The 144179-nt window shown below is 36.4% G+C and overlaps 3 protein-coding genes across 4 annotated transcripts; 2 read left to right on the plus strand and 1 right to left on the minus strand.

Moving 5' to 3' along the window:
- Positions 1 to 16182: 16182 nt before the first annotated feature.
- Positions 16183 to 28032, plus strand: LOC129261396 (AF4/FMR2 family member 3-like). The gene is made up of 6 exons (XM_054899462.2): positions 16183 to 16247; positions 16737 to 16876; positions 18904 to 18978; positions 19497 to 19655; positions 22726 to 23036; positions 23690 to 28032. Exons 2-6 carry the CDS (start codon positions 16848 to 16850, stop codon positions 23797 to 23799), a joined length of 684 nt encoding a protein of 227 aa, XP_054755437.2. The 5' UTR covers positions 16183 to 16247; positions 16737 to 16847; the 3' UTR covers positions 23800 to 28032.
- A 1889-nt stretch (positions 28033 to 29921) lies between these two features.
- Positions 29922 to 44635, minus strand: LOC129261983 (nucleoside diphosphate-linked moiety X motif 6-like). Its single transcript, XM_064100418.1, has 5 exons — positions 44293 to 44635; positions 40500 to 40703; positions 34409 to 34464; positions 32443 to 32542; positions 29922 to 31472 (listed from the first exon to the last, which is right to left on the minus strand). Exons 1-5 carry the CDS (start codon positions 44570 to 44572, stop codon positions 31144 to 31146), a joined length of 969 nt encoding a protein of 322 aa, XP_063956488.1. The 5' UTR covers positions 44573 to 44635; the 3' UTR covers positions 29922 to 31143.
- Positions 44636 to 57086: 12451 nt separating this feature from the next.
- On the plus strand, positions 57087 to 79401 carry LOC129261982 (NEDD4 family-interacting protein 1-like). 2 transcript variants are annotated; one of them, XM_054900003.2, is made up of 8 exons: positions 57087 to 57222; positions 60991 to 61087; positions 61855 to 61973; positions 63410 to 63473; positions 66758 to 66882; positions 69126 to 69192; positions 73092 to 73230; positions 74772 to 79401. In XM_054900003.2, exons 1-7 carry the CDS (start codon positions 57196 to 57198, stop codon positions 73199 to 73201), a joined length of 609 nt encoding a protein of 202 aa, XP_054755978.1. In that variant the 5' UTR covers positions 57087 to 57195; the 3' UTR covers positions 73202 to 73230; positions 74772 to 79401. The 2 variants fall into 2 exon arrangements, with proteins under 2 accessions (XP_054755978.1, XP_054755979.1); XM_054900004.2 differs by having other exon boundaries at positions 57100 to 57222; positions 75049 to 79401.
- The last annotated feature ends 64778 nt before the right edge of the window (positions 79402 to 144179 follow it).

Consider the following 144179-nt stretch of genomic DNA (forward strand, 5'->3'; position numbering starts at 1 on the left):
TTGGATTGACAACTGATTTAGTACATTAGATACTTATTTCATTATAAGGGACACATATTATTCACACAAGTATGAAATAATGAAAAAATGATTTTATGTAATAACATAAGAAAACGGAAAGTGGACATGTGACAACATCAGCCCACCTAATGAATATTCATGACGACTGTTTTCACAAAATATTGCTTAACTTTAAACTTCAATAAGTTTATTATTTGTTATCCGATTTTGATGAAATTTTCGGCATTTTGCTCAGTGAATTCTACTCTATGTATTAAGATATAAATATTTTCAGCCCGGACCATCCCTTTAAGCGTAATTATTAAAGCAAGAAAGTTGAAATTCAATTGAACGCAGATCAACTATAGATTTACGTTCAATCAAGGACTTGCACGCTTGATTTGGAAATGAACAAAGGATTCTTGCGACGCCTCAATAGTCGATGAGACAGAACCAATAAAGAAGGCGGTTGTAAAGATGACAATGGACACCTACAATCCTGTCATCAGGCAGAGAAATTAAATCCATCCAAAATGGCTGGGATGCAAGAGGTACTCTCATTACATATTTCCCCCAAGCTTTCGAGCAGAGCACTCGATGGTGTCGCATTACAGACCGACCCTGCGCAAAATGAGTTAAGAAAGATACATCAAATTGTCAGTAGCCACCGTAGCTGTATCTGGATGAGACCCACCAGGCATTTGCCATGTCTCCCGTTATGCCATCAGAATCATCGATCTGTTGGTAACCCGAGAATTTTTACGGTGGTTGCATTATCACTATTTTTCATTGGATTCGATGTCTTAACAAGAGAAAGAGAATTCAATATTTCGAAATGGGTGAAGAAAATGTGCTCGGGTTGTATGTTTGTAATCTGAATCCTTAAGGGAAGTAACATTAGCATCGCTGTTCATGAAAAGATGTTGTTGTCTTTGAAAATGGGGAAAGGGATGGTATTGTCATGTAATATGTTTCCTGTAGGGGATATGGAGGTTATGTTTTATAGGGATGCTTCCGTTCCAAAAACATACTACTGTCTGTCAAGGTAATTTCTAAATATATCCTTAAGAGTAGATAAAGTAGGGACTGGGATGAGAGAGGGGGAGTGATGATTAGTGGAAGCGTCGTGGTGTAGCGGCTCTGACTGTCGCCTTGTAATCAGAGGGTCGTGTGTTCGAATCCCACCATGACCTAGCGTCCTTTGGCAAGGCATCAATCCACACTTTGCCACTCTCCACCCAGGGTACCCGGTAGGATGTGAAAGCTTATGTAGTAAGCCTAGCAATTGAGTCTTGGAACTCTTGTTGGAATGCTTCCCAGGGAGTGGAAAAAGTGCATACGTTGTATGCGGACATGCCAGGATCCGATGACCGGGGTAAATCTGTAAAGCGGGTATCATTATCATTATTAGAGCATTGTTATGAGCTACAATGAACCAATGATCTAATGCGCTTTGGTGACACACTCGAGAATCTATAATTTGCTTGAGAAGACAGAGTGCTCCTGATATGCTATTGATATGATAATCTCTTGCTTTATGATCTCACGTTTATTGCTATAGTTGCTTTTAAAGTTGTCTAGCATTTAAATGCAATTTACATGTCGTCAAAGCTTGATAGTTTAATTTGATGGGAATTTGTTATGAATTTTAAGGGTGTGGATTCTTGGCTCCATGATATCATGACATTTATGACTTTAGGTGTGAAGTTGTGATATAAATTGATAGATTTATAAGGATGTAAGATGACATTCAGTGTCAGGCAAACAGGTACCGAAGGAGTATTAAGGGATTCTTATCACTTAAAAACCATTAATAAAAATTGGAAACTTGCTTTTTAAAAAGATGTAAAATTTGCATGATGGTTTGGCATTTTGTCGAGTATGCATTGAACATATATTAGTAAAGCAAATTACATGGTGAAATTGTAGCTTTGTTAAATATGAATTGCACGAAGGAGAAGCCTTAAAACAAATTCACATCAAAACTATCACCATGTGCTTCTACAGGTGTAAAAACTAATAGCCAGAATTGCTTGATTTTTTTTTGTGTTTGGAAAACAATTTTATACAAAGGCTTCCCTAAAATCTATTGTAAGAATGGAGCTTTTCAATTCAGTGATATATATCTTGATAGCAATGTGGACTTGAGAACCTTCATATAATTAGTCTTTATCGTATTTCACCATACTGATATTTTACAAACATAAGAATGTAAAAAATATCAATTCAAGCATCAATTAAGTTGCTCATACCAATTATTTCAGCATCGGTAAATATGAGTGACATATCTACGACATTATTTTAAAGAAATATAAGGTGCATGGAAGGATTTTGGATCAAAGTCAGAAATCTAACAAATTGGACAGGAATTGACTGTGGTGCTGTATCTTATCCTTTCTTGGGGAGGGTTGGTTTCAGACCCACAAATTGATGCCATGCATTATTAACTGAGTGAGGGGAACACCTGCGTCCCTCTAATTTGGCAGTGGCAGGGAATTAGGGGATAATTAGCCATTCCTCTATGATGATATTGAAGGAGAATAAAAAACGGGCGTGATGAGTTTGAATTTCATGATGGATTTGAGGTCAGAGAGACGGACAGATGAATAAATGAATCTTGATGTTTCATTCTTGAGGAAGCCATGTACAAATTCAAATATTCATTGAAGTTGTATGAATTGAGATTTGGGTAGATTATAAAAGTCATGACATTTGTATCCTTTCGAGATCTTCATGAAAGACTTATATCTTAACTTTAATTCAATTGATAATAAAAATGTATAAATTCAGTTTGAGATTGAGAGGGATTTTTTTTTTTACATTTCATTTTCTGTTTCATTAAGTCTTTAAATTTAGAATAATGTCATTTGTTAGACTTTTCTTTACCCCTAATTTGTCAAAATAATAACATACCGGTAATTCTACCAGGAATCAGTCAGCAATTGTTGAAAGCTTTTAGCGTCAAACTGTAAAACTGCAGTACAAAGGTTGGATGTGGCAAGGATTTGTGGTGAATGGTGTGTTTAGGAAACCCCCGGAATTGTCTTGAAGTCCTGAAATTGATTTTGGCATCTTCTTTTTATAGCACATTCGGGAATAGATGTCTCCCCGCAATGACGCACAAAGGAACAATTTTCAAGATGAAAGAATGTGCGCATCCTTAGAGCATAACAAAGGATTTATTGAAAATCAATAGGCCTATAATATCAAATTGAAGGCAGGGTGATTTAAAGGAGCATGTATTATTGTAAAACTAGGAGCTTCTTATGATTTCTCCTACGGGGGAAAAATTATATATATCAAATTCGTAGAATGCACCTTCCGAATGCATAATTAAGGGGTATAGAGACACTTCTACTGTCTATGGGTGGGTATATGTAATATTGAGAGAGAGCGTGTGTGTGTGTGTGTGTGTACAGTGTATAAATACAGTGTATGCCCACGTTGACTTCTTGTGAACTGTCTGCTATTTTATTGCAAAGTAGACATCTAATCAGTATTTGCCTATTGATTTTTTTTTGTCTCTCTCTCTCTCTCGGTCTCTCTCTTGGATAGCACAAGTGTATTTCGTTTCAGTGGCAAGGTTGCCTCACCGACATTGTTTCTCTAATGGGTTGACATACCAGCGTTGCCTGTCTCCCTCGCTTGGAGGGATTGTTTGATATTTCATAAAACACTGGGATATACAGAGAGTATGATTAGTGTTTAAGTACTTACTCTGGACTTGAAATGATTTATTTATCAGCAGGTCTAGTTGTTCTGGCCTTTATAAAACAATAGACAAATCAAAATATGCATTAGGTCTAATGAGATATTGTAAGATCTAATTGATAAATGATAGTGAGAATTTGAAAAATGTATGGTATTGCAGTAGACATGTAGACATACTATAATTGAAGCAGTATATTTTTCTATTCATTTCTACTAGGCATATTAATTTAGGCTTTAAGTGCTCCATTGCATACTGAGTTATAAACTAGAATTTTGTCTTGTATCAATACCATGGAAGAAAAAAATATTAACATACTCTGAAATTAAAGGGGAAGTTCACCCTGAAGAAAAATCTGTTGTAAAAATAGCAGAAAAAATAACCACTAAACATATATTGGTGAAGGTTTGAGGAAAACCCGTTAAAGATTAAGAAAGTTATTAGAATTTTAAGTTTTGGATTTGGACGAGCAGCTGACCGATATGCTATGTAATATAAAATGCATGAATTTCATTTTTTTTATGGTTCCTGATGACTTATTTTTGTTTTCTGTTCATGATCGGGTTTGAAATGACTTGTCTATTTATAGTATACAAAAGGTACAGTAAAAACCATTTTCAAATTTCTGAGAAAATTTCTTACCATTCACTATGTAGGATTGGTGCTCAAATCAAATAATTGAAATTCTAATAACTTTTTAATTCATTGATGGATTTTTCTCAAACCTTCCAATACTACATTCATAGCCGAGATTTTGTTTGTCCGGGTGTGTGGCGGCACCCAGTGCCTTCGCACCAGTGACACCTGGCTTCCTCCATCGAGCTGTCAACGGGTTCGGAAAAAAGAAAAGAGGGAAAAACTCACTGAGGTTTTAGGGATGAAAAGAAATGGAGAGAGTGATATGTTGGGCCGTGTGTCATTCAATTTCCTGCCTATGTCGAGATTTATCCATGGCGATAGTCACAACACATCCCGTTGCTATCTCAATACCAAAATGCGACAAGTGATGGATATTTCATCGTCTAGCTCCTTCGCTCCTGCGCTCTGTCCTCCGCCAGCTGGATCAGATATGGGTTAGGTGAAGGTGGCGTGGGATGCGTTAATCATCACTGTGCGCCCATAGTGCAGGGACTAGGCTGCTTGGTATTTTGAGATTGATTAGGTTCTTTGTATGCTGTCAGAAAGCAAGAATGTCAAATCAAATTTCCTGCATGTCATAAAGGTATGACCGTATGAGGGAGAACCTCCAATATGGTATGGATTTTCGGGTCCCGGTGACCTTTGAAGAGAGAGAGAGCGGCTTGTGGATGCCTTCGAGCCTCTGCAGGGCAAAGGGACCTTGCATTCATCATCAATTACTTGTTGTCCAGATGAGCCAGAGATAGGCACTTCTGGCACCTTAAGATGTTGACAGTGACAGGCATTTGAGCTGAATGGTATTGATGTATATATTTCCCAGTTGTAGAATTGGTTCTGTATTTACATTGGGATGCGATTAGCAGCGCTTCCTTTCAGTGCGCAGGTGAAAGTGATATCCCTGTTGTTCATGCCCCAAAGTGATTTTCCCCCTTAAGATATGGCTTTTTGTTAACTTATTGGCTATCTATGGTAAAATAAAGTATTTTTATTTAGACTAGTTGCCTGAGGCAAATTCAATCATTTTGACCCCATCCTCCCTTAAATCTGCAGGAATTCTGATAGTATTTCAGTGTATGTTTCAAGACTAATTGCTGCAACCGTTGATAGCCAATCCCGAGTATGTGCTTGAAAACCAAAAATCCTCATATTCCTTCATTTCATCTCTTCTGATGTCGCCTTTCTCTCAATCTTTAAGAAACCATAGGGCCTATATGAAATGTAGTAATACAGTAATTGTTCATACCCCCCCCCCCGCCCTCCCTCCTGTGCCTTCATTCGTTCGATTTGACCCCACCCTACCTTGGCATTCTGCTTACCTACTTGGCAGCGATTCTATCTGGAGTCACTTCATGTTCACGTATCTGTCATCGCATGCACACAAGTTAGTGACTTAGGTTTCAGCCAGGTCGGGGCCTCCAGGGGGAAAAAAAACAAGTCGGAGAAATGACAAGGAAAAATACATTTTCAACTATAGTTCCCTTCCCCATGTACTTTGTAGTAATTCTGCCTTGTTGCACTATCTGCACCTTGGCTTGTAGGTTGGGGGTAAAGATCCAAGGTTTATGCTTCAAAGTTCACATTAAAAAATGATCATATCATTTTGGAGTTCACTTTAACTTCTACATCTTAAAAAGGCGAAATGTATTTCTAAAAGTCCTTTCAGACTGTTATTCTCTCTACAACTACAAGCTAGAACAAAAAATTATTTGGTCATTTCAAATTACAACTAACAAGTTATCCTTCATGAAACCTGCGATATTAGTGTACTGAAATTTAACATTTTGTTAAATAGTCTTAACGTGAAGCCTGATAATTAATTGTTGGATTGATTTTTTTTACGATTCAATGCTTTGAAGTTTATAATATGCAATCAATGGCAAAGGCCCATAGCAAATTAAACTGCTGATCTGTTATACTTATATTCCACTTTTCAGAATGGAAGAAGTATATTCTCATTGAAATATCTGATATATTCCAGGGACCTTTTTACAGGACGAATAAGTCTGTATTACTTGAGTGGACCACTTCGTTGAAGAGGAAAGAATGTACACCGATTCATATTTAGGCCTAGATTTGATACAAAATAACCAGTTGCCGTTTAATTTGACACTTTTTGGCAGTATGCTGGGTAAGAATTCAGTTATTTTTAAGTCATGCCTAATGCAATATAAAGTGATGTGAATCATAGAACGAGTTTATCAGTTAATAAAGAGGCCGGGGAGGAAATGCATAGGCTCCGGGGTTCAATTCCAAGCTCAAGTCTGTGTGTATGTCTAAATCAATTGCATTTAATCAACTGAAGTCCAATTGATCAAATCTTGACATGTAATTTGATGTGGTGATAGGTTTGATACGCCGTCGCTTGGGCCAATGTCATCCAGGTAAGTATGCCACATAGCTCTTCATAAGGATACTCATGACTTTATGAACAGCTGGAGTATGAAGTGCCAAATTGATTAACAATATTTTCCTGATGTACATGTAAGTACCAAGTGTGACTGTGTAGCTTTCGTAATTAAATCAAGTGTTGGAAAAATAAGCTTTGCAAGAGAAAACTATGCTCAGGGAACAAGACTTTTAATAACCATGATTGGCATAGTGCAACTTGAGCTCCTGCGATGGCAAAACTGATTGAGGACCCTGTTTAGTTTGCGTGCCATTTTCCAGTCATTCATCGATTTATAAGTAATTTTAGCAGCTTTATGAAACAATCACTATTCTTTTCTTGAATGATCCGGGCTCCTGTCTTATCAAGATTTGCAATTGATGCGATCAACCTTAAATGGAAATCTATAAATGCCATAATTTTTCATACAGTAGATGTAGATGTAGATGTAATGCTTGTATGAATATACATCATAGGAATTATCTATTTAAAAAAAAAAGGATTAGACAAAGATGTTGGCACCATTGGCTTTCCACAGTTGTGGGTCATGACATCAATTGCAACCTTTTGTAAGATGGGACCGTGATTTTTTTAAACTTAATACCAGCACCCCCCCCCCCCACCACCTCTTTGTAACATAGAGGGTTGCATCAATAGCCAAATGTCAACAACCAATCAAAATCATTGTAGCATTTGCACAATTATTCAAACAGCTTGCCATTAACCAATCACCATTGCTGTTACATGTATGAATACTCAATTGATCACAAGACATGAACACTCCCACTGGCTTTCAGCTTGATTGAAAACCATGGTTAACGTGACCTCCGTGAAAATATTATCTGCATTCCAATTACGATAATTAGTACTTTTAATGTGCATTGCAGTTAATCGTGGCTCACATCTAGTTTACTGAGTTATTTCCCTATCCCCTATCCTCATCAAGGCTAATGTTTCATTTCATTATTTTATGTCGGCCATGACGTGAAAGGAAGAATTGTCTGGATATTAAATTGAAATCTGAAGATAGGTTTTCCCTCAGAGCCATCAGAATTTGCAATAGTGGTGACATTTTGAAGTGCTATTGAGTCGGATAGTCACTCTAGTGTATACAAATATAGCATTCAGTCAAAGAATTTCCGTATGTTTTTAGAATCGATTAACTATTCAATGTCTACCTTGCAGGGTGTTCAAAGCACCTTAAAAAATGGATGGGACGAGATTTAGAAATAAGTTAGTTGTGTAAGAGAAGTACACAGTGAGATCATAAGTATTAAGGACATAACATCATGAGTGTATTATAAGTCGGGAGTGCAGACCGCCCCCCCCCCCCGACTTTAGGTGTCATTCTGCCATATTTATTCATACATACAGTGAATTGGTGGTTATTTAGGTGGGTTTAGCTTATTTTTTGCTTCAATAACCCCACCCATAATTATATGCATATTCATGAAGGGACAAAAATTAGTGAAAGTAGGGTAAAGGTGGGCTGGCACTACATCATCAAACATGTAGTAAGTTCGATCAGTCGTGTATAAACATTACATATTGCTGAGATGGACGATGAATATACTGACTACGATGATGATGATGAATTCACGGTGGACTCCCATGGGAGGACGCGCCGGATAGATTTTGGAGATGAGCTCCTCCGTCTTGTTCTCTTTCGGCGATGGGAGACGGGCGAGGGGGACTAGAGAGCTGGAAATTAATCATTTCAAAGTGCCAGAAACAATTTGCGTGCGGTTCATCACGGCATGACAGCCGGCACTCGGCATGTTAACCCGTAACGATCCCCTGTCTCCTTTAAGTGCTTATGTCTAATCGTAACATGTTTCCCCTAAAAACTTCTTTTAATTGAGGATTCGATTGAGCAACAATCATGTTAATTGCATACCAGACACATGCAGAAGGAGAAGGAGCTAAGGTCATAAAAAAAATTGGAACGAGATCTACTGCAATGAAGTGTGCTATTCTTGAATATGAAAATTTTGTTGTATAATATAGATCAATATGGTCCCTGAGATGCAGTGATTAGCAAAATTTGTAACCAATAATCTTGTTTGGAATATTGCATTTCTTTGTCCAGTGTTGCAATTTCAGATCATATTTCAGCTAAGTACTTTTAAATGCATCAAAATGAAAGATTAGATAAACATGTTTTCCTTTTAACTTGAGTAAAATGGCGTTCAGAGAATTTTGAAATTCTGTAAAGCGTTTATGATTCAGGGCATAATCCCCTTGTGTATGATATATATATACCCAATGAAATGATGAGGTGTTCTTGTCAGCATTCTTTCCTTGTGGTGATGGAAACGTGTCTAGCCTTCATCTCAAGGACTTGAATTAATTTCCAGGAAAAAAAATATGTAAAAGCAGGCCCTCATAGTTGTACTATATATGTTTAAAGGGCATTGCATAGAATTTTGAATAAATTTCATGCATGATCAAAATTGCTGAAATTATGAGATAGTTCATGGCAAAGTGGAATTTACAGAATTGATATGGCCAGCATTGCTGAAGTTTTTGTTCGAGAACAATCTTGGATCTTGTGACAGTCTGTTGCTGTCCTTGAGGTATTTGTGAGTGGTTTGAAAACATATTTCTGTTTGTTTGGGCTGGATATACTTCCTAGCTATGCCATGACCTCATGGTTGGGGAGCTTTGACACTTTGCCAAACTTCTTCCTGGTTAAAATTTCACTTCGAGTGAAAAGGAGATCCAAAACAAGGGCATTAATGTATCTATGGGTATGCTGAAGCAGTGCTTGTATCTTGATGATGACCTCATCTCGTTGCTTTCAGTTGAAGTGAAATAGATATTCTATTTGAAGGCATAAACATGGATGTACACAATGGGGGGGGGGGGCAGTTGCCCCCTCACCCCTCCTCAAACATTTGAAACATTTTTCATATCCACAATAAAGAATGCTCCTAATATTAATTATGCAAACAGAAAAAGGCATTGTGAGCTGCTTTGTTTATATATATTCCTCACATTCATAACTAGGCCAACCCAAGTATTTTACATATTTCTTCTGAGGAAACAAAGGAGATAAATGATTATTCTAATCTACCTCTTTGTCTCTATTGTATCGGTGATAAGAGTTCATTACCTACCCATCATCGCTACATTTAGGAATAAAAATGACACATTTAATTTCTCAGCATTCCCAGCTCAACATGTTTAATATTGCATTTCATAGTAGATTACTATGTAACTGAATCTATATCATACAGAATACGGGACCAAAGCAAATAACATAGTGTTTGTTTAATTGAGATGAAAGCTGATCGAGTTTCCCCGAGAACATCTGTGCCTTTTGACACGTAGCATATTTTCTGGAATGAATTTCATATCTATCTCGTATGTATTATACTCCAGAGTGTTCTATTCACACACCTGAGAACATTTTGTCAAAAACATCTTACACAGCAAAGTTGACAAATCATCATAATAATTTTTTTGTATAAGTAAGTACTAAAAAATACATTGATGACTAGATTAGTACCGGTATTGAGATAATAAAGTATCTTGATAAGCGCACATATTGTATTACATATTTAGATGTTCAGTCGTATGCAGGGGCAAATCAAGGATTTTTCGAAGGGGGGGGGCACATTTTGCCGAGGAAAAATTTGACAAGCAAAAAAAAAAAGGGTTTCAACCCAAAATTAAGGGGATTTCGGCAACGAAAAAATGTGACGAGCAAAAAAAAGGTCTTCACTTTTGAAAGGGGGGAACACTTCTGTTTTAATGGGATTTTTACATTTCAAATTTTCATTGTGCCTCTCAAGAGGGGGGGGGGGGGGCACAGACCGGCTGTGCCCCCCCACCCTGGATCCGCCAGTGGTCGTATGGAAGTGTCAGAACTACATGCAGAAAGTCGTTCTGTATTCTTTCATATGGTACCAATAAACATTTGTGATTCATGGTTCAATTGTTGGAAATTTTTAGCATATCTTCACAAAATCCTCCCTTTACACTGCATTCGATAACAGTGAATATTGATTATATCTCGAGATAGCTGCGTGCTGAATTTTTCGTTGGTGTGAATAGGGGATTGGTAATGATTCACTAGACAGCTGGTGGGTAGTGCGAACTTGTGAACCTATCCATAGCGCTCAGTGTATGGGGATGGATTCTTATTCACGTTATAAGAACGTACATCATCTCTCTCTGTCTTTTGACGGTTAGGTTTGTGTTGGCGTGTATGATTGATAATCGTTTCCCTTACAAGTACAATATGCCACAGTTTGACCACCAAAGCTCTCGAATGATCTTTCAAATTCACACATTAGGAACTTTGTATGTAGAGACAGACGCCTGAGATCAACATTATATTGTGGAATGGGTATTTGTCATCACCACTATTAGTTGAAGTTTTTCATGTTGGTTTAAAAACCGCTATTGTGAATGTTTAAATAAGAATTATTGAAGAGCCAACAAATCTTGAAAACATTTATGTATAGAAATAAAGGATTCAAAAGTTAAAATTATATACAACCTTCCATATTATCTTTTTTATTTACGAAAAAGGGCCTTTATCTTATTATAGAACAAAAACTAAGCCTTCCACTATCTGTCCCTCTTTTTCTCTTCTTATCTACACTATCTATCTATCTATCTGTCTGTCTGTCCGTCCAACTATCTATCCATTTATCTATCCATCCATCCATCTATCTTATCTATCTATCTATCTATCTATCTGTCTATCTATTCTATTAATCTGTCTATCTTCTACTCCCCCCCCCGCACCTCTCTCTCTCTCTCTCTCTCTCTCTCTCTCTCTCTCTCTCTCTCTCTCTTTCTCTCTACTGTCCTTTCTACCTAGAAACGTAACTGGAATACCACTCTGTCCTCTACCTATGTGATGAATTGCTTTGACTATCAATTATTTCATAGAAATCAACATTGTTTGTCAAATTGGGCGTGAATAATCTCATTGAACATTGCATTTGAGCATTGTCTACCTTCAAAATTGGCCGGTAAAGGAATCATCACAAACAATAGTCTTGGCAAAATAAATCATTCTTGTATTTTCTTGTACATTTTTCAAGTTTGAAGAATGTTATTTTATCAAATCAATTCATTATCAAATTAATGTAATGGGAAAGTTGATGTATCAATTCCTGCTAATGCTTTGAACCTGTATCTCGTTAATACTTTCTCACTCACTCAAGAAAAGTAGAAAATAAAATATTTGCCTAGAAATTGGAAGTGCGTTCTCCTGCAGGGAAATGTGTGATAATGCCATTAAAAATAAAGAAGAAAGATTCTAATAATATTATCCTTAATCTGGAAACAATTTATGCATGAATACAGTTTGAATGAGGATTTATTTCATAAAGAAATAACAATAGAAAGATCTGTTCATTCTTATTACAGGTGAATCGCATTAATTTGCTATTAGACAAACATGTTATTTATCTTTGTGATGATTAAGCAATGAATTCCAGCATGTATTTTAGTACTGTCAGTTGCAAGACAATTATTTACATGCACTTGGTAAAGCTAATAAAGCACTGGTAGATAAGTGCACAACCAGCCTCGTAGCATCGGCTCATTCTCCATTCCCCCCACTTTTTAGCCGCTGCCATATTAACCACAAGATGCATACATAATTCCCTTCTGCGATTCCAAGCCAAATAAGATCAGTAGTCTCTCTCCTCTCAGACCCTTGTTTGCTTGTTTGGATCAAATATGGCGGGGGACAATGGGAATAGTCATATATCAGTTAGCATTATTTAATAGCAGACATGGTTTTGTATCATGTCTATTGCAAAATCTACCATCAGGAATAAATCCATGACAATGTTCCAAGCATGAATATTTTCATGTTGCACAATTTTAAAAATAATGAAATTGTAATAAATGAATCAATAAATCAATCAAGTTAGAGTGTAGGGAAAGAAATGTTTATAATTTTTCATTATACCCACCAATCATGGATTTAGTTCCTAGCAGCCTTTTATTATCTGTATTTTACAATGAATTTAATAAAACTTATACCTTTCTCTGCTCTTTTTGATTTTTAGAAAAATATACAGAATGGTCCTGGCTTTTCCAATCACGAAATAGGATCTACAACTGTTTGAATTACTCGTATTTGACCATCTTTTAATTTCATGTCTTAATTGGTAATATTTACACTTGATTCCAGCTTCTGATATTCCATATTGTAGGTATGAAATTGAAGACTAATATCCATTGCTAATATGGCTTGAATGCACATGCTGTCACAAGCAGATCTGTGTGTGTGTGTCTCAGGGGCTAAATCATGCTAATAAAAGTAATTACGTTACACTTGCTAATGTGACTTATGGCTACGTGGAGTGATGTCCTGTTGATAACACGCTGATTGCACGCTCCTATCTCCATGATTATGATGATGAGATTATGACGAGGAAATATGAAAAAAAATTGACTCATGTAGGACAAAGAAATAGATATCTTTTACTTTAGCCTGTGTTATCGGGTTTCAGTAGTGTAATAAGTAGCGAGTTTAAAATGCTTCGATAAATCGTTTTCAAAATTGATATGTTACAGGAAATAATTTTGCTTTACATATTTGAATAGCATTTTTGGTCATATAAAGAGAAAAGCTCTCAACTATTAAAGTAACATACAGTCCTATGTAAAAATATACTATACAAAAGATTTTATGCATACTGCATAGCAGTCTTTCACAAATGTGGAGCAAATTGTGATGCGATACCAGGAAAATTATTCCCTGTGTAATAGCATTGGAATTTTTTTTTTTTTTTTACTCTAGCAGTTTTTAAGCAATTTGAAGCATGTTCTTTCTTTCTCTCATTCATATTTATCTGTACAATGTTTTTATAATGGATTTTTGTTTAAAATAATCATCTTCTGTTTCTGTGCTCAAAATGGAATTCTCTTTACTTTAGACCTCCATTATTATTGGCAAGTGATGAAAGCATCCTCAAATAGATGAACAAACTTGTTTGATGTTTATTTGTTGATATCAGGCCTTTTCACACGTGAATCTTGAATCATCATTGTAATGATGATTGCTATCGTAATCATGACTGTGATTAGCGTTTGTGATTCTAATCATGTTCTCGTTTGGTTTCACACATGCTAAATATTCGTCATTAGCCATATGTTTCACTGGAATCATTCAAATTACAATTGTTTTTACCTTGTGAAAGGGTGGTTGGACATTTTGCATATTTAGACCCAAAGCTCCTTTGTTGTATGTAGTTTTGACATTTTTTCTGTATGTAGTTTTGACATTTTTTCTGTATGATTTAGAAAGTCTACTTCTGCACAAGTGCTGCAGTTCTCATTTTGAATTCTAGCTGAATTGGAATAGCAAATGGAGGCCTTCTGATTTCATAAAGTGTCTCTACCTGTGACAAGGAAATAGGCAAAGTAGCGCTGGCCTTCCCACGTGAGATGAAAAAGTAGGCAAATAGCTGAGAGGTTTGGTGTACGTGACCAACTGACGACTATTTGTTCTAAGATTAGCTGCAATCTCCCTCCTCATCTCAGTGTAGTTGTGTATGTATTTCTTTGTGAAGACCCGATAGGTGAGCTCGCCCCTCTTTCGTGTTATGTTGACTCATTCTTCCTGCCTCCCCTGCAGAATTGATGTTTACAGGTCCACGAAAGGTCAGGTCTTTGCGAGAGAGCTGGCCGTATCTGAAAGGCACCGTGCTAATCTCCCTCTGGTTTGATTTCACAATAAACCACTATGTAAAAGGCAGCTTCCCTGAGGTACATGTAATACCAACGCTTGCTTGAGGATCGCAAGACACAGCACCAACTCAAAGCTGCATTTGCATTATAAATATTTACCAATATAAATATTTGGCAAGGATGACAATGAAAATGTAAATTTTATATTAAGGTACTTTGGAAAGGATCGATTTTGGGCAAGTGTGAACGGCACAATTTTCCTGGAAATACAAGGGTTTGTGTCAATGGAACCATATCCCATCAACCCCTAGTTTTCTCTCCTGTGGTAGAAGAGATAATAATAATTTATGGCACACTTCATACTTTGGTTTACTTAGTGTGTGTGGTTCCATTATGTCCTGACAATGTTGCAATTGCTTTTTAGTTGAGTTTATTCTTCATGTTCCAAGGTAAACGCATGCCTTTGTGTGATGTTGGTTGGTTTTGTGAAGTTGCATGCTACACTCGAAGCAGATTTATATATATCTTTTATAAAAATATTTCCTTGATGAACCTGTCTGTCTCCCTCGACTGAATGTAAGCTTCCTTTACTAGTGGATTGCTCTTTTTGCCATCTTTGGAACCAGTCTTATCGGAACCCAATCATTTCACCAGTCGGAAGTGTTCCTCCTCCCCCACCTCCACACCCACCAATGTCTTTCTACTTACTTTCCTCTATCGCTCCCTCCATTGTACCCCTCTTTCTTTACTTCTCCTCTTTCATCCATATCCTGCACTCCCCCCCTCTCCCATTATTACACCACCTTAGTAGTAATACCACTGTCTCCCTTTCCTTTCCCTTCCCCTAACATCATCTCTCCTCCCCCCACATCTTTTCCCCCTCCCGAGTACCCACTCAATCATTTTTATACATATTTCATTTTTCCTGTACCACCCCCCCCCCCGCCCTTCATCTATTACAATACCATCTCCTCCCCTAACACCTCTTATTCTCCCCTCATCTGTACCTACTTAATCCTTTTTATACATATTCCATTTTTTCCCTTTACTCCCCCTTTCACCCATTACAATACCATCTCCTCCCCATTACTGCTATCTCACTTTCCTTAGCCCCCTCCCCTATCACCTCTCCCCCCCCTCAACCCCCCCCCCCATCCTCCCCTCCCCTGTACCCACTTAATTCTGTTTATACATATTCCATTTTTCCTGTACTCCTCCCCCCCCCCTTCTCCCACTACTTGTACCACCTCCTCCCTATTACTGATATCTCCTTTTCCTTTGCCCCTCCCCCTCATCCTCCCCTCCCCTGTACCCACTTAATCATTTTTATACATATTCCATTTTTGCATCTCATTAAAATATTTTTTAAAATTATTTAATGAATAATAATAATTAAAAAAAATGTGCACAAAATAGAAAGCTGCTTGCTTGATCTTTTAAAGAAGAAAATATTTTAAAATGCTGCCTTAAGTTGAGCACTAGTTTGGTATCCCTTTAACAAATTTGCTGATAATTGTATTGATATAACATTCAATGATTTTATGATGTTTAGAGATTAATGTTACAGTTTGATTGCATTCCTTGACACATACACGTGCAGAATGATCTTCCAATTCCTAGGGAAGAAGCTCAAAAGAGTTTTTTTTAATAAGAAGCTGCAGATATTCATGCACAATAAATAATGAAGATTTATGTGCAGACAGGTGATTGTATATTAGAAGCCTAATTTGCATTCAAGATGAAGAATTGAATCCCTTCATCTCTCTTTCATTTTGTTCTTACAGACAATTCACAGCTGACGATTACCTGGCTGAAGGGAAGAAACTCAAACATTTAGCTGATACTCAGGTAAGAGAAGAATTTGATATCTGATTGACTTGTTAAATTCACTATGATTTCCAATAAAACTTGCATAGGTTTTGACATTGTAGAAAGATATTTGAAACTTATCATCAAGATGAATTAAGTAGCAAATACAAAGAAAATACAATGTTGACAGGAGAAGGGTGTTTATGTTAGAAATGAATATCAGTCTAAATCTGCTGGTGAAAGCTGATCTTGTAGGTTGTAGCCCCTAATAAAAAAGACCTGACCAATATGAAAATCTAGTCTATATAGAGAGTAAAAATAAGTATCTTTAAACTGGATTCACAGATTAGGAAACTTTGATATTAGTAGTGCAAATAAAGTCATATTAAAAAAACGCGTTGATGATATCTTTGCCCAAATCAAACCGATTTCTGTGCTCCCAAGATATTCGACCTGAGCGGAGTCAGTTGTATTTCAAACTGTTCTTTGTATAACTGGATATTTTGATGTTATCTGTTGCAATGTCAGGTGGACAAGCATGCCAAAGCACTTACTTACTTTGAAGCTGTGGTGTATCTCACTTCCTGCGGTAATGTCTTTGAGTTGGACCCACACGTACCGGATGATAAAGCCGTCACCATGTATTCAGACACTTGTGAAATTATCAGGTAAATAGTAAAATACATGTCTGGATTACGTTTGATAAAGGAGTCCTCCAGGCTGACAATAATCAAAGCAAAATAAATAGAGTGAAATTCAACGAGCAATACGCTGAAAATTTCATTAAGATCTGATAAATAATAACAAAGGCATTGAATTTTAAATTGTAGCAATATTCTTGGGAAAACATTTGTCTGCACAACATCATGAATATTCATTAGATGAGCCGGTGATGTCATGTCCCCACTTACTTTATCTTATGTTATTACATGAAATCATGATAGTTCTTATTTCCATTTGTGTGTGTATGATTATTTTACACATTAAATCGGTTGTCAATCCATTGTTTTAATTATTGGTGGACAAAATTTGAATAAATATAATTTAAAGTTCAAAAGAATAAATGTGGATATGACATAATCAGCTTACTCTTTGCATGTTCATGAAGACATGCATAGAACTGTTGCACTGAAATAATGCAAAACTTTAACATGTCATATTTTTGTTACGCTTTGTCCGATTTCTATGAAAATTTTTTGTACTATGTTTGTCTGTTTTTACTTTATCTGTTCAAATCATATTATTTCCAGCTTGGTGGTACTCCCCTTTAAGTCAACTGCCTCTTGGAATTAGGTTGTTCTATGCAGGAAGCCTTTAAATATTAATAGGTTCATATAATGATCAGGGGCATGTGTCGATGTTAATTGTCATGAATCTTAAAGATAAATTCCAGTTGTGGGAACGATCTCAAAATGACTTTTTACAGAATTTAATATAATGATCACCAAAGTGTCTGTTTGTATGAATAAAAAATATGTGCCAAAGGTTTCTGGAAGAAATTGTGTAATTGCTGAGAAATAGGCAAAATAAGCGCGGATTCGGTCACTTCCGTCGGGTCTTTATTCCAGCAATAATAATACAATGTCCCATGTGTGCCTATCTGTGTTGGCGATCTTCAGTGTGATCGTTTGTTAGCTAGATATTATGATTTCACAAAGTTCATGTAAGTTTATGTAACTGTACCAGATCTAGATCCACGATGATATATTAATACTTAACCTTGGTTTTACAGACTTTCTCACAAAATCAGTGTTTTACTGCAACTACTGTCATTAGCTTTAATTCATGGATTCATTTTAATGAGCATTGGTAAACTGTATTTTTGTAGGTTTTCAAGAAGTTTGATAATATACTATGGTTTCACTTTATATAGGAAATGTGTGTTCTCAATTCCTAACACATTCATGAAGATATGAAAAATGATTATCAAAAATTTATAAATTTTGATAAAAAATCGTTATAATTCTGATTACTAAGATTCCATTATCTAGATTTGTTTAAACTCGTCTGATACACCTTTTCCTTCAACTTATGATGTTGTAAAAAAATCTCTGTCATATTAGAGCCCACCAATAGGCTAATATTGAAGATTGTAAGATGCTTTGTTTTATGAGAGTCAGAAACTCATTGCAGTTGTGTCTAAGTGAATTAACGCCCTTCTGGCTTTCAGCCTGCGGTATCAGTTGTCGGTAAACACGCGATCTGTCCCAGATACAGACTCCATCAAGTGTAGTTTAAAATGAAATGCAGGAACGAGAATGAAAACGGAATCTGCTTATCCATCCCATGTGATATCTTCACCTCGTAAACATGTTTATCTCTTTTGCTGTTTTTCAATTTTGAGTACCCGGTACTTGTTTTTCTGTTGTTACATTATAATGGAAGTGTGATATTTGTTATAGGTGTTGTTGATCCCATTTATAAATATACATTGTTTATTTCTAAATATATCTGTTTATGAAGACAGTGGCATGGTTCGTTTTTTCTCTTGAAAAAAAAAAGGGTATTTCTCCCCTCTCTCTGTCCTTTGCCTTCAAACATTCTCCCATCTCACTCCTTTGCTTCTACTTTTCCTTTTCATTTCATTCACTATTCACCTTCTTTATATGAATGTAAATTCTATTTTCCATCTCCTTTCTCAATCATATATTTCCTTTTATTTATCATTGATCTACGGTCGTCTTTTGATCCACAGATTTATATTAAAGCTCAAAGGTATTCACAATGGCCAAGAGGGGAATAGCAATGATAACAAACTAGCCGTGTTGTGGTGAGTTCAAAGCCTTTCTTTCTGAATTAACTAGTTAATAATCTAGGAGGATGGAGAGTCTGATGTTCAGACACTTAAAGCAGACCAAAGCATCATCTATTGCTCCGGATTTTCATCAAAATTTGTGTGCGAAACCTGTCAAAATAATTGTAAATATTTGTGCTTTGTAATATTGTCTGATATTATTTTCAATCAATTAATGAAATATTGATTGCAAGTTCCCAAAATTACCATCTTGTTCAGACAAATAGCCCGTCCGGACATACAACATCAATATATATTCTGCTTTGCGTATGTCATTTAGTGAAAAAAGAGTGAAGATAAAATATATATGAAACAACATGGATTGTACTTTGAATAAATGGAATTTTGCTGTTTGCAGCTACCGTAGTTCAACATACAATTGCTCAAGCTGAAAGGGCACTGAGCATGAAATCACATTCCAGTGAAAATCCTGCTTCAAGAAGTAAGATAAGAAAAGTTAACATTGTATGACGTCTATTTTCTTCTCTTTGCAGCTACCGTTGCCAAGCGTTACTCAACATGCAAATGTTCAAACTAAAGAGGCAGTCGGCCATGAACCTGTCGAGGGCACTAACCGAGCATCTCAAGGGTACATCGTCAAAACCTCAGCCTCCGTTACAACAGAATCCTCCTTCGTGGAACACGTCGTCTAGGTAGGCACCAAGCCAGAGGTTCTGGGGAGTATTCCATTAAGCATTTTGTTTGTGATTTTTTTTACTGATGGTTGTTATAAGCTACCGAAATTCTTGCTTCTGATTGGCTGAGAGCAAAATTGAAAGTGAAAAATCACTAACTTGATGCTTTGTGAAAAGCTCCCCTGGATGGAAGGTCTTTCTCAAAGCTGTTGAGAGATTGCGTTTCAATTAAATTCATTAGAGGAACAATTACAATATATGACAAATCTGAATGAGAGTCATGATTTCAGTGTCATTAGTTGAAGTTGTTGTATGATATGCATTGTAGACAAACATTATCAAAGGATAAGTTTACCCCGAAAAAAGGTTTATTTGAATTTGAATTTGAATGAATGATTAATAATCACACAAATGTAACAATAACAATATCACAATTTGATGTAAAATGGGAATGTTATGACATAGTAAAGTTTTGTTCATGGAAGAGAAATTAAGGACATCATGGGACATATCCAAACGAGAGAGCCGATAAAGTCACACTTTTGTTACACTGTTTTCATAATATGAAATTCAGAATAATTCAATTTTTTAATATTTTAAACTAAGGAAGCTTTTGCTTTGAAGAATTCCACGTGATAAGTCATGATTTGCTTATTTTCATGCTTGATTTTGAAGAAAAAAGTGTTGTTTGATTTTTCTCCATTTATTCAAATCCACTTGTTATTGTGCTGGTCTTGGCCTTTGATATCCATATGAAATGCAGGTGTATTGTATTAGCATTATTGAGGTTAGTGGGAAAATAGTGACATTTACAATGTCAGAAAATTAGTATACCAATGTTTTTAACTGGTGGGATTATTTAATGGGCAAAATCAATAGAAATTAATGTGTTGAATTGTGGGGGTAGATATAATTGGAACTATAGCTTGTTGAGTGGGATGATTTTAAAAGGGGGAAAAGACCTTATTTAATGCAGGGGGAGGCAGAGTATTTCAGTATTTTTTCATTTTTATTAATTATATGTAGATTCCTAGGGGTTGAGTGGGAGTGTGGGGGAAATCATGAACTCGAAATCATCAATCTCATTTCACGCGCATTATTCGGATTAAGGGTGTAGTCTCCTCCATCAGACCCATAACTCATTAAAAGCCTTCTTCAACTTGGCTTGAACCATTTAAAAGCCTGAAATGAAAAGGGGAAATGGAATAGAGTCACTGACTTAAAGAGAAAATTGAAAAGTAGTGTGCGGGAGTCTTTTAATTGCATAGGTTTTAATCTCTACACCATTATGGAATCGAAAACAGAGTCTGTATGTTTGTAGACTAGCTGCATATGTTGCATCACTTAGGCTGGTAAGGAAATTTGATTTTCTTATTTTCCGTTGTGTTGTGACCATGATGTAGGAGGAATCGAGACATGGTATCAGGGTAACTTCTAAAGGTTATGTTGCGGTGCTGCTTAAAGGTTTCTAGACGGAATTCAAAGGAACATATCTCAATTTTGATTGCTGTAGGGGATTCCTTGCATTTACCAGATTATTTCTTTCTTAACATTTATGGTGAATTCAACCTACAAATAATAATACATGTCACTTATAAAGCGCCAAATCCACTCTGCAGAGTGCTCAAGGCGCATAAAGAAATTAACAAGTAGAAAGAAATGTTTTAAGACATTTTTGAAAGACTCAACAGATATACGAATCATTCAAATTATTTTTTTAGGATGCAATATACTGGACAAGAGTCTGACATTGATTTTGTTTGCTTATCCTTTAAGCTTACTAGTTGTTTTCCATGACTTGATTTAATTTTAGTTAAAAAAAATGTGTAGAAATTTTTGAATCACTTTCCTCATGCAGAAAGACCAAAAGTTTTTGCAGACTCTCTGGAAATGTGGTATAAATTCCATGTTTGCATAAAATCAATGTTTTGAAGGGTCATTTTCACATTTGAAATGTACTAATGTCAAGAAATTCAAAGCGCCTGGTGTGAAGAAATTTAAATCTACTTTCAGATGTACATTTCAAATTTCACCTGTCAAGTTGAAGGTGAAAAGTACTCTTGAAATAAACACAGAATTTTTTCACAGAGAGTGAAATTTACATTCAGTTTGTAAACAAGCAGGAATCCAGGTCACAGCTCAACCTCTGATTGAGTCCTGGCTTTACCAGAATTCATTCACATAAGATCAAGACATTTGAATGCGTCTCGTTGATCTGCTAAAAATCTTTCCAAATTCTTTGATTATTGGATGGTCAACTTGTTCCTAAGTAGCATTTTCCCCATCTTTTTCATAGATATACGTTTTATTGACCGGTTTGTACAATAAAAAGCTTCAAATATGTATAGTCTAGTTGATAATAGGTGATTGTACAGAGAAAGCACAATAAAATGTTGGCCCTTTTTTATGCATATTAGGTATATTTTACATATTACAATTGTAGGAAGTCATGTAGGATTGTCGTTTGGATGTCCACGCAGTTAAGAAGAGTAAACATACATCACTACTGTTTCAATTCAACAAATTCTGTGATCATTAATTCTTAGCAACATTGTCTGGGCAACAGTGTCTTTGAAACAAGCTTTGAAATTTGGCTCGCAATATTCTTAGAATGACTGTCTTGTCCAGAATATAACCTGTACGGACATACATTTACTGGATTATAATGCATTAATGTACTTTGATTATGAAAATATTTAGATTTCAATATACTCGCCAATATAAATTTTTTCCTGCTCAAAGGTTGTCTGGAGAAATAGTAATAATTAGAATAGGTAGAGGCATCGTGGTGTAGTAGTTAAGACTCTCGTCTTTCAATCTGAAGGACGTGGGTTCGATTCCAAGCCATGGCGTTTTCCTTCAGCAAGAAATTTACCCACATTGTGTTGCACTCAACCCAGGTGAGATAAATGGGTACTGGCAGGAAGTAATTCCTCAAAAAGCTGTGCGCACCGGAATCGGTAGACTAGCTAAGCTGGGGTAATATAGGAGTACCTTGAGCACCTAGCAAGGGGGAAATGTGCGCTATACAAATCCTGTATTATTTGTTTATTTATTATTTTATAATCTTCTACTACCACCCTTGCAGGTACACAGGCACCCCGTCCCCCGTCTCTCCTACCCCCTCCCCAGCGGGTAGCGTTGGCTCGGCCTGCAGCATGGGTTCGCAGGGAAGTGCCTCCAGTGACCTCGTCCCTTCTCAGACGTCGGGTGGCGGCCCAGCCCCTCCCTCCGGCCCCGGGGCTAAACTGTGCAATGGGTTGAACCCGCAGTCGTCGACGGTAGCCATGCCGCAGCATATCGTCCGCATCATGTCCAAGTTCCTCACCTATTCAAACTACAGTCTCTACAGCATACAATATTGGGAACAGGCCGATATCCTCTCTGAAGAAAATAAAGGTAAGATACACCCCTTTAAGGATAAGTTAAGTGGTCAAACATCTGTGCCGTCCCTTAAGCAAAAATTCAGCTTTTAGGGCACTGAGCTTTTTTCATTGCAACTGTTTCGCATTCCTCATTGCTTTGATGAAGTGTGATGGTTTGGAATGAAAGGTTGCTTGCAGGATTGCTGCAGGAAGATGCGACTCTAAGTCCATCTACCCCTAATCATGGTGCTGCTTCTCTTTCATATAGCTCTTGTAAGTCACGCATGAAATTACGAAGTCGAATATCTGCCAAAGTCAAAGCCAAATTTTAGACCAGGGGAGTTAAGTATGACATAGAGTCGCACTTAAATGTCTAGTTGCCTGCGGTGTAAAAAGCATGACCGCATGGGTCAGATTGTGCCAAGATGACGCGCACTACTGCGTAGTGATCAATAAGATTGCGCGTTGCATATCATGTACGCGTCAGCATTTAAGTGCGATTCTAAGTCATACTTAAATCTTTGTGAAACACCCCCCCCCCTCCCTGATTGTGCAAAATTATGTTTAATATACCTCTTCTACTTTTGGTTTCTCATACGTCAAACCACTTTTTGTGGTCTCAACTGTGCAAAGTTACCTGTACTCTGATTTTTGTTTTACTGAGCTTTCAATGTTCTCTCTTGACAGACTTCTTCCGCGAGTTGGCACGAGAGTGCGGGGAGCTAACACTTCACAGCAGTACTCAGGATCTGGTTCACTATGTCCGTAGAGGGCTCTCTAACCTCAGACGCTTGTGAAACGGTGTACAACACCGGTGTTTAATAAAAAGAGTGCTATTCAAACCGTGCTACTGAGCTGGTGTATTTAAATGGACACGGTGACACCGTACTTCAGTGCTAAAGCCTAGAGGACTATTAACATGCCGGACACGGTAACACCGTACTTCAGTGCTAAGCGAAGAGGACTATTGAATATGCCATAGAATGGACATTGCGCTACCAAATAAAATGAGTTTATGAGTGCTATTGATTAGAAGGACCTGCCACCGCTGTATGCAATTTCTAAAGAGATGATTCAGTTGGCGACCAGCAAGGATGCTACCGGAGCTAAGCACCAAGTATTCCTTCTGCAGCTGAGCAGAGTCAACTCGGTGCTAATTGAAACCTGATAGAGCTTATGTTCATGAATACCTCCTGATGCACTGAGGCAACATGACCTTGTATAACAGGGGCCTGTAACACCAAGTTTGTTGATTGATCATCCAGTTGATTTGTATGCTTGTTTGCACATCAAATCAAACATTAAAAATTTCCCTATTATCAAAAGGTGAGCTTTGTGTTAAGGGGCCTTGATTGTGGTAAAACCGCTATTTTGCTTCACTAGAAGACCCTCCTTGATCACGACAGACCATCGACGGGATATTCTGGATAAAAAATTTTGTATTATGTTTTAATGGATAGACATTATCAAGTGATATTTTGGACAAACCCTATCTCTACATCTCAAAAAAAAAAAAATGAAGTCACTTTTTAAAATCACGACATGACTCCCTCATTTGATATAGCAAAATGGCAACCATGATTTTCTTATTTTCCAGGACATAGAACTTTTTATTTATTTAGAGAGGTTTTGTTGCCCAAGCATCTTTTATTGATAACCAATGATCAGGCTCTGTGATGGGATAACAAGAGCTTACAGCTCCAGTCGCTGTCATATTTTTTTTCCTCCAAACTGGTTAACTCCCTACATTCCAGGCTAGGAGAGTGGTATATTAATTCTGACTCATGAATTTGATATATTATTCCCATAGACATTGAAGCAAAGGGTTAATTATGATTGCAGAAATTATTGGTTTAAAAAAATCCTTGAAGATTAACGAAACCAAATTCATGATTCAAAAATTTGATCATCTTTTCGAGGGTATTCAACTGGAAGAAAATAAACTCTTGCATCAAGTTGGGGGAAATTTGTTTCATACCCAACTTGATCATGTAAAATGCCAAAGCGAGGTTTCTTTAAAACCATGGAATCATATTTGTTGGAAGACCCAAATATGGAAGTAAAATCAATTTAGCTAATCATAGGTTATATTTGATCTCACTGAAATTATGTTTTGAAATTATAGGTAAACCTTGTTATGATCTATCTAATATTGTGAGAAAATTGAGAAGAGAAGTCATGAAAATGTAGAGGGGAAGAAATCCAAATATTGTATATTTTTTTAATAAGAATATTAAAAAATATTTGTAGGATTTGTTTTATAAGATGAAATGGAGGATTGGATAGAGTTCTCAGTGAAATAAAGAATTCAAATCTGATCACTAGCAATTCTGTAGAATATGTAAGTCTAACCCCCGGTAAGTGGACCTTCAAGAAATAATATCTTGTTTAATAATAATTTGTTTTCTTGTTGATCTTAAGAGTTGTAATGCACTCAATTATCACAGATTGAGCAGTTCATGATGTGAATGGAGCAAAATGGGGGTCAGATGTACGCGAAAGGTCGATTATTTTACACACCTGCCCAACATCAATCATATAATTTTTTTTATTTTAGTTTTTATCTCTATTAAAATATATTTTGTTATTAAAAGAGCAATTATATAAGTAATCATTCAGTTGCATTTCATATTTTCTATTTGTTAATTTGAATTCTGTAATTTTGAATTTCAAACTTACTGACATCAATCCATAGGGTCGGTTGAAGTTTCATAGATTTTATTTTTCTATTTCCCATCGTTTTGAAGAAAACCAAGTTTGCTTCAATATTGAAAGAACTATGTGAAGGATTGTATTTTTGATCAAGCGAATGAAAATTTCTTTTTTATGAAACCACTGTTGAAACAATAATGATTTGATTAATTCAAGGTCCCAATCTGGTCAAAAATTTCCTTTTGAGATTATATCAACTCTAATTTTCAAATTGTAATGAAATTGCCCGAAATATTTTGGACAAGAGCATGTGATGAATATGTGCCTCATCAAATCTTATCCAAAGTTCTAGCTTACACAATTTTTTAATCTGACCTTTTTTAAACAGGCTCTATAATCAATCTGGCAGCGTGGGTTTTAGAAGTATCATTTTAAGTCGGTCTGTTGTGAGTTTTCATGCACAAAAGGATAAAATTTGATGGCAACAGGCTGTCTGTAATAATCAGGCTTATCAGGGCCCCGTCTTACAAAGAGTTGCGATTGATCCAATCAACCATAAACTATGGACGGCCAGCAACGTCAACATCTAAAATGCAAATTTGTTCAAAATATTTTCGAGATATAAATGAATGATTTATATTCATACATTCATCATTGCTTTGAGAATTCAGTATGCTTCTCTTTGTTTACAAAGGACATTGTGCAAATTTCCTGTAGAAAAAATTACTGTATGGATGGATTTCCAAAGAGTTGAGATTGATTGGATCATTCGTGACTCTTTGTAAGAGGGCTGTGCCAATTATGCTTCACCTTGAAGTCAACAAATATCAGACCTGGGTCCTGTAACATAAACCTTAGTGATTGATCGTTGGTGTTGATTTTACGATTGATTGCATTGATTATTGTGCATGATTAATCATAAACTCAGCCCTGTGATCAATCACTAAGCTTTATGTTACTGTACCCAGGAATGGTGAGATAATGTTATCACATAAGTGAAAATGAAAATTACCACATCTTTCTAGCATCTGTAGATGTCAAATTCCCCATGAGTTATGACAATAGACGGTCTGTAAGCATGGCAAAAAGATTTTCATTATCTTGGATAGCTTTGGTTGTAATTAATTGTTTATTTTGTACCAGAAGAAAAAAAGTCTATTTATTTAACCCTGAAAGGACAAGGGGGAGGGAGGGGGGCATCGTGCCCCTCCATATTTCGCACCATTATTCTGTAACGTCATTACAAAGCATGCAGAGATAGAGCTGCGAAATTGAATAACCTTTTTCTTTAAAGTCTTGCACGACTTTTAAGACCAAATTTACAATATACGAGTATAGCATCACGATGCCACATGACTTTTTGTGAGACGATGTCGTGCCAAAAAGGGCTAATTTTTGTGATTGGGTACAAATTCAATGCACTATGGAATTCATAAAGCTTATTCTTCATTTTAATCAGTCTGCTTAATTTACGGTTAATATTGGTTAATAAATGGTCTTGAATTATTTTCATTGAATGCAAACACAAAAACAAACAAAAAATCAAAATCAAGAAATTCTAAGAACAAATATATGCATAAGCAAAATTTTAATTTCCCCAAGTACTAGTACCATCCGCAAAGATTCAAATTTCAAGTGAAATTGAGTGTTAAATATGCATAAATTTGCATGATTTATTACAAATTTAACATAATTATCATTTGATTTTTTTAAATGTAGATTTGTAGTTTAAGATTTTGGCGCAGTTGTGCCGACGACTGCCAAGATCAAAAGAGTAGGCCATAATGCCCCCCCCCCCCACAACTCTGAAATAGCCCAGTCCTTTCAGGTTAAAATAAACATGAGCTGATAAACAAACGAGTGCCAGACCCACAGTGGCTCTACAATCAAGGTCAAATTACATAACCTTTGTAAGTTACAACAAATCTGTATTTAACATTGATAATTAATTTAATTGTTGGACCAACTGCTTAAATTTTGTCACAAGTGACATATTTGAGATCAGTTACTTAAAGAAACATTTGAAGCTCAACTACCACAGACGAGGCAAAGACCTCATACCACACCAATTCATTGATGTTTGTGTGTGGTACAAACTACAGATATGTGTTCATTGAATTTGAATCTGCCAAGATAATCAAATCAACTCAAAGAAGTGAGATTATCTCTTGATTAAAAAAAAAAAAAAAAACTTGCTGCAAATGAATCTTGAGTCTCAACTCACAAACGATGAAAGCGTGACATAGTCATGCCATTGTATATTTATATTTGTGAATGGTGTACATCAAGTGTGTAGAACAGGTTTTTGTCACATAAAAGAGAGAACAGAGTACGCATTGTATATGTAGAGATATAACGAAAAAAAAAAGCTTGTACAATTTTACTGTTGCTATTAATTGAATAATGAATGAATGAATATCTTATGTGCCACCGCTCTCTCAAATTGTACATATTTATTCCACATTTTGTTAGAGGGTCGGAGGGCCAGTAGTCGTGTGACGGACAGGCTATTGCTTCCAAAATGTGCTATATTTGTGTAACTAGTGTATTTATTGCTGTACATGGGTCATTTAACGTTCGTCGTCTTTGAAATCGTGATCAGTTCTGTACCATTCTTTCTTTTCTTTTTAAGCTATACAGATTTTTTTATAGAGAAAGTATTTCTGAGGTTGCATTTTCATTTTCACCTTTATTTTGGGGGGGATTCTTTTTAGATGCTGGCTGGTTGATGTATACAGTACAGGGTTAAAGTGTACCTCGCTATCATAGTCATATTATTCCCTTTTATCCTATCTGAAATCTAAGAGTTTGTAGTCAGTCATACGTATAATAAATTTCTATTAACGACAATTGGTCAAATACAAGTACAGAATTAAATCATTTTTGTGCGAAGACTAAAAATGGAAAGCAGGGTTTAGGGTTTTAAACATCATCCACCCATTCAAATTGATTAGAATCTCTTCATATATCAGTACATATATAGCCCAGTACTTACGCCGTCAAATTTTAAACTCAGTTGTTTCAGACACAATTTTTTTAGGTGCCTTACAATTTACATGGTGATCTCAAAATTTTTAGTCCACACTCCTTGCTTGCCCACGTTTTTTGATGAATGTGCGTATGACTCTATTTTTAGTGATTTAATATTTTTTCCCCATGGATTTTTAATGGTATGACTTGAGGAAAACAAAAATCAAAACCAACTTGCACTTCTGAGTACAAGATTATTTTTTGCCAAGTGCTCATGCAATTTGCCTGCCTATAAAGTGCCAATACCGAAATGTATACTCTTGATATATCGGGATTTATTCTGATGTAGAAAGAGATTATGTGAAATTTGCTATTTTGAGAAAAAGAGAAGAAAAAAAAAATGTGGTGCCTTTTTATTATGATTTAGGTTATCAGCCAGCCAGCAAAAAAAAATAGATTTATATACAATAGCATATAGAGATACAAAAGAGTGTGGTATATTTACTTAGAAGAAAATAATATAGATTTCTGTCTTTATATACATGTTTGCAACTGTTTTAAAATGTGTAAAGGTCATAGTGTAGGAAAGATTTTATTGAAGAGTGCTACAACTAGTTTTCATTTCTATAAACTTTCCTCATAAGTTCTGCCTATGCTTGAAGCTGCAAAGATGTTTTTTGTGATTTTTTTTTTGTCTTCCCCACCAAATACCGGTATGTCAAAAATACCTCTTAAGAGAGATGGTTTTGAACCTTTCAAATTGAATGATCATCATGGGAGGGAGGGGGGGGGGCAAAGTACTGAATGTAACATAATTAAAGTGCCAAAGAAATGGGGAAGGATTTTAAATTGACAATATTCATTAAATGGGCAGCATTATAATTATGGTACAGACAACCAACACTGCCTTTAAGGCTACAATCATAATTATCCCTCACCACAATGGATTCGTTCAAATTAAAGACAAGGCTTAGTGTATAGGATTTTTTGTTTTTTAATATTTCATTCTGTTCTTTGTACAGCTTACATTCCGTTTCTAAATTTGTATTTATATTAAGCTGATACAAATATTTAAAACACCTACTGTAAATTTATCTTGCACGTTTATTTGTGAATGTCAACACCCGTGTTAACAAATATACTTTCACCTTATGACAAATCAAAATGGACTAATGTATGGTTTTTATTGTGTTCTAATTTCATTACTAATGATATTATTGCATATCATTAACAGTACACAAAATCACCCTCATTTCACATCTCTCTCACATTCAATAAATAACAACCATTCATGGCATTCATTTTGAATGTATTTTATAATCAGTTTTTTTCATTCATTCATTTAATATGCATCTCTCAAAAATACACCTTAATTCTCTCTGATGCAATGTTACACAGTGCATCCCAGAAAAAGCGCTAGCAGAGTGATCTTCCAAACTGGTTTCCTGAATCGGTTTCCAGTGAACTAGTTTCAGAAAGTTAATGAGAACGGTGTCATATTTACAAATATTTGGTCTCAAATTGAAGAAGAGATTTAATGACAGTAATATTTTTTCCTGGGACACACTATATAAACATGAACACCCCTGAGCAATAACTATTGCAACATTAAAAATGTTATTTTAAAATAATGACATAAATTCTTCACAATAAAACTGATTTATCAGAAAAGCAAGGGCGCTTATAGATCATAGATTATGATTAATCTGCAAAGGTTAAAAACAAATTTCCCTAACGATTATTGTCACAATTTACGTTTTTCGGACCATATAGTAATAAATGGATGTAAAATTGTATTTATTTAATGAAATGATAATCACTCACTTATTTCCCTTGACAAACTTTTGATTCAGTTTCGTTTGATGGACTCTGTATACATTTACAATTATAAAAAAAAGAAATCCAACAAATTTAGAGGTTTGAAACTAAAATAAAAATAAGATAGACCAGGGCTAGGCATAGTATGGGACTAAAAAAATGAGGTATGACAAGCCGCAACCTGTGTTGAAAAAGAGTTACGCATCCATGCAGGGCATTGTGGGAGCCTAAAATCATAAGTACCAGGGCTGCAATTAACTGCAACCTGTGTTGAAAAAGAAGATTGAGCATCCATGCAGGGCATTGTGGGAGCCTAAAATCATAAGTACCAGGGCTGCAATTAACTGCAACCTGTGTTGAAAAAGAAGATTGAGCATCCATGCTGGGCATTGTGGGAGCCTAAAATCATGATAAGTACCAGGGGCCACCTTACAAAGACTTGCGATTGACCCGATCAATTGCAACTATGGAAAGCCAGGAACATCAACATCTATTATGCATGTTTGTTCAAAATATTTTCTTACTATGATGTATATTCATGCATTCATTGTTTTCTTGAAAATTCGCTGTGCTTCTCTTTGTTTACAAAAGACATTTTGCAAATTTCCTGTAGAAAAAATTATGACACTGATAGATTTCCATTGAGTTAAGATTGATTGGATCAATCGTAACTCTTTGTAAGAAGGGGCCCTAGGCTGCAATTAACTACTACTTGAAATGGGTCTATGAAACAACTTGTATGTCATATCCTTATAAACCGAAGGCAATTTATGCATACTTATATCAACTTTGTCAAAACCTACTTGATACCCATGCTCTATCAACTGACCCATGCGAACAGTCAAATGCGTATGTTCATTTTCTGCCGTAAGTTCCCCTACCGGAGTCCAGGCTGCGTTTGTCAGCTCCGTGGTACATATATTAATGTCAAAGGTCACAGGCTTGAGGCGGGTCACGACGTAGATGTCCGAACGACCGAACGCACTGGGAACGTTGTGTTGCTGACGAAAGGCCAAGACTCCCTGAAATTCTAAGAGAGATAAGGAAAAAATAAACCTCATTCATAGCAATATCTCTAAACTTGTGTCATTTAAAAAAAAAAAGAATACTAAAAAGAAATGTTTTCCTCTCAATTTAAATATGGACACCATGATGTCAATCGATATCAAATTGCAGTCAGAATAGAGTGATTAAAACGAATTGAAATATATTTAGTATCTCCCAGTGACAAATCTTTACATAATGCTGCATCAACTTTACTTCATGTATGACAATAATAACCTACAGAACTGTGTATCCTGAGTAGAAAAGGTAAGTGTAAATTAGTGGGATTTCAAAGATCTACAAGACAGAAATCTACTCAGGCCTGGTAGCTATTTAAGATTTAAGTGTGACTTAATAAATGTTGATGTGCGCATAATATTGAACACGCAATCGCACTAATTATAAATGCGTAGTCTATTACATATGATGTGACAAATGCGCACAGCTGCAAATTAAGTTCGACTCTTAAAATCTTTGTGACACACCCCCTGGTAATGACTTCATGGCCCAAAATCACAAAGGTGGTTCTGAAAACCATCGGTTGAACCCATGGTTTATGCAAATTTCCTGTATAAATAATACTTAAATACCGAGTATAATAAAAATGTCCAATGCTGATGCACTTATGTCCACTGTTTTGAACAGTAGACTCATTAATTCAAAACAGTGGACTCATGAATAAAAATAGCATACTCAACCCATGGCAACAGGCATTAATTTGGCGCACTGACAAAAGCGTGCATCAGCATTGGACATATTTTTAAATATATGTGGTAAATTAGGCATAATTCATACAGTTAATCTGCATAAACCACAGGTTCAACCGATGGATTTCAAAACCACCTTTGTGAATTCGGGCCTATAACTCCCAAATCAATGTAGCAAGCTGATCGTCAACACTCTCCCCCCACCCAAAAAAAAAAAAGATTGTCTAAATGTAAATGTCTTCAAAATACCTGTTTGGATACCAGTTTCCTCCAGGACTTCTCTCATAGCAGTCTCTGGAATATCCTCTCCTGGACACGAGAAACCACCCGGAAACTTCCAACGTGCAAGCTTAAAATGAAAAAGAAAAAATACCATTATAAAGATGGATTTCCATTAAAGTCTCTGGAATATCCTCTCCTGGACACAAGAAACCTCTCGGAAACTTCCAACATGAATTAAAATGAAAAAGTACCATTATAAAGATGGATTTCCATTAAAGGGGTAATGTATCCTGAAATTCATATGAATCAAACAAATTGAAACAAGCATAACGTTAAAATAAAATAAAAATTGGAGAATTTTCGCATCAATCTGGTTTAAAAGTTGTATTTACCGCGTATACTGGAAAGTGTCCAATACTGATTGCGTGCTATTGTCAAAGTGCGCCAAATTGACGCCTGTAGCCATGGTTAAGTGCCCTATTTTATTCATGAGTCCACTGTTTTGAATTAATGAGTCCACTATTAAAAACAATGGACCCATGAATAAAATAGCATACACAAACGTGGAAACAAGCATCACTTGGTGCACTGTGACAAAATGTGCATCAGTATTGGATATATATTTCAATATACATGGTACATGAAGCGTAATTTATATAGGAAATCTGCATAAACCATGGGTTCAATCTACGGTTTTCAAAACCACCTTTGTGTTTGTGAATTCGGGCCTTTAAGTTTATAATATCCTCTACACTGACGCATACTTGGCATTAGAATATGATACCCCAGCTCCTAACAATAGCTGGCGCTATTTACCACAGATAGTGTTATCCAAGTCTCTGTCCAGTATATCAACCATTCATAAGAGGCAAGTTTTCCTTTGCACTAAATACAACACATATTTTAAAATCATTCAAGATCCCATTACAAAAACAAAGGCCAGAATCGATAAATATGAAAGGAAAATACTGAACCAAGATGAATATCCTCTTATTCCAATACATGTATTGTTCCCTGACTATACAGTGCATCCCAGAAAACAAAAAAACCAAGCATTGTTGATGCTGTATCATAACAAATATGATTTAAATTAACTAGCTTACAGTCTCTAATTTCATCCAATATTACTTAATAATGATTGAGTGTAGAGTGCTCAAGGCGCTTTTCAAGAATTTTTCTAGAAATTAAAGGAAGAACTGAAAAGAAACGTAGTAAGGTGTCTTTTATTTTTATTTTTTTTCAGAACTTGGGCGATTACTAAATCATGCAAGAATGATTAAACAATATGAAGACATGATATCTAAAAAAATCATTCGGTAGTGACAAAGATTAGCTTATTTATTCTTCATGAATAAGCATTTGATAAATGAAATTATAGAAATGCAATCATTATTTCGAAGAAACAATACTTTGTTGTTCCTTTGTTATATTCTTTGATTGGGTTATTATTATCAAAGAGCAGATATTGAACTTTTCAGACATGTGATTTTCATTTTGAAAGCTACTTTTTGGTATCATTCCTTTGAATGTTTTTAATCACTCATAAATGAAAGCAGAGACTCTCAAGGTTTACAATGATAGGCCAATTGTCTATCATATCTGTGATAAAGTAATGGAAAATCATCAATAATTCTTGGTTTTGCTTATTCTGAGACGCACCTTATTTATTTGGTGGCCCGAAAAGATTTGACTTGGGTACATTGGCAATATCACCAAGGGCCTAGGCTGGTCTGAGCATGGGGAGGTGCACATCCTGGGGAGGTGGAACTAAAGTGGTATGGGGGTGCACATCTTGGGGAGGTGGAACTATAAAGTTTGGAGAATCAGCTTTGGAAAGCAGAAGGGGTACAATTTTCGTTTTGCTTGCTAGTGTCGGAACTCCTCTGCCTGTGCACCATGTGCACCAATTGAACCCCCCCCCCCTTGCTACTGAATATCCTTAGTTCCAGGTCAATAAACTAACCTCATAATAAGAGTGAGGGATACTTCTTACCCTGTGTTTATCTTGTATCATGAGTACTTCTCTTTTCTCTTCATTTAGGACGAAACCTGATAAAAGACAAAACTGAACATTGTTAAACAATTTCAATACAACATAAACTTGGAGATTCTCTCTACAAAGCATAATAACAGTTACAGGTTACAGCTATTCACACTACATCATATTTCAACAGGTCACCATATAAAGCAATAATTGGGTTCGAGTCCCAGCGCGGTCTGGCGTCCTTTGGCAAGGCGTTAATCCACACTTTGCCACTCTCGACCCAGGTGCTAAATGGGTACCCGGTAAGATGTGAAAGTCATTGTAGCATGTCCAGTACTGTGAGCGCCTCACCGGCGACTGACTGGAATACTCCCCAGGGAGTGGAGGATGTGCATACATTGTGTGCGGGAATTACTGATTGAATCTGATGAGTAATAATAGAAAGATTAAATGAGAACAAAGTTTGAAATTTAATATTTATTTTATGAGTAATTCGGAGGGAGAGATTACAGGAGATCCCGCCCGCGCATGCGCAGTCATCATTCAAAGCATCAAATATGACTCCTGATAAAACAGCAAGAAAGATTAAACTAAGATGAGAACAAGTTAGAGCTAATTTCGCCCTTGAGTAATGGGAGGGAGTGGGGGGCCTGTAATCTCTCCCTCCGAATTACTCATAAAATAAATATTAAATTTCAAACTTTGTTCTCATTTAATCTTTCTATTTTATTTCGTAAATCTCCTGGAGATATTACAGGAGATTTCAAAGCTCAGGAGGCATATTTGATACCAAAATTACACCAAGTCACAACACTGGTGTAAACACAACATAATACCTCTATACAACCGAGAATGAGGCACTGCCTAACAAGGAGGCTGAGAAGTCACTTTTCTGATCCAAAGCCTTATGGTAGAATTGTTGAAAAGTTTTCTCACTAGTCCATCCAGCCTGTCTGAGAATAGCAGCGATGGGAACTACTGTCCTCTCAGCTGCATGACACCGACGCAGCCCTCGTGGATTGCGCCTTGTAGATATCAGTGTCTACCCCAGCTGCTGCTAGATTTACTCTTTCCCAAAGGTAGATGGTTCGTTTAGTTGTCCTCCCATGAGGCTTCTGATAGCTGATAAAAAGGAACTTTTCTGATCCCCTCAGACGTTCTGTTCTTCGAATATAATGTTTTATATAATGAAGAACACAGTCGTTTATCTAGAGGGTAAGCTTCCAATTTCATATCTCCAGTGATATGCCCTGGTCTGTCTTGTTTAGCAGTTGACCAAACCAAGTCATTTGCTCAATGTTTAACTGATGAAGCGACTGCACCCGCTGCGCTGAGGTTAGTGCTAATAGGGTGACAATAATTTTCAGGCTCAAGAGCTTGAAGCTAAGGGTTTTTGCAGGTGCTAGCTTCCTTAAATGGTTCAACATTAACGTCTCAGATATGAGTGTACCTGGGTTTGGGTGGTCGAAGTTGAAAGGTTCCTTTCATAAAGCGGTGCACTAAGGGATGAGTTCCCACTGTAAGAGGACCATCTAAAACTAAAATTTTAGACAAGGCACTTCTTGTAGTGTTCAAGGTACTATAACCAGCTCTGTGTTCACACAACTTGTAAGGAACTCCAATAAATGTCTACTGATGATTGAACATAACTCCAACCTTTGTCCAAACAAAAAAAAATCAATTTTCTTATGCAAATACAGTATTGATTTTTAGTAGAGTCTCTCCATGAAGACATTATGATCTCCGTAGTCTTTTTATTCAGTCTCTTTAAAGGTTTCTGGAGATCCTGCAACATAATAGATCAATGTGATCCCAAAAGGGAAGAGTGACATTTGAGAAAGGTAAAGTTAGTAACCCTTTCCTCCTCTAGAATTCTACAGGTTTCCCTATTGTCATAATTTGGAGCAAGGGAAACCGAGACTGTGAGGGCCAATTTGGGACAACTAGTAAGCCCGTAGCCTTGTCATTCAGAATTTTCTGCAAGCAACTTGGTATGAGACCAAATGGTGGGAAGGCATAAAAATTCAACTTGGCCCAGTTTAGGGAGAATGCATCAACCAAGAATGCACTAGGATCGGGTTGCAAAGAGACATACCTAGGCAATTGATTATTTAGTCGAGATGCAAATAAGTCAATATCTGGTGAGCCAAAGTAATGAGTAAATTGGTTAAAAGCTTGCTTATCCAGTGTCCACTCTGTCCTATCATTGAATTTCCGAGACAGCTTGTCAGCTTCTACATTTAGCTTGCCTGGAATATAAGAAATAGACAGCCAAATATGTCTCTCTAAACACCATTTCCAGATTGTATTTGCAATTTCATTGCAACTACATGATCTATGCGTAGTAGGATATGGCATTTTTTCATAGATGTACAAAAGGACTTTAGTCCGAAAAAGGCTGCCAGTAATTCAAGATAATTAATCTCATTATTCTTAGCTATGACAAGCTCCTCGGCATTCCATCGCCCACCTGTGCTAAAATTTAGCTCTATACATAGAGCTCCCCATCCCGAACCACTTGCATCGGAGTACAACTCCAGGTCCGGTTCTTATCTCTGAATAGACGAGTATACAATGTGTAGGTTTGCTAACCACCATTCAAGATCGTATCGAGCTGCCTGCGAGAGTTGCGTGGGTCTATCAAAATGGCTTTTGTTAATTTTCAGTGCTACAATTTTGTCCAATTCCAAAGCCCGATAGAAAAGAGGGGCAGCAGGGATTGTTGCTACAATATTCCCAATTGTTCTGGAGACTGCTCTAATACTAGGCAAGTTAGTTTGGAGGAGGTCTAAGCAACACTTTTAAAATTCATTTACCTTGTCAGAAGGGAGTGTAATGGACATGTTCACTGAATTAAGGACAAATCCAAGGAAAGTAATTTCCTGTAATGGTTTGAGTACCGACTTATCAGGGTAAATAATAAACCCAAGCTCTGATAAAAGGCCAACCGTGGCATCAATTGCCTTGTACTTGGCCTTATTGTTACCAATAATGATGGTGTCATCAAGATAACCCACTAAGATGTGATTTGCTTGGTGCAGTGTGGCGAACACTGGTTTCAAAATTTTGGTAAAGAGCCGTGGTGCAGTACTCAAACCATTTGGAAAACATGTAAACTGAGTGTCTTGCCAAATAAATCTTAAGTACTTTCTATCTGAAGGGTGAACTGGGACCGAAAGTAAGCATCCCGGAGGTCCACTGAGGCAAGAAAACAATTTTCTGACATGAATTGTGTTGCTGTATGTATGCTATCCATCTTAAAATGCTGACAGCTCATATACTTGTTCAGGTCAGAAAGATCCAGAATAACTCTTAACCCACCATTTTTCTTGGGCCAAGTAAAAATGTTGGACACGAACTCTCCCTTCTCATGGGAGCATTGTTCAATCGTCTTTTTCTCAAGTGTATAATTTCTTGATATTAATTACTTCAGCTGTTCTGACATGAAAACAGCGTGGGGGTAGTGAACGGTATGGTTTAATAGATAAATTTTCAAACTCTAATTTATACCCTTGTTTCTGACGTGATCAGAAATAATAGTTTCCAATTTTTTACAAAATGCCTCAGTGGGCCACCAAAAGGAAACTTTGAATAATCATTAAGTAAACTCGCCTCTTCAGCAGAAGTAGTTTCTTTGCTTTCTTCGAAGGTGCACCCTACTTTAGGGGAAAGAGGCTGTGGGAAGGCATTCTGCTCTTTGAGCCTGGGTTCTGCCACTGGTCTTGACCCTTGTTCTTGCGTCGTTTCCACTGGGGCTGCCCTAAAAAAGGACCCTCTGGGTTGCCTGACCACAAATCATGTTGGTCTGATTGAGCCCATCCAGATTCACGAGTACTGGTTTTACTCCTGGCATATGGGTGATATGTGTGAGACTTGAATTGCTTGTCCTTCAATAATATTGGCCTCTCATCATCCCTGTAGCTGCCTTTTGTTGCTCACTCAGGTCTTTCACTTGCTTAGCAAGATCATCTAAACAAGAACTTGCCCACTTGGGAAGATTTGCACAATGGTGAAAATTTCATATTCATATCAGGTCTGATAAGACGTTTCCTTGTGCAATTTAGCTCAAAATTGACATTGCTGAGCAAAGCGAGGCAATCTTGTTGAGCTTCAGAAATATTCACTGGGTCTAAAGATTGCATGAATGCTGTCAAACCTCTTGTTAGCGAACGTTGATTTTTTTTTTTTTTTTGGTAGTTACAGGTCTCTTTGTCTAGTTACTTGTTTTAGTTTGTCCCAAATGGGAGCATTAACTCTTGGCACATCGACCAAGGTTATCATCAATTGCTTGCCCCATCTCTTGGGGCTGGGCAAACTTAGCTGCCAATGCCAGTATGCCTGGGCCTTAATTGGCCCACATCACATTCACCTTCCCCACTCCCGTAATCTGGTGCTTGTGAATTCTCATCACTGACATTGGTCACATGGACCTGACCTAGTTCCGTGGAACTGAAAATTCTGATCATCATAACCACAATTATATACTATCATCGTAAAAAGAGTCAGCCTCAGACAGAAAACTATCTTGATAATGGCTGACCTATGTCTGGGGAGTAACTGGCTCCCTGACTGGTTCTGAAAGCCTGGTTCTCCAGCGCTTTAGTCAAAAGCGATTCTAATTTAGTAATTCTCTCCTCAAAACTCAGAGTTTGAAGTTGAGGGGGAAGGTTTATTCTTTTGGGGCTTTCATATCGGTTCCTATGCCCGAAGAGCCCGACGGAGATTTTATATCTCCTTTATCTTGAAGTTTTTTGACAATTTTATTGGGCTTGGCTTTCAATAGTGCCATATCGGTACCTATGCCCGAAAAGCCCGACGGAGATTTAATCATATCTCCTTTATTTTCATGAAGTTTATTCGACGAAGTCGAAGACGTAGACTGTTGATGCGAAGCTGGTTGCTGGCTCGCGGAACGGGTCCCTGCGCCCGGCTTCGCCGGCGTCTGGCCTGGTGGAGAAACCGCACTCCGCTGCGACTGAGTCGCCGGCGGGCTGGTATCCACATTCAAGTAGATCACGATTTATAATCGTATTTTCGTCAGGAAGTACTCAAACTCGAACCCAATGTCGATGTCAGAAGGAGGTTGTTATAGAAAAGGGTTCTAGCGCATAAACTCCAGCAACCAACTCGAAGAAAGGGGAAAAAAAAACAATTTTTATCTTACCCCAAATGGCGGAAAATGACTGCCAAATCAATGCTGCAAACGTAATGACTGCGCATGCGCGGGCGGGATCTCCTGTAATATCTCCAGGAGAATTAAGAAATAAAATATATCTGTAAAGCACTTAGACACATCGTTCAAATTTATTAAGCGCTATATAAGAGCTGATTATTATTATTATCATAATTGTGAGAAAGTATAAATTTAATGAGCAGGCTGCAGCAAAAACACAAAGAAACAAGGAGAGGTTACACAACATTGGTGGTGCACTAGCATGAGTTTATCTACAGCGATGAAATAGAAAGAGAAATAGATTACAGATTAAGCCTCCGGGTATGGGGAGAGAGAGAAGGGGGGGGTGTTGTGGCTGACCCTTTACATCTGATGAGTTAAACTGTCCCTCCATTGGGTCCCACAGGATACCATTACCATTAAGCATTTGCTGATTCTCTACATTTGAGATGTCAGTGATAGGCATGGTGGTTCTTTCCTTGCAGGAATGCATCTTTAGGCAGCGTTTATTCACTAGAGGAAGAGATCCAAGGGCCCATCGTATGAAATTACCATCTTTTGTGTCGCCAATTTTTTTATGATGAACAATAAAAAGTGCCTTGGTAAATTCAACAATTGAAATTATTTAGCTCACTTTTGAATAAATTTTAATATAACATTTAAGATATTATTATATTCATTTCATTCAATTTTCGTTAAATTTGATGAACAAAAAATCTTGCAAATGCACGTAAATGTATTAGGTGAAAACGGCAGCTCATACAGCACAACATACATGTAATAATTTGACGACACAAAAAAGGGTCCTTGCAATGACGCTTTCATTCAATCGGCCACAGACCTCTCGGCATAGCACCATCAACATGAGGCAAATGGCAAAGAATGAATCATTTTGTCTCAGAGTAATTTCTCAAACGATTTCATTACCGGACACTCCGACTGTATGACTGGCGAATGCTGGCAGACGGGACGGGCCGTCCTGTAACCATAGCGATAGTACTGCTTCGTTGTCTTCGGCATGATGGAAGGTGAATCCTTGTTTAGCTGCTAGGGCAGTCAGGTGACTTTGTGCAATAGGAATGTGAAGCCAGACGGCATTAAGACCCTCCTCTCGCAAATTGACGATGGAGTCTGAAAGAACAAGGATGAAGAAATATACAGTGTATAATTTAGAAAAATAAACTGCTCAGGATTTCATTTGCTAGCCAGAGAGAGTGGGTGGGGATTGCCGTTCACCAGGGCCCCATCTTACAAAGAGTTGCAATTGATCCGATCAATCACAACTATGGACGGCCAGCAACGTCAACATCTTTAATGCATGTTTGTTCAAAATATTTTCTAACTATGATGTATAATCATGCATTCATTGTTTTCTTGAAAATTCACTGCGCTTCTTGTGCAAATTTCCTGTAGAAAAAAATATCACACTGATGGATTTCCAAAGAGTTACGGTGATTGGATCAATCGTAACTCTTTAACTCTTTGTAAGATGGGGCCAAGAAGTTCTGATGAGCTGAAACCCCAAGATACATCTGATTGATACACGTCTGTAGAACTCAATTACACACACACATACACCGATTTACATGTAGTCAAGTTTGATTGTGTCATGTCATCACGAAACAGGTCCTCATTGTTATACGTATGTATCCAGTGTGTTCTGGACCAGTCCACTCATTTTATCAAAACGTTCTGAATTATCACTTTTTTAAAAGGTTGAGAGTACCATCAGCCAGCAGGAAATGGTTTTCTAGATCCCATTTACAGGTACATGTAGTTATCCCCTAGCTTGTAACATGCAGTTGATGAAAACAAGTGCCAGGCATCATAGAGAGTAAGCTGATCGCGTTAACAAATTATTGTTACTGTGCAAACCCCTCCTGGCGAGGTGTTCATTGGTTGAGTGGACTGATCCAGAACACATTGGGTATAAAAATGAGGACCCGTTCATGACGACATGACACAGTCATGACAAACTTGACTAAATCGGTGTATATATGTGTGTAATTGAGTGTTACAGACGTGTTTCAGATGTGATTATTTACATGAACAACTGCACCATTCAAGAAAGACATAACCTAGGGTGTTTCATGTTGCAAGCTAGGGGATAACATGTACATGTACCTGTAAATGGCGTCTAGAAAACTACTTCTCACCAGCTGATGGTACTGTAACGATCCTACAACTAGGATCGTGACGTAAACAATCAGCCCTGCGCTTGACTATTGTTTACTTGTTATTCATAGCTGTCGCGAGAATTTATTCAACCATGAGTATTATGTCTTTCGGTTATTATTAGAAATTACTTAAGATATTTCATATTCCAAAATGATTAATGTATTAGGTTTGAATATGAGACCTCAAGTTTTTAATGAAGAAATATTAGGAGATAAGTTGATTTGCAGTTTTATATGATCGAATGGGTGTAGATATAGATTGAATAATTCATCACTGGCTGTGTTTATGTACGTACATAATTTGCATAAGAGCACAGCCGGCATATTTGCATAAGTGTGGATGAGCGTTTGGAATGCACACGTCCGATCGCAGCGCTGGCCGATTTTGATAGATTTTTGACGAATTCATATCTTTTTAAGTATTGATATGAATGGTTCTGTATATATTTCATTGCAAAAAGATATATTCTTTTGGAAACGTATCGACTTATTGAATGTTTTGTAGTAATGAACAAGAAATTGTGAATAAACTGGCTTCGATAAAGCACAGTTCGAATTTTCTGTACATTACACGCTGCGCGTAGACGTGTGTGTGCTATCCAAACTCGCTCGGCGCACCGTTTTCACCTACGTCCGCAATTTGTCCATATAAATAAGAGACGTTTAGTCGCCGGGGCTGGCACAAACTACAGAATCTGACTGCAGAAGACTTGACACGGGGAAGACGTTGGAAAACTTGGAAAGGTAAACAGACGCAGGAAACAAGCCTATAGTCAAGGCCTATAGACGCTGGAAACCTCAATATGAATTTAATTAAGTCCCTATATTGACCCATATGTATGAATATGAGAATTCCCCAATAGAGGTCCAAATTAATTAGAGTATAGATCTTGCTATGATATAAATTTTCTTAATAATTATTTTGGGCGAGCGACCTGAAATGAATGCAGTCTCGGAATCAACCTCTTCGTATATATATCAACGCCGGAATTAACAGACGTGGAAACGAATGTCGAGACTGGGAAGCTGGAAATAGAATTTTTCTCTTAACAAGCTAGACGCCGGTTAGATTTGGAAAATTCTTATACTTGGAGGCCCAAAATAAAAGTTTAATAATTATCCATTATATTTCTCTGATAACAAAAACATCTTAGAGCTTATTTGTAAATATTAGACATTGTTTACCTGTAACAGTGGCGAGTCAAGTATGTACATGAATATATATTTATGCAATTTGAATAATAAAGTGCACCGTTATTTTTCTTTTTGCCATTGAAACTAATATCTAAGTCACAAACCCCTGTGTCTTTCTTTGTTGTGTACCCCCATAGTCATATATTTTGACGAGACGACCCTTAAATGCAAATAATCTATAGCGAGCCGCTCTAGCATTTTCTTCCACTCTTTTATTATAATTCTCTTGGAAACTGCATGCTCGGAAGGTATTGAGATGGAAATAGACAAAAGCTCAGGTGATCCATCACAGACTGAACACCATCCTGAGCCGCCATCTTGTTTTCTATTGTTCTTCCCCAACGTTACGCGACGCAAGCATCCGTATCGTGGGTGAAGAACAATACTAGAAAACAAGATGGCGGCGTAAACATCGGGCAAGTCTCTTCCGTCTATTCATATTTTTTTCATTTATTTTGGATGAATTCTTGTCTAAAAATAAAATCCATAGCGTAGAAATGTCGGAAATGAAGTTGTATCCCATGTACATGATTTAGGGCTAGATCTTTTAGAAAGAAAGTAGAATAGAAATCTCGGGGGCGAAAGTTTCAGGTTTTTTGGTGGTACACGCAAAAGTATATGACGGAAGCCCTGGCTTCGTATGAGAGTAACCTTACATTAGTAAATGATTTTTACTCTCTAGAAGCCGCCTGGCTAGCCCACTCATCCTACGAACGAGGTTATAATATATAGCCCAGCCCAGGTGCAGCATTAGACCAAAAGCTTCAGTCTCTGTTATGTTGGTTGTTCAGCTAAACTCCGTTGGCTTCACTCACCAAATACAGAGACCGAAGTTCTAGCGCGATCTGTACAGGGGACTCAATGGCCATATGTTTATGTGCATTAAGTTCGGATAAAACAGGGCAGTGAAGTTGCGCGACAGCCAAGGTAAGTCACTGTTTTTGTTCCTTTTAACTTGATTTTCCCCGTTTTTTGGCAATTAATGCCAAGAGGGAATATTAATTTGCATTTCGGTCGCGTTAATTTTCAAAAGTTTGATTCATTAAAGACAAAAATTGAAGAGCCCCGACGGTGGGATTTTGCATTGTAAGTCCCCTAATGGTGGCTGCACGATAGCGAGCCGTCTGTGTATGAGGAGAAATTTAAAAAATAAAAAAATGTTAAAAAACTCCTCGAAACAGACGGCTGCCAGCTGTCTAGTGCAGCATGTGCAGGGTTGATTCTGAAGTTGAATTTCACATGTAAAAATCACCTTTTTAATAAATCGATGCAGTATTGGAACGAGTTCCTCTTGCGACAGCTAACTTTAGAATTCAGAGGGCTCTAACTAAGTTAAGAAGTAGATTTACCATGAAGAACATCGCTGAACACTGCGTCGTTGACGTTGTAGCAGACGACTTGATTACAATGTTGCGCAACATCAATCGTAACGCAATTGAACCGGTCCCTCGTTCCTTCCAAATATTTCTTGGTGTTTCCAGCAGTAACAGAACAAAACCTTCTTCTTGAATGAATTTCTAGGTAATTTGAGTTCCGTATAAGACCGGAAAGACACGGTGATTGCGATGTCCTAGAACAAAACAGAGGAATTAAATTTCGCGCGAGCGAAAGGGTTGATTTTGCAGGCATTTTCACTTCCGGATTTGGACTAGGCTAAAACAAAAATAAATAACAGTCTCGAATTCTGGATCTGTTAGATTTGTACAACTTAAAAGACTTTAAAAAATCATTTTAGAATATATTTTTCTTGTAAAATAATTCAAATATATTTTTGATATATTTAATTATTAATAAATGAATTAGATGAATGAAATGTAAAATAAAAAGTATGTATTTTTTCCTAATCAGCAACTCTATCGCAAATGCTGAAGTAGGTAGAGTAGGCTAGGATTTCAGACCACTCATCTCTCCCCTAGAGATCAGTGTTTCAGACCTTTGTGTCAGGTATTCAATGGCGGTATTTTATAAAAAGTGCAAAGTACATTTGCATAATTTACCAAAGGATGGAGTCAATTTTTCAGAAATTAGAGGTGCTTATCAGCGGTGTTAGCGGCGTTCTTGTCAAATATAAATGGATGATTCAGAATGCTCTGGGCATAGAGATTTTCACCTGATATTGTCCAGTTATATCATCTTTTGTTTTTTCACCAGATCAAGCTGGTTCGTGGTCAGCCCTTTCCCATTCTTAGTTTTCCTCCTTTTATAAAGTAGTTATCTTGTCTTGTACTGTCCTGTCTTTTGTTTTGTCTTGTCTTCTATGTCTTGTCATCCCCTCTCTCTTTCTGTTTTTTTTTCTTTCTTCTGTCTTGTGCAACACATCCTTTACTACGAAGACCTCTTTGTGTGAAAAGCTTTGCATTTGTTCAGTAATTATATTTGCGTCCGTGTGATTTCTTTTGTTCTCTTTTTCTTTCCTGTAATACATATATGTACGCATATGAGAATAAGTCTACTATACTTCCTTTCCAAGGGGGATCCACAATTTACAAGCTTTGCTTTTTAGTGGATCCCCCTCATTTCCATTTATGCTCTATATTATACTGGGTTTTTTTTTTTTTTTTTTTACGAAGTAAGAATGCCCTTCTGTAAAATTGTACTTGATTTGTATTACTTTATATTACTTTGTATTATGTTTTGAATGGCAATGAAATAAAGAATTAAATTGAATTGAATTTATGTACATCATATAGAGATGAAATATAGGACTAGATAATATAATATTTCAATAGCTATATTGGTCTGCAGATTGTCGTCACACTAAACTAGCACAAATATAATTTTAGATATAAAAAGATATATATGTATGATAATAATAACGCATGGTTATGTCGCCCACTTTATTCACTTTTCATCCGCACATTTTAAGTTCCAGTATTTTTTTTTCCTCTTTGAATCCCGTAACATAGTGTAGGCCTACATGTACCAGCAGACCTCAAATCCAATTTACTTTTTTTTCTATTGTAACATACTGTAGCAGAAAAAAGTTATAGAAAACGTACCTGCAGAACAAAAACAAAAGCAAGAGAAAACATTGGCATTCTAAAAAGTGTAATACAAAAGAACGGATAAATAGAAACAGTTAAGAAAAGAAGAAAAGAAAACAATATAAAAAGAAAGGTGAAAAAAAGGAAAATAATAGAAAATATTTTTTTAAGTCAAATCACAAGAAAAAAAAGAAAACATAATCAATAATTTATGAAAAGATAAAAGAGACGAAAAAAGAATGAAATTAGACTAAAACAAAAAGAAGATAAAATAAAAAGGAAAATAATAAGTAAAGAAAAGGAAGTAAAAATAAAAGGAACTGAAGGGGGAGAAATGGGAAAAAAATATTTTTTTTAATGTAAAAGAAGCAATAAAAAAAAATCTCTTTAAAAGCTGTTGCAATAAAGTCAATTCTGACTGGTTGCCGTTATAAAGCCAAGCAAAGAAGAAGAAGCTATTTCAATCTGGAACCTTCTGCACATAAATCATTTGCAGGGACTTTATGCTTCATGTTTAATAGACCACGCTTTCCTCGAATAATTGGTTTGTACAGCTAAGACATAAGCTATATAGTTGGCATTACTACTGACTAGTACATATCTTTTTTTTTAAATGTAAATTGTGTACAATTCAGCCAGTGGCTGCGAGATACAATTGAAGTTAATCATGAATAATGATAATAATTATCTGAATTTAAACATCTTACATGGCAATAAATCCTACGAAATCTAAAGTTTCATGAAAGGTAATGGATCCTATTGCATTTTCCAGAGTTGAGATCAAGGGCCGATCCAGAATTTTGGAAATTTGCATCGTGGGGCAGCTATTAGACTTACCTATAGCAAAAATTGATGTATGATTTATGCGAGCGCGAAGCGCGAGCTGATTTGATTTTTTTACTAGCCTACAAGATGAGTAGGCCTATAACATATAACTCAAGACAATCAAGTGAGTGCAAAGAGCGAGCTAAAAAATTTCGATATGCAAAGGGGGACATTGAAAACTCAGTGCTTGAATGAATGAACAGGATAAAAAAAATAATCATGCAAGCGCAAAATCTTTGAATTGAAGAGTTTGGTTGCAAAAGATCCACTATGCACCATTCCGAGAAAAATCATGTTTTTATTCTCACTTGTTCCAATATTCTTATGAGAAACTAAATTGTCATGATGCACTACCATCATGCAGGGGCTGCGGAAGCGGGGGGGGGCTTCAGCCCCCCCCCCACTTTTTTCCAAAACCGTGTACAAAAACGTAAAAATGACCATAGGATTGTGACTTTTTGCATGGTCAGCCCCCCACTTTTGGCTCAGCCCCCCCCCCCCACTCTGAAATCCGTTCTGCGGCCCCTGTCATGTTAACACAAATTTTGGTATAAAAGAAATATACCTGTCTTCAATTTTTGTATATATTTTTTTTTTCCAAAAATTATCACTGTGGACCTAATCCCTTAATTTTGCAAGCAAACCGAAATGAATCCAAACTCTTTTGAATAAAAAAGTGATTTTTCTTTGCCACTTTTATTCACGTTTTAATGTGAATTTCAAATTTTCTTTGGTATCATCTTATAAAGCTACTAAATCCATACATTGAGAAAAAAAATCAAATTTGATGAAAAATAGACCAAACCCATGTTGACAATTGAGCTGCTCTTCAAAAGAGTTTAGTTGCAAAAGTAGGTCCACTTCAACAAATTTATTTTTTTTATTCCCCATATTGCAATATTCTTATGCGAAACTATAAATTTTTATGATACCCTACCATGTGAACATAAAATTGGGTATAAAAGAAATCTACCTGAATATTCTTTTCCCCCAAAAATCCTTTGTGGACCTAGCCCCTTTTGCGACCATACTGAAATGGATCTAGCCCCTTTTGAAAAAAAAAAATCTTTGTTATTTTTGTTCCCTTTTTAATGGGAATTTCATCTATGGTATCATCATAAAGCGCTACTAAAATCTATACATTGAGACAAAAAAAAATTGATTAAAAAATTGACCTAACCCCTTTTGCAACTGAGCTCTTAAAAAACGGTAAGTATAGTATCATTGAAAAAAATATTAAACGGACCTGAAAACGGGATATTTCGAGATTTCAAGTAACGTTTGAATTCATGAACTTGAAGATAAGTTTAAGTCTATCGCCATTTATTTGATATTTCTATAATACTTTGATATTATACTGATCAGTGCCATGAAATCTATATGAATGGGATATCTATCTCATTCAACAAGTATTGAGAGCGCGAAGCGCAATCGGAATTTGTATTTTGATATAGTGACATGAAATGGCTGAAATTTGCAAATTCTCGGGTCCCTCTACTTTCCTTTTATTTTTATTTCCGCATTTTCACTCCATCCCCTCCTTCATCATATTTTCCTTTTTCCTCTTTTTCTCTTCTCTTTCCCTTTTCCCCAGTATTTTTGCGCCGCCAATATACGAGCACTGCAAACACTCCGGTGTTGATTTAACACCAGCCCGGAATCTATATATGTCCACACCAGAGAAGTATTGAAACCGGCGAAGCCAGTTTGGAATCAAACCGATGCTGTTTTAATACTAATTGGTGTTGTTTAACACTTCTCTGGTGGGGACATATAAAATTTTACTATATTATTACCCTTGTATACAATTTCGATATAGGGCCTACATCTTACAAGCTTTGCTTTTTAGTAGACCCCTCCCCCTTTTTTCATTTTATTGGTACGTTCAAAACTGCATATGCAGATGATGTATATTCTACTGTAAATGATTAATTATGAAATGTACTTTTAGAATTTGTGGAATATGAATAAATAAATGAATAATTAAAGTGGGCTGTCAATGTTGTCCAAATATGAATTTACATCCTCCCCGAATTCGATAGTTTTATGCACAGAAATTTATTGATTAATGATGTTTTTGTCTATAAGCGTTTGTTACATTTCCCCAGGAGGAAAACTCCCCGGGGACAACTCCCACCTGATACTCCCCTGGTGGATAGCTCTCCCCGCCGCGGCGCGCCGAAGGGCAACTCCATGCAGAGGTGCTGGTCTATTTCTACTTTGTAGCCATAACAACCTGATTTTAAGGGGGATGCTGCCTATGGTGTATAGGTCTAACATACTCAGCATTCCCGCTCAAAAGGCCGTGTCAAAGGGCGTAACAGGGGTCGGAAGCCGGGGGGGGGGGGGTGCCAAGAGCCAAAAACTTCCCGGTCATATCAAGGTATCGGGTATCACAGTGGCGTGATGAGGAAAAAAAGGCCAGATATGGTTGGAGTATTGGGCAAAAATTATTTTTTTTTTTTAAGTTGCTAACGAGCGAAAATTTGACATTTTAGTACGAAAATCCAATTTTGTGATAGATTTTGACAAAGTATTCAGAAAATGATATCAAGTATTTCAACATTTTCTCTTTGTTTTTTTTGGTCTGTACGCCACTGTGAATATGATTTTTTTTTTCATTGTTAGCGAGCATAATTTTATGTGGCAGTAGCGTGATTTTTAAATTATACTTGCTTATATAACGCTTAACACTTACTTTATTTTGTGCTCCAGTATCCTTGTAATCGGTTTAATATCTTAGGGAAAAAAGGGAATAGGCAAGTCTACCCAGGCGTGTATCCATGATTTTGCACCCCGGGGGCCCGACCTAATTTTGGCGCCCCTGCACTGCAAAAACTCTGGTGTTGATTTAACACCAGACCGGAATCTATAATTATGTCCACACCAGAGAAGTATTAAACAACACCAGTTTCGTTTTGGTCTAACACCAGATAGGTGTTTATAAAACACCAATTAGTATCAAAACAGCATCGGTTTGATTCCAAACAGGTGTCGTTTCAATACTTCTCAGGTGTGGACATATATAAATTCCGGGCTGGTGTTTTTGCAGTGTGTGAACTTTTCGGAAAATGGAGCCCCCCCCCCCCCCCCCCCCCCCCGTCAGGCAAACATAGGTGCCTTTAGCTACGGTGTGTTTTGTAATAATTATAAGTTATGTAGGTATTAAGTTATTAAGTGCGAATCATGAGCTCAAACTTTTGGAAAATTCATGTAATAAGACATGAGAAGTATAACATTCCGAGCAGTTTGTGTAATCATGAAAAAAATTAACCCGAGCGCGAAGCGCGAGCTGAAAATTTTAATGTACTGACCAGAAAATGGGACATTTTAAAGACTGCATTTAGTGACTCATGAATAGAATACGGGCTACATATCTCACCAATCGAATAATGAAAATTTGTGTTATTCTAACCAGAAAACTGGACATTCTAGGCATTTTATTTGGCCAGGAACAGATTGACTACCTTAATAAACAATAATTGGGGGAGCGCAATACACGAGCCAAAATGTGTAACATTCCATCCTGAAACTGGACATTCTAAGCATTTTTTGTATTAACAGGCTGAGTATTTTACTAAACAATTATTGATGCGAGCGCGAAGCAAGAGCCAAAATATTGTGATTTTCTAACCTAAAATATGTATTATGTTATACTTCAAAAGGGTATTTCATTTTGAAAAAGGGCACATTTAATAAAAAAAGCGCATTTTTTATTTTGACATAAGGGCACTTTTTTCTACGGGGATTTTTTTTTTTTTTTTTTTGGGGGGGGGGGGGGGGGCGGGAGCACTTACCCCCCTGCCCCCCGGTTCCGCCGCCCTGCACTCTGCGAACAACTTAAGGCACTCTTACGATCAATGTAAGAAACAATCGTAATTCGTACGGCGTTCGTAGCAGTTCGTAATGGCATTTGTGACCGTACCTTTAAATGCATTATCTTATTTCATAATCACGTGAAAAAAAGGACAATCGAACACCATTTTTTTTTAATGTGTTCATATGCAAAAAATATCAATAAGTTGTAATACCACTTTTTGAAAAAGAATAAAGGCGACCAGGTGGGTGTTTCTTAAAGCTGTTCGTAATGACTGGTGAACATTTCTTCATGTTCTTACGCTCTATAGATAATCAGTTAATCACCAATGAACATTTTATGGTCAATATCATTAACCATCAGCGGCGTAACAGGCGTCGGTGGCCAGGGGAGCAATAGCCAAACATTTCCCGGTCATATCATGGTATGAACAGGCGTATTGGTGTAATGAGGCGACGATTTTGAGAGGGCCAGACATTGCCTATCAGGCAGAATTTATCTTAAAAAAAAAAAGCTGCTGACATTTTTAATACAAAAATCAAATTTTGTGATAGATTTTGACATGATTCCCAGAAAGTAATATATTTCACTCTTTTCTCTTTCCATTCCTTTTTGTGGTCTGTACGCCACTGTGAACAGGATTCTTTGCGGCAGTAGCGTAAACAAATATTAAAAAAACGAGGGGCGCAGTATGGCGCATGTGCTAAAAAGCCCCTTAATATAAGTACCGAGCGAGCAAAGCGAGCGAGAAAAAATCACCTTTTCATGAGAATCTAACATTGAGATATTTCTTGACATTATATTCAGTAAATAAAATCATATCCTACACTTTTCATTTGCTTTTCTTTCCTCCTTTTTTTCTTGGTTGTAGAACTTTTTGGGACCATGGCCCAACCCTTCCATACTCATATATACGGCAGTGCTATGCGGTTGGGGTCCGGGGCGGAGCCCCGGAACTTTTTGATATCAAAGCCATTTAAAACTTGCAGATTGCCGCTATTTTTAATCAAATCGCGGGTATATACAGATTATAGCTTTTACACAACACATTTATTCAACCCAGTTGAACCAAATATTTTGAGGGGGCAAAACATAGCATTGCGGGAAAATTTCTAAAAAGTCGCCAGCGAGCAAAGCGAGCTGGAAAAAAACGCCTATTGAAATTAAATTCTAATTATGTGATAGATTTTTCCATTATATTCAGCAAATAACACATTTCATTATAGTACGTTGTCTCCTATAATTTATTTTATTTCCTCTTGGGTGTGGAACCAAGACCCCCGCCACCCCGCGCCTGTACGCCAGTGATTCAACGTAAAGCTTAAAGTAGGAAGGGTCCCTACAGGGGGGCGTTATAGAGCCATTTGAAGGTTATAGATGAAGAGCCCCTATTGTGTGGGGTCTGGGGCAAAGCCCCAGTAGCTTATTTGCATGAAATTTAGCAAGCTTATAGCACAATGTTGTATGCAGTCCGTCTTTCTTCCCGCTCTTTATTTTCAATCCTCGGCAGCCCGGTCGTGTTATTAAGTTTATTTTCTTGTCCCTTTTCTCTGTTTTCCAGTTTAGCTTTTGACTAATTCCATTCTACATTCATTTCCCCCTATTGTTTGCCATTTTGTCATCTTTTAATTCATTTCCCATCATACTATTGCATTACATAGGCCTATTTGGGAATGATTTGTTCTTTCTCAAATGTTCTTCTTTCGTTCCTTTCCCGCTATCATTCCTTTTCCATTAAAAAAAAATCTTTGTTTTCTTTTCACTTTCCCTTTCCTCCTTTCCTTTTTCCCCTTTCCTTTCGCCTTTCCCTTTCTTTCTCCCTCCCTTTTTCTTTTTTCTCCCTTTTTTTTTATTTCCCCGGTGAAATCCGCCAGTGGGGCAGCTTGCCCCCGCCTGTTACGCCACTGTTTACCATAAAAAAGGATCGCCAGTCTTTCTTTAAGTCGCTCCTAACTTACGATCAGCTTTCTGAAACGGCCCCCTGAAAGCATAGAATTTGAATCACTTTTATAGGGTTTCAATTTTAGTTAAACTTCTCATCAGAGTAGGCCCAACTAAAATCATGTGAGCGGGAGCTGACATTTTTTTACCAGGGGTGAACCCAGCTTTCGCTAATGGTGGGGGTATATTTTCATCTATATGTTTCCTGATCGGATATTCTAAGCACTTTTTGTAACCAAACAATAATTGGTGCAAGCACGAAACGTGAGCTGAGAAATTGTGATATTCTGGCCTCAAATTTGGAAAGTCGATATAAGCACTTTTGGTAATCAAGAGCAGGAAGGGTATCTATCTCAACATTTTGTGCAAGCGCAAAGCGCGAGCAGACAATTTTTGAATGTTCGACCCAGAACTGGACATTATAAGCACTTTTTGTAACCATGAACAGGACCGGTATCTTTCTAAATAATTGATGCGAGCGCGAAGCGCGAGCTGAAAATTTTTGATATTCTGACTTAAAATTTGGACATTCTAAGCACTTTTGCTACCATGAACATCTATAACTATGCATTTGATGCGAGGGCGAGCGCCGAACTCATGTGAAACAAAAATTAAGCGCCCCCGGTTAAACAATTTGGCACCCACTCCCCCGACAAGATTAAGGTCAATTTGTTGCTCCTTAATTTCAGGTCAATTTTGCGTCCCCCGGTCGAACATAAATTTGGCGCCCCCCTTAGGTTGAACATTAATTTGGCGCCACAGGACAATCATCAATTTGGCGCCCCAAAGGTCGAATGTGAATTTGGCGTCCCCCCTCCCTAGGTTAATTGGACATTATTTCGCCGCCTAGAACAAACATCAAATTAGCGCCCCAAAGGTCGAATATGAATTTGGCGCCCCCCCCCCCCTCTCCATAGGTTGAACATAAATTCGGCGCCCCTATAGGTCGAACATCAATTCGGCGCCCCCTAGGTCGAACATCAATTTGGCGCCCCAGAGGTCGAACATCACAGAGATACGATCTTACGTATACGTAAGCTCCCGAAGGGAGATCGAACATGAATTCGGCGCCCCCATCGGTTGAACATCAATTCGGCGCCCATATGTCGAACATTTGAAGGGGTATAGTCCAAATAGTCACTTACTAGCTTTATTCTTACAAATCATCATAAATTATATGATAATCTCATAATCCTCATTCAAATAGTGCGAGCGCGAGCTAAATCTTAAAAAAAAATTGTAGGCCTATTTTGTCCTAAAATTTGAATAGACTGGTCAATATTTGTGATCCTGAACAAGATTTGTATGCCCGGTGTGTATGCAACTAAATATTTACTGCGAGCGCGAAGCGCGGGCAGAAATTTTCAATATACGTTATGAACTGATTGAAAAGGTACCTGTTAATGGACTGCTTGCAGTTAGCAATGACGACGTTACATATTTCAACAATCAAATAATGCGAGCGCAAAGCGCGAGCTGACAATTTTTGACATTTCTACCTAAAGAATGGAAATATTTATTAACCTTTTGCGCGCTGATGTTGCAATCTTGCACGTTTGTACAATTCAACAATTGTAATAATTAGTTTTCTCGCCTACCTTCAAATCAGATAAGCTTATAAAAGGCAATAGTTCTTGGATAACATCTATATAATTATAATAAGTATCAATGGTGCGATATTGAAATCTTGGATTAAAGAAGATTACATATGGAAACAATTAATTCAGCATGCAAAGAGTTAATCTAAAAAGCCTAATCAGAGCGCGAAATCTATTAATTTCATGGCCTGAAAACTGGACATTTCAAGCACTTATGTAATTATGAATAGGATGCATTAGTTAATATATTTTTAACAATTAATGCGAGCGAAAATCGCGAGCCGAAATTTTTGATAAACTGTCATGAATTAATATTGAGATATACAAACATCACGGGCGGATCCAGCCTTCCCAATAGGGGGGGGGGGGGGCTGATTTAAGGGGGTAGTCCTATAAGTCACTTCTTAGCTTTATTCTTTAAATCAGCATAAATATATAATATCATAATCCTTATTTTATAATGCGAGCGCGAAGCGCGAGCAAATTTTTTTGAAATTGTATGCATTTTTTCCTAAAATTTTAACATTCTGAAAAAAGGTGTGCCTGCAATAATTACTACGAACGCGAAGCGCGAGCAGAATTTTTGATACACGTTTTAATCTGATCGGGAAGGTAGGCCTACCTGTTAAAGACTGCTTGCAGTTAGCCATGAAGACGTTACATATTTCAACAATCAAATTATGCGAGCGCGAAGCGCGAGCTAAACAATTTGACATTTCTACATAAAGAATAGAAAACTTTAATCAATTTTTGTAATCATGAACAGGATAGCTATATAACTAAGCAATATTATTGATGCACGCGGGAAGCGCGAGCGGAAAATTCTAGTTTTAGACCTAGAACGGGACACTCTATTCGTGTTTTGTAAATCATGAAAAGGATGAGTAAGAGGGGATCTTCCGACATTAATAATGCGAGCGCAAAGCGCGAGCAGAAAATGTTTGTATACGTTTTGAACTGATCGAAAAGTGCCTTTTAAGGACTGCTTGCACTTAGCCATGAAGACATAACTTATTTCAACAATCAAATAATGCGAGCGCGAAGCGCGAGCGGAAAAATTCGAGATTTAGACTTAGAACGGGACACTCTAGTTATGTTTTGTAAATCATGAAAGGGATGAGAAAGAGATTATCTTCCTACATTAATAATTCGAGCACAAAGGGCGAGAAGAAAATTTTTGATATCGTGATCTGAAACTGGATAACTGAATGAACATGCGCGCGCGTGTTCCAGATTTAGACCTAGAATCTGGGGATTTTAAATACATCTTTTATCATGAAAATAAAAGCGAGCGCGAAGCGCGAGCTTAAAATATTTGATATTCCGATCTAAAAAAGGGGGTCAATTTCAGCTTTATATTTCAAACACTTTGTAGGAAAATTGTAAGGTGGATATAAATCGCACTTGATAAAGAGCTGATATTTGTCATTATTACTTTCAGTTTGAGACATAGGACCTTGACATCCTTAGGACATGTTATCATAATATGAATATGATGGCTATATATCTTCCTATTCATCTTTCTAAGCGCGAGATTAAACAAAAGGGACAATTTAAATATTAAATTGATATCTTATTTATTAATGCATAATGAGGGCGCGGAATCTGATGATATTATGGCCTGAACACTATACATTTAAAGCACTTTTTTATTATGAATAGGATGCATCAGTAATCAGTTGATATATTTTTAACCATTAATGCGAGCGCAAATCGCGAGCCGAATTCTTTTGATAAACTGTCATGAAAAGGGGATTTTAACTAGTTTGTTATATAATCAATATTGAGACATAAATAACCCGCCAATCAAAATGCAAACATGGCAGCGCTAGCTGATACGTTTTGACAATCAAACCTGAAACGGGATATTTTGAAAACTTTATGGAATACATGAAAATAATAGGTACCTCACAAATTAAAATTCGCGAGCGCGCGGCGCGAGCGGAAAATGTTAATATTCAGACCATAAAACTGACATTTTACAGAGCACTTAAAAAATCAATTTGTAAATCACACAAATTAATGAAAGTTCAATTTCCGAGGAGAAATATGTTTGTATATTGACTTCCAAACTTGATATTTAAGCTCCATGTTGAAAAGATATGTGAATCACTTAGGCAATGCGAGCGCGGCGAGCGAAAATTTTACATAGTGACATGAAATATTTTTTCCAAGTCTTCTTCTCATCTTATTTTATTCACTCGTCTTCCTCCTCTTCTTTTTCCTCTTTTCTTTTCCTTCCTTTTTTTCTTTCTTTCCCTTTTTTTCTCCTTTTTTGCTCCGCCAATAGGGGGGCCCGGGCCCCTCGGGCCCCCACCTGGATCCGCCTATGAACATGTAGCTCATGAATTGATATTGAATCATGTATAGCTCACAAATCAAAATGCGAGCGTGCAGAGCTAGCTGATGCGTTTTGACAATCAGACCTGAATATAGGGATAATTTGAGAACTTTATGAAATGCACGAAAATAATAGGTACCTGACAAATCAAGTTTTGCGAGCGGGCAGCACGAGCAGCAAATGTTGATATTCAGGCTATAAAACTGACATTTTCACAGAGCACTCTTTAAAAATCAATTTGTAAGTAAATCAAACTAAATAATGACAGCTCGATTTCCGAGCTGATATATATATACTGATCTCCATACTTGATATTGAGCAAGATATGTAAATCACCTAACAGGCAATGCAAGTGCGAAGCGCGAGCGAAAAATTTATACAATGACATGAAAGATTGTTTTTATTTTCCAAGTCTTCTCTCCCCGGCCTCATCTTACTTTATTCTCTCGTCTTTCTCCTCTTCGTTTTTTCTCCTCTCTTTTCCCCCATTTTTTTCTTTCTTCCCTTTTTGTTTCTTTGTTTGCTCCGCCAGTAGGGGGGCCGGGCCCCTCGCCCCCCTGGATCCGCCTATGCATTTAATTATGATTTTCAACTTTCCTTTTCTAAAAAAAAAAAAAATTAAGAGAGAGGAGCCAACGTAGAGGGCGTCAACACTTTGCAGCAGTGAGCAGCATAATAAGCCGTGCGACGATTGTTTATCAAAATATGACATCCTGAAACACATTTTTTAGACGATTTGGTAAATCATGGAGAATCCGCCGTCATATGATGAGGTAAGTGAGCGATTCACGTAATTTTGTTTAAGTCCTGAATAAGTTTGAGTAAAAAAATGATGAGACAGAACTAGAAGTCTAGATCAATGCGAGGTCAACAATGGCAATGCCAATGCCCCCGATTCCATTTTGATTTGTAGGCAAAATAGAACATTGGCATTGCATTGTTCACAACTCTTTCGTTCTTTCTTTTCAATTTCAGGTTGAACACGACATGCGCCAGCAATAGCCTTAAAACACAACAATTAAGGAAGAATTTATGATCGTCTATTAATGTGTCTGCTTTTCTTAAAGTTTTTATGAAATTACACAAAAATATGAATTCAATTTTATTTAGGCCTAGGATTTATTTAGTTTGTAATCTGGTAATCTTCATTTTTGTTGTCGTAAGAAGACAGCTGGCAGCCGTCTGTTTCAAGGATTTTTTAAAGTATGGTTGGAACTACCCCTTATCGACCACCTAATCTTCTAAGCATCGTATCTGCGAAAATATTCATCAATTTTACCCAGTTTTCGTCTCATTTGTGCAGGAAATTGAGCAGATCAAATTCCCATGTTTTGCTCGGCGACTCCGATTCAATCCGCGTATATATCGACGATCAACGAATGCGACGATTTTCCATTTGCTCATTTGCACCTGTCTTTTGAAACTGGCCACCCGCGGTACACTAAGTTTACGGCCGATTCTTGTCGCGGTGGCGAAATATTTTTACTCTTTCAATTAAATCAGTTCCATGACGTCAACATGCTAAATGATCGCTTCACTACTTCCACTGCGAGCTCCGGCGCATGATTCGACGATTGACGACGGATATTTGTTCTAAAGCCGTTTCCTATCGGATTTCTTGGTTTTTCAGCGGGTTTTGGGTTTGGTCAATACAATTTTGATTAATTCTACAACATTTTTACTTTTTGTTGCTTCTTTTTTTCTCGTAAAATCGATTCTTAGCGTTTCTATGGACACTGCGCCTACTCGCCCGCGCGTATCGTTTGTAATACGCAATAATTTTAACGCGCGCAAGGTGGTCGGTTTCAAAAGAGGTGGTCGATATGTGGTAGTCTCACCATACCGGCGGTAGATCTATCCTATACCAAGTTGTATTTCGGACACAGCGAAGAAAATAACACGGTGGCGGGCGGAAGAATTCGCCCCGGAAATGCCTAAAGTCGCCCTCGAAATCACCCAAAATCATGATTTCGGGGGCGAAATAAAATCTAAATGTCGCCCCCGAGCACCATATGCTCGAGCTCCGCTTATCATTTAAAAATCATCCAAAATCCGCACTCAAAATCATGAACAAGCCTTGAAAATAGCGAGGAGCACAGTTTCAGATTCTGAAGTTGCGTCTTTTTTTCTGTACCGTTTTTCCATAAACATGGTATGAAAAAAAAATCAACGCAACTGTCGGGAAACAGTTGCATGTATAGGGGTCCATTATGACTACCACCATGTGCAATTTCCAATGCACATTTTCCCCTACAGATATCACAATTCTGTGATAAAATAATTCGAATTACACAGGAAATAAATCCCAGAGTCTAGTAACCTCACATTGGTGAGTTGTCATTCGGCTTTGCTTTTCAAAACAGCCTATTAACATCCAGGAGGAGGCACGATAGCTCAGTTGGTAGAGCGGGGGATTCGTATTCTGGTGACCCGGGTTCGATTCACACTTGGTGCGCTAGTGCCCTTTGGTAAGGCAATAATCCTCATTACCAGGTCCTTCGGAGATGACCTTAAAGGAGAATGAAACCCTTGAAACCAGCTGAATCCATATCAAAGAGAAAAATCAAAGAAACATATTGTTGAAAGTTTGAGGAAGATTGAATGAATAATAAGAAAGTTATGAGCATTTGAATATTGAGATCACTAATGCCATGTAGATCCTCCCATTGGCAATGCGACCAAGATCTGTGATGTCACACACGTACAACTCCCTCATTACTTTAGTACTTATTTCACTTATATTCTCACTTTTATAGAGTCTATCACAAGGTGAGGTGTTCTTTTTATGAGAGGACAAGTACAGAGGTTTCACAACATTATATCATTGATGAATCGTTTGTCATATGATATTTAGAATGAGCAAAAAGAGATGTTTTGGGGTACCGGTATATTTTCAGTGTCCAAAAGGGGAGAGTCGTTCATCTGTGACATCATAGATCTTGGTCGCATTGACAATGGGAGGATCTCCATAGCATTAGTGATCTCGAAATTCAAATGCTCATAACTCTTATATTGCTAGTCCTATTTTACTCAAACTTTTGTTGATCTTATTCTTTGATTTTTCTGCTTTCACAAAAGCTAACTTGCTCCAAGAGTTTCATTCTCCTTTAAAGCTAAATTACAGTAGTTGAAGTAAAACACTAATTTCGTGAGAAAGTCTGTAAAACCTAGGTTAAGTATGACTATATCATCGTGGATCTAGATCTGGTACAGTTACATAAACTGAACTTTGTGAAATCATAAAATCTAAGCTGAAATACGATCACACTGAAGATCGCCAACACAGATAGGCACACGTGGGACAGTGTATTATTATTGCTGGAATAAAGACCCGACGGAAGTGACCGAATCCGCGCTTATTTTGCTTATTTCTCAGCAATTACACAATTTCTTCCAGAATCCTTTGGCACATATTTTTTATTCATACAAACAGACACTTGGGTGGTCATTATATTAGATTCTGTAAAAAGTCATTTTGAGATCGTTACCAAAACTGGAATTTACCTTTAAGCCTTCGGTCCTCTGGTTGCTTGCTTACAAGCATTCATGCTTTCTTAGCAATCAGGTAAAAAAAAAAATCCCCACCAATCCAAAATAACTTACATTATTTGTTAATTATAACTTAAAAATCATTTGTTCTATTTTTCTATGAGATACGGTAAATATAATAAATCAAACAAAACTCCATCTATTTTACAAGGCCGGCGGGAGGCTCACGCACGCACGCATTGGCGCTTGTACTAGCTAGCCAGTCTAAGCTCTGTCTCGCTGCCAGAGCTCTGGGGGACAATTCGCTCAGTAAATGCCTCAAGGATGGTGATTTTCTGTTTCAGACAGATTTTACATTTCGGGTATATTATTCAAAACTGCCAATAAAGTTTGATGATTTCTTCAATGTCATGTATATTTAAGTTATTAAAGGACAAGTCCACCCCAACAAAAGGATGATTTGAATAAAAAGAGAAAAATCCAACAAGCATAATGTTCACTGAAAATTTCATCAAAATCGGATTTAAAATAAAAAAGTTATAACATTTTAAAATTTCGCTTAATTTGTTCTAGTTTGGACTGGCCAAATTTGTAGATGTTTACAGTAAAAGTCAAATTTGTGAGTCTGAGTCCTTGGCCCGTATTCTGAAGTCGGATTTAACTTAAACTCAGGGTTTAAAGTTGTGGTTTAAGTATGGATAGCCAATTGTTACATAAATCACTGACAGTAGAGATATCACATTTCAGCTCATTTGGCTCTCAAATCATTCATAATTGTCTAGGAAGTATAAATAGATGATTGTCTTCACCATCGGAAAGAGCACAGTAAACATATGAAACATACAACTTAATACAAATTTTGACACTTTTGGCTTCCCATAATTTTAGCACAGAGTTAGACCATGGTCTAAGTTAAACCTGACTTCAGAATACGGGCCCTTGAGTTTCAGCTGACCCAGCGTTATAAACAGGACGCAGACTATTGGGACTGCATCCTTTAATACATTGTGAGTGTAATACTAAATCCTGTATGCGTTTTTATTACCAAACAGATCTGCAGGACAGAGCGTGATAGCCGAGCCCAACAAGTGACCCTCACCCTAGTCTTGCCATCAGAGTCGGAAGAGCAGAACCAAGATAATGACCAAAGTAAGCTTAGACCAGTCAAAGTCTTTTCTAAATAAAGGGGGGAGTGAACTGACTGACATTGGGTTTGGTCGCATTGACAGTCTTTTAAATAGCTAGTCTTGAAGCTGAAATACATGTATACCTTTTGAGATAACTATTAATACAGAGGATAAATTAACCTATAATTTTATTTGTGTAGAGAAACTTAAATGTTTGTGAGAGGAGTGGAACCTGTTTTACTACTTGGTAACATAGTTATTGTGATATGATTATATGAAGTAGTGGTGTGTTATGATTTAATTGGGTCTATATTACAAGACTGCACTTCTGAGAATGTTGCATTATGGGTAATGTACATGTACCTGACCAGATTAGGACTTGAGATTGGTACATTTATGTATGCCCTGAAGTCAACCTACTATACCTCCAGGCTCCCGTAAGTCAAATAATCGCTTGAGTCGAAGCATTTTCAGACCACATTTTGGAAAGAATGTGTTATCCTAAGTCCAACAGATTTCTGTGGCTCAAGAGATTCGACCTAGGAACTTTGATAGGGAACTTTTATTTTTCATGGTGCACGTAACTTAAAAAAGAATTTGGAGAGTTAGGCCTACTACATGTACTTATGTAATACTGTGACAATGCTTTTTTTACTTCATTTATTTATCATCAATTTATTTGGGCACTGCAATGATAAATTTATAAGTTTATTTTAGATTTTATCACTATTGCTATGATCATCATTGCCATAGTTCTTTCCCCACCATATTTTACATTTTTATTTTCAGGTAAGGGCAATGAGAATACTGTCATTGAGCCCCCGCCCTATGAAGTGCCCTCCGAGCCACCCCCAAAGTACACAGAGAATGAGAGTGAATCAAAGGTCAACGACCAAGGTCTACTTACGGTCAGTACATGTTGACCTACACTTTATGGTTATCATAATTTTACCATTATCGTAAGTTGTACATGTAGCTACCATAGTAACAGGGCTTGGCAGCCTTTCAAAAATAAGGTTTCCATGGTAGGTACCCTATTTAGAAGTCCTGATGAAATGGGCACAGGCTATCTTTTATTGCACTGACATATTACAATCAATTGAATCAAATTACACATATTGGTGTACACTTCATCAGAAAAGGGATCTTTTCCAATGGTTCTATGATATTTGCTCCAGCGACAATTGCTCCGCTGTTAATTCCACACTCTAAGGGAATTACCAATATTGGCCCTTAATTTAACACTATACCCTATCTGAAACCTAACCCTAAGGGTATTGCAACCCTTACCCTATATCTTAGACGAAATACAGCCTGAGCAATTGTCGATGGAGCAAATGTCGTGTCATCATTCCCAGTCCTTCAGTATGCTGTACATTTTAAAACTGTGCTGACAAAAAAAAATTGGCAGTAAAGAGTGTATACATGTAGTAATAATGTTTCCCCTCCCCAAAGAAAATGACAAATACCATTGTCCGAAGACCACTAATGCTTTTAAAGTGTAGATTGATGATTTCTAAATTCTTCACAACAAGGTTGTCATCTATTTTGCAAGACCCATTACCTCATAGTTAAAACAAAGTTTATGACTTCATTTCAAGCTATTGCATAAATGCAATACCTGGGTATTAACATTTAGAGTTTATGAAGGTGAATTAAGTTTTACTCATTTGTTAAAATAGATGGATTTAAAGGGGAAGTTTGATCTTGGTGCTGAATTAATATGTGAATAGAGACAATTAAGTAAAAACCCAAAATGGCGAAAGAAAAAAATAAAAATAAATAAGGAATAAGAAAGGTAATCGATGTTTGAAAATGATAGCACATAGAACATGTCAATCTTGAATCAGAAAATGTAGTGAGTAGAATATGGCAAGTAATTGAAACAACTCTCCCGTTGTTAAATATAAATACTTGTTAATGATTTCAAAATGAGGTTGTACAGAATCCAAAAGAATGACCACCCAAATGTGTGTACCGGTATGTATAAATAGAAACCTTGTGCCGAAGGATTCTGGAAGATATTGTTTAACTGCTGAGAAAATACACATTTTACTACTTTTATTATGAAAGTCCTCTGTCAGTTCAGGGGGCCGTTTCATAAAGCTGTTCGTAAGATAAGAGTGACTTTAAGAAAGTGTGGTGTACATTTCTTGCGTGCTAAATCATCGCCAATGAACATTTTGGTTTATACCATTTACCACAAGATAGGATCACCAGTCATTCTTAAAGTTGATCTTAACTTACGAAAACCTTTATGAAACCCCCACCTGGTTCAGTTGATTATTATAAAAGTTTATGTTCAAGCATTTGAAATGATTTTCTTTGTTATTTTGTAAAACAGGATCGGGCAGCTGATTCAAATTCCAAACTTGGTGCTGACATGATCTTCACACTGTCATTTATCAGTAAGTACAAAGTACAAGTAAACTCTTGTAAGTCGACTTAACACAAGTGAATAATTTACCCTAGTCAAAGCAATTTTTAGACCATATCAATACAAAAATATTCCTCTTCATAGGGCCTTTTCACACGTGAATCTTGAATCATTGTAATGATGATAGCAATTCGTCTTTAGAATCATCGGACCTTTCACACAGAAAATTTGTACCATAATTTGAGTGAAACTTAACTGGAATACACCTCCTGAGTAGAATTTGAATTTGTGATTGTGATAAGCGTTCGTGATTCTAGTTTGGTTTCACACGTGCTAAAAATTTGTCATTAGCCTAATTTTTCACTGGAATCATCATTCAAATTATGATTTTTTTCACCATGTGAAAGGCAGTAAGTTAAATTTCTCCCAAGTTACACTGATTTCTTTGGTTCCAAAAGATTCCACTAAAGTTAGCTGTACATTTATATTGTATCACTCTTTAGAATAGCATTAGGTTTGATGTAAATTCACCTCCAGTTAGGGAGCTGATTCCTTCCACAATGGTGTTACTTGCATTGTTTATTATCATGCAAGCTTTAAAATCTTTAGTAAATGTATGTGCCTAGTAGCAGCGTAATAATCCAAAAAGTTTGAGGGAGCCAGAATGGCGTATGGGACAAAATTTCTATAAATAAAAACTGAGTGAGCATCAAATTGACCTATTCAATAGCAAGATCTATTTTTTTTTAATTGATTTTGACATACATACAAATGTAATACTCAGAAAATAGTATCATATTTCACTCTTTTTCTTTGTATCTTTTTTTCTTCTGTTTTATCCCTTAGTTGTGAAAATTTTAAGGGGGTCCATGGCCCCCTATAACCTCCATCTGTACACCAGTGGTGCCTTAAATCTCACTGTCATGATTTTTTTACCCTAGTTTAGTCTACAGTATAAAGTCCTTATCAATTACCACAGCAGAAGCAATTTCTCAGACCAGATTTACAATTTTTTTTCAGCTTTTCTTCTTTAGATTTTTTAAAGTCACATTGCTATTTTGCAGTCTTGCAAGATTCAACTTGCTAGGGTTTCCTGTATTATTTAATCATATCTGGATGGCTGAGAATGGGATAGCACAAATATTCCATGTTTAAAGTAGAACTATATTGAAAATCGTAAAAATGGAGAATCATATATCAAATTAAAGGAGAAAATAAGGAGAACACGATGGTGTAAATCATTTATCATGGAGACCGATGGAACTCAGTTAATTGATAGTTTAAAGTTCTCTCTCTGAATGCTTCAAACACGCAGAATTACGTCCGCGAAATTGGGGATTTTTTATGACGTCACTTTCTGTACGAGAGGCGTGATTGGCTCTCCAACGTGAAGCTCCACTTGCATGCAAAACCTGTTGCGAGGGTACGTTTTCTCTACATTGTCACTGAATACTTCGATCCTGAAATGAAAGAAAACCCAGAAGTTTATCTAGATTTGGATTTTCAAATTGATGATTATGAAGATGAAGAGAATGATGATGAAGTTTCTAGCTCTAGAAAAACAAAGTGACGTGGATAGAGGTATACATTAGGGGAATTACGCCGGTGATTATGAGTCGGACAATTCAACTTGCATGATGATTCGCTACCAACACATGCAGCTGATAGCTGCTCCGCGGGTCAAATCCATGAAAATGAATTCCATCACGACCACATCCAGACAGAGTCTCTTTCTTCCATCAACAACATAATGAGAATGAAAATAATGATATAACTCAACTACTTACAAACAAGGAAATATATCCGAACCTAGGCTGAAGGTAAATCAACTCAAGGAATAACAGCAGACGATATGCACCGACGATGAATTTCACGTGGCTGGGAGATTGTCACTCGTTCTGTTAGATAAAATTTCTATCTCATTATTTTGACTAAATTACGAAACTCGGAGAATTAGTATTCTACATAAAAATTAAGTAACACCTGGTACTATATTTTTTGAATTACGATAAAACCTTTTTGAAGTAAAGAAAATGAGGTGAATTAAAATGAGATATAAAAGATCATCCGCCTAGCTCGCATTCGATTGTAAACAATCAGCAAGGCGAGCACATAAAGTTGGATAAAGGTACGCTTTATCCAACTCTATGGGCGAGCGGAGCAAGCTGGCCATGTGCTTTTGATTGTTTGTTTACAATCGCATGCGGCTAAGTGGATGATCCTTTATATCTTATTTTAATTTACCTCAATTTCTTTACTTCAAAAATATTTTATCGTAATTCAAAAAATAGTACCAGGTGTTACTTAATTTTTATGTAGAATACTAATTCTCCGAGTTTCGTAATTTAGTCAAAATAATGAGATATACATTTTATCTAACAGAACGAGTGACAATCTATTCCAGCCACGTGAAATTCATCGTCGGTGCATATCGTCTGCTGCTATTCCTTGAGTTGATTTACCTTCAGCCTAGGTTCGGATATATTCACTTATTTGTAAGTACAGTTATTTTATTATTTTCCTTCTCATTATGTTGTTGATGGAGGAAAGAGACTCTGTCTGGATGTGGTCATGCTGCATGGAATTCATTTTCATGGATTTGACCCGCGGTGCAGCTAGCAGCTGCATGCGTTGGTAGCGAATCGGCTTGCAAGTTGAATTGTCCTACTCATCATCACCGGCGTAATTCCCTTAATTTACCACCATCCACGTCACTTTGTTTTTCTAGAGTTAGAAACTTTATCATCATTCTCTTCATCTGCATAATCATCAATTTGAAAATCCAAATCTAGATAAACTTCTGGGTTTTCTTTCATTTCATGATCGAAGTATTCAGTGTCAGTGTGGAGAAAACGTACCCTCGCAACAGGTTTTGCATGCAAGTGGAGCTTGACGTGGGAGAGCCCATCACGCCTCTCGTACAGACAGTGACGTCATCAAATTCGAGTCAATTCAGAGACCGATGCGAGGCATATTTCGGAGAGGCATTTTAGCGCTTTTTAATTGGCGATTTCCACCTTATGTATTATTTTCGTTATTTTTGAATGACCTAATGGTTATCCTCACATCATTACCTCTCCACTGATATATAATAAGGCCATATTCATAATCTATATATTTCTCCTTTAAGGAAGTATTGCACAAATTGTAGATGAGTGCAATATTGGCCCAAAACAACTGTAATATTTCTGGTATCCCATTCAGAAAAGCCATCCAGTATAATTATCATCACCTTTATGATCGTTGCTCATTCGACCGTGCAATACGTCATGCACGATATTACTATTCTCCTTTTTTCTTCTGTACATTCCACAGTCGCGTTCATCTTCAACTGGATTGGATTCATATTCGCTTATTGCCTTAGCATGAGTATGGCAGGCCGATTTGGCGCCCTCTCTGGCTTCGGGGCATCCATGGTCAAGTGGTCCATCATTGCAATGGTAATCAAACAGAAGTCATTTGACTTTCATATTGCTTGTTAATGAAACCAGAGAAAAATCCTCTATTTTTTAACACTTTAAGTGCAAGTGCACACATCTTAGTCTACGCCATTGTGTTTCAAACCATAGTGAGTTTCTTTTTTACTTCACTTTTTTGAAAAAGTGAATACTAGGTGCAATGGATGTGTTAATCACAAGTCAATAAAAGAATGTATAATATTTGTTAAATATTTTTATATAATATATTTCTATTTCATTGCGTCTATTGAGAAAGAGTTAAAAAATGAATATAGGCATTTGTTCCAGGGCAGTAAGTAGTTCATGCTTGTTACCAAAATGTTGTATTTATTTATTCATTTTAATTAAGTGTACATTAAAGGGACACTCTGGGCTTAAAATATTTATATCTAAATGAATAGAGTAAAATTCACAGAGAAAAATGCTGAAAATTTCATCAAAATCTGATAACAAATAACGAAGTTATTGATTTTTAAGTGTAGCAATATTTTGTGAAAACAGTTATATGCACATCATGAATATTCATTAAGTGGGCTAATGATGTCTCATCCCCACTTTCCTATTTCTTTATGTTACTACATGAAATCATACTTGTTTCATTATTTCATATATGTGTGAGTCATATGTCTCCCTTATAAAAATGAAATAAGTTGCATCAATGAAAATCTGCACACTAAATCAGTTGTTCCAATTTTGCTAGCTCTTTGAGGAAAAGAAATGGATAAACCTAATTTCATATACAAAAGAACAAGTTGGGATATGACATCCTCAGTTTGCTCATTGAACATTTATGAACACATGCCTAGAACTGTTTAATCGCAATAATGCAAATCCTTAAAATGCCATAGCGTTGTTATTCCTTGTCCTATTTTGATCAAATTTTCAGTGTTTTGTTTATCTGATTTTTCTTCATCTGTTCAAATCATATTATTTTCAGCCTGGAGTACCCCTTTAGCAGTGTGTTCATTGATTTAAATCAGTTTGCTCATTAAATCTTAACATGCCAGATGAGTATGAAGCTCTATGAGATTGATGTGTATTATTTGGAGCTAATTAGCAACTCCAGCATGTTAATGGTTAATCCTGTAACCTTGTAAATAGGCATGAATTTATTGCTTTGTGATAAACAGCTTGCATCGGACTCTTTCTCAATGTATGCATTGAATTAAAGCATGAAATCAGCATAAACCATGATTTCAGACCACAGATTCAAAATCACTTTTGTGAGTGCAGATAATATATTGGGCTCAAATCATCTACCTTGAGGTCAGTATCATGCCTACATGATTTGGCAGTTCTAAAGATTTATTTTCATTTGGTCCAATGCCAATTCGTCCAATTGCAAACCTGTTTACTATCATTCAGTCTACCATCAGTTCGTCCACTCACCACATGGTCTACTTTCATTTCGTCCACTCACCAATTCGTCCAATAACCAGTTGGTCCAATAGCCATTTAGTCCATATACCAAATGGTCTAATTAGACTAAGTGTTAATTGGCAAAATGAATGAAAATAAAACGAATATTAGACCAACTGGTTATGAGACGAAATGGTCATAGACAAACTGGTGATTAGACAAAGTGATGATTGGACCATATGGTTATTGGACCGAATGGTTGTTAGAAGAAATGTTGATGGACGGAATGGCATTAGACTAAATGAAGGTAGACCATGTGGTGAGTGGACGAGTTGGCAGTGGACAAATTGGCAATTTACAATTCTAAAGAAGAATAAAATATCCCAAAGAGATAGAATGCATGTATCAACTAACAAGGAAGAATTGGTATTAGCTGTCTGCATAAATAGTAATACAGCATACATAAAACAACCCGATATGAAATATTATTCTACCCTCACACCACCCTCATAACTCAAATAAAGGACATGTAATATATGAGCTAGGTCCTTTTTTCACATCATTTAATTTCCTGCTAAAAAAATAATATGTTTATGACATCTAGATACCATTTCATAAAGACTTGTTTTAATAACAAATGTACAATCAACCAATCAGATTGAAGGATTTCAGTAGCTTTAAACTTCTACTGGAAATTGGCTATGGGAACAAGTTTTATGAAATGAGGCCCAGGACTTTGAAATGTATGTTAAATGAAAAATGAAACATCAGCATGTTGAGGACTAGTGTTGCTGTTGTTTTTAGGGAGTGATAAATTGGTGTTATATTCTATTTATATACCTTTTACATTTGGTTGTTCTTTTCAGAATTCCCAGTGTTGTTCAGAATATTTGAAAAGTGCAGCTTGCCTTCTTGTTGCCCTGATATTGTGTGGTAAGTTGTTTATGAAGGAAAAAAAAAAAAAAAATATTATTTGCTTTACGATAATATCACACTGAATCTATTCATTCCAATGGGTAACGTTTCAAATTGGTTCTCATAATAAAAAGAAACAGAAAAATGATGGAAATGATGTTCAAGTTTTGTAATGCCACATGTATCTGTTATTGTATGTTGTTGAGTGCTTTTAATAACATGTACACATGCTTTTGAAGACAAAAATAAAGAATAGAACATACATTTTAATAAACGGAACATGTTTCGAGGTGTCGCACCTCATCATCAGCCTGAAAATTATAACAGAGTCATTGGTATTTGTACAGTTAGGATGTCAAGTAAAATTTCAAGAATGTAGTTACATAAGATTAAAAGGTGTGAATTCAATTGTTAAATGGAGTGAAGTAAAAATTTACAGTGTCTATGGATTTATCAGATAGGGGTGGGTTAAATTACATGGATAACATTATTTGGTAATTGTACACCTGTTGGTTTAGTTGAGGTTGTTTCCATTTGATGAAAAGCCCTTCTTTTATTTTTAGTTGAAAATCTGTTCGAGCAGTATCGAGAATTCTGAAACAGTGGGTATTGCATTCTAACAAGCATTGGGGTGATGATTGCAGGTGTTTCCAGATATGGGAGTTTTTGTCCTTCCCCAGGTGCTCCTGTACTCGTGTCTTATAATGACGCTTGGTTTGACCAATATAGCGAGCTTTACATCTCACACATGTAAATTGGTATATGACACGAGCACAAAGTTCCTGGGGAATGGAATCTTTTACAGTTTTAAAGTAAAGAACTGAGCTTGAAAGATGAGAAAGAAAGAGTAATATGAAGATCTTTGCAATATTGTTTAACCATAATGTTGATTCTCTTTTCAAGTTCCTTTGATGCTTTACCAATATAAGGTTACTTAAAAAATCTTGTAGTCTTTTTATTCTTGACCAGTGTTTGGGTTTTGGATGTTTTGAAGGTATTGGTTCAATGACCTTTCGATCAACCAACCTGGGTACATATTTCTGTTCAACACCTTTTTCAAATTCTCGATACCAGCATCAAAGAGATGAGAGTGACTACAAATTTTGTATGCCCTGTCTATCAAAGTTAATCAATCCGGTTTTGTATTTGAAATAGGTGAAGCTGAGAAAATTTGTATACAATCCAGTGTAATTCTTGTGAAAGACTGAAGTAGTATAAACATCTGTGCTATTGTTGATTAAAATATCTAAAAAGGGCAACTGTCCATGCTTTTAAAATACTTGTAGCTTGTTCCAAAAATATCTGGCTTAAAGGTAGTATCACACTAAATTAAATGGGTAATATGTTAAATTGTTTCTCATAAAATTAAAAACAGAAAATTATCGAATGATATTTTTCAAGTTTTGTAATGCCACTTCTGAGCTGCTCTCCCATTTGAGTTCTATTAATATAAAAAAGTAGAATGTTCCAGTAATATCTGGCTTAAAGATATATATACTTAATTTACTGGGTAAAATTTCACATTTTCAAAATACAGAAAACTAGAGAATGATATTTAAGTTTTGTGATGTTACTTGTGAGCTGCTCGCTCATACGTTGAGTGGTATTAATATAATTTGTGTGTCTTAAGAAAACTTGTAGCATGTACTGGTAATATCTTGTCACGCTACTTTTATTACATACCGGTACACTGTGTATGAAATTAATGTTTACTTTATTCATATACATGAAGCTTTAGTACTTCCTGTGAGTCACGTCGGCTGTTAGTTTAAGTTCAATATAAATTTATTTATAGAAAATCTGATGAAAGGAAATGGGAATTTGATATCACAAGATGCACTAAGAACAAAAATATAAATAGAGATTGTGTAGTTTGTAGGATAGTACATGAATTGTAATACAGGGAATAATTTTCCTGGCATCGCATTGCAATTTGCTCCACATTTTTGAAAGACTGCTATGCATATAAGTCTTTTGTATAGCATATTTTTACATAGGACTGTACATCACTTAGTTGAGAGCTTTTCTCTTATGACCAAAAATGCTATTCAAATGTGTAAAGCAAAATTATTTATTCCCTGGATTACATATAGTATGATTTCAAACGAAAAGGAATATTTCTTTTTCATATTGAAAGTATTATCAGTCGTTGTTCTGATTTACATTGAAAGAGCATATTTCTGGGGATTTCTATTCTGCCCCGTTGCCCTTGTCAGTATGTCTGTCTTTTTGTCCTTCTATCCCCCTAATAGGTTTCCATATGATAAATTTAAGAATCTTTGATGGATTTTAAACATGTTGTATGTGAGGGTGGAACAACAGTTAGCTACAGATCTATTTTTCTAGTTTTGGGGCCCATTGGTCAAACGTTAAAAGGTAAAAGAAAGAAGTTGCAGCAAACGATTATTTCATGAGAAAGTCTTTTAAATCAAGGTTACCGGTAATTGTCACCATATCTAGATCTGGAACATTAATGTAAACTTATCTTTGTGAAATCATAAAATCTTAGCTCAAAACCGATAATTCTGATGATCACTGACACAGGAAAGTATATCTGGGACTGTGTATTAATATTGTGTAGAAAAATACCAGAAATTTGATGGAATTCCGTGCTTAGTTTGCTCATTTCTTAGCAATTACGCGTTTTCTACCAGAGCTATTTGGCAGATAATTTTTATTTATACATATAAACACTTGGGTGGTAATTTCATTGGATTCTGTTCGAATGAGAATGAATGAGAGCCATATTCACATACTATATATTGTTAAGAAATGTCTAGTTTGATAGCACTAATCTGTCTATTTTATGTTGGGTGCCTGGTTTTAAGACTTATTTTGTCTTCTTTGGCTCCCCCCACAATAATGTACATTTCTTTGTATTATTTTGTAATACCCTACTTGGTTCACTTTCCTTTTCAATTATGTTTGTTTCCTATTTTGTACATATTTGTAATGTTTTTTTATATTATTGTGGAAATAAATGATTTAATTTGAACTAATTTTGAGGTCATTACCACAACTGGTATTTATCATTAACGCTATCTGTTCAAATGTTTTTGTCAGAAATTTGAATAAATGTGATTTGTAGGTAGATGATGTGGATATACAGAGGTCAACTTCAAATTTGAAATTTTCAGGTCAAAGGTTACAGCTCATTAGGTATTCAGATTGATTTCTGGGTGATAACTAACAAAAAGGTTAGACAGATTTTAAATATTTGTTTTATATGACAAGTTTGAATTTGGAATTCACAAGTCAAAGGTCTCAGTTAACTATACATTCAAATTAGTTATAGCACGATAACTGGAAAAAAAAATGGATAGAATGGAAAGAATAGTGATGGGTAGGTAGATAAAACTTAATTAATATACAAATCCAGTTACAATGCAGAACACGAAAATATAGTGAGGTTATTTTTTTTTAGCACTCTCCAAAATTAAAAGCAGCAATTCTGAATGACCATGTCTTTCCATGCAAATTCTGATGGCAGGAAATTTTAGCAATCAGCAATGTTATTGTCAAGAAGGCTTTTAGTAAGTCAGAAGCATGGGGTAACAGTCTAAACAGGCTTTTGGTACATGGTTTACGGGTCTTGGATTTTTGACCAATGAGTGTCGCATTTGCTAATGATACGTTTTGTTCTTGTAGCTATGTGAAAATATCAGGGGGTCGTTTCATAAAGCTGTTCGTAAGGTAAGAGTGACTTTTAAGAACGACTGGTGATCCTTTCTTGTGGTAAATGATATTCACCATTAAATGTTCATTGGTGATTATTCAGCGCGTAAAAAAGGTTCACCGGTCGTTCATAAAGTCGCTCTTAACTTTAATATGAACAGTTTTATGAAACACCCATTAGTAATGGTTTGGGTTCATCATATTTATCACTAATCTAAATTTGTTTTTGTTTATTTGAAAAGGATTCTTGATATTTGTGAGAGGTATCTACCTACATATCAAGTACAAAAATCAGAATCCAAACGGAGAGAATGGAAACAAGCCCATGTATATTGTCTACCATCGGATGTGAACTCAACTACCGCAATCAACGTGCATCTGGTGAGTATTTTACCTATATCGTCATTTGGGATTTAAAAAGAAAGGGGTCAAAAACAGGAATTTAAAAAAGAAAGGATCCTAATTCGAGGTGATTTTCACTGATAAAAGAAAAGGATGTAATCCTAATCTCAAAATTGAACTTCATTCTCTTCATGAATAAAGAGAAAGTCCTTTATGATGAACAGGATCAAATGCTAAGCATTGCTCACAAACCATAGAAGGATTAGGGTTAATGATACAAAGGATGGCATTCGTCAATCATTCATCCCATGCATGTTAAGCCAGCATCAAGTCATTAAAATATGATGAGGGAACTAGTTTAAATACATTAAAGATGCCTTTAAAGAGGTTTTCCTTGAACTTGCCTTTAATATTGTTTTGGCTAATCTACTCTTTTTGGCACTGGGCTTTTTAAGCCTCCTACTATATTTCAAAACGTACAAATAATTCTCGCTACCCCAAATAGGAACAAAAATCTCATAATGCGCGAGACGAGATAATTTTCACTTCGTCGGGTCGTCATCACCACTTCCGGTTCAGAGTTATGCTCGCGCGAGGTTCGCAATACTGAGTTTTCCACCACGCTGAAATCGATGCCAATCAGCGTAATATGTACAAATTATAATACTTTTTATCTAATTTAGTCAGTTTTGATTCCATTTAAATTATAAATAGAAATAAAAAATATATTTCACGTGAAAATGTGAAAGAGAGGGTTGTGATCACGAACTTTCCGAGCGAAAGCGACGTTGTGTTGTTGTGCATGACGGCACTGTTGATCTGAATGGCAAAACAGTGCATTGGACTTCCGATCAGGAAGTTGTAATACCGAAAAGCTATCCCATAATGCAATGCGCATTACAGGGATTTTCCCGGATCTCGGCGAAATCGCTATTTGGGGTAGCGAGAATTGGGAGCAGCTCCAAAAGCTTGATTTAAGAGTTCTAAAATGTGGCAACCTTGTGCCTAGAAAGAGTTATCGTACAGGAAGTAGGAGACTGTTCTCACTTTTCAGACAATAATGAGGTTGCCAACATTGCCATACTTCTTAACTCCTACCGCTTTTTCATAGTTTGAGTTACTAGGGGTGTTTTAAAAAGATGTAAGCGCGACTTATAGGCCTGGTCCCACTGGCCGACGGTCACAAAACGTACTCATAACGGATAAGTCACACTGAATTCTTTGTACAACACCTGCCAGGTTTTATCAGCCAAGTGATGCTATGCAACTTGGGCCCCGTAACACAAATGTTAGCGATTTATCGCTATTTTGAAAGAACAATTCTTATTGGTTCCTAGTCAGTCTACGGAGCAAAACGCACATGCAACGATGATCCGGATAGGTCATTTCATTTAGCAATTGCTCGCTGACCTTTACTGTATTATGGGGCCCTGGACTCATTTTGTTTTGAAAATGTGGCAGATAGCTAATGATATCATTATCACTTTCAATGAACACTTTCATGCTGCAAAAAAAATAAATTAGTATTTACTCTTCAATAATTTCCTGATTAATGTATTTCATTATCCCCTTTTATTCAGATCCATAATATCTCATTGAACGAAGTCACACTTGGCCTTGAAGCAACTCAGCATCATGAAAATATTATAATTCCCATGAAGGTCTGTTCGGGTATGAGGTGGCGAACTGCTATGCAGGATTTTCTTACACGATTAAAAGTGGTTTCAAGACCACAGCCGTCCACTGACAAAAGAAGCAACTCTGTGAAATGAGTTTCTTAATGAATGAGGGGAATGTATCATTTTTTTAATGTGAAAATGCATAGAGTTACTTACTTTTGAATTATCTATGTTTCAGAAATTGTGGACCTTGTGACTCTGATTCCTTAGCAGCATGTAGAGCATACAGAAAATATCCCAAATCAAGAACAAGTCATTTTTGAAAAAAGAAAAGAAAGAGTTTCCTGCTTCCTTTCGTCAGTGGATGACCGTACAGCTCATCGTTCTCACAGCTCTATGTTAAAAGGTACAAAAGTCCTAAATAGTATATGATTCTTCTACTACATCACTCCTGCTGCAGTTCAACACCTTACATCTGAATGAGGCCTTCATCTCTCTGTAAAAAAAAAAAATCCTTTATATGTTGCATGCATGTTTAAGATGTGTATGTATGACTTGTTCGTGTAAGAATTTATATATCTATAAACCTTTAGAGAAGTTTAATATGTGTATGTTATTCATTTTGTTGTCACTGAATTGATATTTTTGTTGCTGAATGTGGACATGGGCGGATCCTGGGTTTACGGGTGGGGGGGGGGGGGGGAAAGCAGAACAAAAAATAAGCATTGTCACCGGTCACCAACAATATCCGAAGGACTTAGGAACTTTTTCTATAAAAAAATTATTGATAAGAAAAAAGGGAGGGGGCACCATCCCCCTCCCCCCCCCCACCTGGATCCGTGCCTGAAGCTAGATATAATATAATGATTCTATAGTAATGTGATACCTTTAATAGAGCCACTAGGGTCTTGTTTCATAAAGACGTATGACTTTTGGTAAATTTTATGTTATGATAACTTCCTGGAATCATGATTGATTTTGATTGGCTGTTAAGCCCTGTAACCATGGTAGTTACTGTAATGGGAAGTTACAATATTCATGTATTCTTTTCGAAACAGGCCATAGGTCACAGTATTAAAATGCATTGTAATATTTTGAGCTTAATTCATGTGATTTTGTTTGTTTTATGTTTATTGGATGCACACATTTATTTTACAGTTGATAATGATATAGTTAAATGAGTGATAAACTGCCCCATCCCCATAACATAGTAAAATGGTATAGAAATTACTTGTGATATTTAGTTGTTGATTTTGATTTGTTACGGGAGAATCAATTTCCTCAGAGATAGGAGGATACAGAGATCCTCAAATTGGCAATCTGTAAAGATGCTGCTTGTCTATTTGTGACTACGACGTATCTTGTGTCAAATATTATCTCTAGCCATGGAGATGAGATATGATGAAATTGAGACATTTTGTGTTAAAAAACTTGTCATTTTCAATCAACATTGCCAATTTAAAGATCAAGGTAGAAATCAAATTGAAACTTTCATAACTTTATTATTTAACAAATTTTGAGGGAACTTTGTTGAAATTGCTTCTTATTATCCTTTCTTTTCTTTTTATTGAAATTCATTTTCCCCTGAGTTTCATTTATTTACCTAGTAAAAGTAGAGGATGTCTGGTGTATTTAAGGTGTATAGATGATGCTATCCATTGAAAACTAAAAGTATGATTGTGAAGCAAATTACATATCATGTGACACCTAGATAGATCCTTGTCATTTGATTGGTTGTTTGATATCGATCATTCAGCCCATTTTACAAAGATGTCATTAACCATGCAATTTTGTATCCATACGATTTTGTTCATTGCACACGCCCGAGACTGCAGGCACCACAAGTAAAACCATTTGTGTTTACATCGCGCATGTTGTATTTACGCGACAGACAATCATTGGACCGAGCTCGCACTGCAAGACCATATTTTGCATTGAAATTCATAAATTTCATATAATAAAAGAATCTATTTTTAGGTGTCATATAAACCAAATAATGAATGTTTTTTTCATTTGTGCAATGGACAGAATACTTCATTCGGTGAAAAATGAAATGATCCATATGACTCATTGAATGGATCATTTCATATTTCACCTTGTGAAGTATTTGTCCATTGCACTCATAAACATTCATTATTTGTATACTGTATCATATTCATGGGCATATTGTATATATACATACCAATACCATGCACAGCTGTTCTATTAGGTTCTGTCTGTCAGTTTTACTGGTAGGTTATAATAATAAAAGGTGTTGTTACTTCAGTATATATTTTTGTGAAAATGTTTACGGTATCCTTATATTCAACTACTGTGTAACGTGTACGGTTCGTTACCCAGAGCTATTTGACTAAACTCAATTCAACCGAAATGAAATTCATTCAATTTCAATTACCAAATCATTACGGATTTTCCACAATTGGAGACCGTTGCAAGTCATTCTATTCCTATTTAAACACCTTTTTTTTGCAGGGATGAAATTATTCTTTAATCAAATATGACCTACCACCCCAAAACCACCAATAAGTCACCAGGTAAGGTTCTCTGTAAATAGTCAAAAAAGTAATTTAGTCTCCAAGAACCAAAAATGAAAAAAATAGCTCATCTGAAAGAACAATTCTTCTTCTTCATACTGTGAAAATTTGGAGTTGTGAAGTTGAATAAAAGAAAAGATACAAGAGTTTCTTGGACACTACTTATTCGGACTGCTTGGAAGTTTCACTGAGATTACACAGTATGCACGTCTCATGCTTGAGTGAACCCCAACCTTCAAACCTTGTTTTCTCCTTATTTTTTAAGCTCTTGCTAAATTTCCTCTGCATTCAATCAAGTACTTGTAATGGTTATTGTTGGTCAATTTCAACATATTATATATCGTTTTAAAGCTTATGAAATGAATTTTCAAGCTCAATATTCATTTAGTTCGACTTATTGTTGGTTTTGGGGTGGCAGGTCACAAGTATTCACAAAAATATTTAAAAAAAATTCTTCTCTTGTTGTTGGGAAAGTTTGATGTCATTTGGAGCCTGAATATTTTATTTATTTTTCTCATACAAAGCCAAGGTAAACAAACTTAACCATACATTTGCACGTTACTTATTGATATAGTTGGTATGTCACGTTCCATGTCGCCCTGTTGGTAATTTTTTTTTCTTTGACAGTGATGAGAAGGATATTAAATCTTTGGTAATTGGTGCTATATATTCCAGGAATGTGTTCCATTTAGTCTTAATATTCATATTATAATTCAACATATTTTTATACAAATTAACTAATTTTCCCTTTTTCAAATGTTAGTTTCAGTGATGACGTCAATTGCATGGAGATTTGTTGAAAATCCAATTAATTCCAGCACTGGATGACAAAAATAATTATTTGACTATTTTGATAGATTTACCAAGGATGTTTTAAGTGCACACAATGTTCTTGAAGCAGACATGTATACCGAATTTTACCCACGTGAGAAATTTGTGGTTCTTGATGCTTATTTCAGTGTCTTTAAAACCTGCGTCGGGGAACTCTCTCTGTAGTAAAAAAAAAAAACTCCTGTGTACACTGTTGTATGAATTCAGAGCAGGGCCCTGTATTAAGCCCGTCTCACACTATGTGATTTGTTGCGATCGGAATTTCAAATTAATTGTGATAACATTTGATATGGATATTCCAACTAATAAAATATTACGGATCAGTGTTCAGAATAGTGAGTTCAGACTACTGATATCGAAATTCAGTCCAGTTAGAGCCTATCTGACTGAATAAAAACAAATCGTAATGACGTCATCATCGGCTGCGACTTGAAGCCCATTTGACTCCGATCATAGGGCTTGCCGCAAAGTAAAAATATGATTTTAGTTTTCCTAACGATATGCCAAACTTTAAATAAAATAATTTGCTTCATGGAACTTTCATATTTAATGCAAAATGTGATTTCTTGAAAACTAGCGTCGCACCGGATCGCATAGTGTGAGACAGGCTTTACAAAGAGTTGCGATAGATTAAAATCAAACTTGAATTAAGATTGATCTCAATTTCTGTCTCCCTAAGACTTGATTTGCTTCAAATCTATTGCAATTATTTGTGATACAAGCCCCAGGCCTATTAATGTATTTGAGGCACACTTACAACAGTATAATGTCACAATATAGTACTCTATAATCATGTATTGTAATCAATTTATAACTGAGTTCTGTTATTACAGAGAAGTTACATTATGCCATCCCTTCAGATGTTATTCTGATTCAACAGTTCAAATGAACTCTTTTTATAACTTTAAGAGGTGATGGTCCACAGACAGACATTTTCTTTAATATTTTTTTTCAGGGCAACTGAACTGTAGTAAAATTGTGTGGGTTTATTTTTTACTCTTCTCTCATTTTTAGTGGGTTGGTTTATGAGCAAGTTTCATTAATATTGTGAACATGGACTTGTCATATAATTTCTTATGCTTTAATATTTGAACTATTCTTCATTCAGTAGTATCGGTTTTAAATCTGTGAAATTTGTTTCATTTTATGCTCTGGAAAGAGACAAAGGACAAAGTTTTATCATGCACTCATAATAAATTCTATTAAATAAAACCTGTACAGAAGAAGTCTTATTTTCCTCTATTTTTTTTTGGATGTTAAAAACATTTTTCCGGTACATACTACATGTATACTGCGTGAGTCTGAGAAACTACACTTCCAAAATTGCCAATTTAATGCAAAAATACAGCATGAATACAAACCTGGTATATAGTCCTTAAAGAGAATCGTCTTTCAAATAGATTGATGGCAATGTTATGTGGTATATCATGAGGTAATCTTTGTTGCAATGTAACATTTGATTTGTTTTAAAGTAATGCATGACTAATGAATGAAGGTGGGTGTTTCATAAACCTGTTTGTAAGTTCAGAGCGACTTTAAGAACGACTGGTGAACCTTTCTTATGCGCTAAATATTCACCAATGAACATATAATGGTGAATATCATTTACCACAGGTAAGGATCACCAGTCGTTCTTAAAGTCACTCTTAATTTTATGAAACGGCCCCCTGATGTCTATGAAGCCATAATCCTACATTAGAGTAGCATTCAACTCATTTTCCAAATACATTTTCTATTATATTAAAGGGATAGTCCGGGCTGAAAATATTTACATCTAAATGAATTATCAATATTTTGTAAAAACAGTTATATGCACATCATCATGAACAGTGGCGTAACTACGGGGGGGGGGGGGGGGGGGGGGGGGGGGCCAGCCGATTGGGGGGGGGGGCACGTGCCCCCCCCCCCAATCGGCTGGCCCCCCCCCCCCCCCCCCCAAAAAAAAAAAGGGGGAACAGGAGAAAAAGAGGGAGAAAGGAAGAGAAACGTAGTGGGAATTATTGTTCATTACGATGTTATATTATAATTATGTTATGTTATAATACATAAGAAACATTTTTTCATAACTTTATTTTGCTCAGGCCTAGATGTCTTCATTGTTCCTGGTACTTGCATTGTCTGTTTAATGTTTTTAAGTCAATATACACCAAATATATTTCCTTGCACTTCGATTTATCATTGTTTTATGTAGTGACATATGGTTCTTTTTCATGACTACTTAAAGTGATTGCCCCATTTTGAAGGTGTTAATATAAAACATTTCCTGTCCGTGCTTATGTTCGCACTAGTAGATTGGTGAGATATGTCTGCTCTTCATGAATTCCTAAAAATCAGTCCTTAAAATGTCCCTTTTTCTGATCTGAATATCAAAAATTTTCAGCTTGCGCTTTGCGCTCGCATCATTTGGTTAGTGAAATACGTATCGTATGGTCTTAGTGAATTCTTACAAACAGGTATTAGAATGCCTCTCTTCAGGTCTGAATATCCTAAATTTTCAGCTCGCGCTTTGCGCTCGCAATATTTGATGAGTGAGATGCGTATTATGATTACAATGACCACAAAAAGTGCTTCATGACTTTGTGTTTAGATGTAGCAAAATCAGCAAGCGCTTTGCACTCGCATTAGATGACTATGGTGAGATATGTATACTCTTAATGGATTCCTAAAATATAGTTCTTTTTTTTTTATTTAAGTTTCTAAAATATAGTTCTAAACATGTACTTGTTTGGGGTCAATATTAACAAAAATTTCAGTTCGCGCTTCGCGCTCGCATTGTTTGTTAAGCAAGACAGGTATGTATCATGATTACAAAAATTTGCTTATAATGTCCTTTTTTGGTCTGCATATAAAAAATCAGCTTCGCGCTCGCATTATTTGAGCAGTGAGATACATATCCGTTTAATGGCACTGTCCTTAAAATGTCCCTATTAGGTCAGTATACCTGGCAACTGAGCGCGCTTTGCGCGCTCATTAAGTGACTCAAAAATTTTGCTGGTGCCCCCCCAATGCCGTGACTCACGGTACGCCACTGATCATGAATATTCATTAGGTGGGCTGATGTCACATCTCCACTTTCCTTTTTCTTATGTTATTACATGCAATCATAAATGTTTCATTTTTTCATACATTTGTAAACGATGGGTCTCCATTCTGATGAAATAAGTTGCGGCAGTAAATAACTAATGCACTTAATCAGTTGTCAATCCAATTGTTTTAGTTCTTGGTAGAAAATTTTTGAATAAACCTAATTTCATATGATAAAATACAAAAGAACAAGTGGGGATATGACATCAGCCAACCTAATGAATATTCATAAAGACATGCCTAGAACTTTAAAATTCAATAACTTTGTTATTTGTTATCCGATTTTGATCAAATTTTCAGCATTTTGCTTTGTGAATTTTACTCTATTTATTTAAGAAATATCTTAATTATCTAAAAAAAGGTATTTTACAATGAATTCTAATGCAACTCTTGTAGGATTATGAGTGTATCTGGATTCATTCCCTGCAGTCATGCCTTAATTTCACACAAATCAACTTCTATATCACGTCATCAAATATTACCTTGTGATTATCCAAGCTTGTGCATATATGTACCACATAGAAGGTATTAAATTATGTTCTATATATACATTATGGTCTTTCAGGATATATAATATAACTTGTTGACATCATTTTTTCATTAAATTGGCATTCTTATTTTGGTGTAAAACTTGGATAAGTGATTATGGAAATTGTACGGTAATGAAATAAAGTCATATTTTATCAAATAAAGGGAAAATTCACCCTGACAAGTTGGTTTTAATAGAAACAGAAAGATAATAGAGAAAATTACTGGTGAAGGATTGATGAAAATCTATCAAAGAATACAAGTTATGAATTTCATAGTTCTTTATTTTTGACATTATCTGTGAGCAGCTCCCCAAATATAACGTAATATTAATTCCAAATGTCCAGATTATTTAACAGAACATGATGAACAATAGATTTTTTTCTTAAAGAAAAAGGGTTAAAGAAAAAGGGGGTATGAAATGATGCGTCTGATGCAAAAATTATATCACAAATTGTTGAGAAATCATTTTGGGGGATATATTTCAAACAACATATAGAAGAGCTGGTCGAGGGGGGGAGATGAATTTTTCAACAAGATAACGAAAAAAAATTGAATTTCCCAGAAAATTATGAATAATCACTTTTAATTGAATTTCATGCAACTGTATGTTTCTCTTTATTTTCAGCTGTTATTTTCTGCTGTTAGTTCTGCTGTTAGTTTGCCTTTCAACACAAAACCTCATATCACCAAATCACTCCTCGACAATAATTGTGAAAGACTGCCCTCTTTAGTCAATATTGATATAGTCTTTTCATGATACTTATGAAGGGGGAGTTTGTAGTAGTTTGGAGAATGATCACAGAGCCCAGTGATTTCCTGAATACCCTATAAGATTTCCTGAATAATGCTCATGCCCAAATTAAATCATTGAAGTAATGAATAATTCATTTATAATGCTGCCAGAATTTATAGTAATGCTCAAATATAGGAATTCACTTAAACATAATTTTTAATTGAAATGCCACATCCTCTGTTTATAACCCCTGTCTATAATTCTCCCCTCTGAAGTTCATCCTCTTCATTCCTTTTCTTCCTTCATCCAGTCCTTGTCTTTAAGAATAAGATAACAATTTACTCAGAGATGAAGTCATCTTTTTCCTCTTTCCATCTCTTTTCATCCTCCCCCTTTTTTTTTGGGGGGGGGGGGTGAGGGGGATATTTTCTCATCTTTTACCCTTTTTTCATTGGTTGAAAAATCATGGGGTTTGCTGGCCGCTCCCTCCCCCAGGAGTAGCACCTCTCCAGCTTGCCAAGTGTGCTTTTCTTCCCTTTTTTGTGGGGGGGGGGGGATAAAGCTGGCCGAGACCCTTTTTTTCTGATCCACAGGACCATCTTTGATGATGTGATATCTGTAACATTGAGAAGTGACCTAAATGATATGAGGAATTTCATGAAAGAAAATTATGTACTCAGAAGAAAGACAGACTGCTGAGAAGACAAAATAAACCCAAACATATGGTGTCGTCATTCTCTCTTTGAAGCCCAATAAAGTTATTTCATTATTCAATTTCATCCTAGACCAGTGAAATTTACAAATATCAAAAGGGTAACCTTGACAATCCATTTGAGGTCACCTATTTCCGAGGAATGAAAGGAAAAAATCAATCTTTTGACAGTGGAAAGCAATTCCCCTAACCATCTGTTACCTGCTATAACTCAAAGTCAAACAGACATTGAATATATCCAGGATGTAGCTGACCAGGGACAGAAATAATTTTCATTTCTTAGGGGGCTATTTTTTCCCCTTCACATTGGAGCAATAGGTGAATTTTGGGGCTACTTTTTAAAAATGAGTATTTATGGAGTAAATGCAAACAACATTATTCTCTCATAAGTAGAATATTGATTTTTCTAAACATTCTAGAACACTGTTTGTGAGACCTTGGGGTGACTGTTGAAAAGATAGTCACCCCAAAGCATACAATTGGGGAATTTTAGGGGCAATTTGGGCTGTCACGAGGGCGAAATCACCTGTCGACGACCGTGTGTGTTTCTTATGCTGAAAAGGACAACCACATTTTGCTGGTCAAGAATGACTGAGTTAAAATTGATTCTTCATTACTATTTTTATATGTAGGATCTGTTGTCCAGCATTACAGAACCTGTCACAACAATCCTTATGGTCAATTTTTTTCTGAAATAAATTTATTAAGTGATTCTGACCTGATTATAAATTTTGGTCATCACCCTTGAACCCTTTCTTTAATCCTTATCTAAAATACCATGCACAATCTGATCCTATGAGTAAGTAAGGGACCAGTAAGAAACTTTGACAAGTTCAAATACTAATTCTAGTTTGCCAAAGATACCTGATAATATTCAATATCATTTCATAACCAACTATTTGCAATTATTTGTCAATACCTAGTTGAGATATCAACTTATCAAGGAAGGCATGCAAAATTAAATAATCAGAAAACAAAATGGATGATTAAAACTATAGATATTTGCTCAATTTCCCATTTCATGAATTTGAATTTATATTTGAATGAGAGCTTGAATTTGATAATTTAGAGCAAACAAATTATCCTAGAAATATAGGAGACCCCAAAGAGTTAACTTTCAAGCATTAAGTTTTTAACCTTGGTGTTAGAATTTGAAAGAGAGAAAGGAAAAGAAATATGAAAGAAAGAAAAAGTAAAGAAAATAAATGAAAAGAAGGAAAGAAAATGAATGAAGATGGAAAGAGAGGGGAGGCAGATGACCATATGAAAAAAAAGATAAAGGAAATGGGAGAGGGAGAGAAACGGGGAATAACAGAGAGATATAAAGAGAGACAGATGATAAGGAGGTAGCTGAGAAAGGGAAATGAAGGGGAGAATGAAGAAGTGAAAGATGTAAGAAAAGAGGTCTTGCCGGGGAGAGGTAGAATAGAGGAATGAGGATATATATATATGTATGCATACATCCTACGTAAGGGCGAAGTCTATGAATGGGTTTATTCCATTATAATACACATTTAGACGTTAAGTCGAAGGTAGAGGGCGTTAAGGCGCACTGCGAACACTGAAAGAGGACAAAGAAATTCGCCTTAACTGCAGATGTAGAAATATTTCATATATATATACATATATATATACATACAAATATATATATATATATATATATATATATATATATGTAAATCTAAAGGGAATATAAACTTCAGTTACAAAATTGTGAAGGGGGAGATACAGAGAGAGAGATAAAGAGAGACTCAGAGGGAAAGAGGGGGGGGGGGGGAGAGAGACAGTCCGGAAATGATTAGAGCAAATTAAATATGATTTATCTCTGGTTCTATTTACCCTGCCTGTGATTGGTATCTGGAGTACAGTTTGACTACAGGTCAGAGGTCAAGTTTGCCAAAGAGAAGCCGACCTTTGGCCAGATAGAGACACTTAAAGACCTGGTTTGGCAGGAGAGAGACGATTTACGAGACACTTGTTTTGAAGTTGATGGGACAAGTCCAGCATTTTTATGATGGCAAAGGAAGATAATCTTGTATTTACGGGATTCTATTCCCCCTAGAGTTTCGAATGAAGTTTAGGTGATTTAAATGAAGAGCAGTAACTGTCGCAATGAATGCACAGAGTCTAAGATATGACCGAGTTATCGGGAGGGTGAACCCCCAGTTTCGAATAAAGTTTAGGCGATTTAAACGAAGAGCAGTAACTGTCGCAATGCATGCACAGAGTCTGAGATATGACCAAGTTATCGGGAGGGTGAACCCAGATTTGAATAAAGTTTAGGTGATTTAAACGTAGAGCAGGAACTGTCGCAATGCATGCACAGAGTCTAAGATATGACCGAGTTATTGGGAGGGTGAACCCAGTTTCGAATAAAGTTTAGGCGATTTAAACGTAGAGCAGGAACTGTCGCAACGCATGCACAGAGTCTAAGATATGACCGAGTTATCGGGAGGGTGAACCCCCGAGGGGGGGGGGCACTGGACCAAAAAAGTAGTGGGTATGTGCCGCAGGCGAGACAAAAAACGGGGGCCTTGGAGCGGGCTTATTGTAAAAAGGAGGGTCATCGGAACGGGCTTCGGAACGACAAATGTTTGTGAAAACGGGGGTCCTTGGAACGGGTCGCCTGCGTGTGATTGCGTATTCATCCCTATGGAACGGGTATACGTGCATGCAGCTAGCCCGGCGGCACGGGCGCCGGGTGCGCTAGCGTAGATGCGATGGTCGGACAGCGCTCTGCGGCCGCTTTTCACCAAATTTGCGGCTCATTGTAGCAGATCAATACGGCTGGAACGTCGTAACGGAAAATATGCGAAGCTTTGAAGCGGATTTCTTTCTTCTTTTTTCTCGATCAAGAAGAAAATGCTATGCTTTGGAGCGGCTTTCTTTGTTCTTTTTCTCAATAAGACAAAAATGCTATGCCTTGGAACGGAAATTTGAGTGTAAAAATGGGGGTCCCCTCCGCGGCACATACCCACTATGCATTATATACTGAGTGCCCGCCCCGGGGGTGAACCCCCAGTTTCGAATAAAGTTTAGGCGATTTAAACGAAGAGCAGTAACTGTCGCAATGCATGCACAGAGTCTAAGATATGACCGAGTTATCGGGAGGGTGAATTGGCTGGATTGAAAGTGACAAATGAAGGGAGACAGGATATAAGGGTTTGAATGATAATGTGATCAAGTTTTTCTGGCAATGCATGGCTCTCAAATCAGATTTCAATATTTTTCACACAAGTTGACAAGAAATAGCCCCCTCTTTGTTATGTAGATGTCGAATGGACGATGACAAGAAAAGGGCGATTATTGCCATTGTTGCAAGGAAGCCTATATGCCGCCTCATAGGCTGCCAGGTTTAGGGTTGGCTGTAAGGAAGAGGTTTCTTTTTTCGTTTCAAAATGTTTGTGCAATATGTATCTAACTGAGGAAACTACATAGATATCACTAGACCATATTCATTATTATAGACAGGTGTGATGAGTGGGTATTCTGCATGGGGGGCGAGGGTTGGGGCTAGATGATCCAAAGGTATTATGATTTAAGAGTTACATGACACAAAGGCCTCCTTTTTGATAGATTTTTTTCTCCCCTCCTGCTTCTTCCCATTCCCCTATTTTTCTACTTTTTTTAAATCGGAGGGGTACCTTCCCCTGCCCCCTTAACACTCATATCACCGCCCCTGCCTCTAGAAATTTGCCAATGAACATGCACTTGTGTATCAAATTACTGTTTTGGTAAATCACAATACCCAAGAAAAAAATCATGGTAGATAAAAAAAAAAGAATGTTTGACATGATCTTTTTACTTATTCTTCTTCATAAAAACAAAAAGAGAGGAGCATGTGCCCTCCTGCCAGTACCACTACACCTGGGTAAGGAGTGACAAAAGACAGTAAATATCTTGCCAAAGCATGATTGGGGCAATATTATTAGCACAATTTTCCATTAATTACTTTTAAAGCTAACTTTTCAAGATAATCAGGAGCAAAACTGAATTACATGGCAGTTCTTTTTTTGGAACAAGAGCACCATTAAAACTAAACAACAACTGGAATTCTTCAATTGAAACAATGAGATATGCCTACAATGCATTAATGATATAAACATCATGCAACGTGTAGCAAATGTATACAATTTTCAGTTCCTTTTATCACGATTTGCCCACCATTCGTTGCTTTTACGATGCAATGCTCGGTTTCTGACCATGTTGAAAGCCTATAACTCTTCATTATGGGTTATAATGCCAACAGGTTAGTTTATCACATAAATATCACAACACAGACCAAGCAGTTACCAGACCTACCTACATCCTTTCTGCAGGTGAAACACTCCAGGGACGGCGCCTCGTGAGGGGGGAGGGGCAGGGGGTGACCACCCCATATGTTTTTCGATTAGTGGCGAAAAAGAGGGAGAATAAAGAAAGAAAGAAGAAAAGAGAGTAGGCCTATTTTATAAGAGGGATGGGCCGTGTTACTCTATGATACCCTTATTATTCATTGAAAAAAAATGATGACATTACCTTTACGTCATCTTGCTCCTACATCAAACTATCCCGGCGCCACCCCCGATGTGGAAATATCATCTATGGTATCAACATCACGCACATGCCAGTATAAACACGGGACTAGGGAGGAAGAAAAAGGAAACGGATGTGATTCTGTTCTCCATGATGTATTGAAAAAGAGGTCAGTGAAAAGGTTGGTGCTGCTAATATTTTGTAATTATAAACTACCGTAAATCATCAATGCGATCGTGTTTGCATTCGATTATTCTGTAGAGTGTATAATGAGGAGCTCTTTGTGAAACTCAGACAAAATAAATATGCAGTCATTTTTTTTTTTAGACAAAGAGAAGCATAGAATGATTCTTGTCAAACAACTATGAAGAGGGGAATAGCACTAACAATTTCCTGGTTATTCAACCCTGGTTATTCAATGCATAAACTTGATGATCATCCCCACTTTGCAATCAAACAGAATTATTACATAAACAAGTAAAATTGCAGTTTAAGATCAAAGTTATATCGTACTTAAAGGACAAGTCCACATCAACAAAAAGTTGATTGGAATTAAAGGAGAAAAATGAAATCCAAAAAGCCTAACACTCAGAATTTCATCAAAATCAAGTTTAAGATAAGAAAGTTATGACATTTTAAAGTTTTGCATAATTTTACAAAACAGTAATATGCACATCCTTGATGGTATGCAAATGAAGGGACAGACAACGTCATACACTCATTATTTCTTTTGTATTTCATTATATGAAATATGAAATATTTTAATATTCTCCTCATTGTCATGTGAAACAAAGGTTTATTCCTCCCTGAACATGAGGTACTACCACTGTGTGAATATTTTTTAGTTCCGTCGAGTTTGTCATTATTGTCAAATCAAACAATAAAAACAAAAAAATAGTGAGTGAAGGACATCATCGATTGTCCCTTTTGCATATCACTTAATAATTGTGCTACAACTGTATCATGAAAATTAAAAATAAAAGCAAAAGTTTAAAATGTCATAACTTTCTTATTTTTACATCCGATTTTGATGGAATTTTCGGGGTTTTGCTATTTGATTTTCCTCTATTGATTAAAATCAACATTTTTCTGAGGTGGACTTGACCTTTAAGAATCCCCGGTCTCTCTGTTTCTCCGTCTCTCAACTATCTTTCCTGTTATAATGTTTATATCAATCTTTCTACAGTTTCACTGGCATCACTAATGCATTGTTGGTTATTTCATAAATGGTGAACATCTTAAGTATTAGGCAGAAGAAACAGTAAGTCAAGGAAAGATGATATACTCTGTGATAGTAAAAAAAAAGCCAAGGGAGTCAGGTTAACTTATCATTCATTACAGATGCTGCATCAATTTCATTTCCACTACCCTCTATATTCCACGAAAAAGAGGCAAAAATAAGCGCGGAAGAGGGGTGCAAACAGATTATGTGCTCCCTTTCTATGGTACAATATACATCTTTGCTTTGCCCCTAAAAATAAATAGTTGGAAAAAAATTATTTTTCAGAAATATAGGCTTATCCGAGAGTCCCCCAATGAATACAAGGCAAAAGCAATTTTGTGTCTCACCCACTTATGAAAATAACCAGAAATATCGTGATTTGCGAGGGCATGCAACAGAATTGTATCAAAACATCATTGTGAAATGACTCGGATGGAATAACACTGTCATAATAAGCCTTGCACGTACACTTTAACGTTGACCTGAAGATGACCTTTGACCTTACCATGTGACCTCCAACTGCAGCATAACATGCAGGTCCCCCAAAGTCCATCTACCATCCAAGTTTGGTTGAAAAGTGACTTACGGTTGTGGAGTTAGGTGTCATAAGTCTTGCATGTAAACATTAACGTTGACCTGAAAATGACCTTTGACCTTACCATGTGACCTCCGACTGCAGCCTAACATGCAGGTCCCCCAAGTCCAACTACCATCTAAGTTTGGTTGAAAAGTGACTTACGGTTGCGGAGTTAGGTGTCATAAGAGAGTCTTGCATGTGAACTTTAATGTTGACCTGAAAATGACCTTTGACCTTACCGTGTGAACTCCGACTGCAGCATAAGATGCATGTGCCCCAAGTCCATCTACCATCCAAGTTTGGTTGAGAAGTGACTTACGGTTGCGGAGTTAGGTGTCATAAGAGCGTCTTGCATGTAAACTTTAACATTGACCTGAAAATGACCTTTGACCTTACCATGTGACCTCCGACTGCAGCATAAGATGCACGTCCCCCAAGTCCATCTACCATCCAAGTTTGGTTGAAAAGAGACTTACGGTTGCAGAGTTAGGTGTCATAAGAGAGTCTTGCATGTAAACTTTAACGTTGACCTGAAAATGACCTTTGACCCTACCATGTGACCTCCGACTGCAGCATAACATGCAGATCCCCTAAGTACATCTACCATCCAAGTTTGGTTGAAAAGTGTCTTACGGTTGCGGAGTTAGGAGTCATAAGAGAGTCTTGCATGTAAACTTTAACGTTGACCTGAAAATGACCTTTGACCGTACCATGTGACCTCGGACTGCAGCCTAACATGCAGGTTCCCCAAGTCCATCTACCATCCAAGTTTGGTTGAAAAGTGACTTACGGTTGCGGAGTTAGGTGTCATAAGAGAGTCTTGCATGTTAACTTTAACGTTGACCTGAAAATGACCTTTGACCTTACCATGTGACCTCCGACTGCAGCATAACATGCAGGTCCCCCAAGTCCATCTACCATCCAAGTTTGGTTGAAAAGCGACTTATGGTTGTGGAGTTATGTGTCATTGGGTTTGTGACGGACGGACGATGGACGACTGACGGACGACGGACAGACGACATTTGGATCCCTAAGTCTCGCCTTCACCTCTGGTGGGCGAGACAAAAATGAATGGCATTAGACCAACTGATGAGTGGACGAGTTGGTAATAGACGAATTGCCAATTTAGCCTTCTATTCCCCTCCCACCCTACCATGAAAACCCTGATAATCAGGAAGTCATCAATCAATCAATTCTTGATGTCGCCTTTCATCATCCTCATCCGACATCCTCCATCTCTCAGCTTTCACTGGAAAATAGCCTCCATGAAATCACGCCAGCTCAGCCATACCCAAACAAAAACATACAACGAGAACTAGAACTAGGGGCACGTTCACATAAAATATTTACCCCTCGCTTGCCTCGGTTGACCTGTTAAGGCAAGCGAAGGATCATGGACCGCCCCGTGGCGTTTCTCGTACATGGAGGAAGTAGAGAATGTGCACATATTGTGTGTATTTAAGACACCATGGAGATCTGTTTTAAGCATCTTCACGATGTAACCTTAGAATGTCTATAATGGAACCAATGGCTGAGGCAAAACCATCTGTAAATAGACTTGTGTGATAAAACATAAAATGTCATAAAGCTTGGCCAACGTCTTTGGCAAATTGAAAGATTTGATATTGTAAATAATATCACCCTAACTTTCTGATCAAATTTTGTTTGTCTTATATACCTTGCAACCACTCAAACAGCATCATGAAAGTCAAAGTGTCTCGAAGGAATTTTGAATAAATCTTAAGCATATAAAATGTTTATTTACTTGTATCAGTAGTTGTTGATATCATAAGAGGGTATATGTGAATAATCATGATGAATAAAGTAATGATATCAATTTTATATGGAAATATTTGGGAATCCCTTTTTCACAAATTAAACTTCCAAATAAATGCAAAGATGGGTTATCAGTTTCTTTACAGTTTTTAATGCATAAGCAATGAACACATGAATCACATACATCAGATAAATAGTATATGTACATTAAAATTGAAAATCCTACATAAAAATGAATGAATAATAAATTAATACATTGAAATCCAAATCAATACATTATTCAACAAATGAATAATACATGAAAATAAACAGAAATCACCATTAATGAAAGAAAACTTTATAACAAATGAACAATGTATACATAAATGAGTCTCATATGGATGAATGATCAAAAACTTGTATCTATAAAAGAGAATCCATATACACGATTACAATGATCATGGTAAAAAATACAAAATAAATGAATTATGAATCATGTATTGTAAATCATATTCAAATGAATAAATCATAAAGATACAAACTTTGTATACAATATAAACATAACAATTAATAGAATTGAATACAATCTCTCCTAAGCTAATGACATAACCCCAAAATTGGAGATTAGCTTTTTAGTGTGAACAACCCCCTATGATGGGAAGTATTATGATTTAGGGCTGACAAATAAGACTAGGCTGTCAAAACATACAGTTTATCTTCATCTCCTGGTTGTAAATCTACCATCTCATTTAATTCCTTCTCTTCATTTTCCTTTCATATTTCCTCTGCCCCCCCCCCCTCCCTGCCCCTTTCTCTGTCATTGGCTCTGCCCCAAAATAATTTTGCCTGGCAAGTTCAGGGTCACTGCAAGGCTTAGGAGGCTGGTGTAGATTGTGAATGTGTAAAGGACTATAGGCAGAAAGAAAGACTGAATAATCTTCCCTCATTTTTTTTTAATGGAAAGTATATATGCATATAAAAACCAAACGATCAAATAATATGTTAGCTATTAAAGGTATATCATGCATGCAGCTTGGGGATTCATTATTAGACAATGCCAAATGGGAGCTTAGTAGGAAAGTGGTCTAATAATCATTTCCCAAACTCATACCTGCCAACCTTCTACAACCAAAAAAAGTATTTTTATAAGGAAAAAAAGTTATTTTTTGACAAAAAAAGAGTATTTTAAAAATGTGTCTCAATGTAACAATCGCCAGCCTGTTGTAGTGAAATCAGTGAAAAAAACATATGAAATGACTCTACTTGAAAACTTGATAATTCACCCTTTTAGAAATGTGCTCGTAGGCAATAATTTACTTGTTCTTTTCATAATAATAATAATAATATAGGGTATTTATATTGCGCACATATCCACCTTGTTAGGTGCTCAAGGCGCTCCTATATTACCCGGCTAAGCTAGGCGTTCTTAGCGCACACTGCTTTTAAGGAATTACTTCCTACCGGCACCCATTTACCTCACCTGGGTTGAGTGCAGCACATTGTGGATCAGTTTCTTGCCGAAGGAAATTACGCCATGGCTGGGATTCGAACCCACGGCCCTCATGCAACAAGTAATACAGGCCCGACAGTGATTTTTACCGGTCTGGGACTGTCTGACCGGTGCTAGTGTCATACGCTGTGTATAATACATACTCCCATGATCAGAAATTTAAAAAAAAAAGGTAACAAATCATACAAAAAGAGTATTGGTGTATTTATAGCAAAAAAGAGGAACAAATACTCTAAGGGAATGGTTGGCATGTCTGCAAACTGTATATCATAATGGTAATATGAACTGTAAATTCTTGATATTTTATAAATCAAGTCTCGCAATTTCTACAGTATTACTTGTTCTTAATTCATCGTCATCACTTCTCATTGGTATTCTGTAAGAGAAAAATTAATGAACCAACACATTACAAAAAACTATTATAATTCTTTCAAGGTCAGACAGCATTAATCAAGCAACCCAATTCATGAATTTCGAGTACTATACATAATTTTCACAGGTAAACTAAATTTAGCACAACCCTGAAATGGAGGAAGTCTTCTAAAGCATCCAGGATTTGGGCAAAAGTTCCAAATTCAAGCAAGATTATTCAGCTAACACCTTCTACATTCGGTGACACGACATTTGCTCCCGCGACAATTGCTCAGGGCTTAATTTTGTCCAAGATGTAGGTTTAGGCTTGGGGTTAATTAGGGTGATGTATATAGTGTTCAACCCAGGGTTGAAGTTGGTCATTCTATTAGTGTGTGAAATTTAGAATGGAGCAATTGTCACCAGAGCAAATGTCATGGAACGCTACATTCATATAACATTCTTTAAAACTCTAACAACAAGCATCCTTGTAATATTATAACTATTTAAATATTTCAGCATAAAACCAAACCACTGGGACTACTTGGTTCTTAATATCTTCCCAATCAAGCTTAATCTCTATCAATGCAATCAGTTACAGCAGCTGCGATATTAACCTTCGATATGCCACTGACTTTTATTATTTCATTTTTGTTCAAGTTTATCATTCATAACAGTACTAGTAAAATGATCAATTGAGCTCGGGGCGAACGATCCAGCACGTTTCTTTGTTGGTGTTGTTGTGCCATCACAAGTTTTTGATTAAATGAAGCAACCATGTCATGGCAAATTAATCAAACCTAAAAACGAGAAACTAATCACAATTATTACCCTTTCTTCTTGCTCCATGGCAGAGAGGTTAAATTCTTTGATTGAAGACAAATTGCCCATGAAAAAATCTTTCAATCATACTAAAAAATTGTGAGGCTTTTTACAAATGGATTGACGAGCAAGAATGCACTAAACGCAGAAAGAAAGATGGGGGATAAAATCCATGGAATATTGCCATGGTCATCTTGGCACTGGAGCAAAGAAAATACTTTTCAATTATAAAAAAAAAAAACAAGTCCTGAAAAGCGAAAAAGTTTGAGGAAAATTACTTCTTCAAAGAAAGATAGATCTGGCAAAACACTGTAAGTATAATGACATAGTATTTACTACAGGCAAGATGACATGCTACTATTAAACTAATAACTTTTCTATCCAGCCATTTTATTTTCAATCATAAATTTCCTACAAAAACCTTAAATACACTCATCCCCATTTTTTTGATAAAATGAACCAAAACTTAAATATGGAAAATACATTCTATTACAATTTGTCATAGAGTGATACTCCATGTATTTTTTATAGAAGAAAATAATAACCATTTCACATGAAATAGAAGGACATAAAAAGCTGCCTAATGTACCAAATAGTATTCATGAAAACTTCAAATGGATAAAAATGATGTATTCATGACTATCAAGGCTTTGCCTTCTACAAAGTGGATAAATCTCCCTTTTTTGTGACCAAATACATCCCTTTCATATGAAATGTGACTACTCTTTAGCACAAAATGGTATTGATAACCCTTCAGAGTGGATCAAGAATGATGTATTGACAATTTCCGATGGTTTGTAAATACGACAGGAGCTACAAACTGACAAATCTTTCCCTTGTTGTTTAGATCCCCCATCCACCCCCTTGGCCGACGCCCTTTTGTTCTCCGCAGGAAGCGAATGTTTTCAAGGGTTTTATACCCTTTTTTTAACCTACCTGTCAAATCCTAACGGTTCTTTCTGTTTCTTTGACACTTTGCTATGGTGGAGTATTATAGCCCTATCGGCAAGGATGAAACAGAAAGGGACCTTGTTAAGAACACCAATACAAAGCGACACAACCTGATTTCCCAATAAGCCACACTGCGAAGGGATCTTTCGGACTGTGTTCACAATTCTATCAAAGTTTTAGAAATTGCGATTTTGAGGAACAGTAACATCCAGTCAATTTGTATTTACTGTAAAACAAGCAAGCCTATGCAGACTACCTCTATTGTTTTTTTTTATTAATTTTTTTTTCTGATTTGCCCCCTCATCTCAATTATTATTTGGCTCTTTGCAACTCTGTTATCAAATTTATCGAAAATTTATAAAATATGATAGCGAGGAACAGGAATATCCAACAATTTATCAATACTGTCAAGCAAGCCAGCCTAATAAACTTTTGGTCACTATCAATAATCGCCTGCTGATTTGAAGAAAATTTCATGAATTTCCCTCTTGAATACTCAAATATATATAATTTCTGATTGCATCTAATTTGTATCAACAATCTATCTTTGAAGTCTCATAAGTGACAGCAAAATAGCTATTCAGCTTCAGAATACAAAAAAAAAAAAAAAAAACCCACCTGGCTAAGTATCTGGCAAAAGATGTCAATTTTGAAGAATTCATTGCACAAAACAATAACCTCCAAGGTATATCTATTGTATATACTTTAAAAAGTAGACTGCTGTGATGTACATGTGTATGCACTAAAAACAATATTTTTTCTGAAAAACATACATATACATGTACCATTCTGCAACTAAGAGTTTCTAGAAAACGTCAGATATTCAAGTATGAACACAGCATTTTGGATAAGACTTCAGAGTGTTAACAGGTAACTGTGAAGCACTATAGCTGGCAAGCTTAGTCATGTACTTAGTGGTGTTTGGTTGTTTTGTTCTGGCTTTCTTCTTTTGTTATTAAATAAAAGGTTGGGCAACACTTTCCACTCAACTATTTCCTGTTTTCCTCCCTCACTTTCCTTGACTCTGATTCTTTTTGTAATTTTTGACATTTTCCCTTGAAATGTTCCTTTCTTATTTCTGCTGTTTTTTCTCAACCTTTTTCTCCAAAAGTCGGACTACCATCATTCCTTGTTCTGCCCACCACATTATTTCCTTTTTTTGGAATATAAGTCTGTCTCTTCTCTCCCCCATTCTTAAAGGGGAAGTTCACCCTAACAAAAAGTTTATTGTAAAAGTAGCAGAAAAAATAATTGAAAATATTGGCGAAGGTTTGAAGTAAATCCATCAAAGGATAAAAAACTTATCAGAATTCTAATTATTTGATTTGTGACGTCATATGCGAGCAGCTTTCCTACATATCATATGGTAAAAATCAATGAAATGTCATTTTCTCAGGAAATTGAAAATAGTTTTTATTGTACCTTCAGTATATCAATACACAAATCATTTCACAGGCACTTCTAAAAAGAAAATACAAAATAATTCACCACAAACCATTAAAAAATTAAATTCATGCATTTTATATTACATAACGTATGGGGCAGCTGCTCATTTATGTCATCACAAATCAAAAACTTAAAATTCCAATAACTTTCTTAGCATTTAATTGATTTTCCTCAAACCTTCATCAACATTTTTTATCATTCTTTCTGCTATTTTGACAACAAACTATTGTCAGGGTGAATTTCCCCTTTGACTGCTTACAAGAGCCACTTCACCCCAAATGCCCTCCCATATTATAAATTTATGCCTTTTTTAACGTCCACTTTCCCTTGCCTTTTCAAAAGTCTACTTCATTGCTCTCCAGCCTTTTGATTTTTACCCCTCTACACTGTATTCCTCTCTATTGAACCAATGATGCTAAAGATTAATTTCCATTTAATGATACCCCCCCCCCCCCCCCCGGTCTGGAGTTCCTACCATCTACCACTTTTTTATTCTTCTATGTGCCCTTCTGAATCTCACATACTCAAAATTGTTACTCTTTCATGTTCCACTTCACCACACCCTTTTTTTCACTGATTCCCCACTACACCCTTAGTTGATTCTTCTTGATAGACGTAATTACATTACGCATACTAAGAATCTTGCTATAGGATTGGTCAAAAGTCAGTCACATGATAGAGGTGGTTTCCCGGGGGGGGGGGGGGGGGTACTCAAATCATATTTTGATGGGGGTGTGCCTCACGAAACCCTGAAATTGGGGTAAAATACGAGGTCTTGGGGACTAAATACATACCGGGTGGTGTGAAAAACAGGGTCTACAGAACAGGATCGCGGTACAGTAGGTACGGTGCACACTAGCGCTGTGCATGAATGTGGGGGTGCATGGAGCTGCTTGCAGAGGGAGTTGTGAAGCCGTGCGTGCAGCTCGTGCATGCGGTGCTAAGATGCTTCATACTGGGGGTTTTGCGAGCAGGGTGGGGTGGCTTCTGAATGGAAATTTTGTCATTCAGTGTATCTAGAGAACTGAAACTTAGGTCTGAAAAAGGGGTTCATCAAAGCGGCACGTCCCCGTACCACCAAAATATGTGAGCGCACTTCCCCCCCCCGGATAGTTTCCCCATCAATCATCACTTGCAGTGATGTAACTCTTGCGTTCGCTGATCACTTAAGCCCATAGGGTCATAATGCATTATAAATTAATCTGAGTACGTGCGTAATGAAGAGATCATTGCCCTTTGATTTTTTTTGGTCCATCAATCTCTATCACATGCAGTGATGATCGTGCAAGATCTAGATGCACGTGCACAGCTTACATACACATTAGCAGTAAAACTTTGCACAAAATAAAATTGCATTGCCCCTTCGATTGTTTTGTTGTGATGGTAAAATTCCTTTGTGAGGTCACAATAAATCTTGCTGGAGCAAGATCTAGATGCTTGCGCACAGCTTACATACGTGCTAGCATTAAAACAAGCATAATCGTTTTGACTGATTTTTTTTCCAAAGGAAACTTAAAAAAAAACTTTTTGTAGAGACGTATGGATATCGGTTCCTTTGTTTTTTTGATGGTTCCCGATGTGGAATATAAAGCATATAATCACCTCTTGATTTCAGGTGACGAGGCAAGCTATCACTTCCTCGGCAAGCTGGATGTACACCCTATCTTTCCTCAGCTTTGCTTAGGAAAGATAGCTACATCCAGCTTGCCTCGAAAGTGATAAGTTTGCCCATCACTCTAACCATCCATGATTATTTGCTTACTAGCTCCCCCCCCCTACTCTTTCACATAATTGTGAACCCAAAATTAACCCCTATCATCTCTTTTTTATTGTTTGACACTCCATTACATCCTACCTTCATTCGTCTTTATAAACCCCCCATATTCTTTCACATTTTGAACCCCCAATTTACCCCCACCATTCTTCCTATGACACTACCATAATTCTCCTTGATACTGTATATCTTTTCCCTACTATTTTTTCACATTCTGATCCAGCCCAATTATTCCCCACCATTTCCTAATGAACTCTAAAAGCTTGTTCTTCTTAAAGGACAGGTCCACCCCCAAAAAAAGTTGATTTGAATAAAAAGAGAAAAATCCAACAAGCATAACACTGAAAATTTCATCAAAATCGGATGTAAAATAAGAAAGTTATGACTCTTTTTAATGTTTGACACTCCATTACATCCTACCTTCATTCGTCTTTATAAACCCCCCATATTCTTTCACATTTTGAACCCCCAATTTACCCCCACCATTCTTCCTATGACACTACCATAATTCTCCTTGATACTGTATATCTTTTCCCTACTATTTTTTCACATTCTGATCCAGCCCAATTATTCCCCACCATTTCCTAATGAACTCTAAAAGCTTGTTCCTCTTAAATAAAGGACAAGTCCACCCCCCAAAAAAGTTGATTTGAATAAAAAGAGAAAAATCCAACAAGCATAACACTGAAAATTTCATCAAAATCGGATGTAAAATAAGAAAGTTATGACATTTTAAAGTTTCGCTTTAATTATACAAAACAGTTATATGCAAATCCTGGTCGGTATGCAAATGAAGAGACTGATGACGTCATCCACTCACAATTTCTTTTGTATTTTATTATATGAAATATTCTAATTTTCTCCTCATTGTCAAGTGAAACAACGATTAATTCCTCCCTGAGCCATTGTTTAATATTATATGGTTCAGTCAAGTTGGTCCGTATTGTCAAATTTGTAAAAAATGAAATATTGTATAATTCAAACAATAAAAAACAAAAGAAATAGTGAGTGAAGAGACATCATCAACTGACTCATTTGCATGTCACGTAGTTGTGCATATCACTGTTTTGTGAAAAATAAGCGAAACTTTAAAATGCCATAACTTATTTTACATCCGATTTTGATGAAATTTTCAGCGTTATGCTAGTTTGATTTTTCTCTATTTATACAAATCAACATTTTTCTGGGGTGGACTTGTCCTTTAATGATTTTTTTCTCCCTACTCTGTCACTTTATGAACCCTGAATTTACCCCTACCTCCCCCCTGTTCAGATTTATTAAATCTTTTCTCTCTTCACGCTCCCCCTTTTGACCCTACACCCCCCACACCCGTTCACCTCTACGAGTCCCCCTCTACATTTGATGCCCCACTACACCCTACCTTAATTCTTCCTGATAAATCTCTGTCTTTTCTCTCTGCTTGGATTCTTTTGAAGGGATGACAATGGGGGGTGATTTCAGCCTGTCTTCCGGTGTCCTTGCAGCCCTTTCATTCCAAGGTGTCGATGTTTAGCAGGCATACCTGGTGAGAAGAACAATAAAATCAACTTAAAGGTGAAATCCACTCCAAGGTGGAGACGGTTTATTTCCAGTTGGTCTAATGCCAATTCGTCCAATTGCCAACTCGTCTACCATCGTTTGGTCTACCATCAGCTCGTCCAATATCCACATGGTCTAACTGCCATTTAGTCCACTCACCATTTCATCTAATAGCCAGTTGGTCCAATAGCCATCTAGTCCATAAACCATTCAGTCTACCTGGACAAGTGTTAATTGGGCCAAATGAATGAAAAGAAACTGGGTATCAGACCAACTGGTTATGAGACGAAATGGCCATAGACGAACTGATTATTAGACGAAGTGATTATTGGACCAAATGGTTGTAAGACGAAATGTTGATGGACGGAATGGCATTGGACTGGCTGATTGAAAATTTCTATCTAAATATCATTCTATTTTTGGTATGATTTGTTGTTGATTTCTCCCATATTTCTTTTGACAAACTGTTATCCAAATAGGCAAACAAAGTTAAAAACAAACAATGCAATTCAAAATACAATTTCTCTAAATAATATTCCTAAAATATTATATAGTTGATATGTGTGTATCATTATTGTTTATACATCTCACTGTCCTTCTCATTCAACTGTTGATAGACCTTCTCCAGCATGATGATCTGATGCATGCCTCATAAAGAATTACTATGGTAACTTTTTCACTATAGGTGGTTTCAGACCGCCTCGAAGTTCGTCAGTTCCAGGTATTTTCTGATCGGGAAATTCACCCGATCAGAAAATACCAGGTAATATTGGCAGTGTGAAAGCAAATTACGCATAATCTCCAAGAAAGAAAAAAACACTAAATAGTAGGTACTTGTCAAAATTACGAGAACTTTCGCAGGGATTTTTCCAAGGTCGCAGGTATTTTGGCAATGTGAAAACAATTTACGGGAACATTTAGCCCAGCGTGTAGTTGGGATCGGGCGCCTTGGGTGGCTGCTGAGCTAGTGATTTGAATTTCGCGCCTCGATTGCTTATCAGACCATACTGCGCATGCTCGTAACTTCAGGAACTTATCCCGAAGGGTATTTTTTGGGGCGGTGTGAATGCAGGAATAAGTAATGGGTATTTTTTAGCCTAAAAAAAAGTTCTTGTAATTTAACGGGGATTCTTATGATCGAGTCAGTTTGAAACCACCTTTTGGTAACTTTGTAATGATGACAGTTACCATGGTAACATGGCTCAGCAGCCAATCACAATCAAGAATTCCATGGAAGTTACAAACATGGCAAATTTATCACACAGTTGTAAGTCTTTATTACCCCTTTCATAAACCCAATAAAACATATCCTCCAATTAGCCGCCTAAGAGTAATGCGGATAATGCAATAAAAATTGCGTTCACAAACTCCGAAAATTATCCGCATTATTTTTACGAGCGCCCGTCCTGAAAAAGGCGGATAATCGTCATGACAACTGGACACGCCCCCTCCGATGCGGTTGTGTTGGAAAAGGGTGACCTTGTGACCGCACCATGGCAATTATCCGCATTATTTGGAAATACGTTCATAAACTCAAAATCTTGTCCCGATGCCGCTATTATGCGGATAATAGCAGCATCAGAATAATGCGGATAACTCTTGTCCTCCTCTGATTTTACGACCAAATTATGCTGCTATTAGCCGCATAATTGGGTTTTATTGGGTTTATGAAAGGGGTATATGAAACCGGCCCCTGGAGTAGATTCTGTACAACGTACTAGATGGAAAACACACTGCAACATCGTCATGGAATTTTTTTCTACTATCTACATTAAAAAACCTTTCATAAGTTTAGACCTAGTTTTGATCTGCTTTAAAATAAAGTGGAACACAAGAAAAGGGTCAACATATTCAAGGAAAAATATCATTACCATTACATTTTATTCATTTGAAAAGGAAATGAATACATATTGAAAAATAGGAAATCATGAACATATTTTTTCATTTCTGTCTCACAGTCCTGCTGATTTGAGTGCCGCCGCCGCCGATCTGACACCTCGTATGAAGAAATGAAAGACAAATATTTTGAGAGATATAGCAACTATTTGACAGCTCCGGATTATCTGTTTCTGTAAAAGATTATCTTTTCTTTTCATCTTGGGGTGTTAAAGTTTAGAGACACTCCTACAGAACAGCATGGAACAAAATATTTTCTGGGATAATCCATTCACATAATATAACAAATATGCACTGTCAGTGAATTTTCTATTATCATTGTTTATCATGTTTCATCCCAGTTTTAGTGACTTCAAACATTTCCCCCGTTTTCGAGAGTTACTGTGTTATTATTTCATAAAGGAAATCATTGTTTGGTTTGAAGAAATAAGGGTAAAGCATTCGAACACAATGATAAAAAAAGAGATTATTTAACAAGGCCCTAAATGAAAATAGAGATTAATAAAGAGCGTTCCTGTTATCAACATTGTGTAGACATCAAATAATATTTACATCCCTTTCTAAGCTATAGTTTGTTGATACCATTGTGTACATTCTAAAAAAAATGGTCAAGTAAAGTTTCTTGTCATTAAAACAAGAAAAACCTATTAATTCTTTACAAGAATATTTTAATCATTTGAATAAGGTAACAATTCATATTTAATTTTTAGAGTGTATGTAAGGAGCCTTGGTTTGTGAAAGGTATGACGTGGAGAGAGGGCCGGTGGGGGGGGGGGGGCACTCAGTATAATTCCGAAGTCATAGCCTCAGGCTAGGAAATGCATGTACCACTGAACACACATTATGCATTTCATAAATTGGAGGAATTTAACTATTCAAACAAATGGAACACCTCTGGCAGTCTCGCCTGCATTACGCAATGCGATATAGCAGCAGTGCTGAATTTGAAAACAGCTATTGAATAATAATTCACAAAAGAATATACTCATATAATAAAACACTTTGTCCATTGACGAAAATCGACTTTTGATCATGATCATGCGACCTAAGATGTGTGCAAAACAATCATTCATACTTGATTACCATTATGTCTATGTTTCATGAACAAGATCAATAATTTATTAAAGTTATGATGACAATCCCACAAACACCCCAAATATGGCCAAAGTTCATTGACCCCAAATGACCTTTGACCTTCGTCATGTGACCTGAACTTCAGGCAGGACCTTCAGTGATACACCATTACCTTTATGTCTAAGTTAAGTAAGTTTCATAAACTAGGTCCATATACTTTCTAAGTTATGATGACATTTCAAAAAAGCTGATTGCTGATAATTTATTTCTTTACTTTTGATAATTTTTATAATTCATTTTCCATTTAGATCTACACATAGAAATCATATAAAGAATATAGAGCCTAACTCCTTTCCCCATGGTTTTAAACGTCGATGTAACCAACATCACAATAACTCGTGAGTCATAAAATGACTTTTATTGATAATATTTGAAAATGATTTATGCATTGGTCCAATTAATTGATAAGTTTATGATTTAAATTTCCAATGCTGTCAACCATCCGGTCATATTGATTACTTATATACGTGCGAGCAATTAAGAAATGTTTGTTGACAGCAAAATTGCATATCAAATGCGCGCATGCAGTAGTACAATTTTGCAATGTACAGGAGGCCATGGGGTAAAGTGTAGGATGTTTACCGTGTATTATTGACTTGCAAACATTTCAATATTTCGGAGAGTAAACAAATTACAATGCGTGTTTAGCGGCAACATAAAACAATTTCACTTTGATTTTCTGGAAAGTCTAAACTTGATTCACTCCGGCTGAAATACTATGCAGATCGGCAAACCGGCTGAAATATTCTGTTGATATAATTATGGCCGGCGTTTGTGATCCTATAATGATTGGACCAATATTATGTGAACAAATCAAGGATAGAATAATAAGGAGAGGAACTAGAACTGCAATCGTTTCAGAACGATGTGCATGCATTGACGCGTCTGATTGAAAGGTCAAGTCCACCTCAGAAAAAATGTTGATTTGAATCAATAGGGAAAAATCAGACAAGCACAATGCTGAAAATTTCATCAAAATCGGATGTAAAATAAGAAAGTTATGAAATTTCAAAGTTTCGCTTATTTTTAACAAAATAGTTATATGAACGAGCCAGTTACATCCGAATGAGAGAGATGATGATGTCACTCACTCAAAATGGCGCATGCACTGTCATGCATGAATGATTTTAGAAAATGAAATAAGAGGTACACACTAATGCATCATGGACAACATGTCTACCAAATGAATTTGGATGAGGAGCGGAGGCAGGGAAGGAATAAAAAAATTTACATGTTAATCAAAGTGGATTTTGGACATTTTGCCCTCCATAGGAAGTTGCATTCTCGAGTCAAACAGATTTCGTCCATTTTTAGACAATATGGCCGCTAAACAAAGAGAGAGAGAAGGGAGAGAAAGAAACGGAGAGAGTGATATGAATAAGCATACAAATTTCCCTGACAGTTCATTAACGTAACTCAATGTAAAGTACGTATCAGAACGATGTGCATGCATAATACGTTATGCCATAGACATTGTGTACAATTCTGTCGTTGATATTATGTGCATTGTAAGCAGTATACCATGTGTTCAGATTGATTTTTCTTGAAATTTTCTGTTGTAACCTATGTCGTATTTGGTATCACTAGAAAGAGTATTCTAATGCGGTGACATTGATACCACTTTTATTTGTGCGCAGGCAATAGACCGGAAGTAAATGCCATATAAAGAAATACATTAAAAATGACAGTTTTTCACAATAATTTTAAGCTGACGTCAGCTCTATGTCAGTTTCTGTCACAAAAGGTTGACGATCAGTTAGAGTATATATCAATACTCATATCTGCCAAGTTATAAAGGATAAGCTTCAATAATAAGGAAATGAGAACAAGTTGAAGTTGTGCTGGCATTATAGTGCATTTTTGCGTATTTTGCTGATTTTCAGGAGCATTTTTCTGATATTTTGTCAGTGGTAAGGTATATAGTTTTCTGAATGGCATGAAAGGGCATATCTTGAACACCCTAAATCTAAAAAAGGGTACGGGTTTCGCCATGCATGGCGCAATGAGGAGCATTCAAAGGTAAGCGTTTTTGAAACTTTAGAGGGCGCTATTTAGATACCGAAAGGGCAATGATGCGTGAAAACTAACTCGTATGTATGATATGTTGCGAGTATCAATTCCTGAGAGTATGAGCTCAAAACAAATAAAAACAAGAAAGTTATGGCCATTTTACGATTTTTTGACTTTTCATTTCAATAAAAATGAAGTTTTTGAAGGAAGGCTATTTCGGATTTGAATTTAGGGCATGAAGCTGGCATTTTGAAGGTCAGGTTATACGTCGCAGATGATGGACCAACTCTTTGACTATCTATAGCAATTTGTTAGAAGTTTGTAGCATGCAGGATGCGGGAGTTAGGACGAGATTGATAATGGTATGCAAATGGACTTGAAATTTACAAAATGGCGCCTTGATGGTCATGCATCAGTGATTTTGGAAATTGGAAGACGAGGTGCACAACTAGGAATGCTGGACAACATGTCTACAAAGTTTGGATGAATTTGGATGAGGGACGGAGCCAGGGTAGAGCTAACAAAAACCATGTGTTAAACAAATGGGATTTTGTGGAAGAAGAAGAAGAAGAAGACGACGGAATAGGAATACGGAACAAGAACAATGCATTGTCGCCATTGGGCGTCAATGCAATAAGGAGGAGAAGAGAAGAAAAAGGGCGGGAAGAGGATATTTGTATTATACTACAAAGATTATTATTACTAAAACTGAGTGTATAAAACCAGTTGATAACAATATCATGAAAGAGATTCATAAATGCAAACTTAATAAACTTATAGGCCGGTATTCTCAAAGGAGGTTTAGTTAGTCCATGGACTAAATCGGTGGTTTAAACCTCCGATTTAGTCCATGGACTAAAATTTTGTATTCTCAAAGGTGATTTAGTCGGGGGTTTAGTTAGTCCACCGTTGGTGAATACCACCAAGGTTTAAACCATGGACTAAAATTTAGCCCGGGCTAATTAGTCCATGGTTTAAATTTAAACCCGGGCTAACTAAACCTCCTTTGAGAATACCGGCCATATTGTCAGCTGTTGAGTGATCATCATAATTACCTGTCTTGAAATTGTGTTAATATTTATTAACTGTGTCTGTGTTAAATTTATGGCAAAGATTTCCAAACACTGGCAGCGGCCTATGTCATAAACCGGTATAAACATGCGTTTTGCATATTCAGTTTTGTTTGTCACTTTAAAAGTATAAGTAATTTGATCTTCTAATTTTATTCTTTTAATTTCATTGGCTAGCCTATGGACCTGAGTTTGATTATTCAGGTTTCTTTTATAATAAGGTTTTCACGGATGAACAAAATTATAATATCATTGACATACGGGGCCGCAGAATGATTTTGAAACAGGGGGTGCATAAAATCACAATCATTTATTATGTCATGTTCATTTTCACTTTAGGGAGGGATCCATGCTGTCGCGCCCCTATTTTATTTTGATCATAGTGTGTCAAAGTAATTTTGATTGGGTGCGTATGACACTAGTCTTTAATTACACCCACCCCTTAAAAAGCGAATAAAAAATCGATTCTAGAATGTACACTGGTGTAACGCCAAGAAAAGTAATGAGATACCCTTTATAATTACTACTTGCTATTATAATAGCGCATAATCAAAGATCAAAACACTAACTTATACAAATTATTGTTAATGATATATATATTTCTTACAAACATATAGTAGGCCTATATAGAAATTAAAATATTATATCCAACATAAACAAATTGGTCATGAGAACATCAAGTGACGTGAATGAAGGAAATGTGGAAAAGGACGATGCAGTTAAAGGTAGGGATATCCAGCGGAGAAGATGGGCTAATTCACTGTCTTTTTAATTAATTGTCAATTTTTCCATTAATGTACGTTGTATATTTTTATTTTATCTGATATAATAGATATCATTATCTATTATTATCTAAAATAGGCCTATAAACAGAGAGGTAAATGCAAAAATTATATAAGAGAATTTCATCCCGAGAAGTCAGGTATAAATGCCAAATTCACAGCATAATCCCCATGTAATCACACTAATAATCAATCGAAATGCAATTTGTCATTAATATTTTCGATTGTAATGAGGTTGGATTCCTTTCTTCAAGAAAAAAGGCCGGAGACAGCATCCCTTTTTCCCTTTTTCACAGCGTTACAACGCACAAGCTATGTGTACATCCGGGAACTTTTGCAAATCAAGACCTATCGAGCAATGGCCGACCACGCTCCGCGCAATCACAGACGTTAAGTACGCGCGCCTATGGCGACTCCGCACTCTAGCGTAATTAGTATACATCTCTATGGGAGATTACCACATGGGAAGTGTGACCTTCCCACGAACCCAGGCACTGAAACCGTTGGAATTTGCCATTGTGTGGTCTTTTTGGCCAATCAGAGTGCAGTATTCTTGTTTTCAAGCTGATTTATGTACTTGGCAAATGAAAAGTGTGATCTTGACCCGATTAGACAAATTCTTATTTTGAAACCTATATCATTTCAAAGCATACATATTCAGCTTTACCATGATATAAAAATCATTTGGGCTCAAACAAAAATAAAGAGTGAAAATAGCAGCTTTTGTCAGGTGAAAATATTTATTTTGTAGCATATTTTAGATCAAAATTTTAACCTATATTACAAAATCTTTGAATAAATCCAAACACATGACCTGAAAGAATGATTCTTCTTCTTTACAATGGTACCAAATTCATGAAATTCGATGCACAATTAGAGCAGCAATGACCAAATGAAAAGAGGTGTTTTGGTCCGCATCAAGCTCATTAAATATGCAAAACATCTCAAGTCATGAATATCACTTGGATGAAAGAAGCCACTTTCTTGGGACCTGCGGTCTGACTGGACCCCTCTATATAATTATTGTAGAATTGCCTACGAAGATGGACACAGAGGTGAAACAAGTGGAATGCATCTGGCGGTCTCACCAGCATCACGCGATTCAATATAGCAGCAGTGCTGACTTTGAAAACTACTATAACTGGCACAAGATGTTCAGTGATACTTGGTTACTCTTATGTCCACGTTTTATGAACTAGACCAATACACTTACAGAGATATAATGGTAATTCAACAAATACCCCCAATATGGCCAAAGTTCATTGACCTTACATGACCTTTGACCTTGATCATGTGACCTGAAACTCGCACAGGATGTTCAGTGATACTTGATTACTCTAATGTCTAAGTTTCATGAATCAGATCCATAAACTTTCAAAGTTATGATGGTAATTCAACAGATACCCCCATTCGGCCAAAGTTCATTGACCTTTGACCTTGGTCATGTGACCTGAAATGCGCACAGGATGTTCAGTGATACTTGATTACTCTTATGTCCAAGTTTAATGAACTAGACCAAGATACTTTCAAAGTTATGATGGTAATTCAACAAATACCCCCAATTTGGCCAAAGTTCATTGACCCTAAATGACCTTTGACCTTGGTCATGTGACATGAAACTCAGGCAGGATGTTCAGTAAAACTTGATTAACCTTATGACCAAGTTTCATGAACTAGGTCCATATATTTTCTAAGTTATGATGACATTTCAAAAACTTAACCTTAGGTTAAGATTTTGATGTTGATACCCCCAACATGGTCTAAGTTAATTGACCCTTAATGACCTTTGACCTTGGTCATGTGACATGAAACTCAGGCAGGATATTCAGTAATACTTGATTAACCTTATGGCCAAGTTTCATGAACTAGGTCCATACACTTTCTAAGTTATGCTGTCATTTCAAAAACTTAACCTTCGGTTAAGATTTGGTGTTGACGCCGCCGCCGCCGTCGGAAAAGCGGCGCCTATAGTCTCACACTGCTATGCAGGTGAGACAAAAACAGAGAACAGCAGAACAAAAAAACAAAGAACAAGAAAAAAGTGGAAACACACACAAGGGATATGAAAATAAAAGGGAAAAGAGATAAAGATAATAGAGCAGGAATTCAACGCGCGGATAAAAAAAAAGAAAATAAGTTAAGGAGGCATGAAATGGTGAATTTAATGATATGATTATTCAAAATTGAGGAAATGATGACCTGTATAATTTCAGACATTATTTTTAAGTTTCTTTTAAAAAAAACAGAGGGATGGGCGTGTAATTATATCTTCACTAAGGGAGTTCCAGAGTCTTGGGCCATCATACATAAATGTTTTTTTTAGCTAACAGTGTTACCTCTTACCTCTATGGTATAATATACCTAATAGGGTCTATATATACAATACATTTACTTCAATTCAGTTCCTTGCCAAAATTTGACGAATATGTCATATTACCTTTACAAATTTGTATGTTACTTTTTCTTATATACAATGCACACTCCATTATTTTTTTTCACCTTAGATTTGAAATCAAATCAAAATCATAGATCAAGCAAAGTGTGATTCTACCTTTAAGATAGGAAATCACACCATAAACATCTTTACATGTGATTCGGAGCCTTACACAACCCACTCCAGCGATCAGCGCAAACAATGGACCGGAGAAACCGCACCGCGGCTTGTTACTGAATAAAGATAACGGACTGAAAAGGGGGGAATAATTACCTATGGACAGGGCTACAGTTGGTGGTTTGGTGGTGGAAAAGAAAAGGGGGCAATTTTCCAATAGAAAACTGAATGGATCTGGTCTTCGGCGGCAAGCATTGTGCTGGAGTGGAGTTCAATGTACGTGGAGTCCAGTGGCTTGGAAAAAATACAAAAAAATTATGGTTTTTATTAATTTTTTTTCTCCTTCAGAATTTATATCTCGTTTTCACTTCAATGCCTATCTGATCATATATTTCTCTTCGTTTTTAATCATATTATAAATGATATACATGCAAATCTGCACTAGAGTTTGATGTATATCTACCTTGACATGAATACAGTATAACTAACAGATCTAAATAAAAAAAGACTCATTAAGATAAATATTTTTCAACAAATGTCATCAGTCTTAGACTTTTCAGGAGGTTGAAATAAATGTCAGTCTGTTTTCAAAGGAAGACGCTGTACTACTGATGAACTTAAGTTCATTCAACCTACATCAGAACTGATCCAAGATATTTTCTTCACACTCACACACTCTCTCTCTCCCCTCTCTCTTTTCTTTCTTTCTTTCTTTCTTTCATCCCTACATTTCCTTACTTTTTTCTTTCTTCCAACCTTTCTTTCTCTCTCTCTCTTTAATTTCTTCTCACTAACGAGATTTTTGGTAAGACACGAGTGTCCATTATCTATTAAACTTCTTCCTCTTTTATTTATCTCTTTTCCCGAATGATCTTTTTGCTTTACCCAATAGAGATTTCTATTGCTGTCATACCTTCAATATTTTTTTTATATCTTCCCCATATCGCAATTGTTTTTCTCCTGCTTTCTCAAACACCATGTCATTCATTCATTTCTATTCTCTCTCTAGTATATAACTTTCTATATTTCTACATTTTTACCCTCTAAGCAATCATAAAAGAAGAAAACTAGCTTCTTTTGTCTTTTCCCATAATTCCGTTTTTTCATTTTGAAAATGACAAATCTTTGCTCAACAAAGTTTGATTATTTGGAAAATTAGTTTTCCTCTACCTGATAGTTTATAGTCATTCGTCATTTCCACTTCCCGAGTCAAGGGGTATTTTTCTAAGAGACTGGAGCACTCCCCCCCATCTCCATTTTTTTTTAGAAAACAGTATTGACAATTTTGAAACATCAATTTCTACACTCTTTGCAGAAATACCTTGCAGAAATTACCATCTTATGTGCAAAATGAATGACAGAATTTATTGTTCATAGGGTGCGTTTATCCGCCACTTTTTCACCCTAGAATCATGATCTGAATCATGATTCAAATCATGATTCTGCAGAATCACGATTGCGTTTAGTCGAAATTAAATATAATCATGATTAGAATCACAAACATGAACCACGAAAAAAGGGGCGTTTGGAAAGACGTTTCTGCAGAATCACGTACGAAAATGTTCGAATAAACGATATCATGATTTGAATCATGATTATATGACCTCACTGTGTCGGGCTACTTTCGGTTTGACTCTTGCCAAGCTCAAGGCTCTCTATATGCTCATTGTATGTACATGATTACTATTCATGCATTTCTTGTCATGTTCAAGTTCTGTGTTGGTCATCGCATCGTCCACTACTTTTCATTTTTTGGTCATGTCTTCAACTTCAAGTTCTAGTAAATTAATTAACTGGACAGACAATGATCTCAGTTGTTGTTGAGTATAGAGTGTCAATATTAAATTGGATCTACGCTGAAATTCACTTCCGAACACCATTTTGGATAAACTAACAAGATGAATAGAAGCATATGGACCCTATATGATAGAATTAAACAAAATTAGGTATAGACTGAATTCTGGAAGCAAAAGATTTTTCGAGAGCCGAAACACGTGCAAAAAACTTCCTCTGTCAAACTGCGCACTAGTGATGCGCACTGGATTGGCCCGAATCTGAGGAGATTCGCTGATTCTGTGATATCGTGATTCATGTTTGTGTTTTGAATCATGATTCAAATCATGATTCTGGATTGAGGTCGCATAAACGCAGCCATAATAGATTTACTTTTTTGAAGGAGGCGGGAGGTCACACTCAGATTACTTTCTTATACATTTTCAAATACCGTTTTGAAAATTCAAGAAGTTCACAGGTTAATATGTAACATAAGAAACTGACATGAATAGGTCCAATAAAGGTCAAGCAATTCTCATCAAAAAGGTTACATGAAAATTAATTCTCAACAAATTCTGATTTTACGCTATAAAAATTCAGTATTTTCTGTTGCTTTCATCAAATAGGCAATTCCATACGTGTTGTATGGGACATTTCGACAACAATTTCTAGTCTCTTATACCCCTTTCATAAACCCAATTATGTGGATAATATCCGCATAATTTGGTCGTAAATCGGAGCGGGACCAGAGTTATCCGCATTATTTCGATGCTGCAATTATCCGCATAATAGCGGCATCGGGACCAGATTTTGACTTTATGAACGCATTTCCAAAGTAATGCGGATAATTGCCATGGTGCGGTCACAAGGTCACCCTTTTCCAACACAACCCCATCGGAGGGGGTGTGTGCAGTTGCCATGACAATTATCCGCCTTTTTCAGGTCGGGCGCTCGTAAAAAAAAGTGCGGATTATTTTCGGAGTTTGTGAATGCAATTTTTATTGAATTATCCGCATTACTCTTAGGCAGATAATTGGAGGATGGGTTTATGAAAGGGGTATTAGCTGATTGGTGGAGCAATAAAAAATGATTTTTTTTATCAATAATAAAGTAATAGTTGGTAGTCATGTGAAAAACTGATTACAAACAAAATTTTTTTGATTATGGGTGAATTAATGGTGAAAATGTTGTGTGTCGTACAGGGCTCAGAAATGTCCCGTACGACACGCCACATTTTTACCTCTAATTCATCCATGCTGGGCAACATTTTTTTTGGGGTTGCCATTTTTTCATCTGACTATCAAGTAGTCACAAAACAAATTGAAATTCCTTGTTTGTTTGGACAGTAGGTTGAAAATTGTTGCGAAAATGGCTGATGTTTCTAGCATGGAATCACCCAAATGATACATGTATCGGGGGTAGAATTCCATGTTACAGGAAGGCTGTTTTCTGAGCCACCCCACCACAAAAGACCTGGAACATTTGTGTCATTTTGATGCACATCTCGTTCCACCACATGGTGAGTATGTACAAAGCAACATGGCTTGATATCACACATAAAACAGGGACAGCAGACGAAAAAAAAAAGGGTCAAATAATAGGCCATGTTCAGACGAGAACAAAACTCTTGGATTAGAATTATTTAAAGTTAGTGACTATAAGCAATCTTGAATATGTTATTTTCATCATTGTGCATATCACATTATTGTGCTTCAGAATATACTTGTAATTATTTTGTTTCTAATGCTCAATCAGTCAATGTAAAAGCTGTGAAATAAAATATGATTTTAAACTTGATTTAGTGTGGTGTGAATGGGTTTCAGAATACATTGTTTTCATCTATTAAAGGGATGGTCCGGGCTGAAAATATCTATATCTTAATACATAGACTAGCATTCACTGAGCAAAATGCCGAAAATTTCATCAATATCGGATAACAAATAATAAAGTTATTGAAGTTTAAAGTTTAGCAATATTTTGTGAAAACAGTCGTCATGAATATTCATTAGGTGGGCTGATGATGTCACATCTCCACTTTCCGTTTTCTTATGTTATAACGTAAAATCAAAATTTTTTCATTATTTCATACTTGAGTGAATAATATGTCTCCCTTATAATGAAATAAGTTGCAGCAATAAATATCTAATGCACTAAATCAGTTGTCAATCAAATTTTTCTAGTTCTTGGAGAATTTTTTTTGAATAAACCTTATTTAATATTATAAAATACAAAAGAACAAGTGGAGATGTGACATCATCAGCCCACCTAATGAATATTCATGACGACTGTTTTCACAAAATATTGCTAAACTTTAAAATTCAATAACTTTGTTATTTGTTATCGGATTTTGATGAAATTTTCGGCATTTTGCTCAGTGAATTCTACTCTATTTATTTAGCTATACATACTTTCAGCCCGGACCATCCCTCCACTTCATTATCTATATATTAATTCCCTTTTTCCCCCTTGGTGTTCAGATATCTGCCTTACTTATCATTTTTTTAATGCTTAATAGATGCTATGAAATCTGATTTAAACTATATTTAATGTGATGTGAATGGATCTTGATGCTTTTTTTTTTATCTATTAACCACTTCATTATAAAGGAATCCTTGTATATCCATTCTTGTTCAGACATATGAATTACTTATGATTTCTTCTAATGCTGAGTGTACATGCTGTGAAATGAGTTAAAACTTGATTTCGTGAGGTGTGAATGGATCTGGATGCATTTATTTTATCTATTAACCACTTCATTCTTTTTATGACCTCATGGCGCCAAACATTCCCCATGCCCTCTCTCCCTTTGATAATGATTAAAAACCTAGCGATGCATGGATGGGATTTATATTCCATTAAATGTGCAAAATTAATCATGGCTGTATTTATGGAATTTAGGCTGGATAGAGGAGGGGCGTATCGAGAAATATATTTCATTCAACATATCTATAGCTGGAATTCATAACTGTTAGGCATTTATCATTTCAAAGAAAAATGTAGAAATACCGCGTTCATTTTCCTTTTCTGAGTATAACGACTATGACAATCTACAATGCACATCAATATGACTTCCGACCCCCAAAAGTGAAATGAATAAATAAACAAATATTCATTCCCTGTATACAGTATGTTCAGTGCCTCAATATGTACCTTTTTGATCTGATGTAAAGGCTAAACTCATAAATTGCAAGTTGTTGTTTACAGCTGCTGTTCCTATAACCATGAATAACGTAAAGTTTTTTTTTTTATTTCTAATTGACCTTTAGATATCAGATTCAGTACCTGTATATAAAACGATGATACTAGGGTCATGATGAAAAGACCCCCCCCCCCAAAAAAAAAAAGAGAAGTAAACTCAAATAGTATCATTGGGTGGGTTTTTTTTTTGCATTAAGTGAAATAGATCATGAATAATCACAATAACAATGATTTCTCATCATTTCAATATTTTGAGAAAAAAAAATATGACTGAAGTGCCAGTAAATGACAATATTTCTGAAAATAAGATTTTAAAATTGATATAGGTCTAGATTGGTCTCTATAAAAGAACAATTTAAAATGAGGACTGAAAGGTGAGAATTGATAATTGTATTAATAAAAAAAATGATTGGTCTCTGTAAGTTATAGAATTATGCTGCATGAATGCAGAGAGCTTTGAGATTTCAGATAAACTAAGCTAGAAATATAATTATAATTTTCATTTTTACAGAAAATTTGGTAAGCAGATAAAACTAAAGATACCAAATATTTTGCCCCCAAACAGACTGAGAACACATTATTCCATGTGATAATGTAGCAATATCAACAAGAAATGACTAAAATTGTAAATGATCAAAATTTCAGAATGGTCTAAATTCAGATTCTTTCTAAAGGTTAGAGGGGGGGGGGGTGCAACATGAAGAGATAGGAATTGACTGGAACTTTCTGTGCACGGTTTGCCATAGTTTAGATTTACTGTTATCTTTATCGAACAACTGATTGTATTCTAATAGGGCCCAGAAAGGTTGTGGTAGGACCAGAGTGTCACATGTTAAAAATATCTGTTGCAACTAAAAAAAAAATGCCAATAGCTGGAATCATATAGTGCTTTTCTTTTGCCTGAGGATACAAAGCGCAACTATCATTACCCAGGCTTTAGCTTGGGCTACGTTCAAGGAATTAATCCTGCCAGGTACCCATTTACCTCACCTGGATAGAGTGCAGCAATGTGTGGATAAATTTCTTGACAAAAAACATGCCATGGCTAGGATTTGAACCCACGACCATCTGTTTGAAAGCCGAGAGTCAAACCTACTAGACCACAACATGCCAACATACATGTCATACATACAAGGGTCACTACAAGTGTCAGTTGCTGCATCGAGCCTGGGTAACCGGCAAGTGTCTGATAGTCACTAACTGATAGGGTTCGGTTTGCCTTTCCCTTAATCCAACACATCACAGTGTTTGCGGAGCTCTGCTAATCGCTTCTAGAAAACAAAAACCAATAGCAAATTACTTCTAGGGTAAACAAATCAAGCTCTATCTGGGCTTCAAACCCTTCAAAGATCTGCCAAAATGATACTTTGGTTATGTCACAGGTCCATTATTAGCAGAAAAGTCAATACATACAAGACCTGGACATTCTGGGCAATTCTGTGTGTTTTGAAGAATGTAAACTTGTGAGGATTTGCCTCCGGGGGAGCCACTTACATTGACGATTGGATACCATGCGCGACCCCAAAAACACGTAAAAAGGGTGTCTTTTTCAAGATAGGGCACGTTACGTACGTAACGTAATAAGGGTGTCAAAAACACTAAAATAATGAAAAAAGGGTATCTTTTTTCGCTAGAAGAGCTACGTGTTTAGGGTCAAATTAGCGAGGGTATAGAAAATTAGGACTAACATGTTTTATAAAGGATGTACTTTTTGCCCCAACAGTCAACATTACGTATTTAGAGTACGATTTACGCGAGGTGTGGGGCCGTATACTGAACCCAATGATGTGTAAAACCTTCACATTAAAATATCGCTGTACTTGTTTAGGGGTTCAATTCAGGGAATACTTGCCAAGAGTATTGTTTTGTTTCCAATACTTGTTAAGGGTAGGGTTTCACACGCCAATACTTGTTAAGGGGTGCATTTTCAGAATATGGAAAATACGTGTTTAGGGTGCTTTTAGAGACCCCATGGTCATGCATGATATCCACTCGTCAATGGAAGTGCCCCCCCCCCCCCCGGATTTGCCTACACAATCATGCTCAAAAGCAAGCTCTGCTTCAAAGTTATGAATCAAGTTGAAAAGCCTTTTCTAGTTTTCTGACGAATACAATCTTCAATCCTTATAGTTTTACCTCAGTTTACCATATTGAACATGACATTTAAATTTGGCTTGCCGGTACAAGATTGTTTGTGCTTATAAATGGCAATGTTCATTATTTAAGAGATGTATATAAAGACCAAATTACAATTTGTTAATGTTTATTACAGGATTGCAATAAAAATAAACTGGTAAAATCTTCTGTAATAAAGAAATCAGAAAAATATACTATGAAAACATTTTTAAAAATTTCAAAAAAAAAACAATTTTTATGCAAATTTAGTAATAATACCTCATCATTTCTTGAGTTTGAATAATTTATGATTATTAATGGCCAGATAATTCTGGGCTTACGGTATTTAGTGTGTCCAGACAGAAAATCTTGCTTGCAAGAACTATCCACATTCCGCATTCTGAATGCTTTTTGAAACACTAGTAACCTTCTAAGAATGAAAAAAATTAGAGAAACATGATGATTGACAGTACGTTTCCATTATTGCAATACACTTAATAGATCGGCAATCTGATATTTTCCTCTCTTCTGCATTTATCTGTGGTTTGAAATGGCAGGTGAATAGAATGTATAGCTCTCAGCTAATGACTGTTACATTCATGCACATATCAACTGGTGACAAGCAACACAATTTATATTCAGAGGCTAATTAGTGTCGTTTGAGAGTTTTGGTGTGTCGGTCCAAAGATAATTTTATGAGTTTGACAGTTAGAAGTAAGCGGGAATTGAATAAAAAGAGTCAGCTATAAGAGTTGTTCTATTTTTGAAAAGAGTATGAAGTATCTTTGTATTACTGAAGCAAGATAAAGGGAAAATTATAAAGATAGAAAAATGAGAAACATGAAGAGAGATGTGGGGATAGAAGGAAAGACAGAGAGACAGAGACAGTGGCCGGATTCATTATAATTCTAAATCTAGTTTACTGGAAATTAATGTGTAGTGAGAACGGTCGAAGCGATCTTCCAAACGGTTCAGAAAACCACCTCGCGATGTAGTTTTCAAGATCGCATTGCCTAGTTAAACTGGTTTTAGCGTGAGGACACAACCGTTCTTTGGGAAGCGATCTTCGCACACTTTGAGCCCGCTACTCCATACGACAGGTGTAGAATGTCTACGCTGCGGTTTCGAATTTTGCGCGAAATGTGTCGTCCCACTGAGAGTGTTTCCATAGCAACAAGATCACTTTACGTGAAGTGATTTTGAAAACCATTTTCGTGTGATAAAGTGGGAACCCTAGCAAAGCGATCTTCCAAACTGGTTTCCTGAACCGGTTTCCAGTAAACTAGTTTTATAAAGCGTAATGAGAACGGTGTCTAGTTTATCATGTTATATGAGCGCTTGAGGCAGTCTTGGAAGCTAATCTTCCAAACTGGTTCAGATAAAATCACCTCGCGATGTAGTTTTTAAAATAGAGGCCGTTCTCATTACGCTTTCTAAAACTAGTTTACTGGAAACCGATTCAGGAAACCACTTTGGAAGATCGCTTTGCTAGCGTTCCCACTTGATCACACGAAAGTGGTTTTCAAAATCACTTCATGTAAAGCGCTCTTGTTGCTGTGGAAATGCTCTCAGTGGGGTGACACGTTTCACGCGAAATTCGAAACCGCAGCATAGGCATTCTACACCTGTCGTGTGGAGTGAAATAAAAGAATTGAGTAGCGCGCTCAAAATGTGCGAAGATCGCTTCCCGAAGAACGGTTGTGTCCTCACTTACGCTAACACCAGTTTAACGAGGCAAAGCGATCTTGAAAACTACATCGCGAGGTGGTTTTCCAAACTGGTTTGGAAGATCGCTTCCAAGACCGCTTCGACCGTTCTCACTATGCGTTAAACTAGTTTCCACTAAACTAGTTTCCAGTAAACTAGTTTTAGGAACGTAGTGAGAACAGCCTCATAGATCACTGCCTCGTTAAACCAGTTTAAGTGTAGGTGAAGACATAACTGCTCTTTGGGAAGCAGTCTTCGCAAATGTTGTGCATAGAATGCCTATGCTGCGGTTTCAAATTTAGCAACAGGATCACTTTCTGTGAAGTTGTTCTGAAAACTACTTTCAGGCACAAATAGATGGGAACACTAGCAAGGAGATCTTCCAAACCAATATCCTGAGCCAGTTTCCACCAAACTAGTTTAAGAAAGTATACTGACCAGGGGCCACGGAACTGCTTTGAAAGTGGGGGGGGGGGGAACTGACCATGCAAAAATATACAATCAGATATTTACGTTTTTGTACACGGTTTTGGAAAAAAGTGGAAGGGGGGGTGCTGAAGCCCCTCTCCCCCTTCTGCGGCTCCTGCTGACAACGGGGACATGGACAGAAAGATGGAACTAAAGAGGTAGATAGATACAGATCACAACATAAAGAAACAAAATGCGGTGGACAAAAGGTAGGGATTAAAAGGTATATTTACTCTCAAAAGAATGTGCCCAGATATAAATTTCTGCCAGAGACTGGATGAAAGGGGGATATCAAATTATAAAAGGCAACTTTCTGGATGAAAAACTCTTGGGTAACACTGGGATTAAAATTCTATTATTCTAAAAGATACTCTAAACCAAGGCCTTCCAGTGACATATCAAATCCTGTTTGACTGATAGCGTAAAATGTTGCAAGATGAAAAAAAAAGCATCCTCATAAATTGTTCAATAACACCTGAAACCTATCATGAACATAAGTATTTAAAAAAGAAGAAAAGCAAAATGAAGAGACAGGTGGATTTGCGAGCAGAATGGAATTAAAAAAGCAGAATGTGATGTTTCAAACAAGTGGAACGCCTCTGGCAGTCTTGCATGCATCAAGCAATTCAATATAGCAAGTATTGAATAATAATTCACAAAATACACTATTCATATGATAATAAAATACTATGTTCTTTGAACATAAATGACCTTTGACCTTGATCCTATGACCTAAGACCTGTGCAAGACCATCAATGATACTTGATTACGCTTATGTCCACTTTTCATGAACTGGATCCATAAACTTTCAAAAGTATGATGGCTATTTAACAAATACACCCAACATAGCCAAAGTTCATTGACCTTTAAATGGTCATGTGACCTGAAACTCACTCAGGATATTGACTTATACTTGATTACTCTTATGTTCAAGTTTCATGAACTAGATCCATATACTTTCAAAGTTCTGGATTTTCAAAAACTGAAAGGGATGCTCCGGGCTGAATTTTTAAAATCATATCTGAACGAATAGAGTAAAATTCACAGAGCAAAATGCTGCAAATTTCATCAAAATCCGATAACAAATAACAAAGTTATTAAATTTTAGCAATATTTTGTGAAAACAGTTTATATGCAAGTCGTTATGAATATTCATTAAGTTGGCTGATGATGTCACATCCCCACTTTCCTTTTTCTTATGTTATCACATGAAATCATAATTGTTTCATTATTTCATACATGTGTGAATAATGTCTCCCTTATAATGAAATAAGATGCAGCAATGAATAACTAATGCACTAAATTTGTTGTCAATCCATTTTTTTAGTTCTTGGATGAAAAATTTGAATAAACCTAATTTCATATAATAAAATTCAAAAGAACAATTGGGATATGACATCATCAATTTGCTTATCGATTATTCATGAAGACATGCCTAGAACTGTTTCACCAGAAAATGCAAAACTTTGAAATGTCATAACTTCGTTATTCCTTGTTCGATTTATCTGTTCAAATCATATCTACTTCAACCTGGAGTACCTTTTATCCTTGGTTAAGAATTTGATTTTAATTCCCCTAACATGGTCTTAGTTCATTGACCCTACATGACCTTTGATCTTGGTCATGTGACCTGAAAATAAAGCAGGATATTAAGTTATACTTGAATAAACTAGGTCCATATACTTTCTAAGTTATGATGACATTTAAAAAACTTAACCTTGGTTAAGTTTTCAATGTTGACAACCCCGCCAACATCGTCAGGAAAACAGCGCCCATAATCTGGCTCTGCTATGCAGGCGAGACAAAATCAGATTTATTTCTCTTTTTTGATATTTTCTTTTCTAACCCCCTAACTACTGGTAAAAATGTCAGTTTATTTTCTATGAAAGAACCATGTAGAAGATGAATACTCTGTAGTCTGTATGCAATAAAAATGTGATATGCCTTAATATCATGAACATGCAAGAGGAAACGGGAGCTTGCAAAGAATGCAGAATAAAGAGTACAAGACTGATCCCAATTTTCTTCAACCCTAAGTTTATTTCAAACAGGATTTTGCTGATTATTTTGCAGGTCTATTCTTTTAGAATCAACAAGTTAATATCAATGACTTATATTCAAACAAACAAACAGATAATCTCCTTCCTACAGTTACTTAGGAATCCATGGATGAAATGAAACAAAATGAAAACCTTATACAAGAAAATAAGTATATAAAGAAAAACATTTCTCCACTGGTTTTGGGGGTGCAGCGCCCTCTCTTGTACAAGCCAAAGACAAGTCCAAATTCTGTTCCACACAATATCAAGGAAAACTGTATTCACCAAATTATATACCATTGAATACCGTGTCTTCTTTTGAAACAAAAGTACAAAACTTATCTTTTTTTAATAAGTAGCCCTATATGTATACAAAAAAGGTATGCAAATTTTGAACTGAACAAAATAAATGAATATCTGATTTGTATTGAATGTCAAATTACTCTGCTCCAGGACAGCTACACATTTATGTAGCGATTAAAGAATTTTACATTGGTTTGCTGGTAGACTAAATAGCTTGAACATAGGCCAATTGACACCCTCATCATTCTCTCACGTAATTATCCCTTGTAAAATCGTCCCAGTTCCAAGAATTAAATCTCAATACCGCCCCATATGCAGAGAAAGGTCTGGTAGATACAGACTAGTGTTTTCATCCCAGTGTTAAAATCAATGGTGTGACATATTGATTAGTTATTGAATGAATCCCATTCTTGAGAAGCAGAGGGGCATTAAGTCATATAGCTGTTCACAAAGCCAACACCCTTTTGCCTCTCAAAAGAGGATCGATAAAGAAGTAAGTGAGGCAGTAGATATAGACTAATGATTTCCTCCCAGTGTTAAAATCAATGGTAAGCGTATTGATCGGTTATTGAATGATGAGGACGCTGATAAAACATTTGCTAAAGCAGAATTGGGCTCCGTTTCATTGACACCTTATAACCAACAAATGCATTTTATTTTCAAGTAGATTTAGTTACTCCGAACCATGTTTGCATTCATGTGGTTTGTCATAAGGCAGAAAATATATGCATAGTTACAAAAATTAGTGGTAGCTACAGGATTATTGGTATAAAAGTGATTGAAAATGGCCTCATATTGTATATTCATAATATTGTCTTAAATAGTTTGAAATACCCATGCTAGTCATCATTCGATATTTAACATATCGTGTGAATTTTTGAATAATCAACCTAAAAACATTTTGGTGTAGTGGTTCTGACTCTCGCCTTGGAACGAGAGGGTCACATGTTCGAATCCCACCGCGGACAAGGGTGTGTTCAATCAATCTTGTAAACTATTCCGAGGCGCAGACACACAAGTCTGGAGGAGGTAGACTACATGTATTTCCTCCTGGGCAAGAGGGATCAATTTTAGAATCAATAGAGGGATGACTGATTGGAAGTATTTCTTGTTTGTTGGTTTGCCAGCCCTTCATCTGACAAATAATAGCCCCCTTTCTTCTACCAAACAATAGAGGGCTGATCTCACACCATTAATTATTCATGTAGTCAGACTTGATCATGAGATCATTATATAAGACTGGGAGCTATCTAGTTTATAATCCTGAGCTTGAAGTTAATCCTGTTTACGGCATTTTGGTGTAACCTTGCAAGAATCAAACCCCAATTTCAACTTCATTTCTGACCCTCCCCCTTCCCTCCCACCATCAATCATTTGATCACAAAAACTAGTAATTTTGCTCATGTTTTCAAAGCTGACATCCAAATGATCAGGTTTTAAACATTTAGCGCTAATGAAAGATTTCCATGTAACGCACATTATGTTTATGAATCGTCTTCTGAAAAATTCAAACAGGTGCTAATCTGCTAATAAAATAGGGAAAATAATAGTTAATCTCCTATTTTGTTGATTCCAAAATCTTATAGTATATAATGCTAATTCCTATCTACAGTCTCCAATAACTATCAGACAGATTCCTCCAATGTCATAGATAGTAATAGTATGTGTTTTTATACTGAATAGTCCTATGTCCTACGGGTTCTTCTATTAGATTATTTCATCATGTATAATCCAGGAGATTTAATCCTCGGTTTTATTTAAAAAATATACTAGCACTAGCTACATCATGATACATTGGATATATCTCCATTTACGAAACCCATCTCTAACCTTTCAATTCATGGATACCAATTTGAAACCCCAGCCCTAACTTTTTATCCTTGACAAATTAAACCTCCAGAAAATTAATATCACAGTAACAAAGTGGATTCACTTCCATCCACATTGCACACCCTTCTAAAATAGAGTGACTACCACTAATGAACGTATTGCCTGCATCGATGGATAATTGCCAGCACTTTGTTCATTTCTCCACTCAAAGGATGGGATAAGCCTAACTATCATCCAAAAATCTCCGTGGATATATTTTGGTGTCAAGACAAATCATGTCGAGGATTAAACCAAAGGAAAGGGAACAAGAAAAACAGTTTTGGGATGCTCCACATGCATGGCGAAGAAAATTGCCCTAATTTCTCGCACAATACCGTAATTACCCCCAATAACACTTCTTTGAGGCAATCCGATGATTACCATTGAAAACCAATCTAAGGCCTTTTGTCCGTAGATCTTGGTGTGCAAGTGAAGAAAGCCAAGTCAGATATTATGATAGTGTGGAGGAAACTTGTTTGTCAGTTTATAACAATAGGAACATACCCCCCTTCATTCAGACGGACAAGAAACCTACGAAATCGGTGCATCTCCACGGAGGCAAATTGATTTCTGTTGGCGTGAACAACAACACAGAATAAATGTGGCAGAGGGGATTGATTTTAGATGGCAGGAACAATGTAATGATAAAGTATCGTAGGATGCAAAAGTTTTTATCCCCAAATGAAAAAAGGATCAGGATATTTGTCAGTATCCCTATGAATCAAATAGAAATCTAGTTATCTCGTGGCAATTTTGTACATGTTCATATTTAAATCACGATGAAACTTTAAATTTCTAAAAATTAAAAAATTGCATGGAACACCCATTTTGCCTTACATGAATTTTTTGCTGTGAATAAATAAATTTATTTTTTTACAGAGATGTTCTCTGGTTCTGAAAATTTTCTTGAATTTAGCAATATTCAATGAGCAATTCTCAAATTATAGAAGGCAGTGTGTTCTTTGCACCCCCCCCCCCCACTCCGACTGGAACTGCCACTGGTATTATAATGCCCCAGAATAAGAATGAGAAGCAGAGGGAAGGGGAATTAAAGCCAGCAGCCCCAAAAAAAAGAAAAAAAAGAAAAGTTTTATTAATAAATCATGGGTATATTCATTAGGTTTATATCATGGGTATATTCATTAGGTTATCAACTTGTATAATTCATCACATTTATTAGGTTCGATAAAATACAAATTACTGCTTTTTAGAATATTCTCCTTTTTGTAATTTCATACACGATGTAAACAGCAAAATGTACCACTATACTGAAAAATAATTTTGATATATAATCACATAACTAGTAGTAAGAATAGTAATAATGATAATATGGTAGATTTTAAAGATCACATAAACTATATTCAACATAGTATGTATTCTACCGTGCTATATAAGAACTCTTGATATGATTGTTATTAATGAAATAGACATGATAGATGTGTTTGAAGTTTTGAAGTGAAGTTGTTTCCGGATGGTGCTTTCCTGACTTCCAGGGGTAAGCTCTTCCAGAGCTTTGGGGCTACACAAGTAAATGCTCGATCCCATAAGGTGGTTTCAGACCGCCTCGAAGTTCGCCAGTTCCAGGTATTCTCTGATCGGGAAATTTACCCCGATCAGAAAATACCAGGTATTTTGGCGGTCTGAAAGCAAACTACGCGTAATATCCCCGAAAGAAAATACCCGATAAATAGTAGGTACTTGGCGAAATTACGAGAACTTTCGCGGGGATTTTTCCAAGGTCGTGGGTATTTTGGCGGTCTGAAAGCAAATTACGGGAACTTTTAGCCCAGCGTGTCGTTGGGTGCGGCGCCGTGCATGGGTTGCTGCTGGGCTAGTGATTTTGAATTTCGCGCCTTGCTGCTTATCAGACCATACTGCGCATGCTCGTAACTTCAGGAACTTATCCTGAAGGGTATGTTTCAGGGCGGTGTGAATGCAGGAATAATTAATGGGTATTTTTTAGCCTAAAAATGTTCTCGTAATTTAACGGGGATTCTTGTGATCGAGGCGGTTTGAAACCACCTATAGTGTTACTTTTGTTTTGCAAGTGCATGTCATGTATAAGGATGGGTACTTCTTCTTCAAGTGTTTTTAAACAGGATTATCTTCAGTGTGAATGGGTCTAGAAAGAGAAGACATTCAGTCTATCTGCTGATGATAAGAATGGAATCGGGTGAATTCTCAAATGTCTAAATGGGATTACAGAGTGGTGTTGAAAGGATGAGGAAATTAGGGCTAAGTGAAGTTAAAGCTTTTGATGAAAAGGTCAAAATTCTTCTCGGTGAGAATAACCCTTGGTTTTTCTGGTCCCCCTTTTGGGGGCCTCTCTGAATCTTCTTTTCTTATTATCTACACGCACTGGGTCCATCTGGTCTGGTGAAGATGGCGTGACTAAAAACCCAAAACACCACAGCACTCTCGAATGCACTTAATAGCCTGTCTTTTTTTTTTTAGACAGTTTTGGTAAAGAATATAATCATGTGAACTTTGAATTATGTTCAAGGACTTTTATTCTAACTTTCAAAGCTACCCAAAATGGAGTAACCATTAAATTATCATTCATTGATTGATTCTTTGTGAAAATCTAATTTGACCATGTATCAGGTTTATCACCCTCTTCCATCAACGATCTTCTAAAAAAAATAGGCATTTTGAATACTTCTCTTTTAATAAATATATTCAGTTATCATACATCAGAAAATTATATTTTAACAGTAATTTGTATCCTGAATTATTTCTCCTATTCCATGCTTGAGAGCTGGTTTCGATTTCTGTTCATGGGGACTAGAATTTTTTTTCTACTTTAGACATTTTTAATTGAAGATTCTACCTTCTAAGGCCTAGGTATCAGAATTTAAACTGTACCTGACATGAACTTTCATTTCATCTGACAGTTCGAATTCAAAATTTGAAAATTAATGACTGCCAGATTAACTGAATTAAGCTCAGTTCGGGCTTTACAGGTAAACTGAAGGGGATGCAAATCCTGCAAAAAAAGTGATAGGCCTATAAGTACATCAGACACATCGGTATCACCATTTCGATTTATGGAAATACACCGATCACCATTGCTCTGAAGTCTGAATAACAAATCAAATAAAATGCCCAATTTTCAGAAGAAGCATCATTAACCCCAAACAAATGCAAAACTCCATCAAACCTTACTGGCTCAACAATGTTATCTGTTTATTTTGAAAGAAAACAGATATGGTATTATTCCAAGGTAAAATGTGTCTATTGTCTTCCCCAGTTTGAAAGAGAGGATTGAAGTGATATTGTCCAATTATGATATTAAAAAACGAGGGCTGAACGAGGAACAGGAGAACGAACGGCAGTGAACTTTGGAGGAGAGAATTGGACTATGGGGGCTTTCACACCTCCCATATCAGGAAAAAGTGAAGGCCTGGGGAGCGTTTCATCAATATTTTCATCCGACAAGTTGTCAGATCTGACATCTTTCCATGATTTTGATTGGCTGAGAGGCACTGTTCCTATGGTAACTGTCGGATAAAATGGGACTTGTCGGATAAAACGTCCGACAAGTCCTATCATGAAACGCCCCCCCTGGCCTATACAGTAGTAAGACCCGTTCTCATTACACTTTCTAAAACCAGTTTACTGGAAACCGGTTCAGGAAACCAGTTTGGAAGATCGCATTGCTAGCGTTCCCATTTCAAAATCACTTCACGTAAAGCGATATTGTTCCTATGGGAACGCTCTCAGTGGGGTGACACGTGACAGGCGAAATTCGAAACTGCTTCCTAGGCACTCTACACACAGTGTGTAGAGTAGCACGCTCTAAATGTGCGAAGATCGCTTCCCGAAGAACGGTTGTGTCCTCACTTATGCTAAAACTAGTTTAACGAGGCATAAGCGATCTTGAAAACTACATAGCGAGGTTGTTTTATGAACCGGTTTGGAAGATCGCTTTGACCGTTCTGATTAAACGTTAAACTAGTTTCCACTAAACCAATTTTAGGACGGTAGTGAGAACGTTGTCTAAATGTATCTCCTGATCAGGGGAGTGTTTCATCAACATTTTCATCCGATAAGTTGTCAGATCTGACAACTTTCCTTGATTCTGGTTGGCTTACAGAAGTACTGTTACTATGGTAAATGTCGGATAAAACACAAAATGCTCCCCAAGGATTCTACCACGACCAGAAATTATGATTCGGTAATTAGGTATTTTACCAGCGCCAAAGCACTTGTAATATCCTCGAAAGAAAATAACCCACAACTTGGTATAGGTTGAATCTTTTGGGACCATAGCAAGATGTTCAACTCAGGAGATATTTGTCTTAGAATTTAGAGAAGGGAAATAACACTTGTCTCGCATAATCTGGTCGACAAATTTTATTTGACTTAAAGCGATTATTCGACTTAGTTGGCTGTAGGTACTTTTTAAAATTATGAGAACTTTTGCAGCGATTTCATCAAGGTTGCAGCAATGTTTTGCAGAGTGAGAAGTGAGGCATAAGTATAGGATTCCTTTCTATAGTAGCAAAGTGAATATCATATAGCTAGTTCACGAATTATGTAAAGTATCAGGACCACATGGACATGAATAGCTGATATTATGAGCCCTGAGCAAGTTCTCATAATTTCGACTTTAGGGGTATTTCTACTGATTGGGTTGGTGCGAAGACCTTTTTGGTGCGGAGCATTTGACTATCACGGGGAACATGTCTGCTATAAACTTCTATACAAAGCACCAATTTGTCCACAATGAACTTTTTAATCCCTTCCTATCATATTCAATTTGTGGTGCAATAAACGAGGAAAGAAAATAAAAAAGAACATAACAGGGCAGAAAGAAGAGGGGGAAAAACAGGGCAAAGAGAAGTTGTTTATGAGAAAGAATAATAAAAGTGAAGAAGAGAGAGGCAGAAAGCGAGAGAAAGAAAATCAATGCATTTTCATGCATGGCTAACAGATCATGGAAATAATAAAATCAAGCAAGCATAATGTCGTTACTTGTAAAGCCACAAAGAACAATCACCCTATCATATCAAATAGAATATTGCTGCTGAGGTGTGTTCATATTGAAGTTCGAAATGCAGACATGGTCATGGTAAATGGCTCAGTGGTACCACATTCCTGTGCAACAGGAAGGTCCCAGGTTCAAAACTCAGCTCCAGGGCTTGTTATATTGGTAGTTCGGTGCACAAAGTACCCATTGGGAACTACATGTTCGACCGATAGAAAATGTTCAATATCAATCAAAATTCTAGTACATTCAATTTCAAATCTATACAGTAGTTGATTTTGACAATTTTTTCTGTCAGACACATATTAACTGACACATCCTTTTATTAAAGAGTATGGTACATACCCTCTAGTTAGCATATGAAGAGTTTAGTTGCAAAAGGGGTTAGGTCCACTTTAGACCATTCCGAGAAAAAACATGTTTTTTATTCTCACTTATTGCAATATTCTTATGAGAAAATAAATTGTCATGATGTACTACCCTATCATGTGAAAATAAAGTTGGGTATAAAAAAAATCTACCTGTCTTCAATTTTGTTCTATATATTTTTGAAAAAATTATCATTGTGGACCTAACCCCTTTTGCAACTAAACTAAAATGAATCCAATCTCTTTTGATTAAAAAAGCGATTTTTCTTTGCCGCTTTCATTAACGTTTTCATTTGAATTTCAAATTTTCTTTGGTATCATCAGAGTGACTAAAAATTTAGAGGTTTAGAGACAGAAAACAATAAAATATATGAAAAATGGACCTAACCCCTTTTGACAAATGAGTTCTTCAGAAGAGTTTAGTTGCAAAAGGGGTTAGGTCCACTCTAAGAAAATCATTTTTTTTTATTCTCCTATGCTGCAATATTCTTATGCAAAACTGAATTTTCATGATACCCTATCATGAGAACATAAAATTGGGTATAAAAAAATCTACCTGTCTTCATATTTTTTAAGATATTCTTTTCCAAAAAAAAATCTGTGTGGACCTAACCCCTTTTGCAACTAAACTGAAATGGACCTAACCCCTTTTGCCATTTTAGTTCACTTTTTAATATGAATTTCAACTTTTTTTGGTATCATCTTATAGAGCTACTAAAAATCTATACATTAAGATATAAAAATCAAATTTGATGAAAAATGGACCTAACCCCTTTTGCAAGTGAGCTCTTCATATGTATCAAAAGAGAGAAGCAATCGATGAATAGTCCCATCAAAACAGGAAAGGAAAAAGAGAGAAAGTTGCAGAACTTTAAAGTTTGAACCCTCACTTTTCTCTCTATGGTGATCCTCAATATAATGCTTGACTCTTCTTCATATTCTTTGTATTAACATTTTCCGAGTTATTCTCCATTATCTTGCCTAGGTGCAGCTTGACTGAAGTTGTCTCTTAATAGCCGAGAGTAATTTACACAAATAACAATGAATTTTCAAAGAGACAGAGCATAGGCCTGTAATTATCTAGAGATAGTGGACAATAACTCAAAGGGAAATGTGTACCCTGATGTAAAGTGTAACTGATGTAAAAGTGTAACTGATGTCAAGTGCAACTGATGGAAAGTGCAACTGATGTGAAGTATAAGTGATGTAAAAGTGTGACTTAATGTAAAGTGTAACATGATGTAAAATGTAACTGATGTAAAATGTAACTGATGTATAGTGTAACTGATGTAAAGTTTAACTGATGTAAAGTGTAACATGATGTAAATTGTAATTGATGCAAAGTGTAACCTGATGTAAAGTGTGACTGATGTAAAGTGTAACTGATGTAAAGTTTAACTGGTGTAAAGTGTAACTGATGTAAAGTTTAACTGGTGTAAAGTTTAACTGATGTAAAGTGTAACATGATGTAAATTGTAATTGATGCAAAGTGTAACCTGATGTAAAGTGTGACTGATGTAAAGTGTAACCTGATGAAAAGTTTAACTGGTATAAAGTGTAACCTGATGTAATGTGTTACTGATGTTAACTGTAAATGACTTAATGTGTAACGTTATGTAAAATGTAACTGATGTAAATTGTGGCTAATGTAAAGTGTAATTGATGTAAAGTGTATCCTAATGTAAAGTGTAACCTGATGTAAAGTTGGTCATAGTAAAATGGCAAAGTCGGAGGTGAGAAAAGTGTTTCATAAAGCTGTTCTTAAGTTTAAGAGCGACTTTAAGAACAACTGGTGATCCTTTCTTACATGCTAAATAATCACCAATGAACATTTAATGGCGAATATGAATATCACAAGAAAGGATAACCAAACGTTCTTAAAGTCGCTCTTAACTTATAAATAGCATTATAAAACGGCCCCCAGTAAAAGTTTGAGGAAAGTGCTTTAAAAGTAATCTGATTCATTTTTCTTTTGTTTCAGAAAGATGTTTGTAGCATACCAAGTTAGCTTCTTAACTATATTATCAATTAAAAACATACCAGCAGTGTTTTATCCAAACTATCAAGAGCCTTTAACAATACATTAAATAAGAAATTATGTAACATACCTTTCATTGAAAAAAATTATTCATCATGAACCATAAAAATGGAAGAGGCAATAAATGCTTTTAATACTGGCACTTACCACACCACTTGATGAACAGCAATCATGCCACTTCGAATATCAAAATCTTAGATCTGGAAATAATATGATTTCCTGTTTACGAAAAAGCCAGATAAAACAAATGAAAACATAAATATATAAAGAGCTCTGCAATCAAAATAATATTCCTTTAGCCTATCTTTGCATCTGAACATGCACACCAATAAAAACAAAAATATGGTCCTCCTTTTTTTTTTTTAAATCTTTCTCCTTTTTGCCCTCTATTCATACTTCCCTTTTTCCTGACTTGGCTTTTATCAGAATTTGTGTTATGTCTGCATTCACCTTTATCATGAACATGTATTTTTAACCTCTTGTGCAAGAAGGAGCGATTGAGAAATAACATAGCGTGAACAACAAGCCTCCAGGACTTTGATCTGCCATCGGGCATAAATCGTGCATGTTTGAATGATCCCAATGAAGGACCATGAAAAGAAACAGAGAGAGAGAAAGAGGAAAAGAGTGAAACAGAAAGAGAGCATAAAAATGAAACCCTATGAAAGAATAACTATAATTCCCTCTTCTGCACGCTTGCAGCCACACATCGCCCGCTTTTCAATTTTTTTGACCAAAAACCTCCCTTTATTACTCATTTCTTCCTCTTTCATTATTCAATGGTAACAAAACAAGCAAGTACAGGGGGGGGGAGAATTTTTTGCCTTTCTTCCATTTTTTAATATTTCTTTTCACAACGGTTGCCAACTTGGTGGACTGAATCGGAAGTGTGGTTGAAAGAGAGCGCTGGGTGCCTATTGTGTTTTACTCCTATGCATGTAGGTGAGTGATTACTCCCAAATCCAATTCGATGACAAGAGGCAGCAGTCATGCATGAACCGGCCCATTGTCGCCACTTATTTTCTTACTTGCTGATTATAATTCATTTTGCTGGCGGATATCCTTTCTGTCACACTCCATGCCTTAAAGGGCGAGTCCACCCCTCAAGTTCACTTAGCGTGTTGCCACAGAAAAAAAGGGAGAGAATAAAGGCCATCTACGATGGTTTGAACTAAATCCAATTAAAAATAAGAAGTTCTTAATTCCAAAGCTTGTCATCAATCAAAATGAATTGCAAAATTGTGTGGTCCAATCTTATTTTGTTCTTTATCATTAAATAAAATCTTTTGATGGGATAATTGTTGTGATCTTGCAATAAAAAATAAATGTTCTTGATCATGTTCATAATTCTGTTTCTATAGTGAAAAATCCTTGGGGGAGATCATGGCATAATATGATCACCATGATCTTTCTTAGTCCCTTTATGTCATCAATGCTTAACAAAATTTATTTACACCCTAATATTTACAAACCTTCTCAATAGTCAAGAGCAGAATCTTTGACTAGGAATCCTGCTAGCATCTTTGCATCTTCCCCCTATTCATTATGGACAAAACAATTGGAAATACTGGAAAACAAAACTGCTGTGAAAGATGCTTGGTGCCTAATTCACAGTGGAAAATCCTGTGTAAAATGTGGCACAGACGCACAGACTGTTCAAAAAGTCTTAAAGAGGGAAGGAAATATGGCAAATGAAAAAAAATGAAACCTATTAGTATTTCTGAAATTAACACAAGTTATTTGATGGAAATGACTGCAGCACACCCGAAAACAAAATTCAAAAGTGTGCAATTTGCAAAAAGAAAAAAAAAGTCACATTCATTGTCCGATTGATGACAAGCTTCCTCCAAGGTTTTGCTAGGTAGACGATATGTCCCCCCCCCCCCCACAAACCTCAGACTTTGGGCTTTTATTGTAACTATATTGATATGACACTGTTATGATTGCAACATCCAGCTGAAATCTAACCTCATGTTTCCACTTTGCTAGAGACTTACAGGTTTGGGTAGACAAAACATGAATACTCCTACTGCAATCAATAGTTTCTCTCTTTTTCATTTTCTAATTTTCTTTAAATCTATTTTTAGGGGGGAGGGGTTAACCTTCATGCAAGCACTTTGAAAAAAAGCACTGAAATTATGCAAACTCAATTTGTGTACAAGCTGAATTTCTCATTGTCATGGCAACGGGCGCATGTGTTCACCAGATTTCAGGAGGAATTCACCTCGTTCTACACTGTCTCTCCTAACTCTTCAATTCACAACACATGTTCGCCTACACATTCTCATCTAAAACACAGAAATGAACTTGAATACTTTTATCCAGAAAAAAAATCCCTCCCTTAAAGTCAAGTTCCTCTAGGACTACCGTACGCAACATGTCTGGTAAAGATGTCATTATGATAACTTGTTTCATATATATAAAACATAAAGAATACAAAAAAGCATTAATCAAATAATTAAATTCATGACTGCAATCAAAAGAAATTTGAAGGCTTTCAAACGCATACATTAGCACAGGTGCTCTGGAGATATATTTACCAAAAATGAGATAGACAGATAATAGAAAATACCAAAACTTCTGGGCAAATATGGGGCATGTTCATATTAAATGTTCCAGCAATTGGTGAATGGAGCTTCGAGCAAATAATTTTGGTCAATCAATCTCGAGCAAATAGGATGGTGGCTGCAAAGAATGTGTGTACATAAAAAACGAAAAAAAAGTATGCGTACTCATATATATATGAGGTACGTGAAATTATGAACACCCAAGCTGGCAAAGTACAGGACACCTGTAGAAAGGATGGTATAATTGATGCCTTAAAGGATAAATCGTGAAATAGAACTAACTTTTATGGAATACAAGATTTATGTTGGAGAAACAATGAGGAAACACGCTACAATGGATGGAATTTCCGGAATTCATTTGGATGTTGGCATTATTTAGTGTTTTATGTTGAACTTTCAAGTTATGGTTATAACTGTGAATAATGCCAACATCCAAATGATATTTAGAAACTTATTTGGTTTAACCATGGAGATTTCTCTAGTTAACCCATCTCTAGCATAATGGTGATCTAACATCGATGCAAAAATGTGTTCATCCATAAACGCCAGTGGTAAAGTTTTAACACCAAAGCCTATGTGATGAAGTCCACCAATGATTCAGTAGACTTGTGACGTCATAATCTCATATATGCTTTTCACACTGCACATATTTTCCTGGGCTGAGCTTAACCCCGGGAAATTGGTGGGGCTAAGGGGGGGGGGGGTCTTAGCCCCACCAAGGGGTTAAGGGGGGGTTAAGCTCAGCCCACTTCAGTTTCACATTACGTGTTAGCAAAGTGGGCTAGCACGGCAAATAGTATGGTAATATCTGACCCTGCAAAAAAGCAGGGTTAGCTTATTGCGGTGCTAGCACCACAATTGTGGTGCTAAGAGATAGAGTGTGAAACAAAACCAGGCTGAGCAAAAGTGGGGTTAAGCATAAGCCAATCACAGAAGTCGAAATTGCACGTTAATTACGTTTTGTGTGGCAAAATCATCAATAATCATGAGCTTTGCCATAGTCAGGGGTTAAGCAAATAGTATGGGGTTAAGAAAGACAGTGTGAAACCAAAAATGATAGTATGGGGTTAAGGATAGTATGGGATTAAGGAAATGCAGTGTGAAAAGCATAAGAGTGACCCTCTTTCTCTTCCGCTCTGGGTACAGACTACCTTCTGGTGTATTGTCATACTATTGAGGTTTGCCCGAGATTGGCAGGTGTAATACACCAGGTGAACTGAACACCCTACTCTGTGACCTTGTTCTCAGTATACTTTCTTGAACCAGTTTTAAAAGGTCACTTTGCTGGCATCCTCATTACCATCTAGCTGAACTGGTTTTCAGAACCACTTCATGTAATGTGGACTCGTTGCTATGGGAACACTTTCAGTGGGTTCACATATTTCGTGCGAAATTTGAAACCACAGCATAGGCATACTACACACAGCGTGTCGAGTAGCACCCCCAACATATCGCTTCCCGAAGAGGAATGGTTTTATCCTCACCTACGCTAGTATAACAAAGCTTCAAGCGTTCCCATTACACATTTAACTGGTTTCCACTAAACTAGATTTAGGATTGTAATGAGAACGGGGTCTCTGATGAATAGTGTAATATGCATATAGAATGTGACTCTCCTATACACAAGACATCCCTAAGAGGCTTTAGGAATACATGTAACGGAGGTGTCAGAGATGCGCCCACTGCTGATCACGAAAGCGGGAAATGGCTTCAGCCTCTAAGATAGCAGTGCGACAAAGTCAATGCATACTGATGTAATCTGCTTGATGTGGTCCTCTACTAGCACCAGTATCATAGATTAAAACCACAGCTGGTGTAAAAAGCAGCTTAAGCATAAACACCGGTGGGGTAGTTTTAACACCATGGCTTGTGTGATGAAATGATGCCACCAGTGATTCAATCAAAACTGGTGTACACACCTAGATGTGGTCCTCCATAAACACTGATGGTGTAGTCTTAACACCGGTGGTATAGTGTCGACACCAAATTTAGCAATGAAGGGAGGCCACCAAGGAAGAGAGATATCCAATTCCAGAGAGTGAAAAGAAATACAATAAAAAGATAAATGATAAATTCCAGGCAATGGACATTAATTATCCAACGAATAATCTCAACCCGTTTGTGATCGAGCTAAAAGGACACTAACTCATGTTATTTCATGAAGCATTCATTCCCTTCTTGCTCTCTCTTTAAAAAAAATAGCCAGATCCTGAAATTGTTTGTTTATAACTTGTTTGTTTGTTTCTTTGGCAATATTTATTGATTCATTGAAATGAGAGTAATTTGGAAGGATAAAAGGTCATTGATGGTTTAGCGAAGCAGTAGAAGTACAGCAGCCGAAGCCTATGCGTGTTCGTCTATTTAAATTACCGACTACAAATGTTGACGGATAAGAACCTAATTCCATGAAATTATCTCGGGTATTTATGAAGCTAAAACCGACTTCCTAAACAATTCAACCATACAGAAAATAGAATGTTATTTCTTTGAAGGTGAAAAGGACTATTTCCAACAAAATAGACATTGCGGTTCAATTCAAAGTAAAGTAGTGGTTGGGAAATCTAAGTCAGAATTTGATTAAAATATACTTATGTAAAGCAAGTTATAATAAGTATCAATATGAATGTTACAGAAAACTTTCATCAGTTGGGGATGATAAATTAAATGATTTTTAAGCTTCAACCAACCTTAATTCAATATATCTAAAGCTTGCCCCAAATAATCATTAAGGTGAGTTGAAGCTTAAAAATCATTAAATCTATATGAATGGTTTGTTGGCTCATTTGAAATGGAGTTTACTTGCCAACCCCGACACCTCACCAAATGTTGCAGCTTCTATAAGGAATATGGGCTTATCATTATACTTTAAAGAACAAGTCCACCCAACAAAAGTTGATTTGAATAAAAAGAGAAATATCCAACAAGCATAACACTGAAAATTTCATCAAAATTGGATGTAAAATATTAAAGAAATTCATGACATTTTAAAGTCTCGCTTAATTTCACGAAAACAGTTATATGCACATCCTGGTCGTTATGCAAATGAGCTGATGACGTCATCCACTTACTTTTTCTTTTGGATTTGATTATATGAAATATTCTAATTTTCTCCTCATTGTCAAGTGAAACGATATTAAAGGGGAATCCAGCCTTGGCCATAAAATGTGTGTTGGGAAGGAGAAAAATAAATTAAACAGAATGGTGAAAGTTTGAAAGAAATCGGACAAGCAATAACAAAGTTATAGCTGCTTTAAAATTGAGATCACTAATACTATGTAGATTTCAAATTGGCAACTGAGTAAGTAAATTATGACGAGGGGCAAGGACAACTTTCCCATAGGCCATGTACTTTATTATCAGGGATTTGTGGTTTTCTCCTAAGTACCCATTCCCCTGGGGCAGTAATCTAAATATAGCCCAGGTAGTATATTGTTTTATGTCCTCATGAAAGAAAAATACAATTTGAAATAACACTTTTGGGGAAAAAATGACATTTTAGCCATAATATGTATTGGAGTACATGGAAGAGTAGTCCTTGCCTTACATCACTATGACATCCCATATGCGGCCAATTTGAAGTCTCCATGGATATAGTGATTACTAATATTTACAACTTTTAAAAAATCAAAACTTTCTTGTTTGTCCAATATTGTTCAAACTTTCACCTATCAACTTGTCTGATTTTTCTTTTCCTTATAAAAAAAGTTTTTATTTGGGTTGGATTCCCCTTTAATTCCTCCCTGAACATGTGGAATTAGCATGGTTTAATACTATATGGTTCAGTCAAGTTGGTCCTTATTGTCAAATCTGTAAAAAATGAAATATTGTATGATTCAAACAATAAAAAACGAAAGAAATAGTGAGTGAGGGACATCAATGATTGTCTCATTTGCATGCCACTGAGTTGTGCATATATAACTGTTTTGTAAAAAATAAGCGAAACTTAAAAATGTCATAACTTTCTTATTATACATCCGATTTTGATGAAATTTTCAGCGTTGTGCTTGTTTGATTTTTCTCTATTCATCCAAAGCAACAATTTTTTGGGGTGGACTTGACCATTAAATCTTTGTTCATAACAATGTCATGAACATTAATAATAACAGTAATAGCCATAATGACAAAAATGATATCAACATTTCTCATTGTAATTATATCCAAGTGTTTTAAGTTGCCTAATTAACATCAGAATTAAGTACATTAAGATTGCTAAAATTAAAGAGCAAAAAAGATCACAACTGTTTTATGATCAAGATTAAACGATTAGACAGTCACCGAGTGGGTCGAAAGCGAAGATATATAACTGACATCAAAGTTAGATTCACAAGAAATTCTTGAAACTTTCTTGGCAATGCATTTCACCTGTAAATATCATTAAAATAAAACCTTGGATGCTTTTAGACCTCCCAAAAGAAGAAAATTACTTTAGTTTTAGACAAAGCAAAAAATAAAACCTTAGATTAAGCACCTCACTAGCAACTACTCTAGTTGTTGTGGTTTTTTTTTTAAATGGTCTATAATTTGAAACATCTTACCATATACAAAATCTAGTTCATCTCTAAATGTTTTTAAAAGGAGATAAGACCTGATTAGTACTCAGTAGGTGGTTTCAAACCGCCTCGATCACAAGAATCCCCGTTAAATTACGAGAACTTTTTTAGGCTGAAAAATACCCATTAATTATTCCTGCATTCACACCGCCCTGAAACATACCCTTCGGGATAAGTTCCTGAAGTTACGAGCATGCGCAGTATGGTCTGATAAGCAGCAAGGCGCGAAATTCAAAATCACTAGCCCAGCAGCAACCCATGCACGGCGCCGCACCCAACGACACGCTGGGCTAAAAGTTCCCGTAATTTGCTTTCAGACCGCCAAAATACCCACGACCTTGGAAAAATCCCCGCGAAAGTTCTCGTAATTTCGCCAAGTACCTACTATTTATCGGGTATTTTCTTTCGGGGATATTACGCGTAGTTTGCTTTCACACCGCCAAAATACCTGGTATTTTCTGATCGGGGTAAATTTCCCGATCAGAGAATACCTGGAACTGGCGAACTTCGAGGCGGTCTGAAACCACCTAGTAGATACAAGTATGTTGACAATTTTGAGGTGGTCTTAAAGTCCTTTTTCTTTCTCAATAGGGCCGTCTGCACTAGCCCAAGTTTTGAAATTAGCGCGCTTTTTCTGATCCGACAAATTATCCAGATCTGAACAATCTCGAGAGTATTTGTAATGGAAATGCAATTATCGTGCTAGTTCGCTGGATTAATCTCGAGATTGCAATCCCAAGTCAACTTGGGATTATTTGCAAAATAGCGTGCTATTTTACAAATTATCCCACTAATTCGCAGGTGCAGACGTACTCAGGATTATCTTATTCACGGCGTCAGACCATAATGCATCTATGCCTCGCTTGAGCAGGAATCGCTCTTCTTGCGATGGTAGAGACTGGGTTTCTTGAATCTAGAGATTAATCGCAAAGAGGGCCTATCGGGCTAAAATCTCGAGATTGAGCAAACTCGGGCTGGTGTAGCACCGCCTAAAAATATTTGTATGTTTAGCAAATCTTATCAATTCTTATATGCTTTGACCATTATTTAAAAAATTATAGTCTGGTTAAAACTCTCATCTTATACTTTCTCAAAACGTTCATATTCATTTTTTGTCAAGGTGGAAACACTAGCTAGGCATTCCATTTCTAATTGTCTCTTAAAGGACAAGTACACCAGAACAAAGAGTTGATTTGAATAAAAAGAAAAAAAATCCAACAAGCATGTCAATGTAAATTTCATCAAAATCATATGTAAAATGAGAAAGTTATGACATTTTAAAATTTCGCTTAATTTCACGAAACAGTTATATACACATCCTGGTCGGTATGCAAATGAGGGGACTGATGACGTCACCCACTCACTTTTTTTTGGTATTATATTATAGGAAATATGAGGTATTCTGATTTTCTCCCCCTTGTCATGTGAAATTGAGTTTTATTCCTCCCTGAATATGTGGAATTAACATTGTTTAACATTATGCAGTTCAGACAAGTTTTACATTATTGTCAATTTTGTAAAAATGGAAATATTGTATAATTCAAACATTAAAAAAACAAAAGAAATAGTGAGTGATGGACATCATTGACTCTCTCATGTGCATATCACTGAGTTGTGCATATAATTGTTTGAGAAAAATAAGCGAAACATTAAAATCTCATAACTTTCTTATTTTACATCTGGCTTTGCTGAAATTTTGCAGTGTTATACATACTTGCTAGATTATTCTCTATTGATTCAAATAAACATTTTTCTGGGGTGGACTTGACTTTTAATTTTCTTTGATACTCTTATTTCCCTAATTTATTTCTATGAATATTTATTTGAAACACATACTATATTGACTTAATATCATAAATGTATGTTATGTGAGAGGCTTGTCATGAGGAATGAAATAAATTTGGCCATCAGCCGATGAAATCAATACGGATAAAAAAATATGAACAAGTGATTGTAAAATTATGAAAATTTTTAGCACGATGTCTCTAAGATCTAATGGATATTTGCAGTATGAAGAAGAATAGCGGGATGCAATAAAGGAGAGTGAGACAAAGAGGGTCAACATTCTTCTCTCTAGCAACCATCTCCTTGCTTACAACTAAACTTCAAGAACTATTTCTTAATCTGGTCATGCTGGTAGGTGTGGCAGTACAAAATTGTTTTTAGACCTAAGCAATACAAGTAATTTATGCTTATTATATGCGACTTGGCGGGTGTGAATACACACCTTGTGAATTTATAAGAGTTTCAGGACCCCTAAAAAGTACCCAACCAAGGACAGCCAACAACAGCCTGGAGTTGAAAAATATTTGCATGGATGACAGGACAAAAAATACAATTTGACAAAAAGAAAAGATGTCTTCAAACCAAACGAACCGAATATGCCATTATGGGACACAGTTCAAATATGGTGGACAAACTTTGAAATCAATCAGGCAGTTTTGATGTAGACCGAAGCCATGTTTGATGTCGGGCCCAAGTTAAAGGATAACTTTTAGCTGGAGGTTTCTATCTTTTCTCCTGTTTTTTATGTGTCATCAAAGATCGTGTCATGAGGAAAAGGGTTCTCAGAAGACGGGCATGCACTGTCTTTGATTGACGCACAAGGCAGCTTTGAGTACGTTCAGGCCATTTCTCTGAAACGCTAATATCGCATCTAAGTGAACATGAAAAGCACAGTGAGGCAACTTGTCACGGCAGCATCTTTCAGAAACCAAGCAGAAACCAAGAAGAAACATTTCGTTGCTAATCCTCTGATGTTGTCATGGTGAAAACATACAGGGACAAGTCAGTTTAAAAGATGCTCAGCTTCTTTTGATTGGAACTATGATAAAAACCTTGATACAAACAAAGTGCCTTGATTTTCAGTTGGGGTGTATAAAGCAATGCATGTATGAACCCTGATCATGAAGCAGGCTACAAAAGGTGACATCTCAGAAATATCGCCAGGTGGTTCTGTGGATAGGTCTCTGGATTTTGAACCACAAGGTCTAGGGTTCAAATTCCACCACAGCACTCATGTCATTTGACAAGGTGTTTATCTACATTTGCCACCCTCCACTGTCAATGGGTTCCTCGGGTGCTGAAGCACCTAATATGCTTTTCACACTGCATTTTCTTAACCCCATACTATCCTTAACCCCGGACTATCCGTAACCCCATACTATCTTTTTTTTTATTCACACTGTATTTCTTAACCCCATACTATTTGCTTAGCCGGGGTTAACGCCTAACCCCGGACTATCACACAGCTTATGAATATTGATTATTTTACCATACAGAGCGCGATTAACATCCAATTTCGACTTCTGTGATTGGCTATTGCTTAGCCCCACATTTCCTTAGCCCAGTTTTGTTTCACACTGCATCTCTTAGCACCGCAATTGTGGTGCTAGCACCACAAGAAGCCGGCTAAACCTGCTTTTTTGCAGGGCCAGATAGTACTGTACTATTTACTGTGCTAGCCCACTTTGCTAAAACGTAGTGTGAAAACGAAGTGGGCTAAGCTTAACCCCGGGAAATTGGTGGGGCTAAGACCCCCCCTTAGCCCACCAATTTCCCGGGGTTAAGGAAAAAAAAGTGTAGTGTGAAAAGCATATAACATGCCTAATGAGGGTAATGTAGCTGTGCTAAAGATGGGGAAATAGTTTGCAACACTTATAAATATAAATATAAACATTGCATATTGTCATATTAATATAATATTGTTGCATTTCATTTTTAGGAAATTATTATGGACTAATGTGATTTGGCAGAATCTGTTTTCAACAGTTCACATTTGCGTTTGAAAGACGTTTCTCTCTACAATGAGCCACAACAACATCACCCGAAAGCAACCATGTTAAAACTTTAACAAGTCATTAAAAATCATAGTTATAGGGTGAAAACATTTGCTCAAACACAACCAAAAAAAGAAAGACAGAGGAATATCACTGTCTTGCTGATGTTTTGTTGATCACAATTTCATTATTACTGCCCAGATATGATGTGTCATTCTGAATATTCAAATGAATTATCACATATTTCTGAAAACTCTAATTTCATTGTACTACGCAGGTCCTTGATAAGACTGCTCATTTGTGGAAATCTAGATCCTTGTAAAAGTTATTTTGCAACAAATGTCAATAAACACATCCAGAAATGAATAATCAATAAACAAAATGGCAAAGTCTGAGAATCCTCCAAACAGGGATAACGAAAATGATTAGCCATCAATTGATTCAGCAAAACAATACCCACTAATAACTAATCTCTTTAGACAATTGGTGCACTTTTTTAAATGGCTCTGTGGCTAGACACTCTACTAATCAATACTTGTCAATGTTCCGCTGTTTAAATATTAGCGACCTTGAGAGAATTATGCGTGCCTTCTACAATTCACGTTAGTTTGTTTGCCTCGATAATCTGTCAATCAGCAAATGCACACAATCTACACAAAATGCCCTGTGAATGTTACATATGCCGCCTTTCGTAAACTTAAAAAAAGCCTTTTCTCCGGATTTCTTTGATTGATGGTACAGAATTTCAAATTTGGGGTCTGTATTCTGATCCGTCATGTTTTCCATGCTTACTGAATTCAAAAATTATATTACAAATGGCATTCCCACATAATCTTTGTTTTTATTATACAAACTCACATTGGTGGTTGTTTACTGTTCAAAATTTGTGTCACACTTGGCTTCCCACTGTTATAAAACCTAAGCAATGAACAGCTTCCATTTTATATATGCTCCAAATTAAGGGGGGGGGGAATTATCAAACACCAACACAGTAATATAAACAAAATATATCTATCACCTACAGCTGCTGCATATAACGATAAAAGCAAATAATAATTTCATCAAGATAGCAATAAATATGAATATTTGAAATATTCTTATTATTCAAATAACTTTCTGAAAACTATTCAATAAGTAAAATTTGGTCAATGAAACAGGTTTGCATAGATCTGATTCAGCCATAAATTTTGCAAATGGACTCTATCATTCATACATGAATTCTATCCGGTATGTCCTACAATATCAATTTGTCATATCCATAGCGACTCGCTTGTCAATATTGATTAGGCTGTTTAATAATTCTAGGAAAATTCTTACTTTTTATATTATATTCATTGTAATCGACAAGGGACCAAACTAAACCACACCATACATAAAAATATACTGGTTTAGACCGAATGGGAACTCCATTGTGACATTAGACCAAATGGCAATAGACCACTGTCTACTTGGATTGATCCCACTATGGAGGCATTCATCACTCGGACATTGTTGATACACCTCAACATCATTAGCACTCATTCAACTGATCACAACCCATCAACCACAATCAATGATCTTCATAGTCCTTTATAAAAAAAAGAGGAAAACCACTCCAAATCTTCCAAATACCACTATTTCCATTCAAAAGGCGACTCCCAAAGAAAAAAAAGGAGACAGGAATTCCCCCAATACTCATCAACATCCAGCCCATGCGCCAGGGACCCCCAAAGTATGCAATCAAACTCATGTTGCATTCTTTTCCCTAATCCTGCGCCTTTTTTTAGAGCACGCTTGTGAAAAAAAAAACAGGCACAAATATACCAAATCCAATGACTGATGACGGCTCGCCTCGGGGTGAAAAATACATGACACCGGCGCATCCTGCACCCCCATTCATCCCAGATAACGAGAGAGAGAGAGCAGTATTTAATTGTTCTTTGGCTCTATTCTTAGACCCCAAACTTTTTTTGCGAAGGAAGAGACGAACAGTTAGCGTCACCCTAGGCGGTACTAGAATGACATTCATTACGACAACGATGCATTAGTCATTTTTGAGACCCCTAATGGGTGCTAAGAACTGGTGGGGATCTCTCTTCCCATTTAATTGTGGGGGTAATAGATGCCGGGCACAATACAGACCATTTAGCGGATAAAATAGCCCGCATTGATTGCCCTCATAGTTCATATCACGGTGTATGACTGGAGAAATGTGCATCAAACATGGAACACAATAGGAGGGGAGGGATAACTGAAATTGATTTCTACAAGTGAAGTAGAAGAAAAAAAGAAGGTAAATAATCTAAAAATCAATAGATGGTCATCAGATTAATCACTTTACTGTCATGGGCTTTAGGGAAAAATCTTAGAGGCCTTTCTCATTACGCTTTCTAAAACTAGTTTACTGGAATCCGATACAGGAAACCAGTTTGGGAGATCGCTTTGCTAGCGTTCCCACTTGATCACACGAAAGTGGTTTGTCAAAAGCACTTCACGTAAAGCGATCTTTTTGCTATGGAATACGCTCTCAATGGGGTGACACGTTTTGCGCGAAATTCAAAACCGCAGCGTAGGCATTCTACACCTGTTTTGTGGAGTAGCGTGCTCAAAATGTGCGAAGATCGCTTCCCGAAGAACGGTTGTGTCCTCACTTACGCTAAGACCAGTTTAACGAGGCAAAGCGATCTTGAAAACTACATCGCGAGGTGGCTTTCTGGACCGGTTTGGAAGTTTAGTTTCCACTAAATTAGTTTTAGGAAGGTAGTGAGAACGGTGTCTTAGCACTAGTGTATATCAGTGGTTGTGACCAGCATAGATACATCTTATTCCTTATCAGATTGATGAATTGGGGTCAATTCCGAGATTGTGGGAAACAATGAGCTGCTAGAAAGCTCTTATTTTATATTCTTTGACAGCAGGGCAAAATGAAAGAAAGAATTATCATTACCAACACCCTGGCCACAGATTTGAATATCATTTTGCAGTATTTCACCAGAAATAATAATAACTAGAATTTAATTCGTCATGCGGACGAATTAGGTGGTCTGTCCTTATTCTCGGCATCATGATCACTATCACCATGTTCATGTAGATCAATATGATCATCATCATCTTGTTCACCCCAGGACTCGAACCTGCGCCCCCGAGGACGCTAGTCAAGTGCGTTATCCATTGAGCCACGATATTCCCCATAGGAATTATACGTTCCCATAGAGATTACACGTAAGGAAATTTGAGAATTACAAATCCAATTTTGCAAGCGAAAAACGGGCATGATCTCGGCATCTGATCGAGAA

This window comes from Lytechinus pictus, chromosome 5 (assembly GCF_037042905.1).
Source record: "Lytechinus pictus isolate F3 Inbred chromosome 5, Lp3.0, whole genome shotgun sequence".
Lineage (NCBI taxonomy): Eukaryota > Metazoa > Echinodermata > Echinoidea > Temnopleuroida > Toxopneustidae > Lytechinus > Lytechinus pictus.

Excerpts from the sequence above, each read along its gene's own strand:
- LOC129261396 (XM_054899462.2), top strand. The coding sequence starts at position 16,848 with ATGTATTCAGACACTTGTGAAATTATCAG. Across the intron at positions 19,656-22,725 it reads TCGTGGAACACGTCGTCTAG|GTACACAGGCACCCCGTCCC; the intron begins GTAGGCACCAAG and ends CCACCCTTGCAG. Across the intron at positions 23,037-23,689 it reads CCTCTCTGAAGAAAATAAAG|ACTTCTTCCGCGAGTTGGCA; the intron begins GTAAGATACACC and ends CTCTCTTGACAG.
- LOC129261983 (XM_064100418.1), bottom strand. The coding sequence starts at position 44,572 with ATGCCTGCAAAATCAACCCTTTCGCTCGCGCGAAATTTAATTCCTCTG. Across the intron at positions 32,543-34,408 it reads TGATACAAGATAAACACAGG|CTTGCACGTTGGAAGTTTCC; the intron begins GTAAGAAGTATC and ends TTTCATTTTAAG. Across the intron at positions 31,473-32,442 it reads GGAAACTGGTATCCAAACAG|AATTTCAGGGAGTCTTGGCC; the intron begins GTATTTTGAAGA and ends TATCTCTCTTAG.
- LOC129261982 (XM_054900003.2), top strand. The coding sequence starts at position 57,196 with ATGGAGAATCCGCCGTCATATGATGAG. Across the intron at positions 57,223-60,990 it reads ATCCGCCGTCATATGATGAG|ATCTGCAGGACAGAGCGTGA; the intron begins GTAAGTGAGCGA and ends ATTACCAAACAG. Across the intron at positions 66,883-69,125 it reads AGTGGTCCATCATTGCAATG|AATTCCCAGTGTTGTTCAGA; the intron begins GTAATCAAACAG and ends TGTTCTTTTCAG.